Source organism: Silene latifolia, chromosome 11 (genome assembly GCF_048544455.1).
Source record: "Silene latifolia isolate original U9 population chromosome 11, ASM4854445v1, whole genome shotgun sequence".
Taxonomy (NCBI): Eukaryota; Viridiplantae; Streptophyta; class Magnoliopsida; order Caryophyllales; family Caryophyllaceae; genus Silene; species Silene latifolia.
In genome coordinates this window covers 117,708,116-117,852,294 of record NC_133536.1, presented here as the reverse complement: position 1 = coordinate 117,852,294, position 144,179 = coordinate 117,708,116, and the positions used below count along the sequence as shown (strand labels likewise).

The 144,179-nt window shown below is 38.8% G+C and overlaps 1 protein-coding gene across 1 annotated transcript; it reads left to right on the top strand.

The window, feature by feature from the left end:
• Positions 1–4,019: 4,019 nt before the first annotated feature.
• LOC141613857 (uncharacterized) lies at positions 4,020–5,269 on the top strand. Its single transcript, XM_074432599.1, has 3 exons — positions 4,020–4,151; positions 4,251–4,324; positions 4,441–5,269. The coding sequence occupies exons 1-3, from the start codon at positions 4,020–4,022 to the stop codon at positions 5,267–5,269; spliced, it is 1,035 nt and encodes a 344-aa protein (XP_074288700.1).
• The last annotated feature ends 138,910 nt before the right edge of the window (positions 5,270–144,179 follow it).

The window sequence follows — 144,179 nt, the reverse complement described above, 5'->3', positions numbered from 1 at the left end:
ACATGCATGGAATGCAACATCCAACGTTTTAATCCTAGCATGTGAAGAATTTAGACTAAGTCGGTTAACACGTAATTAACATACAATTAATGTCAAAGTAGAAATTTAAGTTGATTACACGTGAAGGCATACAAACAATACAATAATACGATAAAGATGCAATAAAGAAAATTACAATAATTATATCGGATTAATTGATTTATGTCGAAAATATATTTAAAACGGATAATTTGAGAAAGAATAAATAAATAAATTAACAAACAAGAATTAGGGTGATAATACGAATAATAGTTAATTAAATATGTAATTAATAAACTAGGTCAAAGCAGAAACGAGAGTTCAGGGACAGAAATCAATCGGGATCAGGCGCAGCAGAACTGCGTCCCTTGGAAGAGGCGCAGCAGTTGCTGCGTCTGTTCCTAGGTTGAGTTCTGGCTGTGAAGCTGGAATTGCAAGTCGTTAATATTCGTTGGTAAATTTAATGCTTGAGCATGAACAATTGACTCGGATGAAAGTGATTATCAGATTATTTACATGTGATTAAGGTCATAAAAACCGTAAACATGGATAAAACTAATTAGGACTAATTATTACAAGATTTATAAGATTATTTACAAATACAGCCTAATTAGACTAAAAAAACTATTAATGATGAATTAATGATGGATATGATAAATAACAGATGGGAATATATCAAAGATGAATTCCAGAGACTCAATATGGGTAAATCGAATCTCTAAAAAACGAATTGACTTTAAATGACGAAAACCCGCAAATATTGAATTACTCAGGATTTAATTCGGGAATTAATGATGAATTACATAACAATGATTTATTAATGATATGTCAGATTATTATGTTTAGATTATTATGTCAAAGAATCAAAGAACAATTGAAAACAAAGAAAAACAAACAAATTAACAAGAGACGAAGGAAGAAGAAAGGAAGCAGGAACTGCGGCAGCCTCACGAAGAGGCGCGGCAGGTGCTGCGTCCCTTCGAAGTGGCGCAGCGGTTACTGCGTCCTTTCTCGACGGTCATCTTCTGATAATTCGTAATAGAGGATTTAAAGCATGGTTTTACAAATCGGTTTTAGAAATACTTTCGACATAAACCTTACATTATGATTACAAAAATAAAGAACAATAAATAAAATAGGGATTATACACCCTCAGACTTACATGTTTGACGAAACGAGATGAATTAAGTATACGTTTAGTGATGCTCGACTCGAATGTAGACGAATGTGCCCTCGTAAGAGGAAATTAAACAGATTGATTAAAGTTGATTAATGTGGAGTTGGTCAAATTGGTCGGTCATGCAAAACGTGGCTGGTACTCAGAATGATCCGAGCTTACGTGGTCAAAAGTTCAAGCATGTAGACGCCAAAAAGTAAGAACGTGGCCTATAATGGAAAGGGAGAAGAGAAAGGGCGGACACTCGCGTGAGAAATATGTGAGACCGAAGGTCTCTATTTATACTAATCACGCGGAGGAAATTAGGGTTTTCGGAGAAACTTTGGAAGTGAATCTCGAAAAGATATGAAAAGATACGAAAAATACGGAGAAAAGGACTTGGGAAGAGGCGCAGCAAGCACTGCGTCTCTTGGAAGAGGCGCAGCACCTGCTGTGTCCTTTCCCAAGTGGTTTCCTCCTGCGGAAGAAAGATTCCCGTGTTTTGGTTATGGAATAACGGATTAATCTTGTTTTCCTTAATATTTTGTGTGAATATTACGGGAAATTATTTGCCAAAGATTAAAAGATTGTAAAATATGGAATAGAAATATCCGGAACATTCCAGAACATTCTGACTCGGTTTTAGAAAATGAAGACGGTTTTTTGACCCGGACTCCAAATGTACTCTAATTACTGCCAAAACGACCGTATCGGCAAGTAGATAACAATTAAGAGGTAGACATAAGTGTTTGAGCGATCACTTGACGATAAACTTACGAACTGTCATAAATCGTTCAGCGTACCAAACATGCGGTCGAATCATCACCGGGTGGCTTGCGGGAGGTGCAGAAATGAGGTATCTACACTATGAGTGCTCCCAACTTGCATGAACCATGCTTTATGGTTGATCATTATAGCCGGAAAGGTGAAAAGAAGAATGTGAACTCCCCATTCAAAGGTCAAGTCAAAGATGAAAATCTAACAAGGAGGGCAAGGAAACACCGCCCAATTGGAAGTAAGAAGTGGATGATATTGAAGTACCTCTATTTGGAGAGCAGGGAATTTTTCATAACAAGAATGAGAGTTTGAAAAGCTCACCCATCATGACAAGTATCAATGGAGGCTCATTGGCCATGACAATAAGAAAGAGGACTTGCTCTTTCCAACTCATAATCTTCTCAACATGGGGGAAGAAGCAAAGGTAGTATATGGTCTATGGGATGATGAGTTTGACGGATTGGTTAATCCTTACATTGGAAATGCCATGACCCTAGATCAAAGCATTGTAGCTCCTTGTCACCACAACATTGACTCAGATTCCTACACTAGTGGAAGTAACTATGTACTGAGGTCTACACAAGACTTCTACCATGAAAATGAGCAAGCCTTCGATTACTTCTATAAGGCGTTGAGCAACATCAACAACGCCCTTGCTTCGCCCCCTTGACATCTCTCAAAATGAAAGAAAGTTTGGTGGAGTCCTCCCTAAACCACCATTTGTAAATATCCTAACCTCTTAACTTGCATTTCATTTAATTTGTGCATTCCGTTATTTTTGCATTGCATCTTATATACTTTGTTATAGGTATTTTGTGAAATGAGAGCAAGTGAGGGAGGATTTTTTATTGTGTTTGCAATGTGTAGTATATGATTATCAAGTGTGGGGAAGCAATTGCCTAGGCTAGCCAAGCCTATGGAGTGCAACACAATGATGAAAATATAGGAAATGAAGGATTGAAAATAGCTGAAAAGGGATCCCCACGAGTTTGCCTTAGCTCGTGGGGTTTGGAGCAAAGAAAAGAAGAACGGCACTGCAGTCCGCTTGAGCTGGAACCAGGACGAGCATCCCTATGCTCAGCCCGATCGTCCCCAAGTCGGGACGGGAGTCCCTAGAGAAGAATGAAAAATCCCGAACCACAATTTGCCCGTCCGTATGGTATTGACCGAATCTCTTTCTTACCGAATGGGATTTTTTTGGTCCGTTTTAAAACAAAGGAGAAGCAAATGGAAGTAGTCAATAATGGACACCTAATATTTGATAACAAACATGTCATAGTCAAAGAGTGGAGTCCAGATTCTAAGTTAATTAAACATGATGTGAAATTAATTCCAATTTGGATGAAACTGTATGGTTTGGACAACAAATTTTGGGTTACTGAGTGTCTCAGAAAGATCAGTGGTTTAGTTGGTAAGATGTTGAGATGTGATGAAGCTACCAGTCATAGGACTTTCCTTGGTTATACCAGAATTATGGTAGAGGTCCAAATTGGGCTACTGTTCCCTACTGAAATTGAGTTTATTGATGAATTAGGGAAGATCAGAGGGTCACTGTTGTGTATGATTGGTTGCCTTTGTCATGTGTTAAATGTAAAGGGTTGGGGCATGTTGCTGCTAATTGTAGGAAGGTTAAGGGGGGGCCAAAAGAAGGTGTGGAAACTCAAGGCTAAACCAGCTTCTACTAAAGTGGTAAAACCTCATTCAAAGCATGTCCAATAGCCTGTATCTCCTGTTGTTGCCACTACTGTGGTTCAGCATACAACTTCAGGGATTCAGACTCCTGTGGTTCAGCAAGCAACTCCAGGGGTTCAGACTCTTGTCCCTGCTACTCTTGTGGTTGTTTCTGAAGTTGTAGAGTATTCTGAACTGGGTGTGAAGCCAGCTGAGGGGGGGCCTTCCCTCCCACGAAGGTTTATTAGCAAGATGCTTAAGAATGATAATGGGGAGGCTAGGCTATTTACTCCTAGAGGGCTCACGTTTATGGATGCTTTGACTTTATCAATTCAAAAAGCAAGAACTGAGGGTAGGAAATTGTTAACTCTTGGCATATCTACTGATCATGGGTAGTATGGGGTTCTGGAATGTGAGGGGTCTGAATAATCCAATAAAGCAACAAGAAATAAGGTGGTTTTTACACCAGAATAAAATTGGGTTATTTGGTTTATTAGAGACTAAAATAAAAGGTAGTAATTGGCTTAAGGTAAGGAATAATATTTATGAGGATTGGGCAATCTGCACAAATAATACTACTCATAAAGGGGGAAGAGTTTGGCTGTTATGGGATTCTGATCTGTATCAGGTGGATATCTTGAGTGTTACTGCTCAAGGTATTCACCCCAAAGTTTTTGACAAGTCTAGGAAGATTGTGTTTTGGTACACACTGGTTTATGGGTTTAATAAAAGTCAGAAGAGGGAACCTTTATGGCAAGCTTTGAAGGCTTTTCTTTGTTGATTTCTGGTCCATGGTTGGTGTGTGGAGATTTTAACAGTATCACTGAAACAAAGGATAGAATTGGAGGTGCTGAAGTGTCTTGGGCTGAGATGGCTCCTATGAGAAGTATGGTGCTTGATTGTCAGTTATATGATATGAAGGCTTCAGGTTCTTATTATACCTGGAACAACAAACATGAGGATGCAACTAGGGTGTATAGCAGGATTGATAGGGTCTTGATGAATGATCAATGGTTTGGCAGTTTCCCTGAGGCTATTGCTACATTCTCTCCTGAAGGTTTATATGATCACTGTCCTTGCTTGATCAATACTGATGCAATTTTTGTGAAGAGAAAAACATCTTTCAAATATTACAACATGTGGGCCTTGTTTGATGATTTTGCCTATAATGTGGAAAACAGTTGGTATGAGGAGACTGTGGGTACTCTAATGTTTAGAGTTGTGCATAAATTGAAGAAACTGAAACCAGTGTTACAGCAGTTGAACAAAGATCAGTTCAGTGATATTGAGAATCTTACTCATGTCACTGAGTTAGCTCTCAAACATTTTCAGCAGCAACTTAGCTGTGACCCTTTGAATGACATGGTTTGCCATGCTGAAAGAGAGTGTGCTCAAGAGTTGAGGGTGTTGATTAAAGCAAGGAACAGTTACTTAGCTCAGAAAGCTAAAGAGATCTGGGTAAGAGAAGGTGATGCCAATACCTCATTCTTCCACTCTAGCATAAAGAAAAGAAGAATGAGGAATAGGGTTTATAATGTTAAGGATATGGATGGGAATTTATGTTCTACACCTGAGGAGATCAAAACTGCTTTTGAGAAGTACTATATGAAGTTACTAGGCACCTCTAATCAGTGCAACCTATTTTAAAGAAAGTTGTCAAGACTTGTAAGATTTTGACTATGATACATCAGGACATTCTCCTTAAACCAGTGACTGATGATGAGGTTAAGGCTGCAATGTTCTCTATTCCTGGTGGCAAGGCACCAGGCCCTGATGGATTTAATAGTCAGTTCCTTAAGGCTCTTGGAGTATAGTGGGGAAGGAGGTGTGTATAGCTGTTAGGAATGTTTTCAGGACTGGGAAGGTTCTGAAGGAACTTAATGCTACTGTGCTAACACTTCTTCCTAAGACTGAATTACCTGATAGTGTGTTGCAGTTTAGGCCTATAGCATGCTGTAATACAGTATAAAAATACCTTACTAAAGTGATATGTAATAGGCTTAGCTCTATACTACCTGATATCATTAATCCTTCTCAGGGGGCCTTTATCAAAAATAGAGACATTGTGGGTAATATTCTTATCTGCCAGGATTGAGCTTATAATGAGTTGTGTGTCCACACCTTCCTTCTCATTAGCTCTTAATGGAGAAGTCTTTGGTTTCTTTAAAGGCAAAAGAGGTTTAAGACAGGGGGATCCCCTCTCCCCCTGCTCTTTACTATTTGCCTGGAGTACCTTAGTAGACTGTTGGGGGTTTTTTACAGGTTTAAAGAGTTTAAATATCATCCTCTGTGTTCCAAATTGAAGCTCACCCATTTGTGTTTTGCAGATGACCTACTTATGTTCAGCAGAGGTGATTTGTAATCAGTTACTCTATTGCTGAGGGCTTTTGAGACTTTCTCTATCTCCTCAGGGCTTAAGATCAATAATGGTAAGTCCAATTTTTATACTAATGGGATTAGTGAGGCTATTGTGAGCAGCATTGAAGAGGCCTCTGGTATGAAAAGAGGAGGTATTCCCTTCAGGTATTTAGGGGTAAAAATTGCACCTAAAAGGTTGGGAGTTCTTGACTGTCAGAGCTTGGTGGACAAGGTTACAGGAAGGATAACCAGCTTGGGTGCAAAACATCTCTCTTATACTGGAAGAATTACCTTGATTAAATCTGTGTTAACTACCTTACATAACTATTGGGCACGGATTTTCATTCTCCCTAAAACTGTGCTCAATAAAATTGATGCTATTTGCATAGCTTTTCTATGGCATGGTCAGGAAGCTAAGGAGACCTCTGCACTGGTGTCATGGAAACAGATATGTAAACCCAGGAGAAAAGGTGGGTTGGGTTTAAAGAACTTGCATCAATGGAATGTTGCCTTGCTTGGCAAATATGTTTGGTGGGTTGAGATGAAGACTGATCACTTATGGGTTAAGTGGGTGCACTCCACTTATATAAAGCAATCGACCTGGATTGATTATGAACCTACCCTTAATACAAGCTAGTCATGGCGGAGGATCTGTGCAGTTAAACACCAACTTAAACCTTGGATGTTTGAGGACCAATGGAGACAAACCAATTGTGAATACACTGTTAAGGTGGGTTATAATTGGCTTGTTGATGATGGCATTGATGTCACTTGGTATCCTTGGGTAAAGAACAGGTTTCTTCTGCCTAAACATAATTTTTTTATCTGGTTGGTGGCTCACAATAGACTCCTCACACAGGACAGATTAGTAAGGATACAGATTGCTGTCTGCAACATATGCCTGCTCAGTGATGATGGAGAAGAGAACATTGATCATTTGTTTTTCCAGAGCTGCTATAGTCAGCAGTGTGTGAGATTGATAGAGGATTGGTTGCAGCTTTGTTTACCTCTGCAAGGGGTTATTAATTGGTGGTTGCATCTCAGGGAACGTTCGCTTATGATGAGACAGGTGGTGGCTACATTAATGGCACAGCTAATGTACCTAATTTGGCATGCTAGGAATAGGTGCAGATTAGATTATGTTCTCCCTACCCCTACTGTTCTGTTAAAACAGGTGAAGGAGACATTGATGATTAATTTGAGAGGTAGAAAGCTTGTAATAGGATCAAATGCAACTAGGGAGTGGATGAATAGAGTGTGTCCAAATTGTATCTAAGTTGAGGCATAATGCCTCTTGTTAACTATTGTATGATGGCCTTTTATTAATATATAAACTTACCTTTCCCAAAAAAAACAAAAAAAAAAAACAATTCGCCCGTCCCCAATCCAGGACGCGCATCCCTACCTGATATTTCACTTAAAACACGGGATTCATCTTAAAATCCTCATTTCTATCTTGCCCACTCACAAACACAAACACATTTCCCTCACTACAACACCCAACCAAATCATCAAAAACCCACAATACTCAACCAAATTCATCAACAATCATTTCAAACTTGCTCAAATTCAATTCAAATCACTCCTTTGTCAACATTTAGACCTTCAAACATCAAAATATTCCCAAAATCAGTCAAAAATTTCCAAGGTTAGGACAATTTTGAAAATCCCCAAATTGATTGAGAAATTGATTGAAGTTGGAAGAAAGAAAGAGCATTCAAGCATAGCAAAGGTTTGTTGACATCAATGCAAAGGAGGAATCAACATGGCAAGAACAAAGGGAAAAACTCAAGCATCAAAATCCCAAAATATATCAAAGAGACAAAAAGGTTCTAGCATCCAAGGCATTGGTGGTGGTGGAACAAGCAAGAGAGCAAGCTAGGGAACCTATTGAGGCCATTGAGGAGGTTGCCACTATAACACCGGAGGTCAAGCAACTTAAGGACTCTCCGGAGATAACTTTCCTTTCTATTGAGCATAGAATTGCATTCGAATTCCTTAGCAAAAAGAAAGTCATTGCCACCAAGTTTGTTTGCCAAGATACTTTAGAAAAGTTTGGAGTGCTTGATCAAACTAGAGCATTCTTCGAGTCTGTGGGGTTTTCTACTTTGTTTGAGATGAATGAGTTGACTTAACCCCCCTTACTTTGGTGTTCATTAGCCCTTTAAGGGAGTATAAGGTAGAAACTCGAAGATATGTTGAGTTTCGGCTTGAGAACCAAAGTAGGCGCATGATTAAGGCTCATTTCGGTAAGGTACTTGGACTCCGTGACCATTGGGATTTCTTCAAGAAGCCTATAAATTTTGATGTCAAACCCCTATGGAAGGTAATTGTCGGACGATAATTTACCACATTTAGGAAGTGCAACGCCTTGTATATCCACCATCTGGGTATTCGGTAATGGCATCGGTCCATAGCCAACACCTTAATAGCAAGAGAAGAAGCAAATCACATAACCGAACTTGACCTTGCCTACATAGAGTCTAACATGAATGTCCATGGCAAGTCTAAGAATGATTCCAATATTCTCCAACTGTTCTTGGAGAGGTGGATGGACATCAAATAAGGAAAAGAAAAGACGGTTTTATTGTTAATGGTGGCTTGATAACAAAGTAGGCTAAACACTTTAACCCAAATTTCAATGAAAACAAAGCTTACAAGCCAGTTAACGGTGGTCATCTCCTTGATGTGGGTACACTAATTCACAAATTCCATTGGGTGAGACATGATAATTCCACCCCGGGATATGAATGGATAATCAAGTGAGCCGACTCTATCGTCTTGACATGAAAAAATTGCCGCATTTCCACTCACCGCAACAACTATCTTATCCACGTCTCCAAACATGCCAAGACAATCATCAAGGAACCACAAAATCAAAATGAAGACCCCTCCTCCATAGTTATACCGCCTTACCCCTTTGCCATTGAAGAATTCACAACCAATAACCCAAATGTTGTGGAAGGCAATGATTACTTGACCAAGTTAATGAAGCATATCCATAAGGAGGCTTACAAGGATCGGGTGAATGCCTACTATGCCCAATATCCACCACTCTTTCACCTTGCTAGGCAAGGACTTCTTGACCCTAAGAGTCCTTTGCCGGATTGGGTGGATAGAAAGGTATTCTTTCCTCAAGCCTCCCAAGATGAAGAAAGGGAAATCCGGGTTGCTAGGAGTGAGTAGCATGTTGATGATGAGAATGGGGAAAGTATTAAAGCAAGTAATGAAGATAATGAGCAAAGTTCAAGTGAAGATGATGATGGTGATGCCTCTGGATCCTTGGAGGATAATGATGATGATGATGATATCAATATAAGTGATAGTTGATTGTTGAATAAGCAATAAGGAGGACGACGCAATTAAGGAGTTAATGGCTTCCATAGTATCTCATCCTATACCATTGTGAGTCTCCTACCCCTCCTTTTGCTTTTTTTTTATCTCATGATTACATAACTTGTATAACATGTACTATAGAGCATTTAGAGAGTCGTCTTACTCTTTAGGGCTATGAGCTTTTGAGTCCTAGCAACATCAAAGTGTTTCAATATGTGTCCTCCGACAATAATGCGATCACAACTGTCGATCATGATGATCACATGTTTAAATCTCATTTTAAGAATACATGTGGGATGTAATATTTTACAGTCAACTGGTCCACACATATCGGTAATGATTGGCTGACTAGAGTTTGACATTACTGTCGTGCGACGGTGGTGATCATTTGATCCCCTTAGGTCATACCTATAGGGAAATACTCTTAATTGATTATTTAATTAATTGTATGTCGATACGTGTTAATTAAATTGCTTAAAATTGACGGATGATTTTGTGAGTAAAGTTAACGTGTCTCATTGTAATTCGATTAAATTAGATACGGTCTAAGTAATCGAATTGTTTTATTACTTGGATAAAATTATTGTTTACGAAACAATTTAAATTGAAATTGAATGAATAATTTATTATAAATACAAGACGTTGTGATTTATAATTGATAAACCGTTTTGGTACAAGTAATTACGAATTACTAGTCGATTTTGTATATGACATATTTTATGAGTATGTTGATTTTTAATATGTTAAAAATACATTACAATTTCACATATCAAGTAACATGTCACATATGTCATAATTGACAAATGACAAAAATAAAATGGACCTTCCATTTTATAATAAGTGTGCCGAAATGGGGATGGGTTAGGGTCTTTAAATTGTGTTAATTATTTTTAAGTGGAAAACACAATGATAAAACCTTGCTTGTAGCCTTATATGCCTTTTTTTCTTGGGAACAAGCTCATGCATTGGGCACCCTTCCCCATCACCACCGGTTTTCCAAGAGAAAAGATAGAGTTTTTTTCCTCTATCATTTTATTCACAACTTCAACTCATATTTTCTAGTGTAATAAAATGAATTCTCTCTATAATTTGTGAAAACTTAGAGGAACAAAAATCACACAAATCACTCCTCTCTTGACCAAAATATTCAAGTGAACAAATTTATATTTTTGTGTCAAATTTTAAGTAAAACTTATATTATTACTAGTTCATAATTATATAAGTTGTTAAGGGATTTCCTTGGGTATATGCTTTTGGGAGAGGTTCTAATTTGAACCTTGCTCATCCATTATAAGGAAGCTCAAGAACTAACAAGAAGGAGATCTTGTTGGTGCCCTAATATCCGAAACATATAAGTAAGATTGACGATTTCTTCTCTTATCTTGTTTTAGTTTGCATGCATAAGATCTTCCATTTATTTTATGACTAAATAAATTAATTCATATATGAATATGTAAACTTATGAGTTTAATGAATCAAACAAGTGGTATCAGAGACTTAGGTTGTTTGCATGCAAATCGGTTTATGGTTTTTCCGAATTATAAGATTAACATACAAAACTAATTAATTTGGATTTATGAAGATAAACCTAAAAATAACTTTGCATGTTAAAAGTTTCTGGTCCTAAGTGATTTTTAAGACATTTTGGTTTATTTATGGATTTTATTGTTCATTATATATAATATTGACATTAAAATGTGATTTTTATGTTAAAAATTTCATTTTTGGACGAAAAATAGCTAAACTTCGAATTTTTCAGTGGTTTTTGGATATGTTTTCAAATATATTATCTAATGATGGCATGTAAATTTTCATGTTAAAATAAGTTGTTTTGCTCGAAATATGAATTTTATAAGTTAAAATCGTTTTTAAATGGGTAAATAGGTTAATATGAGTTATATTTCGATTATGGTCATGGAAATTTAGTATATTGTCACATGCAATTTTACAAGATGTGTGTAAAATATTTGGCTATAATGAAGTCTTTTTGCATGATTTATGATTTTTTGATGAAAAATCACATAAATAGTGACTATAATTAGTAATAATGCTAAAACATACTTCATGACTAAAGGAAAAATGTCACATGTTGCATTTTATCATATATTTCAGATCTAAAAGTGAAAAGTTGATGAAAATAATTTTTCTCATATTTTTATGGTCATATTTGTTAAAACCGATAAACCGCAACATTGTTTTTCTCGTTAAATTTTCAAAAAATTTAACCTAAGTTTTGAACATTATGAGTGTCATGCTATTTTTCCAGAATGTTCATGAGTTTAAATTTCAAATTTCGAAATTATTTAAAGTTTTTATAATTTAATTTGAAGTTTATAGCATAATTTTATATTTTTGGGTCCATTTATGAACAATATTAAGAACTCAAGTTTAATTATTGTCAAAATGTTAGTAGAGACTAATTTTTGAGTCCTAATATGGTTAGGGTAATGAACTTGTACATAAATATGAATTTATGTGATTATTGTGATTTTAACAAGTTATAATCTCGCAAATCCATGAAAACCGATAAATATACGATATTGGCTCTTAAAAGGCGATTTAGCATAAAATCTAGCATGTTCATACATATTATAATGCTACATTTTATTTATGATTGTCATATTTTAATTTTATGTAATTTTTGAATTATGTAATTTTACTTAGTATGGCCTTAGTTTTAATTGGTATTACCCGAAATGTATGGGAATATCGATTCGGTTGTAATTATTGTGATATCGTATCACCGTTTTGGAATTTAATTGACTTAATTTTTATTTTATTACAAATGTATAATAGGAAATTATGTAATTCATTTTGTAATTTAATTATTCCGGAGTTCCTTGAAGACGGTGCCATTCGAGAAGGTGATCCATCAAAGAAAGTGTTGCCTTGAAGTACGTGCCAAGATCGAAGTTCAAGGGACCAAAGGAGTTGGTTTCGGAATTTGTAATAGTTTATTAGATTTACTATTTTAGGAAGGCCATACTAGGATTTTATTTTTATGCTTTGCATTTTATTTATATGTTGCATGCATCGCTAAATCGCCATAACTAAACATGCATTTTAAATCGAGTTTATCGACCGTGTCAATTACAATTATCGTAGTTCACCGCTTTAGTTCACTTAAAACGTGATAGATAATAAATTGACATAACCTCTCGCTAAAATAAATAATTGAGACTTAGCCTTACCAAAAAGTAGAAACCATGAAAACCTATTCCGTGAGGGAGTGCGCTCGGCCACACCGGGGTACAAAACTTGTTACGTAGGGGAAGTGGGTGATAAATGTCTATCCACCGAATTCATATTGATAAGGGATGAATCGGCTACACCGTGCCCAAGTTAATGTGAATTTGGATCATGGACACATTTATTCGAAATTTGGGTTGAACTCAATAAAAGTATTCTCGACCATAACCGGATGTGTTTTGGGCTAAAGATAAATATTAATGTAATTTTATCGACCAAGAGTTCTAAAACTAGAATCGATTAAAGAGTTAATCCACCGAGTTATATTGATAAGGGATGTATCAGCTACACCGTGCCCAAGTTAATATGAATTTGGATCTTGGAATCATTTATCATAGTTGGGTAGAGGTCACTATGTAAATGCTTTACTTGTTATTATATTAACAAGTATTATTATAACGATAAATGTTTTTGTTTTCATTATTCCGTTATCGTATTGTTCTATTTGTTTACCTCAAATTATACGATATCATTTCGATTTTATTTCAAATCTCCATTAAAACATCGTATGTAACACCCCGGTTTATAAAAGAAGCCTTCGTCAAGACATTCCCTAATAAACCGGACTGTTACCATCTCGGTTTCCCGAGGTAGTGAATAACAAATTAAACTCCAAGGCAATTTATATAATTGTTTTTAACTTAATTATTACAAAACCTCTTTTACGTCAGATTACAAGAACTAACATAAATAAAAGTGAAAGTCTTCTAGATGATGATCTAGCTACTAAGTCGTCAGATCTAGTGTCTCACGCCCATCCAGCTCCCATTCTATCTCTTAACCTGTCAAGTCTGCTCGCCAATATTTGGGTCATCACAGGTGTTCATGAATACACAGGGTCAACCACGAGGTTGAGTAGGGAAAACAATTAAACAACAAAATATGATATGCATGATCCTCCGTCACCTCCATCTTCATCTCAACTCGTATCTCATATCTCATTTCTCATATCTTATAACCCGGACAACCCAGCCATACCGATCCCCGGTAGACTATATATATCGACCGTAGCCGATCTGCCATTTCTCGTGAGGACACCAGGGCAAGTCCTGCAGAACCCGCCTGGGCCTTAACACAACATCATCATCACCACACCACATCACCACAACATCCTCCATCTCCAATGCATATGAATGCTCAAAAGAAGTTAATGCAACACAATATATATATAAATCACTGAACTGATAAATCATAACATAAATCAAAAACCGCGAATCAAGTCAACACAATTAAACAACAACGATAATAAGTCAAGTGTATTTCCCTACCTCGATCGCTAAATCAAATAGTCGGGTGTCCAAAGAATATTCCACAACAATTCGCCCTCTGAAAGATAATTAAATGATAACAATTACTTAACTATTCCCGTTCCCAAAATAGAGAGTTATTAAAGATAGAATTTCCTAAAAATGGAAACTTTCCCGATATAGTAACTTTCCTATTTAACCCGTCTCTAATTAATTAATTATTATTAATTATTATTTTATTTTAAATAACTCGAAACTAAAACCAAAATGATAATTAAAGGATTAACGAATTATACGATTAAGAAAACCCAAATCAAACAATTGAACAACTCAACAACCCGACTCAAAACCCGTCTTTAATTATTTAATTAACTCGGGAATTAAATTAATTAATTAAGAATACGACCAAATAACGAATTATAATGATTAAGCTATGAAAAACCCGTTTCAAAACTAAAAACAACCCGTCATCAACCACCATCCCTTCACACGCACTCCCACACTCCCACGCGCCACCTATCCACCGTGTCAGCCACCAGTCCAAACACCCACTCTGACCCAGCCACCAACGACCACCCCCATTGGGGTCGACTGTCGCCGGCGAGACAAACCAGGGCCGTCTTTTGGCCTGGTTCAGCACCGTGCCTCACCAAACACCCCTAATTCTCAACCTACAACCACCGCAACCAACAACTACCCCCTGCCAAACAACCACCATCCTACTCGCCGCCAAGCAGTGCACCCAGGAGCCATGGCGCCGCCGGTTCGACCTCCCCCGAGTCCACGGTGGCGCCACCCCAAACCTACCCATTCTAACTCGTCTGAAAACCACAGCTTAAACCCGTTTTTACTCCCCTGACGCTGCTGCCTTTCACAGCCACTACTACCACCTAAAACCACCCTAACCACCACCACTACACTCGTCACATACCACCCATTACCATTACCTCGACACCAACCACCAGGAACACCTCCCCTAGTCACGAAACAACAACCAACCCACGACAGAAATGCGAAAACAGAGGAAAGGGGGTTGACTCATACCTTTTTCTGCCGCCACTACCGCCACCAGGGCCACCCACAGTTGTCGACCAACGGCCTAAGGCCTTTCTTGCTGCGCCGTCAACACCCAGCACTCTCTCTCTCTCTCTCTATGCGTGAAAGTTGATGTGGAAGCTGATGAAGGAGGGAGGCGTGAGGGAGGCGGGTTGAGGGAGGGATTTGGGTAGTGTTTAGGTTAATTAGGTTTAGGGTTTAGGGTTAATTGGGCTGAACATGCTATTGGGCCACTTAAATGGGTTAGCTCACATTTCGAATTCCATATAAACCCGTCTCAATTAACTTACGATAGCTTAACGTAATTATCGACTCACCATTAACTCGACTTAATTAGTAATATAAATGTATAATAACTAATATATAATAATATCCGTTTAATTGATTATATAAAATACGGGGTATTACAGTCTTCCCCCCTTAAAATGAACTTCGTCCCGAAGTTCGCTCCCATACTCAAACCTCGGAAGGGTATTGTATATCGTACTTACGGACGTCACGCATTTCTAACACGGTTAACACACACTTTTGACACATCAATTAAACATAACAAATACGAAATGTTACATTCTGCCCTCCTAAAAATAAACTTCGTCCCGAAGTTTAGCTCGTTTTTATTTAACCCACTAACTACAACTACTAACTACCTGAGAACACAAATGTATAACAACTAAATATTCATCTGAGAACACCGTCATCTTCCATCTAAATTCCGATCTCAAACTCAAGTAACTCAATACCCAAGGTCTCACTGGACCGTAAACGTAACTTGGCACAAAGGCCCCACAACTCATAACTCAATACCAGTAGTTTAACTATACTCTCCTTTTACACCTCAACCAACTAACAGAAGTATGAATAAAACATATAGAACTCATTTGCATAGGTACCTCACAACGAAATATCCACTTGATCAAAACTACGATCTACAAACAAGTGCAAATTAAACATTAAGATTTTACAATCCTACCCAACTAAAAACATGGTTACGTCCTCGTAACCTTCATTATTATAACTAAAGTTCTCAAACTACTGCTAACAACTGAAAGAGGATAAAATATTCACAACTCACGCTTAAGTTAAATAATCCTTACCAAAGACAATCAATATACAAGCTCTGTAATACCCTGTATTTTATATAATCGATTAAACGGATATTATTATATATTAGTTATTATACATTTTATATTGGTTGCATCGTAATATCGTGAATGTTATTAAGTCGGGTTTATATCGTATTTGTTGAGTCGGGTTACATCACATTTTGTCTTTTGGGTCAAGAATCGTATCACCCATTTACATTGTAATACTCCGTATTTTAGTTGGAGTACTCGGTCGAGTACTTGGTTGGTACTCGGTCGAGTGTGTGTTACTCGGCCGAGTGCACTTGACCGAGTAAACCGGTTTAGCGAGTTGACGGTTTCTTTTATGTTTTGGGCCAAGGTTTTTATTTTTAACAGTTGAGTCATTTCTAATTTCTTTTTTATCATTCATAAAACCATTTCTAAACCTAGAGAGAGGGAGAGGAAGAACAATTGTCGAGCCTTTCATTTGATTGAAGATTTCTCATCGATTTCAACCTAATTCGATTTCCCTATTTGTAAGTCAATTTCATTCCATTATTTATACTGTATTAAAGTCGTCGTCTTCGAAACGTTTGAAAAGAGAGTCCTATTTATTTGATGTCTAGTTTATGCATATAAACTCTTGTAGTCAAATTCTTTATGGTTTGTCCTAGGTAATTTATTTATGAACACGTCGCTGAAAAGTCCGCGAATCTGATTTGGTTGTGGAAAATGATTTGAAACCCTAATTTTTATGTTGATTCAGTTATGAGGCTTCTTCATACATCATCTTTGTATAGTCTAGATGATAATAGGATTTGGAATTTCTGGAAAATAATGTTTTAAGCTCGTTTTATGAATCAATACTTTTTATGCGACGGTTTCTGTCAGTTTTTGGAAATCAGTCTGAAAACCCTTGATAAATTTGGAATTTGAGAAAAACAAGTTATATATAATTTGTAGCTAAGACTCATGGGGTTCCAATTCAATTGGCCTTGCATCAATTCGAATTTTCTGGAATTAGTTATTCATTTTATACCGAGTCTGCCATGTGCAGGAAAATCAGGAAAAGTCGTGTTTGTTCTTTAAGTTGATATTCCTATTAAATTACGATGAGTCTAGGTTATGTGAATGATTAATTGACTGAATAGGTGGTAATTATACATAATTATGTTATGTAGGTGATGGATATGTGAAGGATCATAATTGATTGCTTGTGCGTGCTTGGATTGCAACAAGGTAGGGAAATACACTTGACTTATCAGTGTTGTTGTTAAATTGGGTTGACCTGTTGTGTTTCGTATGACCAAGCTGTGAACGTTGACTTGTTTCGTGGTTGTTGATTTATGTTATGATTCATATACTGGAATGTGGTTGACTGAATTGATCGTGTTGAGTATGTTATCACAACATTTGGTAGCTGGCATAATTTCATTCATTGATATACATATTGTGTTGCATTGATTACTGTTGAGCATTTCATATGCATTGGAGTTGGAGGATGGTGTGGTAGTGACGATGTTGTGATACGATGTGATGTTGTGATAAGGCCCAGGCGGGTTCTGCAGGACCTGCCCTGGATAACCTCAGCTGCGAGCTGGTATATCGACGACGATCGATTGATAGTCTGCCGGGGATCAGTATGGCTGGGCGTTACGGGTTATGAGATATGAGTTGAGATGGAGATGGAGGTGATGGAGGAGCATGCATATCATATTTTGTTGTTTCATTGTATTCCCTACTCAACCTCGTGGTTGACCCTGTGTATTCGTGAACACCTGTGACGATCCAAATATTGGGGAGCAGACTTGACAGGTTTAAGAGATAGGACGGGAGCTTGATGGGCGTGAGACACTGGATCAGAAGACTTAGTAGCTAGATCATCATTTAGAAGACTTTCACTTTTATTTATGTTAGTTCTTTGTAATTTTATGTAAAAGAGGTTTTGTAATAATTAAGTTAAATTAATTATATAATTTGCCTTGAAGTTTAATTTGTTATTCACTACCTCGGGAAACCGAGATGGTAACAGTCCGGTTTATTAGGGAATGTCTTGCTAAAGGCTCCTTCATAAATCGGGGTGTTACAAAGTGGTATCAGAGCGAACGATCCTCAGGCCTATACCAATGAACCCAATGAACGTAGGATGTGTCTAAATAAAATGAACCCCTGGGAATAAACTGTTAGGAGCTCACAGTGCGGTTAAGAAGGCGCCCTTAATGCGTGCTCTTTTGCCCTCTCAGTTTTGAACCAGGTAACCCGAGATAAATTGAGTGAATAGGGTAGTTAGAAGGAAAACCTTGGATATAATCGAGTTGATGTATACCTTGAGACCCATATATTCTAATCATTCTGCAGGACAACGTTACGGTAAGTATTTTGTATGAATGATGACGTGATCATATGATGTTGTGGAGATGAGAAATAAATTTTCGTGTTCAGGTTGATAATCAATGAAGTGTTGGATTGCGATAATCGTGAGCGTGAAAATAATTGCGAATTGATGATATTTATCTGGATGGATGTTGAATGATGTGTTGATAGTACTATTATGTCTAGTGATATGCGGTTATGTGATCCCGAAGCCATGCTAGTATAGTATTGTGATAGTAATCAGAAACACTATTGAATTGCATGTTTCTAGTCATAGCAATCGTGATTTAGATGTAAGGAGTAGATCGAGATGCGAAGGAATTCTAGGGGATAGATGTTTACGTAAGTACAAAGTGTGAGATTTAAGTTGGGATGGGTTAGTATACATAGTATGTTCAAAAGAGCTTGTAACATAGTAAAGAATGACCTAGTGCTGAAACTCGTTTTGTTTGATTTTACTCTTTAATTGACCTTACTGCCATTTCTTTTCTGTTTATTGCCTATGGATGAAAATTTTATGAGAGATAGCCTCGTGAGTTAGTGTTCATTTGGCGTTCGTTTCATGCTTATAGGATATACGGATTAGGAGTAATAAATATTTTAGTGGGCTGTGGTCAGGAAGTTCCTGTGCAGTGATGTTTTCACCAACGATTTTGTAAAAATCCTCATTTAAATGGTATTAATAATTTTTGCATAATTCCAACTCCATCTATCAGAAGATTCGCATATGTTTTCAAATTGATAAGCCACGAAAATTCTTGATGTATCTATATTAAAAGGTGAGCTTTGCAAACTGACCCAAGTTTCGGACCAATTGTTGTTACATGCTGTTTGGACCAACGGAGTTTTAAAATGCTTTAAAAATTGAATTCTTGAGCTTTGGACCTCATTCTTTTTCTCACGTATTATTAACTCTCTGTATGTTATAAAAAGTAATATAACTCAAGTTTTCGTTGAACGGTTATTTATTCGTGATTTTTGGAAGTTACAACGTGAATCATAACTTTTAGAATGTGAATTCTATGTTGAGTTTTCATACAGTTGTTTGATTATTTCATGAGCCTTATTAATGTGAATTTATAATGTTCGTATATGATGATAGTAGCACGCATATTCATTGGTTATATATCTTAACAAGTGAAAAAAAAAAATATTGTTAAAGTTTAGTTTATAACATTGTTGGCATGATAGTATGTGTGAAATTGAATAGCTGAATATGATTCTTAATCAAAGGTGACATGTTTTATACGAGTTCAGTTGTTTGCGTACTTTAGATGTTGTCATGTCGTAATGTCTCTTGTTGTTCCTAATCTCTGTAATGGCCGGAATATGTACATAAATACCTATGTTGTTTTATCTTATTAAAGTTAGTGGCAGGTAAGCATTAAATCCAGATATTCTAATTTATGTTCTTGATTGTTACCATCGTTATTTTCTCTTGCATAGATAATACATGCTACGGATGTTGGTAGAAAGCTGGAATCGCACCTGATAGTTGGATGTTGCCAATTTATTGTTGTTTCCACATGAATGTTTTATGATAATATTAATCATGTTTAAATGTTTACACACGTATGGTAGTAATGATTATGTTAAACTGTCCACACATGTAGTATGCCATCTGAGTTCTAATGTCTTTCACGTGAGTTTGTGTGCCTATAGCTATATTTATTACCTTCATCGCATTAAACTATTTCAGTTGAACCTAAACCTATGACATGATAATAAACAGTGTTGTTATTCCTTATTGGATATGCTCGTTATTATATTGTCATAAAATACTAAAGTGATTCTTGCAATTGTATGGGCGTGATATAAAGGAAACTGTTTGATGTAGCACGACATTTGACATATCTATATTCTCGAGTCGTTGCTATCAATTATATTCTAATGAAGATTGCTTATGATAACTATGTTGGCAATTATAATGGGATAACCCTTTGACGATTCACATGATACGCGTTGGTTTAAATGATAGTCGTTATAGTTACATTTAATTGAGCCTACGAGCTGCCTAATTATTCAAATCGTGCAAATCAGAGAAGTTGTTCAAGTTGCTAATCTTTATCATAGATAATGTTCTACAAAGTATATGATGGCAAATGTATATGTTTAAGCTATTTATGCGATATCTTTTGTTTTGCTGAAAATGAGTTATACTAAGTTGCTGGACACGATTGAACGATATGGTTGCTAAAATGTTAAACACATGTGTGATATGGAAGTAATGTTGATGTTGTCATGGATCATATGTTGTTACTTTTATTGGGAAATATGTTTTCAGAATTTATATCATGCAAACTGACTAATTCGTGCTGCATATCTGATGAGTCAAATGGTTTTGATTACATGTTATGTTTTCTGTGGTTTCAAAGTGCTTAAGTAGTGCATATGCACAGCATGTTTTAATACTCCTGGTGATTGTTAGTAGTAGGGCGGAATGAATGCGCATATGGATCAATTGTTCGGAATTAGTAATAATTTTGGCTTGGGAGAGGAATTTGGTGGGGTCAATGTTAAATTATATGCTGGTATAAGTATATTCTTATGGTTGATCTTTCTAAGGTTGTTGTTCTCTAGTAGATAGTGCGGGTGTTCTGTGTTGTGTGAAGGATCATAACTCCTTGTTTATATATCTTGTTGAGCAAGTCGTCCGACAGGGTATGGTTAATATCTTTTGCGCACATGTCCACACGTATGATGTTCCTCTTGTGTGTTAAACAACTGGTGGCATAAGATGTTGTGTGTTGTTTATGTCCTTGATGGGTGATTTCTTGCCTTAGTTAAGTGAAGTGCGCTTATCAATTACAAACCAAGTATATATATATTGCATGGTTAAGTGTTTCCATATATGTGCACAAGATAGTTAATGAACCCGTATATGTACCTGATGCCGAAAGTACGACTGAACCACCCAAACCAGACATTGGGGAGGAGGTGAACCAAGAAGGGAATGACATAGAAGTCACAGGGGATGGAATGCGGACTGGCGAGCTTGACGATGATAACGAGCGCATCTATAGTAAATACTTTCCTAGAAAAGGCCCAAGAGTTATAGACCGGGATAGATAGGAGAAGAAAGGAAGGCCTGAGTCTAAGCCACCAGAGTCAGATTAAGCGCGACCTAAGGACTGCTATGTTAGAGCTAGTAACACCATGATCGGTCTGTTATGAAACCGTGTAAACCTTTGGTTTTTTTTTCTTGTTGATCTTTTAGTTTTATGTTGTGTTTTTAAGTTAAGAATGAGCTAAGTAATAAGTGTTATTTGTTAACAATCAGTTAATTCCATAATAAAACCTTGTTTTCGACCTTAGTGTTAATGCGCAATTTCTTACCATGTGTTCTTTTCTGTTCCATGTTGTTGACAGTGATGTTGTTGTATATGTATATGAAAGTTGAAAAGAGGTTACGAGGACGTAACCATGTTTTTAGTTGGGTAGGATTGTAAAATCTTAATGTTTATGTTGCACTTGAGATGGAAATTGGTTACTAGTGTTGAGTTATTGAGTTACTTGAGTTGAAATCGATATTGAGATGGAAAAATGACGGTGTTCTCAGGTGGTTATTTAGTTGTTATACACTTGTGTTCTCAGGTAGTTATTAGTTGTAGTTAGTTGGGTTAAGTGAAGATGAGTTAAACTTCGGGATGAAGTTTATTTTTAGGAGGGTAGAATGTAAAATTTCGTGTCTGTTATATTTAATTGATGTGTCAAAAGTGTGTGTTAACTGTGTTAGGAATGTGTGATGTCTGTATGTACGATATACAATACCCCTTTTGATGTTTGAGTACGGGAGCGAACTTCGGGACGAAGTTCATTTTAAGGGGGGAAGACTGTAATACCCCGTATTTTATATAATCGATTAAACGGATATTATTATATATTAGTTATTATACATTTTATATTGGTTGCATCGTAATATCGTGAATGTTATTAAGTCGGGTTTATATCGTATTTGTTGAGTCGGGTTACATCACATTTTGTCTTTTGGGTCAAGAATCGTATCACCCATTTACATTGTAATACTCCGTATTTTAGTTGGAGTACTCGGTCGAGTACTTGGTTGGTACTCGGTCGAGTGTGTGTTACTCGGCCGAGTGCACTTGACCGAGTAAACCGGTTTAGCGAGTTGACGGTTTCTTTTATGTTTTGGGCCAAGGTTTTTATTTTTAATAGTTGAGTCATTTCTAATTTCTTTTTTATCATTCATAAAACCATTTCTAAACCTAGAGAGAGGGAGAGGAAGAACAATTGTCGAGCCTTTCATTTGATTGAAGATTTCTCATCGATTTCAACCTAATTCGATTTCCCTGTTTGTAAGTCAATTTCATTCCATTATTTATACTGTATTAAAGTCGTCGTCTTCGAAAAGTTTGAAAAGAGAGTCCTATTTATTTGATGTCTAGTTTATGCATATAAAATCTTGTAGTCAAATTCTTTATGGTTTGTCCTAGGTAATTTATTTATGAATATGTCGCTGAAAAGTCCGCGAATCTGATTTGGTTGTGGAAAATGATTTGAAACCCTAATTTTTATGTCGATTCAGTTATGAGGCTTCTTCATACATCATCTTTGTATAGTCTAGATGATAATAGGATTTGGAATTTCTGGAAAATAATGTTTTAAACTCGTTTTATGAATCAATACTTTTTATGCGACGGTTTACGTCGGTTTTGGAAATCATCAAAAACCCTTGATAAGTTTGGAATTTGAGAAAAACACGTTAGATATAATTTGTATCATGGGGTTCCAATTCAATTGGCCTTGCATCAATTCGAATTTTCTGGAATTAGTTATTCATTTTATACCGAGTCTGCCATGTGCAGGAAAATCAGGAAAAGTCGTGTTTGTTCTTTAAGTTGATATTCCTATTAAATTACGATGAGTCTAGGTTATGTGAATGATTAATTGACTGAATAGGTGGTAATTATACATAATTATGTTATGTAGGTGATGGATATGTGAAGGATCATAATTGATTGCTTGTGCGTGCTTGGATTGCAAAAAGGTAGGGAAATACACTTGACTTATCAGTGCTGTTGTTAAATTGGGTTGACCTGTTGTGTTTCGTATGACCGAGCTGTGAACGTTGACTTGTTTCGTGGTTGTTGATTTATGTTATGATTCATATACTGGAATGTGGTTGACTGAATTGATCGTGTTGAGTATGTTATCACAACATTTGGTAGCTGGCATGATTTCATTCATTGATATACATATTGTGTTGCATTGATTACTGTTGAGCATTTCATATGCATTGGAGTTGGAGGATGGTGTGGTAGTGACGATGTTGTGATACGATGTGATGTTGTGATAAGGCCCAGGCGGGTTCTGCAGGACCTGCCCTGGATAACCTCAGCTGCGAGCTGGTATATCGACGACGACGGTCGATTGATAGTCTCTTAGGGGATCGGTATGGCTGGGCGTTCCGGGTTATGAGATATGAGTTGAGATGGAGATGGAGGTGACGGAGGAGCATGCATATCATATTTTGTTGTTTCATTGTATTCCCTACTCAACCTCGTGGTTGACCCTGTGTATTCGTGAACACCTGTGACGATCCAAATATTGGGGAGCAGACTTGACAGGTTTAAGAGATAGGACGGGAGCTTGATGGGCGTGAGACACTGGATCATAAGACTTAGTAGCTAGTGTTGGGGCTGGTGTCCTTTACAGTTAGTGCAAGGACTTATAAATCTCTAAAAGGATCAAAGGGTATACTTTTGTATCATAATCAGTTGGTCCACGTTTATCAATAACGGTTGGCTTGCTAGATAAGTTTGACGTTATTGTCATACAGATGGCGGTGATCAACTGGTCCCTAAAAGTCACACCTATAGGATACGTTTGAGAGATGTGACGGTATGAAAATACAGTCATGTAGATGCCAAATTTGACTAACCAGTTAGTCTGAGTTATTTGACTCATAATTAGTCAAAATGTGATGTTGAGATATTTTATTTAATACGGATTAAATAATAATGGCTAAGGTGAATTAAGCAGTTAATTCGTAAATTGAATATAAGCGATTTATATTTAATTAAATGTATATTGAATATAATTATACAATATCGTCTTTGTCGGACATGTATTAATGTTTCAACTAATCCGTATTATTAGTTGATGCTTTAATAACCGATAACCGATGACGATTTATAACAAAACCGCGTCATATACATTTTAGCGATTTGCGAACCAGACCATGAGCTAAAACTAAAAGGAAGTGGAAGCCCACTTCCCTAGGTAGCCCATGGCCGGCCGAATGAGAGGAAACAAAAGGAGACCCTCTCCTCACTTGTAACCTAATTGTCATTTGCAAAACAAATTAGGGTTTTGAGAAAATTGCCTCTCAAAATTCGGATCTCTCATCCAACAAAACCTCACAAAACAATCCTCTCAATATTGCAAGGCAATTAAAGGATTCATTCTAGTACAAGGGCATTTCTCGGACAATCTTGGGTGCAACAATTAGGAGGAGATCTACTTTGATCTCTCATTGCCGAATTGCACTAGGACCGGAGGTTATTACTTAATCTTTATCGTTTCATTATGTTTTTCGTTTATGACTATTAATCACGTATAAAATTTGCGTTATAATCCTTCAATTTATGGGTTTTATACGGATATTACCCCACAAGTGGTATCAGAGCGAGGCCACGTAAATTTTTCTATGTGATTTTCATCAAACGAATTTTGAATCGATGAATTTTTGTTCAAAAATTGTCACGGCAGCCATTTTTTTTCTCGGCAATTTTTTTTTAATTGCTGCGTTTTTTTGTTTTTTTTTGTGCCTTGGGATCCGTGTCTTGGTTACACGGTGTTGGTTGTCGTTTGTTTGTTTTGTTTTCATTTTGATCTTTGCATATTGTTTTGTAATCGATATTCATTGCAATATGTTAGAGATCTATCAAAATGATTGCATAAAATTTCGTGTGACACAAATTTTTGTCTCGAAATTTTTTTGGGAAGAACCGTGCGGCCTCTTGGCCTGTTTTTCTGATTTTTGCATCGATTTGCGTGCCACAGAATTTTGTTAGATCATTCGATCTCTTGTTTTCAATCGTTCTTCACATGTTGTAATTTTAACCGATAATTATTGCAATATGTTGAAGATGTAACAATTGTAGTTTGATTTCTATACGGATTAGATTAAAATTGCAATTGTGTTTTATCAAACCGTTTTGTTTTGATCTCTTGTTGCTCACGATTTTGAGCCGTTTAATTTTTTTTTTGCTTTTTGATGCTCTCGGCAATTTCAGCATTTAAAAAAAAAAAAAAAAATTTTTGGGTACTGTTCACGCCCCAGCAGTGACGAAAAAAAAAAAATTTTTTGTTTTTTTTTCGGCCTTTTATTGCATAAAACGGTTTTATGCTCTCGCTTGATAGTGAAACGGTTCACCCACGTAAAATTAAGTTACTTTAAAACGATTTATAGTAACGGATTATCTCGGATTAAAATTAACTTGACTAAAGCGGTTTTGTCATATAATTTTAATTGTCTTTGGTGGTTTGGATAAATTTAACATAATTACGGAATTATGTCACGAATAAATTTAAATTTTAGTTGATGCATTTTATTTATCGTTTTTGATAACTTTGAATGCTTTTAATTACGTATTTATTTATTTTTTTGCAAACGGTTGTAACTTAGTGTGGCCTTAGTAGAACGTGTTACCGTAATGATGGAACACGGTCTTGGTTGTATTTTGAGATCTCGTATCTCCATTTTTATTTTTCCCTTGTAATTACAGTTTTTATTTAGAATGTAAATAGGTTTATATTTTGTAAATTTTAATTGTAATTTTGAGAAGACCAAAGATGGAGATCGGATGCTCACTCCCGCTACATGGACAAAGATGGAACATCAAGACAAGCTTCTTGGGTCCAACGGTGGATTCCAAAGTTGTATTTTGTTCTTTTTACTAGGATAGGCCACACTAGGAATTTTTATTTACGTTTTGCATTCTTTCATTTATTTTATCGTAACGATAGATTGCATCATATTCCGCCTAAAAACCAAACCACCTAATAATTGCATGAAAACTGACTCATATAGAGGTCACGCGTTAGTTTTCTATGACATTCATATGTCACACGATTTAAGCCATCATCTAAATTAATTCATTCACGCAGTTGCTAGTTATTCGTTCACTTAAAATGAATTTAAACTTAGTTGATGGGATCTTCCTCGTATAAACCAAAATTGAGAATGGTCTTTATAGGTCAAACTCCAATGAGTCCCTTCTTCGTCGGTAGGCATAATATGACCCCTTCTACGTCGGGTAAGTTGGAACCGATTGACCTATTTTATCTCAACACTATGGTCACTCGTACGATCCTGTGATTATGGTGGACTATAGATAGGATTTACGGAAATCTATCGACCAAGAGTTCTTACGGAAGAACTAGCTAAACAGTTGGCTTATCAATTTACGGAAATTGAGTCTTGGGATCACTTGTATAATTCTTGAGGGAGATCAATTATGCAAGTGCAATGAGTCTACACGTTAAAATGAATTTTAAATAGACTTAAATCACCTCGATGAGTTGCTTATTTCGTTTTTGTTTTTCTTTCTTTTTCAGTGTAGAACACGAACTTTTAAACTGCTAATAACGAAATGGCGGTCCTACTAACGACCCAATGCCAAGTGCCACATTGGACCGTGAGTCCTGGCTTCGGATCTTCATGAATCAGATGAATCAGTCAACTCGACTGAAGAATGATGGATCAAACTTCGCGGACTGGGAGGCAGCATTACGGAATGCTGCCGCTGCTGACGGGAAGCTCAAATTTCTGCTTGAGCCCATGCCGTCAAACCCAGGCCCCACGGCTGGAATTAACGAGATCGACAAGTATAACGATTTTGCCTTGGAAGCGGGTGCGATTAAAAACGTACTCATTTTTGCAATGGAACCCAATTTGCAGAAACGCTTCATAGCCCAAGGTGCAAACAAGATTTTCACCACGCTCACCAAGGAATTCTCGAAAGCACCGAGAATCGTGACCTATGAGCATACCACTCGCTTCTTTGATGCGAGACTCCAGAAGGGCCAACCGGTTAGCCCACACATTCTCAGCATGATTGAGAATGTCGAGAAGCTGGAGACGCTTGATTGTAAAATCAGCGAGAACATTGTGATTGACCGCATGCTTCATTCACTCCACGATGGTTTTGCGCTCTTTAGAGCGAATTACTATATGAATGATTTGAAGAAAAGTCCCCATGAACTGCACTCCCTTCTCGTACGGACCGAGAAGGACATGAAGTTCAAAGGGAGTATAAAACAGATGTTCTCGTTGTGTCAAACAAGGGCAAGGGTAAGGGCAAAGCTAAAGCGGACCTAGCGAGGTAAGGCGAAGTTTAAGAAGTCGGGATCAGGTAAGAGTGGGCCTGGTGAGGCAAGTAACTCATCGGGCGCGACAAAGAGCAAGACCGATAACATGGAATGCCATCATTGCCACAAGATTGGGCATTGGAGGCGTACATGTCCTGTTTATCATGAGGACATAAAAGCAGGTCGCGTTAAACCTGTTGGTATGTCTTCTCCTTCTACTTTTATTCATATGATTGAGTTTAACCACGCAAGTTACGGAACTTGGGTACTAGATACTGGTTGTGGTTCTCATCTGTGTAATCATGTGCAGGGGCTCCGAAACATCGAACCCCTCGTAAAGGGTGAGGTGGACCTGCGTGTCGGGAATGGAGCACGAGTGGCTGCCGTCTCGAGGGGAACATATGTGATCCAGCTTCCTAGCGGATTTGAGTTATCTTTATATAACTCGCTATTATGTACCCAGTCTTTCTAAAAACATTATTTCAGGTTTACGCACTTGACAAACTTGGTTTTTCATTTGTAATAGAGAATAATTCTTGCATTTTCTCATTACACGATATGATTTATGGCAAGGCAGTCTCCATGAACGGAATTTATGTTTTAGATCAGACCACCGAAATATTACACGTAATGAATAAAAAGTTAAAGGTTGGTGACAAAGATCAAACGTATCTATGGCACTGCCGTATGGGACACATTAATGAGAAACGCGTAAAACAGCTCATCAAAAATGGAGCTATCTCGGCCTTTGATTTTCAATCATTTGGCACGTGTGAATCATGTCTCATCGGTAAGATGACTCGGATTTCCTTCAAAGGTGTTGGAATGCGCGCTGCTGACCTATTAGGACTCATACATACGGATGTATGTGGGCCTATGTCAATCACCGCACGAGAAGGCTATAGGTATTTCATCACTTTGACGGACGATTTAAGTAGATATGGCTATGTCTACTTAATGAAGCACAAAAGTGAATCCTTTGATAATTTCAAGGAATACCGAGAATCGGGTACGAACCTCACGGGTAGAAAGATTAAAACACTACGTTCGGATCGTGGTGGCGAGTATCTTTCTCACGAGTTTGATCAACACCTCAAAGACTCGTGGGATTGCCTTACGCTTAACTCCACCGGAACACCTCAGTTGAATGGTGTGTCCGAACGGAGAAATCGAACTCTACTTGATATGGTTCGATCCATGATGAGTCACACCGTGTTGCCTGACTCATTGTGGGGTTATGCTCTTTTGTCAGCCGCTCTAATACTTAACCGAAGTCCGTCTAAAGCTGTTGACAAGACTCCATATGAACTATGGAAGGGAACGGTCCCTAACTTGTCCTTTATACGGGTTTGGGGCTGCGAGGCTTATGTCAAGTGGAGACACGAGGATAAGCTCGGCCCGCGATCGGTCAAGACATACTTTATAGATTATCCTAAAGGAACACTTGGTCATTACTTCTATTCGCCAACCAAACAACGTGTTTTTGTTGCGGCTAGTGCGACATTCTTAGAGAAGGAATTTCTCGAGAATGCAAAGAGTGATAGAACCTTCGACCTGTCGGAGATTCCAGAACCAAATACCGAGCAACCATTGGAGGAACCTATTCCTTCAATCCCGGCTGCGGTGAATATTCCTGAGGAACCTAGGAGGTCGGGAAGAGTCTCTATTCCTCCAGACAGATACATTGGTATGGTCGAGGAACATGACATAGATGACGTTCTACTCTTAACGAGTAGTGAACCCGCAACCTATAAAGGTGCCATGACTAGTTCTGACTCAAAGCTATGGCTTGAGGCCATGCAATCCGAGATGGACTCCATGTATGAGAACAACGTATGGGATCTCGTTGACTTACCTGCTAAGGTTCGTCCCCTTCAATGCAAATGGCTTTACAAGATAAAGCATTCTGTGGAAGGTCAACAAGATATCTATAAAGCACGACTAGTTGCTAAAGGTTTCACCCAAGTGCCAGGTTTGCACTACGATGAAATTTTCGCACCCGTAGTCATGTTGCGTTCCATTCGGATTATCTTAGCGATTGCTGCTTTTCATGACTATGAAATTTGGCAAATGGATGTGAAAACCGCCTTCTTAAACGGTTTTTTGGAGGAAGAGTTGTACATGGTACAACCCGAAGGTTTCATCGATCCACAACATCCTAAGAAAGTGTGCAAGCTTAAGCGTTCCATTTATGGACTTAAGCAAGCATCTCGGAGTTGGAATCATCGCTTCGACCAAGTGATTAAAGAAAATGGGTTTACTCGATCGGTCGAGGAACCATGTCTTTATATCAAGTCGAGTGGGAGCAAGATTGTCTTCCTAATACTGTATGTCGATGACATACTCCTGATTGGGAATGACATACCTCTCTTAACTTCGGTGAAAGTATGGTTGAAAAACCATTTCCAGATGAAAGATCTGGGTGAGGCGCAAAGAATTCTAGGCATCCGTATCTATCGAGATAGATCACGACGGATGTTATCTCTCAGTCAGGAGTCTTACATAGACAAAGTCCTAGAGAGATTCAGCATGACTAACTCCAAGAAGGGGTTTCTTCCTATGGCTCCAGGGGTGCATTTGAGCAAGTCTCAGGCACCAGAGACACCGGAAGAGAAAGAGCGCATGACACGGATTCCTTATGCCTCGGCTATAGGATCAATCATGTATGCCATGATATGCACACGTCCGGACGTGGCATATGCATTGAGTATGACAAGTCGATTCCAACAAAGATCCGGGTGAATCACATTGGATGGTTGTCAAGAACATTCTTAAGTACCTACGGAGGACTAAAGATTGGGCATTGACTTATGGAGGCGAACAAAAGCTATGCGCAACCGGTTACGCAGATGCTAGCTTCCAAACGGATCGGGCCGGGATGACTCTAAATCTCAGTTTGGATTCGTTTTTACTCTTAATGGCGCTGCAGTCAGCTGGAAGAGTTCAAAACAAACTGTTACAGCAGATTCTACGACTGAGTACGAGTACAATGCCGCGTCTGAAGCTACAAAGGAAGCGATATGGATGCGTCAATTCTTACATGGACTATCTGTAGTGCCTAGTTCGAATGACCCGATCACCATCTATTGCGACAATAGAGGTTCCATCTTCCAAGCTAAGGAGCCAAAGTCTAGCAACAAGTCTAGACATGTACAACGGAAAGCTCATCTAATCCGAGATTACGTGGAGCAAAAGGAAGTAGTGATAGAAAAGATTGCTACAGATGATAACATAGCAGATCCTCTCACTAAACCATTACGACAAGATAAGCATGAAGGGCATGTTAATTCCATGGGAATTAAACGTGTTCCTAAGTTGTAGTACTCTTTTATGGATTAGATTCATCCTCTTTTGTACTCTATACGACATCATCGTTTTGATATTTTATATATTTTGTTTTTCATGTGGATTTGTACGACAAATTTTGAACACCACAAAGTGAACTGAACAAACATTATATTTTATGGTCCTTAATTACCCACGTGAGCTGATAACTCAAGGTAATTATTTTGTGACGTTGGTTGATGGTGGGTTCAACGAGCCATAAGTCAACAGGTTGACTGACCAATCACAGAGGCGATTTATACGGATATCTCGTAGGACACAATTGTGACATCGACGTGGAGTCCTAAATGTTTTACAACATTCGGTGCCCGGTCGTGGATAGGACCTCCATGGTGATCCTAAGAGTCGATTCTTTTGACTATCGACTGTCTCTTGAGACTAAGGCAGATTTTGGGTGACTTTGGTTTCTTTCTCACGGTCATCCGTAACAGGGGGCCAAGTAGATTGTTTCTGGGTCATTTCATGCTGTGCTTGGATCGGAAGGAGTTCGAGTTGAAGGAAATATTCAGCCTTTATAAGGTACTCGATATTTCTCAGGGCCACTCGAGGAGTCAGAATCGAAATGCATGGCCATGCTCGGATACGGATTCGTTTTATCAGTTAAGTTACTCTCTAGTCGGGGAAACCACTCTAGATACAGATCGATTCTAAAATACGACCTTTGCGGATCCGGATCTGCAAATTGTTTTACATTGAGTGGGAGAAATTTTAAATGAATATGAGAATCGGTTATCGCACATACACTTGTACGGACAAGTGGGAGTTTGTTGGAGCTTGTGTCCTCCGGTTAGTGCGGATAACGTCATTGCACATACACTTGTACGGACAAGTGGGAGCTTGTTAAGGCTGGTGTCCTTACGATTAGTGCAAGGACTTATAAATCTCTAAAAGGATCAAAGGGTATACTTTTGTATTATAATCGGTTGGTCCACGTTTATCAATAACGGTTGGCTTGCTAGATAAGTTTGACGTTATTGTCATACAGATGGCGGTGATCAACTGGTCCCTAAAAGTCACACCTATAGGATACGTTTGAGAGATGTGACGGTATGAAAATACAGTCATGTAGATGCCAAATTTGACTAACCAGTTAGTCTGAGTTATTTGACTAATAATTAGTCAAAATGTGATGTTGAGATATTTTATTTAATACGGATTAAATAATAATGGCTAAGGCGAATTAAGCAGTTAATTCGTAAATTGAATATAAGCGATTTATATTTAATTAAATGTATATTGAATATAATTATGCAATATCGTCTTTGTCGGACATGTATTAATGTTTCAACTAATCCGTATTATTAGTTGATGCTTTAATAACCGATAACCGATGACGATTTATAACAAAACCGCGTCATATACATTTTAGCGATTTGCGAACCAGACCATGAGCTAAAACTAAAAGGAAGTGGAAGCCCACTTCCCTAGGTAGCCCATGGCCGGCCGAATGAGAGGAATCAAAAGGAGACCCTCTCCTCACTTGTAACCTAATTGTCATTTGCAAAACAAATTAGGGTTTTGAGAAAATTGCCTCTCAAAATTCGGATCTCTCATCCAACAAAACCTCACAAAACAATCCTCTCAATATTGCAAGGCAATTAGAGGATTCATTCTAGCACAAGGGCATTTCTCGGACAATCTTGGGTGCAACAATTAGGAGGAGATCTACTTTGATCTCTCATTGCCGAATTGCACTAGGACCGGAGGTTATTACTTAATCTTTATCGTTTCATTATGTTTTTCGTTTATGACTATTAATCACGTATAAAATTTGCGTTATAATCCTTCAATTTATGGGTTTTATACGGATATTACGCCACAGCTAGATCATCATTTAGAAGACTTTCACTTTTATTTATGTTAGTTCTTTGTAATTTGATGTAAAAGAGGTTTTGTAATAATTAAGTTAAAGTAATTATATAATTTGCCTTGAAGTTTAATTTGTTATTCACTACCTCGGGAAACCGAGATGGTAACAGTCCGGTTTATTAGGGAATGTCTTGCTAAAGGCTCCTTCATAAATCGGGGTGTTACAAGCTCTCTCAGGGAAGCTACCGTTACCAGTAAAAATCATTAGTAATTATTCATTTCACCAATCATTGTAATCTCATACCTTATAAACATAGAGGATCAATCAACATAAGAAAAGAATTAGGGTCAACACTTTGATAAATCGATTTATGAAAATTTATAACCTAATAGGTCCAGTCTGACTTTCCTTTACTTAATTGTACAGGTTTAGGTCCGCATACGTAATCACCGAAAAAAATGAAGATAACCAGTTTCGCAGTACTTATCATCCTAGAAATATTTTTAATCCTTATAACAAGGGTTTGGGATTTATTCACGAATGACGAATGCACATTGATTGACAAATTTTTACAACTTATTGGTCGAGTCAAACAAGCGAGTAAACGGCGATATTGGAAAGTTAACATACAAGACTATCATACATAAAATTTCGTTCTTGGTATTAAATATATTTAGACTGCACCCAACACCATGACATAAAAGATTAAATGTATTTAACTACACCAATTTTACAAGTGTTCCTTACATATCATGCTAATATAAATCATACCATGTTAACACATAACTCACTTAAATCACCCCATTACATTTCCCGTTTTGACATTCGTAACTAACCACAACCCACCAATTCGCTACATGAACGAACAACCTGACTAAATTAACCCACTACTTGTGACTCCGTTCTAGTTTCATTCCTCCAACTAGCAAATATCATGGAACCATACCACCAAACATTGGCTGGAAATCTCATTCCGGATTTATACACACATGACAAAATTTAACTTCATTTTCAAAACTTTTACTTTCATACATGACGGTGAATAACTTTCCTAACATAAATCTTATAACAGAGCCGTCCATAGAATCCATTTACAGCTTACTACGAAACTCAAAATCAGATAAACTTAATTCAATTCCTTCAAACAAAACGAGCTTAGGTGTCGACTCATATATTTGTAATTTACAGGTTCATCTTATTCATTTCAGTCTTATCTTTACTAATGAACGACTATCGTTGGAACCAATGCATATCATGTGAATCATCAAAGGGTAATCCCATTATAATTGCCAATATAATTATCATAAACAATCTTTATTAAAATATAATTGATAGTAACGACTCGAGAATATTGATATGTCAATTGTCATGTTATATCAAACAGTCTCCTTTATATCATGCCCATACAATTGCAAGAATAACTTTAGCATTTTATGACGATATAATAACGAACATATCCGATAAGAAATAACGCACTGTTTGTTATCATGTCATAGGTTTAGGTTTAACTGAAATAATTTAATGCGATGAAGGTAATAAATATAACTATGGGCACTCAACTCATATGAAAGACATTAGAACTCAGATGCATCCTACATGTGTGAACATTTAGACATACTCATTACTACCATCCGTGTGTAAACATTTAAACATAATTACTATAAATATTCATGCGAGTGTATTATAACAATCAAGTTAACATTTAACGCCACCAACTTTACCAAGATATGACCATATAGTTTTATATTTATATATATCCGACCATTATGCAAATATGATGAACACGCCAGAAATGTTACAACATGCCAAATGTATATAACGTATGCAAACAACTGGACTCGTATAAACATTTCACCCTCGATTAAGAATCCAATTAAGCTATCCCATTTTACTCATACTATCATGCCAACAATGTTATCAACTAAGTTTTAATTTTATCACTTATTAAGATACATAATTAATGAACATGCGTGCTACTATCGTCATATAAAACATTATAAATTCACGTTACCAAAGCTCAAGAATTAATCAAACAATTGTATGAAAATTCAACATAGAACGCACATTTTAAATGTTTTGATTCACGTTGTAACTTTCAAAGATCACGAATAAATAACCGTTCGATTAAAACTTGATTCATATTATTTTTATAAAACACGGAGATTTAAAAACACAGGGAAAAAAGAATTAGGTCTAAAGTACAAAAATTCCATTTTTAAAGAATTTTACAACTCAGTTGGTCCAACAAACATGTGACAGCAATTGGTCTGAAACTTGGGTCAGTTTGCAAAACTTATTATTTAATATTGAGACATCAAGATTTTTCGTGGCTTATTAATTTGAAAACATATGTGAATATTCGGGTCGATGGAGTTGGAATTATGCAAAGATTATTAGTATAATTTAAATGAGGATTTTTACAAAATTGTTGGTCAAAACATCACCGCACAGGAACTTCCTAACCACAGCTCACTAAAATATTTATTACTCCTAATCCGTATATCATATAAGCATGAAACCAATGCCAAATGGACACTAACTCCCAAGGCTATCTCTTATATAATTTTCATCCATAGGCAATAAACAGAAAGGGAATGGCAGTAAGGTCAATTAGAGAGTAACATCAACCAAAACGAGTTTCATCATTAAGTCATTCATTTTCTATGTTCCAAACTCTTACAACCATACTATCGATACTAACCCATCCTAACTTAAATCTCACACTGTACTTACGTAAACATCTACCCCATAGAATCCCTTCACATCTCGATCTACTCCTTACATCTAAATCACGATTGCTACGACTGAAAACATATAATTCAGTAGTGTTTCTAATTACTATCACAAGACTATACTAGCATGGCTTTGGGATCACATAACCACATATTCGTAGACATAATAGTACTATCAACACATCATTCATACAAAATACTTACCGTAGCGTTGTCCTGCAGAATGGTTATAATATATGGGTCTCAAGGTATACATCAACTCTTTTATGCAATAATCAAGGTATCAATCAGTTAACACTTAGGCAACGATATATGAATTTCATGCTCAATCTCAAGCAACTATTCTACCCTTTCTCTCATATACACTCAGGGTTTCCGGGTCAACTGAGAGGGCCACTGGTTCGGTGTGAGGGGGCCCCTAACTCATACCTTACCTTAGTGTGCTCCTAATAGTTCTATCCCGGGGTTCATTTTATTTAGACACATCCTATGTTCATTGGGCTAATTGGTTTAGGCCTGAGGATCGTTCGCTCTGATACCACTTTGTAACACCCCGGTTTATAAAAGAAGCCTTCGTCAAGACATTCCCTAATAAACCGGACTGTTACCATCTCGGTTTCCCAAGGTAGTGAATAACAAATTAAACTCCAAGGCAATTTATATAATTGTTTTTAACTTAATTATTACAAAACCTCTTTTACGTCAGATTACAAGAACTAACATAAATAAAAGTGAAAGTCTTCTAGATGATGATCTAGCTACTAAGTCGTCAGATCCAGTGTCTCACGCCCATCCAGCTCCCGTTCTATCTCTTAACCTGTCAAGTCTGCTCGCCAATATTTGGGTCATCACAGGAGTTCATGAATACACAGGGTCAACCACGAGGTTGAGTAGGGAAAACAATTAAACAACAAAATATGATATGCATGATCCTCCGTCACCTCCATCTCCATCTCAACTCGTATCTCATATCTCATTTCTCATATCTCATAACCCGGATAACCCAGCCATACCGATCCCCGGTAGACTATATATATCGACCGTAGCCGATCTGCCAGCTCGCAGCTGAGGACACCAGGGCAAGTCCTGCAGAACCCGCCTGGGCCTTAACACAACATCATCATCACCACACCACATCACCACAACATCCTCCATCTCCAATGCATATGAATGCTGAAAAGAAGTTAATGCAACACAATATATATATAAATCACTGAACTGATAAATCATAACATAAATCAACAACCGCGAATCAAGTCAACACAATTAAACAACAACGATAATAAGTCAAGTGTATTTCCCTACCTCGATCTTTGATCAAATAGTCGGGTGTCCAAAGAATATTCCACAACAATTCGCCCTCTGAAAGATAATTAAATGATAACAATTACTTAACTATTCCCGTTCCCAAAATAGAGAGTTATTAAAGATAGAATTTCCTAAAAATGGAAACTTTCCCGATATAGTAACTTTCCTATTTAACCCGTCTCTAATTAATTAATTATTATTAATTATTATTTTATTTTAAATAACTCGAAACTAAAACCAAAATGATAATTAAAGGATTAACGAATTATACGATTAAGAAAACCCAAATCAAACAATTGAACAACTCAACAACCCGACTCAAAACCCGTCTTTAATTATTAATTAACTCGGGAATTAAATTAATTAATTAAGAATACGACCAAATAACGAATTATAATGATTAAGCTATGAAAAACCCGTTTCAAAACTAAAAACAACCCGTCATCAACCACCATCCCTTCACACGCACTCCCACACTCCCACGCGCCACCTCTCCACCGTGTCGCCCACCACCGGTCAAACACCCACTCGACCCGGCCACCAACGACCACGCCCACCGGGTCGATGTCACGCGCGAGACAAACCAGGGCCGTCTTTTGGCCTCGCTTCAAAGACCGTGCCTCACCAAACACCCCTAATTCTCAACCTACAACCACCGCAACCAACAACTACCCCCTGCCAAACAACCACCATCCTACTCGCCGCCAAGCAGTGCACCCAGGAGCCATGGCGCCGCCGGTTCGACCTCCCCCGAGTCCACGGTGGTGCCACCCCAAACCTACCCATTCTAACTCGTCTGAAAACCACAGCTTAAACCCGTTTCTACTCCCCTGACGCTGCTGCCTTTCACAGCCACTACTACCACCCAAAACCACCCTAACCACCACCACTACACTCGTCACATACCACCCATTACCATTACCTCGACACCAACCACCAGGAACACCTCCCCTAGTCACGAAACAACAACCAACCCACGGCGTAAAATGCGAAAAACAGAGGAAAGGGGGTTGACTCATACCTTTTTCTGCCGCCACTACCGCCACCAGGGCCACCCACGGTTGTCGACCAACGGCCTAAGGCCTTCCTTGCTGCGCCGTCAACACCCAGGCTCACTCTCTCTCTCTCTCTCTCTCTCTATGCGTGAAAGTTGATGTGGAAGCTGATGAAGAAGGGAGGCGTGAGGGAGGCGGGTTGAGGGAGGGATTTGGGTAGTGTTTAGGTTAATTAGGTTTAGGGTTTAGGGTTAATTGGGCTGAACATGCTATTGGGCCACTTAAATGGGTTAGCTCACATTTCGAATTCCATATAAACCCGTCTCAATTAACTTACGATAGCTTAACGTAATTATCGACTCACCATTAACTCGACTTAATTAGTAATATAAATGTATAATAACTAATATATAATAATATTCGTTTAATTGATTATATAAAATATGGGGTATTACATCGTAACTAAAGGCAAATATGATTTTTCTTCTAAAACCTCGTGTTATCCATTGGAAGGATCTCTTATGAAGAGTATAGATAAAAGTTATTCGTGATCAAAAGGGTTTTTGATTTTCGACTAACATATCTACTTACAATGAATGGTTTCTCATGTACTTAATTGAGTTAAGTACTTTGAAACGTTAAATCGTTTTGTTAACTAGATTTGTTGGAAATCAAAATTGACCAAAATACCGCAACCACTTCAATGAAAGTTTTAAGACCAAACGAAGGAATGAAGAGTAGTCTTCATGACATTCAATTTTGTTTCTCTAAGCAAAGACTCATTGAAATGAGTGGGAGCATTCTCTTAACCGTTAAGAAAAGGACGAGGTTCCAAGAAGTAAAATTAGAATGGAATTGATACAAGGTAATGGTAAAAGTTAAGTTATTGAGAATAACGATACTAAACCTATCAATCCCGACCGATAAAGTTTCCATTGTCTTAATTGTTGGACGCTAGAAATGAAACTACCCCAAATTATTAAAGAATCAACAAGTTAGTTGTGGGACATCTAATGGGACCTTCTTCTTTAAATGTTTATTTGATTGACATAAATTTTGCTAGTACTACTTCGTCAATATTAGAAACCGGTGGTGGTTTTCATCATTGTATTTGATACATAGGATGATTAGAATATAACGGCTAGCAACAATGATGTCGAGAGATAGAGTCATTATGTACTCAATCTAGTTTTTGGGTTTAAAGTTGTACTTAAATATGACTATTAAGTGCATAAACTCTAAATAAGAATATAAACTTGTTAAGATACAAAAGAGGTTTCACTTTTGTGACCCTATACACCATGATTTGATGTATGGCTAGCCCATTATCAAGGTGATTATATTCTAAACCAAACTAGAATGACATATCATGTAGATGATACAAGACTCAAATTGGTAACCAAAGATTAAACCTTAAATTCTAGAATGATGAACGCAAAGAGTTATCGAGTACTCTTGGAACCATTAGATTGTTAATCTTATGGTATATGCGTATCTTGTATTCAAAGCAAGATGTCTCGTGTTTTTGGTTGAAAAGGAGATCGAGGTTGTAAATAATTGATCCAGAAGAGGTTAATCATTTTCTTTTACCAACAATTTAAGTTGACACTAATGTGTTCACTTAATAAAGTAAATAGAGAAATCTTTGAAGAAGTTCAAAGAGTTCCATAAATCACAATCTAATCGTGATGGGATTATCAAAGTGAAGACTTTTCTATAAGCCAAATGAAATGTGATATAGTATCACAATTTAATCTCTCTTAGCACACATTATGGGATAATGTGTGGTTGGATAAAGAAATCAAACCCTATTCGATATAGTTTGAACTTTAATGAAGTTACTTTGAGTTACTTGATCCTTTTGGGGATTTTATCATTTTGTCTAAATTATTTTTTCCACTAAATCTAAAACGAATCATATGAGATATGAAATGGTAGGGTACCATGCTTATAAGTTTTCACAAGAAACAAATGCTCATTTTTCCTTACAATAATCACGAGAACAACGGGTTGGTGGCTTGTGAAGCTGTCTTTCTAGAATACAAGTTTATTTCTAGAAGACAGAGTGGGAGAAAATATTCAAGAGCCACAGAAGAATTGTGTCAAAAAAGTTGTATGAAATTGTATGTCGCAAGAAACTGTATTTTCTTGGCTACATGACGTTGTTTCTTCGAAACCTAGGAGGTTAAATTCATCACTTGTTGAAGATGATGAATTCATGTTACTTTTAAGAAAGTAAAGAGCTTAAAACTTACAAAGAAATTGTTTGATTCAAGTTACTTCTGGAAAGTAATGAATATATGACTTACATGAAAGTGTTTAAGTCACAACTCAATACAAGGCTTAGAGCCATGAAAATCCGAAATAAATTCCAAGTGAATTGTTAGATATCAAAGCTTGGTTGGTGGCAAAGGGTTTTTCACTAGTTGAAATGCTTAAGTCTATTTGGATCTTCTTAGGGATTGTGTTTCATTATGAGATATATAGCGAGTGAATCTAAAACCCACTTCTTCAATTAGAAAGTATGTATTCAATACATATCTTGAGTTTTGTAGATTCTTGCAATCCTAAGATAATGTGAAACTTAAGAGAGGGTATTAAGTAGGACATCAATGAGTTGGAATCAATGTTTTGATCATGTTATAAAACTTTTCTCGATAAGTCGAGAAGTTGTGTTTATACATGGAGTTTAGTGGGAGTTACGGTAATTTTAATTAGTCTTATAAGTGGATGACATATTGATCATTGGGAATGATTTAAAACTTTTGGAGTATTATAATACATCTTTATTATCCGGATTTATGGAGATAAATTTACATGATATTAGCGTCAAATAAGAAGTCTTATGTTGATAAGATTCATGATTAGTTCAATCGAGTTGAACATATTTGATTAATTGCATTTGCTTCCGCTGCCGGATCAATTAAATGAGTAATGATGTATAACACTTCATATACTTTGAGTATGATGAATTGTTTCAAAATCAAATTTAGGTAATAGTTACCAAATAGCCATATAGATTATCCTTAAGTGCTTGTAGAAGCATTAAGGGTGTAAAGTTAAGTGTTTTGATGCAATTCACTAATTTGTATAAGGGCTTACACTATTGACTTTTGAGATTGTATAAGGTTTCGGACAAAAACCGTATTCAAAACACCTAAAGATGGTTAAGGAACCATTGTGGCTATGTTATTTAAGAAATGGATTTGTTAGAATCGTTCTAGACAATAAAAAACAATGAGAGATGCTTACAACGGAAATTGAGTACACTTGCAATCATGAGATGTGCAAGAGGGTGGATCCCGCACACTGTGAAAACAGTGGGAGCTATTCTAAGGCTAGAGAGCTTATGTCTAGATTGGATCTAGACACGTACTCAGAAAATTTTGTAATGCAAATGTATACATTACAAAGGAAAACGAGTATGTAGTAAGGTTGAGTAAGGTAAAAGAAGTTGATAAAACCTACTAACCAAAGCCTTCTCATGGGCTTAACATGATGAGTCATGTCATATATCATTTCAATTGCATTGAGATGAACAACTACATATAAGATGAAAATGGATTATAAAAAATATGAAGTAGTAATCAGGTATTGACTATTCATATGTGATAATCACATTTGTCGTTCGAGTTTTTAAATCTGAAAACTCTTTTTATACTTTGTTACATCCAAACGGGTTGTAGAGACAATATTAAACCCCGTTAAAGTGAACCCGGATTAACATGGTATTCGCCCATAGTCACTTGTATGAGGTTACGTCTCGAAGTGACTAGAGTGTGATGCGATTGATGGCAAGTTTAAGTGCCATAGAGTTATGTGAGATGACTAGTCGATCACATAGGCAGACTGTTGGGAACACTTTGTTGGGCCTTATGACTGCTTATAGTGTTCTGGCAAATTTATATAGCCTGGTCGTGGCGAGAACTACTATAGTATTCTAATGAGTCGATTCTTTTGACTAAAGACTGATCGCTTAAGGTGGCACAGTTTCAGATTAACTTTGATTTATGTTACTACGACCTTCGTAAATGGGGTCAAATGGGCATATTTTGGGTCATGATGGTTGTGGCTAGTCAAAGGGAATAGTGCGATAGGAATTGTCCACCCCCTTGTCAGGGTTAAAACAATATCTCACGGTCACTCGAGGAGTAATGAACTGGAAATACGTGGCCACACTCGGAAAGTATCTATGGTAGATAACTCTGGTCAATCTGTTATTCTCCAGATCGAGGAAACCACTCTCGATATGATCACTTGCAAGTACGACTTGAAAGACACCTTGCATTGAGTGGGAGATAGTAATAGGACAAGAGAATTGGTGACGCACACTTGTCGAGGACAAGTGGGAGATTGTTGGAATATGTGTCCTCTGACAATAATGCGATCACAACTGTCGATTATGATGATCACATGTTTAAATCTCATTTTAAGAATACATGTGGGATGTAATATTTTACAGTCAACTGGTCCACACATATCGGTAATGATTGGCTGACTAAAGTTTGACATTACTCTCGTGCGACGATGGTGATCAGTTGATCCCCTTAGGTCATACCTATAGGGAAATACTCTTAATTGATTATTTAATTAATCGTATGCCGATACGAGTTAATTAAATTGCTTAAAATTGACGGATGATTTTGTGAGTAAAGTTAACGTGTCTCATTGTAATTCGATTAAATTAGATACGGTCTAAGTAATCGAATTGTTTTATTACTTGGATAAAATTATTGTTTACGAAACAATTGAAATTGAATGAATAATTTAATATAAATACAAGACGTTGTGATTTATAATTGATAAACCGTTTTGGTACAAGTAATTACGAATTACTAGTCGATTTTGTATATGACATATTTTATGAGTATGTTGATTTTTAATATGTTAAAAATACATTACAATTTCACATATCAAGTAACATGTCATATATGACAATTGACAAATGACAAAAATAAAATGTACCTTCCATTTTATATTAAGTGTGCCGAAATGGGGAGGGTTAGGGTCTTTAAATTGTGTTAATTATTTTTAAGTGGAAAACACAATGATAAAACCTTGCTTGTAGCCTTGCATGCCTTTTTTTTCTTGGGTAGAAAAACAAGCTCATGCAATGGGCACCCTTCCCCCATCACCACCGGTATTCCAAGAGAAAAGATAGAGTTTTTTTCCTATATCATTTTATTCAAAACTTCAACTCATATTTTCTTGTGTAAGAAAATGAATTCTCTCTATAATTTGTGAAAACTTAGAGAAACAACACACAAATCACTCCTCTCTTGACCGAAATATTCAAGAGAACAAATTTATATTTTTGTGTCAAATTTTAAGTAAAACTTATATTATTACTAGTTCATAATTATATAAGTTGTTAAGGGATTTCCTTGGGTATATGCTTTTGGGAGAGGTTCTAATTTGAACCTTGCTCATCCATTATAAGGAAGTTCAAGAACTAACAAGAAGGAGATCTTTTTGGTGCCCTAATATCCGAAACATATTAGTAAGATTGACGATTTCTTCTCTTATCTTGTTTTAGTTTGCATGCATAAGATCTTCCATTTATTTTATGACTAAATAAATTAATTCATATATGAATATGTAAACTTATGAGTTTAATGAATCAAACACAAAGGACTCGCACCTCGGCAACATTGAGATGACTATTTTTTTGCTCCCACCATAAAGAATCCAAAATGACAAGACACTTACCATGCATTTCATTGCATGCCTTATAAATAAACTTCCCAATTTTTGCACTAGCAATAGTGTTTAGTTTGGTTTATGGAAGTTCATTCATAAGCAACCCGAGTTAATTCAAATTAGCTCTCCAACCTAATAGAAAGCGTGCATCATGTGGAATAGCTTAGTTTGCATCATATATAATATATATCATATAGTAAGCATTTAGTATATAATTCATGCATTTCGTATAGCTTCATGCATTTGCATTTGCATACATTTCCTACCATTTTGTCCATTGAGGACAATGTCCACACTAGTTCATTTGCATTTGCATACATTTCATGCATTTCTTATAGCGTCATGCATTTGCATCTGCATACATCTAACCTTTATTATAAAAATGATAAAATTTGAAAAATTCCAAAAACATGTTCTTTCTTTTTAGCATAGAATTGTATATACATGTTTGTTTGTCACTCTTATCACATGGGGATGACTACGCTATATTCGAAGCATAAGGGATAAAGAATACCGCATGGTATGATATTTCCAAATCTCCTTCTCCTTTTCTTATATGTTAATGACAATGTGGCTACTTTTTGTTGATGCGGTATGAACCTATGTGTTGTTAGGAGTTTGCATTTAGTTTATATGTGATATGACTCGTATTTACGCATACTTAGTCCCCTAACTAGCCCCGTTCCAATGCTTTCTAGCATGAATTAGGGTTGTTTCTTATCTTTAGCTTCCTATTTTGCATATTTTATGAGGTTTTGCGTTCTTGGTAGGAGAGGAGTGCTAGCCTTGCTTATATGGAGCAAAACGGAGCTAAATTGACTGCATCTAACGACTAAGCAACAAAGAGGAGACAAATACTAAAGGCCTAAGTCAATAAAACAAGTATATGGGCAATGATGAAGGACCCCGATGACTCATTAATGATCCCCAGGGATTAGGAGGCAGCCAAATGAAGAAGAAGCAAAACTGCCATTTGAGACGGGCGTCCCAGAGGCAGTTTGGGCGTCCCCAAGCTCAGCCCGAGCGTATCCAAAGTAGGATGGGCGTCCTTCGAGGCAGGATGAGCGTCCATCAGAGGAGGTCATGCGTCCCTTAGTAGGACTTACAAGGCATTAGACTTCATTTAAGAGGTTAATCGTAATTTAAGCCCTTAGCTAACCTAATACTTGTACTTAGTATAAATACTCCCTTGTAATAGGAGATTAGTATCATGTTATCATAGATTAAATCAAGTTACATTACCATAAACCAAGTTATTTAGTAGATTAATACAATTCAATTACACAATTCAATCTTAATCACATCTTAATCTTTCCTTAATTGTTCAAGTGTTCTTAAATATAGTTGGGTAATTGAAGATTATTTCGGGTTTATTTTAGAATTGACAACTCTTCATCATCAACCAAGTTTTCTTCTATTATTCTTTGCTTTCTATTTGATCATCCTAAGTTGGTACAAATTCTCTACTCTTTACGTAATCCTTGCTTATTGTTTTACTCTTTCATCATGTTTATACTTGTGAAGATGATTGACACCATTGTTAACATGTTCACCATGATAATGATTGAGTAGTTCCTTAATTAGGGTTACTGGGGGATTAGGGGAGTTAATCATGGGGTAGATCTTTACTTAATAAGTTCATATGAATGCTTGCATGTTGTAGTTTCAACATATGCACATGTTATGCTTGATGAAATGCTTGATTGACAACCTATTATGATTCTCTTATCCTTTCAACAAGACTTGTAAGACATAAACTAACTCAAGGCTTGTTAGACCATGCATATAGTTGAATAGGGAGAATTAAGTTGTTGTTGGTGTTATAAAGTTGTGACCGACTCGGCTCTGAGACCCAAAACTCCCTAGGAATTGAAAGATATAAACTAACTTGATTCCACTACAACAATAAATTGCTTGCATCTATGAAACTTATTTATGTGACCGCATCATGATTCCCCTATGAACCCATGACACCCTAGTGCCTTAATAAATTGTTTACAAACCTCATTTGCTTTCTTTACTTTGCTTTCTTTTATTTACTTTGCATTTGTTAAGTAGTCTAGATTGGAAATCTCAACCTCAACCCAAATTGTGACACTAAAGACATAGCTATTTACAACCGATAAGTCAATACAATTGTAATACCCGCCCTTTTTGAGACCCTTTGACCAGCGTTGACTGACCTTGGGAGCGGGAATAGCCTTAGAAGTGAGTGCCAAAATCATCTTGGGTTGCGTGTTAAGAGTGGTACTCGACAGAGTAGAGGCTACTCGATCGAGTAGCTAGGTTACTCGATCGAGTAGGGGGCCACTCGATCGAGTATGTTGGGTACTCGATCGAGTACCGAGTTTTCAGCGAGGGTTTTATATCGCGTTTTGTTAAATCCGCATATCACTTCCGCCACTTTCCTCCTATCCTTCAGTCGCCTCTTTCCCTTCCCTTCACCTCAAAACCTCCATGGAAGCCTTTTGAAGATCCTTGTGCCTTAGGAGAGCGTCACTTAAGTCGGGTAGCGGTCTTTTGCTGAGTTTTCTCCCTATAGGTATGTCATAATCATCATCCGTGTCCTTGTTCTTTACAGTTAGGGTTTGCTTGTTAGTAATAGATAATTGTATGGTGGTTATAGGCTTTGCTTGGTCGCTGGAGATGTTGTTTGTCGACATGGATTGGTTGCGGTTGTTTGAAGGTAGGTTCGCCTACTCAGTTTCTGTAGATGGTCTAGTATGTCGGTCGTTGTGGCTGATTATGGTTGTTTAGTATCGTAGTTGTATTGTGACGGCTGTGATTGTGATTGTGGTTGTTTGTCTCTGGTTCTCGAGGCGTGTCCTCGGCTGAGTGGGGTCACTTGCGGGAGTGGCTTCACGCCCTAGTTTCGCCCTTCGTGGAACCCGCCACGGAAGGAAATGTGCACATTAATGGACAGGGTTATCGCTCATTTTGAGGAGCGGGGATTTGGTGGGAACGGCTGCGGTCCCCCACTGGAAGGGCTGGTCCGGTGGACAGTGAGTGACGGAGGTTGGTTGGATTATCGTGATTGTGTATGAGGATGACAGCGTGTAGTGTGTTGTTAATTATAGTTGCGATTGTTGTGCCTTATCTCAGTACTGACCTTGTGTGGTTGTTTGTTTGTTTTGTGTCTGCCGTGATCCCTTATGGTGAGCAGTCGGTCTTAGCAGTCTTGATATTGTTGATAGGTAGAGTCCAGGCGGGATGAGTCTTCACGAGATTTGATAGCAGTAGCGAGTAGTCTTTGAGTTGTACCTTTTATATCGTTTGTTGTTTAAATCACTTGTAATATAACATAATAGTTCTCTTATCGACATTTGATTATTACTATCCTCTGGCAACCGAGATGGTAACGCCCTTATATGCTAAGGAAGGCCTAGTTAAGGCTCCTCTGAATATGGGGGTGTTAATACAATACCCGTCCCTTGGGATCCGACCTTTACTTACTCATCTACTAAGAGTAGTTTGTTGATAATATAAATATTGTTTGATTGGGAGCTTAGACGACAAAGTTTCGACCGAATCAATATGGCATATTAGTTGGTAGAAGCATATGCATTAGAGTTGTATATATGTTAGTTGCATCATGGCATGTAGTTGCATGGTAGAAAATTTTTGTGAAAATGCCTATTTGGGAAGCTTGATTAGTGTATATAAGACCTTTGTAGATAATTTTTCTACTTGAGACTTTGTTTCCTAGAATACCCTCAAGACACCCTAGGATGTGTCATACTAGTATCTTTTGACCCATGGACTAAAGACTAGTCAAGAGTACCTTGTTGTGTGATAAATCCTTGGCTACCATTTATTCAAAGGTGACCTTTGATGCCATGCAACCGTTCTTTCACTTCTATCATCATTTTGTCAACAAAAAGGGAATGGGCAAAAAATCATCAAATTGAGTTCAAAGTTCCAAAATCAAAGACAAATGTTTACAATTGGATCAATGAAATGAGGAGAAAAAATATACTTTTATGCTTTTATAAAAGTACCCTTACTACAAATGGGGTTACTTTCAAAATGTTCAAAAATGTTAAGTTAAAAATGCCAAAGTATCAAATGACAAACATAAAAAAAATGGCAATAAATGTTCTTCAATCGTTTAATGCTACGAAAACGGGGGAAAAATAACCTAAAAGAAAACTACTATCATGAAACTCATATACTTTGAATCCCTTTATCCATTGATGATTCTATCTTTGTTGCATGGTGGAGAAGGGACGACCCTTCTTCTTGTCTAGGTAAGAGGGGGAATTCCGCGATCCAACAGTATTTTCTAACACTATAGGGAACTTGCTCTTGATGAAGGCATTTAGCAAATGTGGACGAAAGTAGCCTAGTGTAACACCACTTGGAGGTGACTTGGTTGTATCCTCTTAGACTTAGTTACTTGGAGAACCAATATCTATGGTGGAATGTGTATCCATAAATTGCTTCCTTTTTAGATGATTTCCGCTACTTAGATGAGGAAAGTGGCTATTCTTTTGTAGATGCATCCTTTGACGTGTTTTGTGTGCTTAATGTTTGGATGCATCGCCATTTTGGCAAGCCCCACCTTGCCTTTCAAGTAGGCATCTTACCTCATAGATGTCTTGTTGTGAGTTGAAGGGGCGGAGTGAGACCCGCTAATTGTCTCACATCGGCTATGTTATTAGAGTAGTATAAATAAAGGTCGTAGTTTTAGTCACCTCTTTACTCGGGACGAGCAAAGGTTCGTTTTGGCGATATTTGATGTGACTCGTATTTACGCACATTTAGTCCCTTAACTAGCCCTGTTCCTATGCTTTCAAGCACGCATTAGGGTCGTTTCTTATCTTTAGCTTCCTATTTTGCATATTATATGAGGTTTTGTGCCCTTGGTAGGAGAGGAGTGATAGCCTTGCTTAAACGGAGCAAAACGGAGCTAAATTGATCGCATTTAACGACCACGCAACAAGGAGGAGACCAATACTAAAGGCCTAAGTCAATAAAACTAGTAAATGGGCAATGATGAAGGACCCCCACGACCCCTAAAGGATCCCCACGAGTTAAGGGGCAGCCAAATGAAAGAAGAAGCAAAACTGCCCTTCAGGATGCGCGTCCCAGAGACTGGACGGGCGTCCCAATAAGAAGGACGGACATCCCTATTGCAGGACGGGCGTCCCTCAGTGCAGGATGAGCGTCCATCAGAGGAAGGTCATGCGTCCCATGCCAGGACTTGCAAGGCGTTGGACTTCATTTAAGGGGCATAATCCGCATTTAAAGCCCTTAATTAACCTAATACTTGTACTTAGTATAAATACTCCCTTGTAATAGGATATTATAGACAAGTTATTGACGAGATTAAGACAATTCAGTTAGAGATTATACATCAATTAGTTTAATTATACTTTAGTCCTTCCTTAATTATTATTCAAGAATTCTAAGATCTAGTTGGGTAATTAAAGATTATTTGGGTTTATTGGAGAATTGCAACTCTTCATCATCAATCAAGTTTTCTTCTATTATTCTTTACTTTCCATTTGTTCATCTTAAGATTGGTACAATTTCTTTACTCTTTACTTAATCATTGTTTATTGCTTTACTTTTCCATAATGTTTATACTTGTTAAGATGATTGACACCATTGTTTACGTGTTCACCATGATAATGAGTGAGTAGTTCCCTAACTAAGGTTAGTGGGGGATTAGGGGAGTTAATCATGGGGTAGAGCTATACTTAATAAGTTCATATGAATGCTTGCTTATTTTAATTTCAACTTATGCACATGTTATGCTTGATGAAATGCTTGATTGACAACCTAACATGATTCTCTATCCTTTCAACAAGACTTGTAAGACATAAACAAACTTAAGGCTTGTTAGACCATGCATATAGTTGAATAGAGAGGACTAAGTCGATGTAGGGGTTGTAAAGTTGTGACCGGCTCGGCTCCGAGACCTAAAACTCCCTAGGAATTGTAAGATACAAACTAACTCGATTACATTACAACATTAATTGCTTGCATCTATGTAACTTATTTATGTGATTCATCATGATTCCCCTATGAACCCATGATACAGTAGTACTTTAATCAATTGTTTACAAACTCTTTTTGCTTACTTTGCTTTGCTTTCATTTATTTAGTTTTCCTTTGTTAAGTAGTTTAGATTGCAAATCTTAGCCTCAACCTAAATTGTGACACTAAGACAAAGCTGTTTATAACCGATAAGTCAGTACAATACCCGTCCCTTAGGATCCGACCTCTACTTACCGCTCTACTAAGAGTAGTTTGTTGAGAATAGAAATATTGTTTGAGAGAATAGAAGACACGTCTCATCAATTGTAACATAATACAAATCCCCTTATTATTACATATTAATTATTCATATAAACCTACTAACTATTAAATAAACAACCCGATTAAAAACCCTCAAAAATTAGTTTGATACTAATTAGAGAAAGATAGATCTTAACTTACAAGGTGGATTGAATGAAGAGCAAGGTGAACAATCCTTTAAACTAAGCTTGAATCCCATATAAATGTGTTTATGAGGGTTTTAGAGAGAAGGAAGAGAGTTTGGAGAGATAACGAAGAAGATAGAAATGATTTTGGGATTTTAGATATGAATGAAATGTAACCGAGTTGTCACGGTTTCTGACAAGCCTCACTCGGTCGATGTAATACCCCGTATTTTATAATTATATATATTATATAATATTATATTTATACGATTAATGTTTGAGACGGAATAATAAAATAGTAATAATAATTATTATAAGATGGTAATGATAATAATAATAATAATAATAATAATAATAATAATAATAATAATAATAATAATAATAATAATTATTATTATTATTATTATTATTATAACAACAACAACAACAACAACAACAACAACAACAACAACAACAACAACAACAACAACAACAACAACAACAACAACAACAACAACAACAACAACAACAACAACAACAACAACAACAACAACAACAACAACAACAACAACAACAACAACAACAACAACAACAACAATGACAATAACAATGACAACGACAATGACAACGACAATGACAACGACAATGACAATGACAATGATAATGATAATGATAATAACAACAACAATAACAACAACAACAATAATAATAATAATAATAATAATAATAATAATAATAATAATAATAATAATAATAATAATAATAATAATAATAATAATAATAATAATAATAATAATAATAATAATAATAATAATAATAATAATAATAATAATAATAATAATAATAATAATAATAATAATAATAATAATAATAATAATAATAATAATAATAATAATAATAATAATAATATGTTGTAATGGTCATGTGAGTCGTATTTTAATGGTCATTACATTATAACGTGTCATTGGTTAATTGCATTGAATGAGTCGGTAACTGGCATGTTATATGGTATCTTGCAATTATTGTATTGTCTTGTATATCGAAGGACATGGTGGATTACTTGTTGTTATGGAGACGTAAGGCGGTTGGGAGACCGTCTTACGCTTGAGTCGCCTCTTGGAGCTTCCCACTCCATGAGGGATGTGCACGTTAATGGCTTGAGTTACGGAGGGACTCGTGTGGTTGAGACACGACGTCTGCAGGGGATCCGGTTGGATTCCGGACCCAGTACGTCTGGGCGTGTCCTGGTACCTGTTTGTGGTTGTCGGTATGTCTAGGCGTGCCCCGGTACCAGTGTAGTGGTTACTTGATAGCGTGTCATTCATATCATAGTCATGTTGCATATTCACACACTTGTGCCGTGACACACTTTATTTATTGAAACTAACGTTTGTGTGTCTGTGTAATTGTCACCTATTTCCGGTGTGGCCTGGGTCGATCGATATGATATTTCCGATCATATGGGGAGGAGGTTAAGTACAGGTTTGTTTGTTGACGTGATCGGGATTTCGGACGCGCCTTCGACTCCGAGTCGAGTAGCATAGCATAGATGACATAGATGATAGTCGACTTGTAATTTGTATAGTTTGCATTCATCATTAGTTTATGGTTTGTAATCACTAAACTTATTTATTTATAATAAATGTTTCTTGATTGTATCTTCGATTTACCGCCTCGGGAAACCGGGATGTTAACATCTCCCAATGCCGGGTAAGAAGGGGCTGTTACAGTCGAGTAGAGAGTCCACTCGACCGAGTCACACATACTCGGCCGAGTACTGACCACACTCGATCGATTGACCTCCACTCGATCGAGTGTTCAGTCCACTCGGTCGGGTACTACGCAGTTCTTAGCAATAACCAGCCAGTTTTCGTAAAACTGTCATATCTCATTCCAGTCTTGGTTATTTTGGGTGTGTGACCTACCGTTGGAATCGTAAGAGAACAAGATATCACCTCCAATGAGAATCACATCATTACCAAGCCTAGATTTCAAGATAGGACAGTTTTAAGACGACCCTTCTATAGGCGGACATTATAACTATTCCACTAAGTCTAGGATAGGTTATACTCGGTCCACTTTATAGTCACAATTCATTCCCTAGTGGTCTGTCGTCTAGCACAAGGTCTTATCACGCATCCCAATGTTCCTTTACGGGTCCCAAAATATCCGGGTGTTGCATATCCATCCAATCACAATGCTCACATGAATGACATAAACACAATAAGTATATCCAGTTGAGTAGTTATCCTACCTAGCTACCAAATACACCAAATAAAGCAACCACTTAAATCAGCTAGTATTCTTCCACAAAACCCGCACCTAATAATAACAATGATTTGCAATTACTAGCTTTTTTAATTATATAAAAAAGTTAAGCTAATTATACGACAATTACATTAATTACAATAATACGTCATTTAATATAGTTAAAACACGCCTCAAAATTCACTAACCAAAGCCACGTGTTAGCCCGTGGTAACCCATTACACGCACCCACATAACCCCCACGATAAACACCCACGTAACCTATGTTAAGCACCCAACCCACGGCAACAACCACCTTGCCACCAGCTCCACCGTGAGCCACCACAGCCAATAACCTAGCCATGGTCCAAACAATAGCATCTATCACCACACATGGCCACTAATTTGAGCCCTTGCAACAACCCACGACAACAACAATTACATACACCACCTAGACAACTCAACAAGTACAACCAGCAACAACCACCACACACCATCAATAGCCACCATTGTGGTCTCCTTTGACCCACGGTGGGACAACTAGTAGCGCTCCATCCCAAAGTTGGTCTTAGTCGAGTCAAAATGTGAGTTTACAATCCCTTTTTATACACGGATTCAACAACGAAACCAACAATCTATGAGACAAAATACAGCCAGTCACCACCTTTAACAACCCCAACAACACCACAAGGGTCAACCAACCACAAGGAACCAGCCCAACCAAACCCAGGTCAAGGCGAGTCAAGGCAAGGGTTTAAACCATGTGTTCAATCACACGGTGCAACCGAAACAACAACCACAACAACACCCTTATCCCTAACACTAGGTCGGTCAACGGTGGGTTAATGTAGGTCCGGTGGGGTCACGGTGGTTTACGGCAGAGTCATGGTCACGACTTAGTCATACGGTGGCTTAATTCTCAACTTATGTAAAGTAGTAAACATGAATTACATTATGAGACGGTTTTATAAAATTCTTACCTTGAGGCGAATTTTTTTTCTCCTTTCTAGATTTCCCTCTCTCTCTTTATGTGAGTTGTTTGTGAATTTTATGTGAATAAAGACTAATGAATAAGTTAAGTCTAGCTTATATAGTAGTAGAAGTTAGGTGGAAGGAAACTTCATTGAAGTTGCCTAATTTTATTATTTTATAAGATTATTAATATTACTACATAATACCGTCATCAGAAATCACCTTTCCCGAGTAAGTACTCCGTTTATACGCCTAACCCACATGCTCAATTTATTTTATTTTTTTCTTTATTTTTGTCTTCTAAGATAATTCCGTAAAATATAATTTAAGAAAATAAATTTCCACATTTACACCATTGACTAACCATTGACCAAGCCTTAAAATATAGGGTATTATAGGAAGGTTAGGTTTGCTCTTGCTTTCTAGTGCAAGCTAATAGAAGAGTGTGGCTCCACGGATTCGAACTCCACGGTGGAAAAGGCCGAACCAAGGTCGGGACTGCTAAAATCATAAGAATGGTTAGAATGAGAATCAAAATTTGAAAATGTTTTGTTTGGAAAATTCTTTAATAGAAATGATTGTAAAAGACCACCATGATCATTGTATTTTAATAACTTTATTTTTTCTTTTTCAATTAACTTCCGCTGAGATCAAAAGTTTTGATCCTCAATCATCTTAAATGTGTTATTAAAATTGCAGTATTTGTAAATACAGTTACTGAATATAATATCTCGCACAATTTTTTTGTCGAACTGATATTTGATCGAAATATGAAAAGACATGTTCGATTTGATGACCCGAATAATTTATCATGGGAAATTAAGTTTGACATTAAATAAATCTATTACCAAGTTAGCCATCTTTTCCAATTTATTTTTCAAACTAGCCATTATTGAAATTAGTTATGTTGCTAAAACCATAAAAATAGCTAGAAATAGAATTGAAATTTGAAAGGTTAGTTTGGAAAATACTTTATTAAAAATAGTCATTTAAGTGCCAGACGATGGAATTTTATGTATAATTTGTTAGCTAATCTCTTTTATCCTAAAAATATTTTAATGGACACCTTTTTAAACTTCAATTATTACGCGGGTTTAAGAAGTTCGGGTAATTTTGCACGGATTCAATGCTAGTTTAACACAAATTATATTTGATGGGGCATATTCTGCACCCGCTGACCGAGTCAACATATTGAGCAAGGTCAAAGATATCCACAGCAAGTCAACGTATTAGACAACAACCGAAGCGCGACTGTCGGCTGTCACTTGGGTCTCGGCTAGGCAACTAGCCAGCCGGGAGACATATCCGCGTACTCACATCCAAGTCCCCTCGGCATGGAGTCAACCAGGCCCACCGGCCTGCCATGGGTCCCTCGGCCGAGGGTAGAACAGTCTTTCCACCTGCTCTGCCACTTGGCCACTACGTGACAAAAGGTGAAAGTTTATAAATACTCCTCAATCCTCATTGAGAAAACGATCCACGATTCATCCTAAAACTCACTATTAATCTGGTATAAACTCCCTTATCTCTCTACAATATACTTTGTCAAGTAACACACAACTTAATCTCTTTAAGTTTACTGACTCTTACTAATCTCGTTGATAATATTGTTATTTTTACTATTCAAATGAGTGATTACTATCATATAACTATATCCAATGTTACTACAATTCTTTTCTCTACTGACGAAATTACTTTTACTACTTAGGCATGCAATTTTAAGAGAATTATATTTTTATATAAATATATTACATATATGCATTAAATCAAATCGAAAGAATTATGCAATATTAAATATTATGGTAACTAACTTGAATTATTTATAACCTACTTGTTATATTTTTGTATGTTAAATAATTAATATCTCTATACATCTAATAAACTATAAAGTTCAATAAAATTGCATAGATTTTAAATTTAATATATAATTTTATAATGATAATAATTAATACCATAAGTGTGCATGTTTATACTAACTAATTATTTTACTTTAAGAAAATTGACCATCTTCTAGTCTTCTAAAAATATTTAGGAAAATTATCAGACATCTTCTTTCTTTTAGTCTCCTTGAAATTGACCATCTTAATTAATTATTTTATTTTAAGAAAATTGATCATCTTAATTAATTATTCTATTTTAAGGAAATTGACCATGTTTAGGAAAATCATCACGCTTCTATATAATTTAATTTTAAACCAAACTATATAATATTTGCATTGAAATCCCTTAATCGGTCCATCACACGGTGCTATTAATTTAAAATTATATAGTATATAATTAATTTGTATAACTTTCTTCAATTACATTGAAGTTCCTTGTTTTCTGGATTCAATATATAGTTGATGGGGTATATTCTGCACCGCTGACCAAGTCAACATATTGAGCAAGGTCAAAGATATCCACAGCAAGTCAACGACTTAGACGGCCTAGCCGATGCAGCCCATCGGCCTGTCAGCTTGGGTCTCGGCATGGCAACCTACCAGCCGGGGCACATACCCGCGTACTCATATCCAAGACCCATCGGCGGTGAGTCAACAGGGCCCGCCGGCCTGCCATAGGTCCCTCGGCGGAGGGGTAGATCAGTCTTTCCACCTGCTAGCCACTTGGCCACTTGGCCACTACGTGACAAAAGGTGAAAGTCTATAAATACTCCTCAACCTTCATTGAGGAAAAGATCCACAATTTAACCTAAGAATCACTATTCATCTGGTATTACCTTCCTTATCTCTCTACAATATACATTTAGCCAAGTAACAACAACTTATCCCATAAGTTTACTGACTTGAGCGTCGGAGTGAGTACGCTTGGCACAAAGCCAAGCCCTCAGTTCGTTCATTGTTGCAGGAGAGGCCGAGAGGAACGATAAAGACAAGAAGGATTCAACTCAAGACATTATTCTACAAGCCACGGGTGGTAACAATACTTGCTCTGGAATTACACCCGGAACAATTGGCGCCGTCTGTGGGGACTCGCTACTAGAAGCTAGTCACATTCATTCCCAAACAAAAAAAAAAACACAACAAAAACCCACCCAAAAAGCTAAGAGGATGTCGAAACAACAAGACGCAGTCGTGACCGACGAAACCGCACTCTACCAAGATGATACCTTCAACAATTATGGAGTCGTGCAGCCCTCCACCGGCGGAGTAATCCAACCGGAGTTCGGGATGCCAATAATACCAGACACACCGTTACCCGCCAACCAGGTCACCATCATGGGACATGTGGTTGACGTAGCAAAACTGAAAATGCTCTTGGACCTAATTCGTAATACGCCTGCTCACACTGTCACGCCGACAAGAGCGGCGGAAACCGTCCAGGAGACCAGGGCCCAAAATGTGACTCCGAGAAATTTGAACGGAGCACTAGGAGAAGCTGACCCAGTCAAGACGCCGGGGGAGCCCAAAGTGGGCGTGGTAGACCTAAGTCCTTCCCGCACTCATGGGAGGACAGCGTCCCCGCAGCACGAACGAGGCTTACCCCAAAGGAGCCAGAGGAGTCCGACTCAGCAGAGTTGGAGAAGAAGTCCGAGTCGAAGAAGGAGTCCTTCCCGCTACGAGGGGAGGAGCCGGATTAGGAATGCGAGGAGCCGATCGCCGCGTGTCGTTCCACACGTGGTCAGACAGCCCCTCAGCGCCTACGTCGTAGAAGTCCAGGTGCCAACTAAGCTCAAGTTGCCACCCCTATCATACAAAGGAGATAGTGATCCAGCCGACCACGCCGAGGCTTTCGAGTCTTACATGTCGGTATGGGAGCAGCCCGATGAGGTCTGGTGCCGAGTTTTCCCAACAACTTTGCATGGGATGGCTCAAAGTTGGTACAAGGGGCTTCCCGACGGCTCGGTATACTATTACGCCGACCTAAGGGACGCCTTTCTAGCCCAAAGACTCTTGCAACAAGAGGAGGGCCGTGGAGACGTCGGACCTCCTAACTATCAAACAGGAGGGGGGCGAGTCTCTACGAAGCTATGTGAAGAGGTTCGACGGAAAGGTCCAGCAGATTCGAGAAATTAATCCCGAATTGGCGGCCTTCGCGCTGATGAAAGGCCTCCCAAGGGGAGACTTAAAAAATGAGCTCATCAAATGCGGAGGCCTGAACTTGGACGCCGCTAGGAAGATGGCTGACCAAGCCATCAAGGTAGAGGACTATCACAAGACCTGGGTAGGCCCCAACGAGGCCGAGCACTCAGAAAAGAAGAGCCGCCGGGAGGACAACCCAGATGAAAGACGCCGTGACAACAATGGGTCACGGTCCGATGAAAGACGCCGTGACAATAATAGGTCACGGCCTAACAAATCCGCCAGGAAACAGGACCCGACGGGCGCCGGGTGGAGTTCGGGAACGTACTACCGAAAACGGTACGAGGATCACACCCCCCTAGTCGTATCGGCCGCCGAGGTCTTCGCTTTGAGCAAGAACGAGGGCCAGAAGTGGGAAAGGCCCCCTAGGCCGAGGAGTGACGGTGACACGAGCCAGTACTGTGAGTACCACGGCCACACCGGACACTTAACCAACGATCGCCGACATCCAAGAATGCCATTGAAGAACCGATCCGGAAGGGGAGCCTCGGCAAATATGTTGCGGAGGCAAAAACCGGATGTCGGCGGGTCAAATAGCAAGTCCGTCTTTGAACGGATAGGAGTAATCCATGTTGTCATCGGGGGCGGCGGGAACGGTGGGTCCGCTCATGGGCACAAACGGCACTGAATGAACCATATCGGGCCATCAACTTTGTGCCCAACACAGCCACCCCGCTCCCAACATCCCCGATATGACCATTGGGCGGGAGGACTACGAGGAGTCATCGCTCTTCACAAACGACCCACTTACAATCCACCTGGACATAGCCAACCACTTGGTGAAGAGGTGCACGATTGACACGGCGCCTACACGAACATTATGTACGAGAGAATGCTTTCTCGGCCTCGGTCGAGGGTTGAAGATTTGAGCCCCGCACCAACCCGTTGTACGGCTTTTACGAGGCCGGTCCAGTACCCCCGGGTCGGTCAGTTGCCGGTGAGGTTCGGCGGGGAGGTGCGGCCAAGAATGTTATGTCCGAATTCATAGTCATCGACGGCACGTCTGCCTACAACGTTCTCATAGGTCGGATCACTTTGAGCGAAATCGACGCTGTGATATCCATCCGGGCCCTGACATTGATATACGTCTCGGACCGGGGGGAAGCACATAAACTCGTCTCGAAGAACGAGAAGGATCCCGGCGTATGGGAGATACACACTAACGGCCCTTCCACGACGGATAGCTCGAAGGCCAAAGATCGTTATTTTTAGCCCGAACGGAGACGTGTTTGAGCACGCCTTGAAGCTTACCTCCTTGACCTCAAACAACGAATCCAAGTACGAGGCGGTGATAACCGGAGTCAAGCTAGCCGAACCGCCGGGCGGAGCATGTCGTGGTGAAAACAGATTCGCTCTTATTGACCAACCGGATCAAAGGAGAGTACAAGGCTCGGGACTATAGGACGACAAGGTATCTAGAGAGGGTGAGAGCCGACGCTTCAAAATTAAAATCCTTCCAGATACAAAGACACTCCCGTGTCCGAGAACGACCGAACCATCGCATGGTTGAAGGAGCAGAGACAGAGGAGGTGGAGATTGATCCAGCCGCACCGTAACTGTCGGTGTCAACCTGGAACCAAAATTCGAGCCGACCTCCTGGACTCTGCCGAGGAAGAATAAAGATGTCTTCGCCTACTCGGCGGCCGAGATGCCAAAGCGTGAGCAGGGAGGTGATTGTTCACAAGTGAACGTACTCCCCACCGCTCGCCCGATCAAGCGAGAGAATGAGGAACTCCTCGGTAGAAGGATGAGGCCATCAAAACCGAAGTAGATAAACTACTAGCGGCGGGCTTCATCATGCCTTGTACTTACCCCCGAGTGGTTAGCCAATGTTGTAATGGTGAGGAAGTCATCGGGGGCATGGAGAATGTGTGTAGACTTTACCAACCTTAATAAAGCATGCCCCAAAGATTGTTATCCCTTGCCCCGAATAGATAGTTTAATTGACGCCACGGCGAGCTACACCATGCTCGGTCTGGCGGACGTCTTCTCGGGTATCACCAGGTATTCATGGCCGAGGAAGACATGCCTAAATGCGCATTTATCACTGCTAACGGCACATATATGTACAAAATGATGCCGTTTGGTTTGAAGAACGCCGGAGCAACGTACACAAGGCTGGTGGACAAAGTGTTCCAAAATCAAAAAGGACGGAACATTGAGGCTTACGTAAACGATGCTATTGTAAAAAGCAAGTCTGACAGCGAGCACTTGGCCGATTTACACGAGACATTTTGTTCACTAAGAAAATACAAGATGAAGCTCAACCCAATGAAATGCAACTTCGGTGTCCGGGCAGGTAAATTCCTAGGTGTACTTGTCAGTGCCAGAGGCATAGATGCCAATCCGGACAAAGTCCGAGCAATCCTAGACCTGCCGTAACCAAGGAATCGAAAAGAGGTTATGATGCTGACCGGGAGAATGGCGGCTCTCGCCCGCTTCATCTCTCGGTCAGCCGACAAAAGCACCCCATTCTTCAAAGTGTTGAAGGGGAATAAAGACTTCACCGGGGGAGGAACGAGCACGGCTTTCAAGCAACCGAAAGCTCATCTTCGACTCTCCCAACTCTGTCCCGGGCCGGTCTTTGGGGAGACGCTATACCTATATATAGCAATCACCTCGGCCACGGTCGATCTTTGTGATCATCGGGGAAGAGGACAAACAAAGAAGACCAATCTACTTTGTCACCACACGCCGTTACCCGCCGAGAGAAATTACCCACTAATTGAAAAAGCAGCTTTCGCCGTCGTCGTTGCCGCAAGGAAGTTAAAACCCTACTTCGACGCACACCCCGTGACGGTCCTAACCGATCAGCCATTGGAGAAAGCTGTGGAAAAATTCGAACAATCCGGTAGGCTCATCAAATGGGCAGTGGAACTCTCTGCCTTCGGCATTCAGTACAAACCAAGGCCTTTGATAAAAGGACAAGCACTTGCAGATTTCCTGGCCGAATGCACATATCAAGAAAAGCCAAACCCAGGTGTATGGGAGGTTTACACCGACGGCTCCTCCACGACGAACAGCTCAGGAGCCGGCATCCTTATCATCAGCCCAAACGGGGACGAGTTTGAGTATGCCTTGAAATTCACCTTCTCGGCCTCGAACAACGAATCCGAATACGAGGCGGTGATAACCGAGTCGAACTAGCTAGGGCGGCTGGAGCGAACACATTGTGTTGAAGACAGACTCACTGTTGGTTACTAACCAAATCAGAGGGGAGTTTGAGGCTCGGGACGACGGAATGGTAAGGTACCTAGAAAGAGTAAAAGCCGACATAGCGAAGTTGAAATCTTTCCAAATCCAATGCGTTCCCAGATCTGAGAACAACCGGGCCGACGCTCTCTCCAAACTTGCCAGCTCAACCATCAAGAATGTCACCAACCGTGTCTTTAGATATCGAGGAATGCGAAGAGCATCACCGAGACCGTCGGCATGGTGGGCAACATAGAGACCGAGACAACGTGGATGACTCCGATAATGAAATACAAACTTACTTGGTGAATTGCCGGGAGGACCGCAATCCCTCGGCCAAAATAAAAAGGATCGCCGCCCGGTACTTGGTGTTCGAAGGGGAACGTACGGAAGATCCGTAATAAGACCACTCTTGAAGTGTGTCGGCCCGGTAAACCGACGCAGAATCGATATCGACAGAGATTCACGAAGGCATCTGTGGACATCACATGGGGCAAGAACACTAGCCCACAAAGCTCTCCGAGCTGGCTACTTCTGGCCCACCATGCTTCAAGATTCCCGAACAAAGACCAAGAAGTGCACGAATCGTCGGATGCATGCCCCGGTGATACACGCTCCCTCCAGGGACCTACAACCGGTGCTTAGTCCCCTTCCTTTCGCACAGTGGGGGATGGACATGCTAGGGCCGTTCCCAACGGCCTCCGGAGAAAGGAAGTTCTTGATCGTCGCCGTTGATTACTTCACCAAATGGGTCGAAGCCGTAGCGATGCCGGCGAAGACCACGGCCCGTCGAAAGGTAATCTGGGAAAATGTTATAACTCGCTTCGGATTACCCCAAGTTATGGTATTTGACCACGGCCGAGAGTTTTGGAGCGACCTGATAATGAACTGGTTAGAAGAGCTTGGCATCAAGTTTGCGTACTCCTCCGTCCGCACCCACGAGCAACGGGCGGGCGGAGAGGCCAACAAAAAAAACAATCCTCAACGGTTTAAAGAAGACAGTTGAAGACCTTAAGGGAAGGTGGGCCGATGAACTACCCGGTGTCCTATGGTCCCTTCGGACCACAGAGAAAGAAGCAACGGGGTACACCCCCTTCCACTTAGTCTACGGTTCCGAAGCAGTCCTACCAATTGAAGCAACGGTGCCAACATTCAGAACGGCTACCTTTAACCCAGTTGAAAACGAGGAAGGCCTGAAAGCCTCCCTAGACCTGGTCGAAGAAAGCCGAGATACAGCACGCCTCAACTTGGCCGTATATCAAAATCGGATGAAAAGAGCCTACAACCGAAGAGTCCACAAAAGGGACTTAAAAGTGGGAGACCTAGTCCTAAGGAAGTCGGCTGCCACCAACAAAGGAAATATTCATGGTAAAATGACGGCCAACTGGGAAGGTCCCTACAAAATGGTTGAGGAGATGAGGCCGGGCACATACCGGTTGACAGACATGGGAGGGGTGCCTTTGATGAGCCATTAGAACACCGATAACTTGAGAAAATACTTTGTATAGCGGCGGAGGTGTCCAAACCCATTGTGGACACCCCAACGCACGATCATAACAAACAAATGAATCACCCAAGTTTTCCGTCGAAGTGTTTGTCCTCTCCGCAATTGCCACCAGGCGGGCACTCAAAGAGAAGAACTGCTATCGAGCCATAACCCCGATTACCTCGGCCTTAGCCGAGAGCGACGGGGACACAATGACCGATACGCTAGAAGAACTGCTATCGAGCCATAACCCCGATTACCTCGGCCTTAGCCGAGAGCGACGGGGACACAATGACCGATACGCTAGAAGAACTGCTATCGAGCCATAACCCCGATTACCTCGGCCTTAGCCGAGAGCGACGGGGACACAATGACCGATACGCTAGAAGAACTGCTGTCGAGCCATAACCCCGATTACCTCGGCCTTAGCCGAGAGCGACGGGGACACAATGACCGATACGCTAGAAGAACTGCTATCGAGCCATAACCCCGATTACCTCGGCCTTAGCCGAGAGCGACGGGGACACAATGACCGATACGCTAGAAGAACTGCTATCGAGCCATAACCCCGATTACCTTGGCCTTAGCCGAGAGCGACGGGGACACAATGACCGATACGCTAGAAGAAATGCTAAAGACGTTGCGCAGTTGAGATATGCATTCTAACTGCCTCGGCCATGCCGACGGTAAAAACGAAGGAACTCAATTAATAACGCAAGAAGATAAGTAAAGGATCGTGATCAAAGTCCCGGCCAAGCCGAGGACCAAAAAGATAAAACTTTATTGAAAATGATTGCAAGGAGAGTACAGACGACGGTCGTCCCCATAAGGATAGCCTAAACTCTACCTACCAAAGCTTTACAAAAAGCGAGAAAACAAAAAACAAAAGGTTACAGACTTGGGATTTGAAGCGCCAAAAGTTGGCAGGGAGAGAAGGCTCAATAATTGGCCCCCGAACAGCTAAAGCTATCCGAGATGCCGGGTGAGTCTGGTGACGACCGCCCGTCTCCCTATGCCTGTTGCTGCCCTCCATCAGTAGCAGCAACATCTTCGGTGGCCGGCTCAGAAGAAGGCTCGACGTTTTCAAGTGCCTTTAGCCCCTCAGCCTCCTTCACCTTTGCATCATAGGCCGCCTTGGCCTCAGCTATCTGAGCCACCTTCGCCGCCTCCGTCTTCTCTGCAGCCGCTGCCTCCGCAGCATCAGCCATCTCGTCCAGAAGCTGGTCAAATTTATCCCACGGGAAAGAGCCCTCGGGGACGACCCTTTTGATTGCCTCCCTGGTCGCCTCCTCAGCCTGGTCCCGGAATTGGGCGCACATTTTAGGGAAAAGATCATCTTGAAGCATTTCAATATCCTTCTCCTTTTGAGCAAGGGTAGCCTGCGCGCCCCTGAGCGCCTCCGTCTGGTTATGGAACAGATCCTTCCACTCTTCCCTCTTGGCAACCAAGGCGTCATAAGCGTCCTTATACCTGTCCCGCTCCTCCATCATCTTGGCAGTAGCGGCATCAGCATCCTCAACTTTGGCCCTCTCGGCCGCTAGCAGCTTCTCAGTTTCCTCCACACGCTCCTTGGCAGCAAAGAGATCCAGCTTAGCCTTCCCGGCTTCCCCCCTTGCGGCAGAGAGATCAAGTTTAAGCTTTGCGATCAGTGGCGCAACTTGGGCCATGGTTTTCTCCTGCTCCAGGATGTGGGAGCCGGCTTGTTGGGTCCACTTGGCCAGCCTCTTATATAATTCCACACCCTCTGCCACAAGCTCGGAGGGAGGAATCTTCTGAGCCGAGGAGTCAACGATGACATTTCTGTCACCCGCCTTCTCAATAGCCTTCTCAGGCTGCTTCCCTAATTGTCGTTCAGTGAGAACGGCGGCTGCCGAAGGAGGATCTACAAAAAATTTACACAGAGCATCCATGTCACCATGCATGGACACATCAGAAAGCCGGTCATCAGGGATGTCCAACGAACCAGCTAAATCCGAACCACAAGTTAGATCCGTACCGGTCTGGACCCTCTTACTTCGAGGGCCGGCTGAGTCAGTCTTCTCCCCGGCAACGATGGAAGCAGACGGAGGCTCTTTTCTCTTCTTCGGAGGAGAAAGGCCCTTAGCAACGGTCACCTCCCCATCAGTGATTTCGATGACCCCCACAGGCTCCTTCTGAACCACTGGGGTCGAAGAGGGAGCTGGCACAAACGCCGCCGCCAACCTGGACGCTGCCTTCTTTGTTCTCTTTGGCACGCCTCCGAGAACCCTTGCCTGGGCCGCCGCCGGATCCAATGACTTCAGCTGCTTATCCATGAGTTCGTTGGGAGACGGTCTACGATCACGCAAGTCAGTCGTAGGATGCTGTTCAACGACCTTCCTGTCCTTATCAAGCCCCAACCTCTGCAAGGTCCTCTCAGACAAATTCTGGCCAAACCGGTCTGCAAGAAATCAAACAAAGGTTACATAAAAGGAGTAAAACAAAGCTATGAAAACAAAAGCATAACAGGCAAAGATGGGCCTCACACCGACCCCACTCACCCTGGCTGAGGGCCGGTATGAGGCCGACGCGGCAAAGCAGCTCATCCTGCAGAATAACTTGAGTCGGGGGCAGCCATCCCTTCTCAGCATCAAATCAAACAACATCGCCCGTTTCTCATCCTCAGTAAGAGGGACCATCGAAGCGTCCATCTTAACTTTACCCCGGGAGATACAGTCCTCATACTCTTCCCGGTTCTCACACCGCAAGTGAACAGGGCTCTGGAAAGACCGAGGCAATGGGTAATCCTCCGGCACTTGAACATACACCCATCGCCGTTGCCAGTCCTTGCAAGAAGTAAGTTTGGACACGGAGACGAAACCGGGCTCCGCCTGCACGCTATAACAACCCACTTTACCGGCGATTGACGGCCGTAGATGATGAAGGCGGCGGAATAAGTTGACTGTCGGGATCTCCCCCCTAAAAAGACAGAGCCACACGAAGCCAACTATCGTCCTCATGGCCAACGGATGCAGTTGGGCCACACAACGACGCGTTCATAGCTCTGATGATGGCCATGACGTATTTATTCAAAGGAAACCGCAGCCCATACTCCAGGTGCCTGATGTACATGCAGGTGTGACCCGGTGGAGGGCAACAGACCGCCTGACCCTCCTTAGGGATAACGATCTTGTACCCCTCACCGAAGGAGAAATGGCCTCCGAAAAATGTCTCGCCGGAACAACTGGCGAACTTATGGGACCAAGCACGGTCAAGACCAGTCGTGCAGGCCTCGCCATGATCCGGGATAGACAGCCTCCCACCATCAGAAGGAGTCCTCTGATCCTCATCAGCATCGTCATCCTCATCCTCCCGTTCCTCCAAAATTGGTGGATCGACTACGGGAGAAGGAGACCTAGGGCCCCCAAACCTTATCGGGATGGCGTCTAATATCCCCTCCCCATCAACACGCAACGGGGAACCCCCCGCCGCAGAAGTGCTAGTCCCGGCGTCAGCAGAAGACATAATAGCGATAATTACTTAACAAAATAAGAAGTGAAGAAATTTGTTTGTTTACCTTGAAGAAAAACACTCGCCGGAGTAACAACTCTGAAAATTAGAAGACAAAGAAGCCCTTGAAAGTTTAGAGAGAGGAAAATTTTGGAGAATGAAATTGGTGGCCAATTTCACAGAATAACTGCCCTATTTATAGGGAAAAGCCCATAAAGAAGGACCAATCAAAACGACCCATGAAGCGTCAACCAATCAGCGTGCAGACACGTGTCGGACATGCAACCACGGGATGTCAATCGTTGCAACAGTTGAACGTCAATCAATGCAACAGTGATCAAGCGTCTTCAACACGCCCATTCATATCTCTCCGCCTATTCACCTTCCTCAACAAATTCCCAAGCATCTGTTCTCCGCCGGCCACATGATCAACCAAGCTAAGTAGCGCCGGCCGGGGGCAATCAAAAACAACCGGCACTCTCAACCCTGGTCTCGGCCAGCGTCACTTTCTTTTCCACATCGGATGCCCTTTACGCATCCATGTGGAGGGGGGATATGGTACGGCCTAAGAAAGGCCAGGCCAAGGTAGAAGAAGCCGATGCAGCAGAAGAAGCCGATGCAGAAATTCTTTCACAGATTACTTACGCAGAATATACGCTCAGACATACATCGGAGCCCATACCACGGCATAGACTACGCTGGGGGCAAATTGATGGGGCATATTCTGCAGCGCTGACCAAGTCAACATATTGAGCAAGGTCAAAGATATCCACAGCAAGTCAACGACTTAGACGGCCTAGCCGATGCAGCCCATCGGCCTGTCAGCTTGGGTCTCGGCATGGCAACCTACCAGCGGGGGCACATACCCGCGTACTCATATCCAAGACCCCTCGGCGGTGAGTCAACAGGGCCCGCCGGCCTGCCATAGGTCCCTCGGCCGAGGGGTAGATCAGTCTTTCCACCTGCTAGCCACTTGGCCACTTGGCCACTACGTGACAAAAGGTGAAAGTCTATAAATACTCCTCAACCTTCATTGAGGAAAAGATCCACAATTTAACCTAAGAATCACTATTCATCTGGTATTACCTTCCTTATCTCTCTACAATATACATTTAGCCAAGTAACAACAACTTATCCCATAAGTTTACTGACTTGAGCGTCGGAGTGAGTACGCTTGGCACAAAGTCAAGCCCTCAGTTCGTTCATTGTTGCAGGAGAGGCCGAGAGGAACGATAAAGACAAGAAGGATTCAACTCAAGACATTATTCTACAAGCCACGGGTGGTAACAATACTTGCTCTGGAATTACAACCGGAACAATAGTATTGATGGGATCATGTCACAGTGTGAGACCGTCTTATGTAATAACTATTGTTAGTTTAATTAATTGGATCGTTCACCACCCTTCCTTTTCCTGTGAGTGAAGAAGCATAAGTCACCGGTTGTGCACTTGTAAGGATGGGGACTTTGGAGAATTTAAAAATTCGAGATAGAGAGATCAGAAGAGACAAATTGTGTTTAACAAGGACATGTCACGAAAGAAGGGAAAAGTGATAGAGAGCTTCCATGTCTGTGAAGAAAAAGCCTGGAAAAGTTCTATTCCTTAGTTGTATAAAATGTTAACTGGCAAAACAAGTGTGTGTGAAAGATTTGTTAGAATATAGTAAAGGGACTGAATATTATATATATCGTGTAGGAGTAACAAGGAGGGGAATCGTTTTGTACTGTATCTTTTGTGTTCTTTATTAGTGTTTGTGTTCGTCGTCTTATGTCTCAGGGTTAGATTCTTCTCCAATAACGCTCTCTCTCGAATTCTTGCATTACTTTTTTTTTTGTCGATGCAGTTTCCTCTGCAACAACGACATCCAACTATTGACAGTCAGACTCACGCTCGTATTAGTTTTTTTGTTTTTGTGATTCGCGCGCACCTATGGCTCTCCACCAGGTTTTCATGTGCAACCTCTACAACTCTCCTTGTTTCCTCGAATTCACAAATATCATAGCACGCGTGTTGTTTCAGGGTACAACTGCCAAAAGTGTGAATTCGTAATAAAATAATAACCGGAAACTCCACCAAATTAAAAAAAAGTTGATGTGGGTTTTTTTGAGCAAGTATCGCTTGTGACCACATATTCGTTATAAATTTGCATGTTAAATTCTATTTACGTTGGTAGATAAGATAAAACATATTGCTATTTTCTAGGTAATCTGTTTTTGTTTTATGTACCCATATTAATATTACTTGTCCTTTCGCAAACTTACGACGAATACGCCCGTCACAAATGAGAATTGTGGGAGGTTTTTAAGGGCTCTCAAATTGAAATAAATGTTTATGGTTTTGATTCTTTTGAATAATCTCGATTCTATTTGTTATAATACGCTGTATACATTTTTAATCTTAGGGAGACTATTAGTAATTAAAGATCAACAAGTGATTAAGACGGACTGAGTAATATTTTTAGCATGTGCTTGGTATCATCATATATTTCTCTAATTCAGTTGCCAATTCATTGACATGTCATCTGCATTTTTTCTCTCGGTATGACGTGTCGTGATATTAGAGTAATTAGAGTAATTTAAAAGAAAGGGTTAATTAACTAATTGGAAAAAGAAAACAGAATAGGGCATATGTAATTGGAATAGAATATTCCATGTTCAAAATGAAACACAATAAAATTATTGCGATTCCTTTCAAAATTACAATTAGATGCTAAAATCATGGAAGATTATGCTAAAATCCCAACTAATTCCCTTAAACAAAAACGCTCCTTAAATAACAATATATCACTCTCTTTCCTTTCGTTATGTTCAACGTTTGTTCCATCCATTGTGTACCTCTTCCTTTTTTATGTGTGGGTTTCTTTTCTTTGTTAATTTTCATTTTTTTTTTCTTTTGTACAAATTATTTATCACTACATTTATTTAGTGTATTTACTTATATGTTTTCATATATTTATATTCCCTTTGTCCCCGTAAATAATTTACACCTTTATTTCTCTCTCACAAAATTTAATAAGTGTAAACTATTTACTTGGACAGAGGGGGTATCTGCTAAGTAAATTAAATCAAATTTAAGTTTTTAACTCAACTTTCAGAATTTTTGAATAGTGACTTAATATTTATTGGTTAAGTCTTTATTATGTTTTTGAATTTATAAAAGAGCACAATATTTGATGGCCCTTACTAATTTCCTTTAAAAACTTATACCGAAAATGCTCATTTCTTCGATACACATTAGGTGAGGGTTGTGATGGTGCTACGATGGTGGTGGGGTTGTCAATTTGCATGGTTTTGTGTGTAGGTGGCTGTGGTAGATAAATCACTTTCTAGGGTGTGAATTACATGTGAGTGTTTCAAGAGGGTGCCCTTTAGACGACCCGTCGACGGGAGGGCAATTGTGGTGATAGTTTGGTAGCGGCGGTGGTGATGCCAGGGAGATGAGGTGGGTCGTTGTGATGGTGGTTAGGTGGATGTGGTAGATGTTAGAGGTATTTCTTAAGTAAATTATATCAAATTTAAGTTTTTAACTCAACTTTAAGACTTTTTTGAATAGTGACTTAATATTTATTGGACAAGCCTTTATTATGTTTTTGAATTTATAAATGAGCACAATATTTGATGGCCCTTACTAATTTCCTTTCAAAACTTATACCGAAAATGCTCATATCTTCCATACACAATAGGTGAGGGTAGTGACGGTGCTACGATGGTGGTGGTTGTCAATTTGCGTGGCTTTGTGTGTACGTGGGTGTGGTAGATTTGGGTTTTTTAGGTTGTGAATTACATGTGAGTGTTTCAGGGGGGCCCCAGGACGACCGACCGACAGGATGACAATTGTGGTGATAGTTTGGTAGCGGTGGTGGGGATGAGGTGGGTCGTTATGATGGTTGTTAGGTGGATACGGTGGATGTTAGAGGCTAAGGATTAATTTTTGTGGGGAAACGGTGGTAATAGGTGAATTAATAAGGGTAAAACCGTCGATTCTTGTCTTTATTTGAGATTCGGTATTGAGTGTAAATAAAATGAGGTATTTCTGTATAAGTTTTGAACGAATTTTATCTTAGGTATAAAATTTGAAATAATGTTTCGTAGTAGGTATAAGTTATCAATTTACCCTAAACTAAATCATTATATATGTTAGTTATAATTATCTATATAAATTTAAAAGGTTAAAAGCAGACCCGTGAATTTCATGTGTTAAAAAATAATTATGATACTCATTAAAGTTACATATTACTTGGAATAATATGATAACATATTTACTAAACAATTAACTAAGATAAAATATAATCACTTCTATAAGTGTAATATCTTACTAGTTAAATTAGAGGTAATGAATTTAATAATTGATTCCTTTTTTTTTTCTCTTTTCGTTTAAGTATTATGCTATAACAATAATTACATAACCGAGTGGCTCAAAGGTCAAGATGTTACAAGAGGTATTAAAGCAACTTTGTGACCGTGTGGTGAACTTGAGACATTATTGGTCAGGTTGTGTGTGTGATGTTTCCAATGTTCATCCACCTAACGGGGAAAGATTTTGGGTTAAAGGTTACGCTACCAGGTGCAATAAAGACGTTGCGTACTGCAAATGGGGGTGATTGTAACACCCCACGTTAGTCGAAAAGGTCCATTGATAAACATAAATGACGAGTGGTTAAAGGGAGTGAAAGTAACACTCATATAAATAAAGTGCACTTTCTTATCTAGTTATCCATGCAAAAGAGCTCCACAGTTGAATATGCTTGGCTGAGAGTAGTCGTAGGATGGGTGACCTCTTGTGAAGGTTCCCGGGATGCGCATGACTGATAACAAAATGTATTGGAAATGACTCGTGTTAAGTTGTAAGCCAAATACATAGCCTCACATGTAACACCCAACATTTGTGTAATACTCCGTATTTAATAATTATATAATAATAATATTTTATTTTTACGAGTTATGTTAAGACGGAATAATAATGATTATAATAATAACAATACATTATACATGTATTATATACTCCCATCATACATATACATACTACTCTTATACATCCTTATTCCTTAATTTTATCCATTTGTAATCCACCATAATCTACCATCAAACTAGAGAGAGGAAAGAAGAGAGAAAAAGAAAAAGAAAAGGAAGAGAATATAGATCGTCTTTTGTCCCTCCGCCTTGAGATCATAAGGTAAACCGTCTTATACTAGCCTTTATGTTATTATTTTTATACCGTTGACCCGTCCAGACCTTGACCCACCTCTGACTGCCTTTGACCACTGTTGACCGCCCTAAAATAGGGTTTGACCGAGTTAGAAAAAGGGGTTTTGTGGGTATTTGGGGACTCAGGATAGGGCTGAGGTTTTGAACGGGTTGCCGTTGACCGCCCTACTAGCACACATACATATAACCCCGAACAATAGTAGTAATAATAGGATCGGTAGAATCGTGTTACCGCCGTTAAAATTCATAGATTTTTATTTGGAACTAAATTCGTCAGCATATCTTTGAGCATAAAATATATTACGGGCTCCTGTGAAAATAATAGAACGATAAGTAACATCATTCATTACGATTAAGTTACCTAACACGCAATTTTTTTTAGGAACGATTATCTGAATATTTTCAATTTGAATTAACTTCTACTACTAATCAAAGTGATAACTTATAACTCGACTCTATTAAATATCCTGTTTGAGACAAGTACATACACGAAACATGGAAAATTAAGTAGCAGCTCATCTATTACCATTTTCAAGTTTTTTTTTTCTTTACCCTTTTTTCTTTGTAGTTGATTAACTACTAGTTGTTTCGATATTTTATGAAATTTATTCATTTTAGTACGTAACTCGCATGATTACTAATTCGACTACAACGGGTCTTATTAGGACTCATACATAATCCTATTGATAACCATTATGACCCATACATGCTTATTCCGTTGAAAGTATAACAACATGAATAATACTCCCTCTGCTTTTTTTTCTATATGACTTTCTCACATTTCGAGACACTTTATTTTCTCTTTAATATCTCTTAAGATATAAGACTAAATACTATGATATGTATACTCATTTGAAAGTGTTTTTCGTAAGGAATTTAATGGTACCAATTTTATATTTTTTTATACAAATATATTTTTGTAAATATTAAAGTCAAAGGCTTACCTCGTAAATGCAAAACGTCATATATAAAGAAATGAAGGGAGTAATAATGATATAGGTAACCAAAGCATATCTTGATAACATCGATTTTACAAAGATCGGTATACCTTAAAAGTACATTAAACAACGTGCCTCTCTTAAAATTCTAAGTGTATTAAGTTCTAAAATCATTATGTTAACATTTAGCATATTCAAAATACGGTATTGTGTCTGATAGGTGTCCCTGTACTCATACATATTTAAATAAAATTTTGTCATAACAAGTTGACTCAACCAACTTCACTTTACCGCCCAAACCATTTGGCTTCATAACCACAATAGTAAGACAAAGTCATTCTAAACCCGCTACTCGACATAACTTCTTCATTAACTTGAACACACATTTTGTTCAATCTATTTACGCTATGGTGATCACAATATAGTTATTTAGACTACAAGATTTTATTAGAACCCTAACAGACAATTATCTTACTCGTAACTGTCAACTTATTCTCTTTATACCTACAACAACAATTATTCGACATAACATAAAACCCCTAATTAAGTTTGGTAATTACTCATTAACGTAATTTTTAAAATCTGCAACTCCCATCACTTTAATCAAACCTAGCACTTTGAATAGAAAACTTCAAATTTGGTACACGCCACGAGATACTTAGTAATTGGTAATTACTCAAAACGACAAAAAGAAATAAGAAAACAAATATTATCAATAAATAAATAAATAAAATAAAATAAAAATTTAACCGATCTCTAGTTCTATAATGCACTACATGTTATGAAATTCTCATTAGCAGAATACGTATCTCACATAATTTTAATAAACGCATTTCTTGGCCTGAATAACCACTCCCATGACATTCTTACTCTTTCAGCTATCTTACCTATGTCATGATATTCTTATCATATCGAGAAGCGAGGCCTAATAGAAGCTCATACTACACATTACATGATTATCTGGTAACTCAAGCCATCAATGAAAAATTGACCGTTCACTCTTATTACTTTTCATGATTTAGAGCATCCGCATTGAAGAGGATTGACCATCCTCTTAGATGAGAGAGGGCACTAAAAGGATGTTCTCTTCAATGTGGAACCAATATTGAACATCCTCTTTGAAGGAGAAAGAGGAATACTTCCTCTATTTTTAGAGGAAGTACAACCCTAGGCCCTTGTGCCAACTTTCTCCATTCACCTATAAAAATATTGTATGTGGACATTATTTTATTTTATTTTGAATAGAAAATATAAATAAAATATAAAAGAGGAAATATAGAGGATCCTCTTTGATGTGGGAGGAAAAATAGAAGAAGAGAAGGAGGAGAATGTAGATAGTGTAAAATGAGTTGGATGAAAGATAAGGTAATGTGTAAAAAAGATAGAAGGAGATGGAAAAAATAAGAGGATGATAACATACTCTTCAATGTGCATGCTCTTAGACTCATAACAAGGTACACACAAATTATACTCCCTCCTATTTGGAATAACTCTCCCTATTGGAGGGTGGCACAGGAATTAAGGGTATTTGAATTAAATAAGAGAAAGTATTGTGGTGAAGTGAGATAATTGGAGAGAGGGAACATATTGTGGGGTATTATTGTGGGGTTAGGTAATTAAAATAGGTAATGTTGTGGGGTGAATTGATTAAAATAAGATAAAGTATGATATTGTGGGGTATTGTTGTGTGGGGTGAGGTGATTAACATAAATTTAAAACTTTACTAAAAAAGAAAAAAGAAGATTTATACGAATAGATGAAAAAGGAAAAGGGGATAATTATTATGAAGAAGAGGGAGTATATATGTTTTTTTATTCGCATCTTCTATGCAATAATCATACCAAATAACCGAGAAAAAGGAACATACATCGGATGTACTACCTCCAACTTTTTTGTTTTTTGAGCATATATGTATTTTTTTTGAGCTTATTTCCTCAAACTTTATTTGTTTTTGAGCATATATGTGTATTTTTTGAGCATATTAAAGTTTATAAGTTAGATTTTAATATTTTTTCCGTCAAAACTCAAATTTAACTAAACTTATAGTAATATTTTTGAGTTTTATTGTAATTTTTTAGAGCATAATGTTTAAATGAATAAACTCATAAACTTCATAGTAAAACTCATAAACTTTAAAATAAAACTCAAAAACTTTATTAGAATGCTCATAAACTATAGAATTGGAGGTAATACATCAGATGTATAATCCTCTTACTGCAAATAACCTACAACATTCAATTATTTTTTTCTGTCAACCTATCTTTATACTCAGCACAATCACAGAAGTACCCACTACATCATAGAAGGCTCTTATGTAGATACAATCTACCTATGGACTTCACTCAAAACAACTTACTTGTATACTCAAATTTGTCAACATATATATTAGCTCAATCTTTATACTCGTACTTATCTCTGAAATGCTTTCTAGCTTCTTTCTCGATCAATGTAAGGCCCTTAGCCTCAATAACTTCTTCATCTATCATTGGTGACTCACTTATTTAACGATAACAACAAATTTCTAACAACAAATTCCATATTCCTTTCTCTTATCAGCCTACTTAGTTCAAAACAACATCAAATAGGACAACTTGTATCAATTTTAACAAAATCTATACGTCACAAAAATGTCATTAAGCATAAGGCCGATCTATATTCATTTCTCATGTTATCCTTCACAAACAATTTCAACCACAAGACTCTCTAAAAAAAATTATACCGATCATCCAAGTAACAAATCCCAATTACTAAATAACCAAGTACACAATTAGATGATCATACTCCTAGCCAACACTCGCCTAACTCCACCATCGAGTGCAAGTTAATTAGTCCATTTTCAATCATAAATTATCAAACCGTACGCACCTACTACAATACCCATCTTTCCAACTAGTCTTATATAAAAATAAATAAATAGAATAGCTATGCTAGTAGATAATACTTACTCAGTAGCACATAACAATACGTATGATAAAACGTAATTCAAATAAATAGTAGCAACTCATACAATCATAAAAAAGCACGCTACATCATAAATCCTAATGTTCAACGCACAATATACATATGAAATAATAACAAAGTCACAATACATTATATACATAAACCATAGTGATCAATGTAAACAATAATCATAACACACTATCACTCGCATTAATCAAAAGCAACATTAAAACAACCAAACATCTAATTCGCCACCCTTCTATTCTACCCCACGCTGTTACCGGATTAATACCGGAAGGGCCCGGGCTTAGAGTGAGGGGCCCTACTCATCCAAAACCAAATGAGGTTCCTAAGAGTCTCTTATTGGGGTTCATTTTATTTGACACACCTACATCATATGGATCATCACAGGTGGTTTCAAGATAGACAAAATAAATAACCCACGTAAACTAATGTTGAGTAGGAAATCATAAATAACGGTAAGACAATATAAATTAATAACTACAACGATAAAATTCTCATAGTTCCCATTGTTACCAAATGAATATCCTGTCACAATAATAATAAATCATATATACGGCACGACGACCATCTGTAACTCAATATATACGGCACGACGGCCAACTGACTCAGCGGTCAGCTTCTGTATCCCAATATATACGGCACAACAGTCAACTGACTCAGCAGTCAGCTTCTGTAAGTCAATATACACGGCACATCGGCCAACTCACTCAACGGTTAGTTTCTATAACTCATATAACTCAATATTCACGGCACAACGGCTAGCTGACTTAGCGGTCAACTTCTATAACTCAATTCCAATAACAAACAACTCGTAAATAAATATACATACAATATTATGTTCATTCATGAGCTATGTAAACAATATAACAATCTACTCCGTTCACCACAATAATGCTTAAAGAAAAAGATCAACAAATAAAACTAGTCGAGTAGGATTCCCTACCTTTTCAGCAAATATTCCGTCTGAACAAGCAATGATTAAAATGACTTTTCTACGAACCCGTCACCTATAATTAATTAATAGAATACAATCAATAGACAATTCCTTCACAATTTAATCTAAAACTCAGTAACTTCATAAGGTCCCGCTCGAATAATAATAGCATCCGAATGGGTAACAGACTAACAGGCCAAAAAGGCCAGAGCAAATTAGTAAAGTCCCAAAGTAGGACCAACTTGTAGATACCCGTTTCTGCACCTGCCGCAAGCCACCAGGTGATGATTAGGCCGCATGTTTGGTATACGGAACGATTTATGACAGTTCGTAAGTTTATCATCAAGTGATAGCTCAAATACTTATGTCTACCCATTGGTTGTCATCTACGTGCCATTACGGTCGTTTTGACAATAATTAGAGTACATTTGGAGTCCGGGTCAAAAACCGCTTCATTTTCTAATAAACCGTTTAAAATGCCGAGTCGGAATGCTCTAGAATATTCCAGATATTTATTCCATAATTTAATATTATATCCTTTTGGTGAAATATATCCCGAAAATTTTATTTTAAGAAATAAGGAAGTTGAAATCTACCGAAATTCAATAAAAGAAACGCGGAAATCTTTCTTTCACAGGAGGAAACCTCTGAGGAAAGGACGCAGCACCTGCTGCGCCTCTTCGAAGGATCACAGCTGCTGCTGCGCCTCTTCCCCAGCTCTTTTGTGCATATTTTCAGTTTTTTTCGAGATTTGTTTCCAAAGTTTGAGTCATTATTCCATAATTCCTCCGTGTGATCAGTATAAATAGGGTCCTTCATTCCACATATTTCTCACGCGAGTGCCCGCCCTTCTCTTCTCCCTTTGCATTCTAAGACCGTGCTCTAAGCTTATTGATGTCTACGTGCTTGATCAATCGACCACGTAAGCTCGGTTCCTTCTAAGTATCAGTCACGTTGCATGACCGACCAATTTGACTAACTACACCTCAATTAATCAATCAGTTTAATCTAAATCTTCTTACGAGGGCACTTTCATCATAAATTCGAGTCGAGCAATCACTAAACGTTAACTTTGTTAATCTCGTTTCGTCAAACATGTAAGTCTGAGGGTGTAAATCCCATCTTTTTTTATTGTATTTTATTTTTGTACCAATTAATGTAAGATTTATGTCAAAAGTATGCTTAAAACCGATTTCTAAAACCCTTTTGTTAAACTTTTTTTTACGAATTAACAGTAGGCAAACGTTGAGAAGAAACGCAGCAACTGCTCCGCCTCTTCGAAGGGTCGCAGCATCTGTTGCACCTCTTCCAGAGGCTGCCGCAGTTCCTGCTTTTCTTCTTCTTCCTCGCCTCTCTGTTAATCCGTTCTCTTTTGTTTTCTTTTTTCTATTTTCTTCTCTTTAGTTCGTATATAATAATTTTAATATGTATTCTTAATAAATATCACGCTTTAAGTCCGACTTGAATCCCTTATAATCGATATTTGCGGGTTTTCGTCATCAAATCAAACCCGGATTTTTAAAGACTCGATTCATTCATATCAAGTTTCTGGAGTTCGTCCTTTGTACATATTTTCACCGTTTATTTTCAGTTTATCACGCCTTTCAATTAATAGTTTAATCTAATTTATTTGTAGTTAGTTTATAACCCGTTTTAATTCTTTCTAATTCGTTTTAATTCGTTTTTATCCCTTTTATGACAATTCACATGTTGATAATATGCTAAATCACTTTCATCCGAGTTAAATATCCATAATCAACCATTAAACACACCAATGAACATTAACAATTCGCAGTTCTCACTTCACAACCAGCACTCACCTCAGGAACAGACGCAGTGACCACTGCACCTCTTCCAAGAGACGCAGCATTGCTGCGCCTGTTCCGGGTTGATTTCTGTCTCTGAAATTCTGTTTTTGCGTTGACCTAATTCATTAGTTTACGTATTAATCGACTATTAATCGTAATATCACTTTTAATCTGTCCGTATTTTCTAACCTAACTTATTTTCTTTTGTTTTTCTCAAATCATCCGTCTTAAATATATTGTTGACGTAAATCAATTAAACCATTGTAATTTATTGTAATTTTAATTATTGCATTTATTTATTTATTGTTTTGGATGATTTATTTATTTGTTTTCACATGTAATTAATTGTAAACCCTACTTCGATATTATTGAATACTAAATTACATGTTCGCCGACTTAGTATTAATTCACATGCTAGGATTAATCTTTAGATGTTGCACTGCATGCATATAATCGACAGCATATCGAGTACAAACGATTTCCCTAATCATTAGTAGAGGCCTCTATCGTTGCGGGCGGGATTAGGTGTTCATTAAAAGGACTTCCTAATACGTACCCTCACCCCTTACTCAAGATCTCTGTGAACATCCGTGTTCATTGGCATCCACGAGAGTCATTCTAGACATAGAATGCAAAGGGTAACGAGTTCTTAGTGTCTATGTCACTACTTTGTGTCTTGACATGGCGCGAAGTATTCGAACGGTTTCCAATTTTCCACAATAAATTGGTGGCGACTCCACAAATGCAAACGCTTGTTTCCCAAGCGCCCCCGTGGGCCCCCCGTGTCCACAGTTTGACGACTCCACAAGGGAGTAATACACTCACGTGTTGCCAAGGGTGAAACTTGAACAAGGTTAGGGAATAGTTTATATGAGACAGTTGTCGGTTTTCATTACTCGACCTTCCTAGGTCGTTTTATTTGGCCTTCCTAGGCCTAACCCAACCCATTCGACCAATCGTCCCGTCTGGACGGCCCAAATTCTTATCTGGGCCTAAGGATAGATAGCGATTGACGTCAACCATACCATGATGCTTACTCATGTTTGTATCAAGGGCTTTCACTACTCGAGGAAATGGACAAGGAACCGACCTTACTCATGTTTGGCCCGGACCTCTCCAAAGACCAGGGTTTGATTGCTTGGTATGACAACTCACCCTTTTAAGCCAAAACCCTTCTAAATGCACTCAGCATACCGTTATAATGCGTGTATGAATGCTTGTATCATATGTGATCACCATTTTTGTAAACAAAGCCATGACGAAATCTTGTAAAACAAAAAACCTTTTTTAAAATGTAAACACTTTCAAAACTGGCCTAAATAGCGCAAAATGAGTCGAAACTCTGTCTAAATGTCCAGTCAAAATTCGGGCCTCAAACCCATTTCAAAACCCCACTTCGAGTCAGTACTCCTACAACTACACTACAGTTGTATAGGACAAGCATTTCCAAACTTTGTCATTTTCAAACTTCACTTAACACAGTGGCACACTACCACTTCACAAGTCGAGTCTTTCTTTGAGTAAGTGTGCTAGAATGGTCGATCGTGTTTTGATTCGTCGTCAATCTCTTATCCAGTTCTCAAGATGCCTGGAACTAGTACCACAAGTCAGAGTGGCCAACCCTAAAATGGTAATGATCAAATCTTAGCTGCGCTCTCTCGTCTCCAAACAAGCCAAGACCAAGTTTATGATCGCCTCTACACTATTGAAGGCCGAATTGTTGCCATAGAAACTAGACTCCCTCCTGCAGAAAGCGATGTTCCTAGCGAGGCCGTGGATGATAACCTTCCACCCTTTGTCGGGCAACCAGAAACCAACCCTCCAATAGGTCCTACTGAAGCTGAAAAGCGACTCCAATACCTGGAGGAGCAACTAATGTACCTTAAGGGAGATGACATCTACAGAGAGAATAATCGCAAGTATGAGGCCGTAAATGCTCAATTGCCAACCAACTTCAACATGACTGACATCCCGAAATTCAAGGGGCATGAAAACCCTTTGAACTACATTCGTGCTTTCAAAGACTACATGTCTATCAAAGCCATCAAACCTGAGATGTTCTTAAGGATCTTTCCTTCGTCTCTCAACACAATTCCTAAGCAATGGTTCTACTCTTTGGAGCACAAGAAGATTGCCACTTGGGATGACGCCACAATTGAATTCACTAAACAATAAGCGGATAATGCTGAAATCCAAGTCAACATGCGTACTTTAGAGGTTCTTACCCAAAATGAAAAAGAAGGCTTCACAGGCTTCCTAAGTAGGTCGAGGAAGACTAACACACAATTAGTTGAACGTCCAGATGAAGCTACCCTTGTGGAGAAATTCATGGATAACTTGAGACCATTTATGCAAACCACTTGAGGTACCAAAACATTAAGACCTTCAAATATCTAACTGTGCTAAGGACGAGAATTGAAGATGACATCCGTAAAGGGCTCTTGCCGAAAATGGTAGGTCGTGGATATCAAGGCTCAACGTGTTGTTCTTATGGCTCCACTAGCAAGACTGATGAGGTTAACCTTCTCGAATCATCAAAGAAGAATAACCCAAAAAGGAAGTTCACGAACATTGGCGATACATACTCCAATGCTCTGAAAAGGTTGATGAAACAGGGTAAGCTCCAACCCATAGGACCTGCACCTGACCCAGAAAAGAAGTCCAAGTTCTGGGACGAAAATGCATACTGCGAATATCATAGTGGTAAAGGACACGATACAGAGAAGTGCTTCAAGCTAAAACATGTCCTTCAGGGTACGTTTACCTATACCTCATGGAGGCAAGCCTAGCAATACTCAGAATCCTCTTGGTGTTCTGATAATCACAGATGAAGAATCCACCTTGTATTGCTCACATCTTATCTCTCCAATCAAGGAGGAAGTCAATGGAATATGGAAAGATAGCGATGAAGATGTCTACCTCCAGAATCTTCCCTTAATCAAAAGTGCCGAAAGTCTTACGGATGAGATCATTACCATGTTACTTCGGGATGACCATTTCAACCCTGTAGCATTGATCACTGACACCAACTCAAACCAGCAGAAAGGATGGAGAAAATTAATCAAATGGACTAATAACCAAGGAAGGCTCTTCAAGCTCACCACTGAAGAAGGAGAGATGTTCAAAGGAGAACCTGAAGACGACGAATTCGAGTCAGAGTAGGAGTCGGAATCAGAGTTTGAGACTAGAGAAGTCCCTAGACAGTCTCTTCATGTCGCTCCCAATCCCCTTGTTTCTACTAGCATAGCATCGAGTAGTAACAGTAGCTCGGGAAATGCCCCAACAGCTGTCTCTTTATCGCCACTGACTACTGAACAGATGGCTTCTTTGTTTCAACTATTTTCAAAATTTAATATGAATAAATCAGATTCTGCTTACTCTTTGTGTTATTCTGAATGCAATTCTATTTACGATGATAATGAGGATGATCCTGACCCAGACTCAATCGAATTACCTCCCTACATAGCTAAAGAAATATTACAAGAAGGGGAAGGGGCACCAGCTATAGAAAACACCGAAACCATCAATGTAGGAACCGAATTAGAACCCCAAGAACTTAGGATAGGGACAACCTTAAACCCAACTGAAAGGGCCAATTTCATAGACCTTCTACACGAGTTCAAGGACGTTTTTGCTTGGTCCTACAAAGACATGCCAAGAATCGACAGGGATATTGCAGAACACAGAATTCCAATCAAACCAGATTTCAAACCTGTAAAGTAGAAGCTTCGTCGAATGAGGACCGAATGGGCTCTTAAAATCAAAGAAGAAGTCGATAAACAATTCAAAGTCGGTTTCATCAAAGTTTCCGAGTATGCAGACTGGGTGGCTAACATAGTACCCGTACCCAAAAAGGATAGGCGAATCCGAGTTTGTGTTGATTTCAGAGACTTAAACGAAGCAAGTCCCAAGGACGATTTCCCTCTACCACACATCGACATATTGGTAGACAATACAGCAGACCACGCGTTGTTGTGTTTCATGGACGGGTATGCAGGGTATAATCAGATCAAAATGGCCATAGAAGACATGCATAAGACCACCTTCGTCACTCAATGGGGCACCTATTGCTATACTGTTATGCCATTCGGGCTAATAAATGCTGGAGCTACATATCAACGAACTACGACCACATTGCTACATGACATGATGCATAAAGAAGTAGAAGTGTACGTTGATGATATTATTGTCAAGTGCAAGGATAGTGTAGATACCCGTATCCGTCGATATTGGAATTTATAGAGAACCCGACAAACACCCGATGATGATAGGACACATGTATTCGTTAGTTGGCATTGTCATTATTTTGGCTCGTTTTACGATGTAGAATGAGCGTTGTCGACGAAGTATTTTATTAATTTAAATGATATTTAAATTAAATATTTTTTTAAAAGTGAATTCATTTTACCGTTTTAATTTGAATTTATTTTCTTAAATTTATTTTATTGAAAATAAAATATATTTTTGATTTGAAAAATCATTCTTAAGTTACTTGATTTGAAAAATCAATTTATATCGTTTATAAACCGTATTTGAAGAACTCGATTTTTTACAACGATTTTATACGCGATTTTGAGCTCGTTTTCTACTTGATTTGGGCTCGATTTTCGACGCACTTTCGGCCCAATCCCCTCTCCTCCAACCTGTGTTCAAATACCAGCCAAATCCCACCACAAAACCCTGGCTTAGCCCTCCCAAATCACGTCCCAATCAGCCCAACACCACCTTCGCTGCTCTGTTTTGCAGCCCCAAACCCGACACCAAAACTGCCCCGTATTCGACTCCAATGCGACCCATATCTCACCTCACACCTAGCCCACATATAAAGCTATAATTCCAAGCCCTTTCCCATGAAACCAACGTCCAAACTCCTTCACAAACCTCACGCAACAAGCAGCCCCCCTGTTTTCGTTCTCCAAACCCGAGCCCAATCAAACACTTCCAAACCCGCTCCAAACGGCTACCAAACCCGTGCCCATGACCACCCATCCACACCTGACTATTCTAACGATATTACCATGCCTTTCCCACCAAGAAAACACACTCTAAACCCTCGAAATAGCTGCTGGACAGCAGCTATGCGAAACAGACACAAGCTGTTGTTCACCCTTCGAAACCCTACTTTAACTCCCTATAAATTCCTCCCCTCTGCCATACTCTCATTCCTCTAAGTTCTCCATACATACTACCGTCACTCACAAGCATTAAGCTCCAGAAAAAAACCCTAATTGCCTCTCAAAACCCTCGACAAAACCGAGACATCCAAACTGAAACAGTTTGTGTCTCTCTCGAAATACCATTCGTTTCCCCTTCAAATCTCCATTAAAATTCGAGTTTCTTGTTCCTAATTAATCACATAACATCCATCTACATCTTAGACAAAGATTCACGAGCCAAATTGACCTTGAGAGTACACGAATCCCCTCGAAAAACAGAGTGTCATACACTCTGTTTTCGCGGCTTTTCCTGTCTGTCCAATTCTGTTTGTGCTCGTTTTTCGTGCCCAATAACTCAGAAAGAGCGTGGTTTGTTTTAAGATCTTTGTTCTACTCACTTTCTAGTTTTCAAAACATCTTTTAAATCTAATTTTTACCGTGAAACGAGTGAGAAATTGCAGTTTGAAAGTTGCTGTCCAGATTTGCGAAAAAACGTGTTGTTGCTTTGTTCCTTCGTCGGCGACGGCCTCTCGAGATAAAATCTACGATCGATTACGACTCAATACGGTGTCAAAGAGACCTGTAGGTTGAGGGTGCATCAAATCCTCCTCTTCTCTCTTTTATTTCGTTCTTTTTATGTTTGTTTTTCCATTGTTCGTTTTACATTGTTTATCGTTTGACATCGTTAACTATGAAACTAGTTTAGTCCGAGTATGAGTTAAAGTACCACCCTGAACACCCGTGTTGACTTGAGATGGGAAAGAAATCCGCCACATCGGTCGGTCGTATCCCCCGTCTCATTTACATATCCACGTGTTCAAGGTAGGGCATTAATAAAACGAATCCTAACTTCATTCCTCGCTTTTGACCCCTTGCCTGTTTCGTTCAGTTCGACCTACCCTAGGACCCTTCGCATGTTAGTTCGACCTCTGATTGTTAACATATGACTTAATTAGACGACTTTAGATCGATTAAATAACCTAATTAAACATGTTAGGCTGCTTCGACACAAGCATTAAAATTGATCAATAATTCTATAACTTAATTGAATGCATCTCTCTTTTCACTCGATTTCTCGCTAGCATAGGAGTGCGTGATTAGCAACTTCCTATTAACACTCGATGAGTAAGCGTTAATATTGTAATATTGTGACCTAGTTGGACCCTTTAGGCTGTGTAGAATACACATTCGCGTGACATCTTCTCGATCGATCAACGTCGTTTCTAACTTGTTTTCTAACTCGTTTCCTAACTCGTTTCGCAATCATTTGATCTAACTAATGAACCTAACCTAGGAACTAGGGTGGACGTGGCTTCGCCGTGAGGGTGGCCGTGCCTTTTGTCGTTCTTGCTTCGTTTTTTTAATATCATTTGTTCTTTGTTGTTTTGTAGCTTGTAATGTATAGTTTGTTCATCGAGTTGTAATTTTCAAGTTTGTTTTACTTTTATCGAGTCAAAACTTCTTCAAAAACCTTAGTCTTATTTGGTTAGACAGTTGTGCTCCAATTCATGTAGGAGCGTAGTAAATCGCATGTTGTTTGAAGCGACATGGCCCGATTTATGCTAATGCATGCTTTGGTGTGTGGCCTAATGTCTAATTCGATGAGGTTAAGCAAAAGCACGCATTACGAGGAGTGACCCAAGGCCGTGAGTTATGTAAACCGTGGGCCACCCCTTTGTGCACGTTTTCCTAGGCCGAATGGCCATGTGTCGTGTATGGTGTCGTATATAGCAATTGTATTTAGATCGAGTTGTATCTCTAATTTCTCGTTGTGTCGGCATGAAATGCCTGGGTTGTAATAGGGTAGATCCCAACGGCTCCCCCATTCCCCTTAAGCCTTGTTTGCTCTGTTTTATGTGTTGTTAGATCATTCAACCCACATGCTAAATTACAACTTTGACAAAGTTAGTTTAGTTGCATCTAAGTCGACATAGAAACCTCACATGTTAGGGTTTTAAAATGATGTTTGCATATCATATATCGCAGTAGCTACGACCTTGTTTGAAATCCGATACTTGACTTAGTAGAGGCCGTTATCGACGGGCGGGGTTAGGTGTCCTTATGGGCTTCCTAACACGTACCCTCACCCCTTACTCAAGATCTATGGTTTGTGGATCCGTCTAAATACCATTGGATTACGAGAGTCATTCAAATCGAGTGATATAGGGTACAAGTCTTTATCTTTAATCACTCGTAGTCGATTGGCTTTATGCTTTTCGATGAAAGGTGTAAAGTTGACTTGAACGGTTCCAAGTTCCCATAAAACTTGGTGGCGACTCTAATTTGTCTTAATTCGATTCGAAAGAACCTCGAGTCGATTATGCCTAGTGTGGATCCCGAGGACGCAGTTCCCGAGGGCGTTGTCCACAGTTTGGCGACTCCGCTGGGGAAAAGAGGACTAGTTACACTTTGTTTCTAGGGTCTTTTCCTCCGAGGTGAAACTTGAAAAGAAAGTATTGGAAAGTAAAACATTACTCGTAGTGCTACGATTCATGCATAAACCCTTAAGGACTTTCCCGGGCCGTCCCAGCGCTTCTTTGTGACGCGTGGGGGGCGACGTCCCACTATGCCATGAACTTGCACATTGCTTGCTTCCGCTTCGCCTCGTCGTGGTTCTTGATGGTGGGGATGCTCTTCTAGGTACTCTACCTAAAGGCCCTTGCTCTATAAGACCCAAAAAGGATGGAGGGCATAAACCTTCTTGTAGAAGACTTGCCGAGACTTAGAGATGTCTAGGAGCATACATCCTTATAACATGAGAATGACAATGTGCGAAATGAATTTCTCGAGTCTTTTCAAATTTTCCGCATCGATTTCAAAACCGAACTTTTGAACAACTTACTTTCAAAATAGCATGGTTTTAAAAACGCGAATGCTTTAAAGTAGGACTAGATTTTTCGGCCCAAAATGAGCTTTTATAGCCGGCATGCTGCCCATTTTAAATCCCATTTTCAAATCGATCTCTCGTTTTTTTTCAAATTCAATCCAAAATTTTTCTCGAACCTTAACCAAGCATGAAATGCGTCGAGTCGTGTCCGGGTCCTGGCCGCGTTAGGCTAGGCGTGTTTTGCCCCGAGAGTCTAGAACACGACCTTGTTGGGTCACCCAAGCTCACCTCTTAGGCTTCGAGTCATGTGGGTCGACCATTTGGTCTAGGATAGTCCACAGAAACGTCCAAACTAGGCCCTTTAGGGCGTTTCACTTAAACCTATGGGCTATGTTAGTCCAATCACGGGTTTAGTCACACCGAGTCCAGTTTAGAATCAAGCTATGACAACTTGAGTCATGTCGTCTTGTCGAGTCTGAAATGAATCGAGGTCTAAATCCAACCGTGAGTCGAACCTTTTGGTTAGTCAGTCTTAAGTCGAGTCTTTGTTTGAGTCAAGTTGGTGTCGTGTCCTTAAGTGTGCAGGGGCTCTTACATTAAATATTGACTCGGTTCGGGGTTTTCTTGTAGAAAGGCCGCCAAAAACCCGACGTCAAGCAATGGAAGATGTTGTTAAAAAGCTTACTGAGGCCGTGAACCTCATGATGACTAGAATGGATGCGATCAAATCTAAGCTGGGTGAAGATTCCTCTTCATCCACCCCACCTCTGACTGATCTGGAGAAACGGTTCAAGTTCATTGAAGACCTTCTGAAGCTCTCCCAGGAGAAGAAGATCCACTATGAAAATGCTAGGGCCTATGCCCCAGTTCAGGATAAGTTGCCCACAAACATGGTACTCACTGATATCTAAAGTTTAAGGGCACAGAAGATCCAGTCCACCATGTTAAGGCCTATAAGGGGTACTTAGCACTGAAGGGAGCACCTGCTGACATGCTCTCTGAAATTTTCGCCCAATCTCTGGGTGAACACCCGAAGGCGTGGTTCTACAATCTGGACCTTAAGAACTTCCCCACTTTCGAAGATATTACGGTGGAATTCTGTAAGCACTATGCTGACAATGTCGAGATTCAAACCAACATAAGAACATTGGAGGTGATGACACAGAAAGAAAAAGAAGGCTTTACTGAATTCCTTGCAAGATGGCGCGCTGAAAGCGTGAAACTAGCCAAGAAGCCTGATGAAGTTGAAATGGTAGATAAGTTCGTAAAGAATCTACGACCTGTTTACCGTAATGCTCTGAAATACCAGAATTTTGGTTCTTTCAAAGAATTGATAAGAATCGGGATAAAGGTAGAAGATGACGTCCGAATGGCAGAAGCTGAGAAGCCAAAAGGATACCAAGGGGCCTCGTCATCTAAAGCAAAAGCACCAGCAACGTCCCACTTTGTTGAAACTGTCAATCTCTTAGATGGACAGTCAAAAAGGCCTCCGCGCCAAGCTCCGAGGGTATTCACCAATATCGGGTGCACTTACGCATATGCTCTCCAAAGGCTCATAGCCCAGGGAAAGCTGAAGCCCATTGGTCCAACTCCGGATCCACCTGCTGAACAACAAGGCAAATGGTACAAACTGAATGCCTACTGTGTTTTCCATCAAGGAAAGGGACACGATACTGAAAGGTGCTTTAGACTAAAGCACGAAATCCAAGACATGATTGAGAATGGAACACTCCCGATCCCAACTGTTAAACCCAATAACATCACCAATCCATTTAGCGATCACGCCAATTTTGTTTCCGTCGAAGACAATGTCGATTATTCCCATCTTATCCGCCCATGTCACTTGAAAGGGGTGTTTATCGGGAAAATATTTGTGGATTGCTCTGAATTCGTGCCAAACCCAAAGAATGAAATTCGAGTCGGGAGTCTTGCTCTAGAATGTACTCCTCTCATTAACGAAGTTAATAAAGGACAATTCGATTCACCAACCTTCATCACTGGCGTAGATCCTCAGAGGACTACCTTGGGATGGAGGCAGACCATCATAGGGATCAAGGACCAGAGCCGAGCATCTAAGCTGATAGCTGAACAAGGGTAAGCTCAAGACCAGATTTGAAAAATTATGAGTCGGGATCTATTTTCTTTTCTTAGTCGAGTCGAGTCTAGGACTTTCTTTTCTTGAAGTTGAGTCGTTTGTCCCGCGATGACCTAGGGTGTGTCCTAGGAATCGTTCCTTTGAGTCTGTTAAGCAATTGCCTTTCCAATAAAAAGTTGCAGTTTCCTTTCCAAATATGTCTTGTTTCCCGTCCTCAATCATTCCGAAATATGATAAAACGCGCAACACACTCAAAGGCATCCCTGGGGTAGAAATATGTCCCGTTTCAAAATGTAAGGTACACTAGGATCCTGTGTTTGATTCCTTTATCTATTCCATGTCTGGCGGTAGAAAACCTCCATCAAAACCAATGCTTAACACAAGCCTTTAGATGATTCTATGATGAACCCGGACTAGCTCCCGGTTTCCCTATCGATGATGGAAGGCAAGCCCATCCCCACAAAATCACCCCCTCTCGAAGAGAGAAGAAACCAACCCGTTCTAACAAGGAATTGTTCGTTCTGACCCAAATTAGTTGGCGAAGCCATGTTTTCAAGGTGTATCCATTTGTGACTAGAAGAATGAGTAGAAGACTTTTTTTTTCGAAAAGAATGAAAAAATGAGAAAAAGAGAAAATTTGAAAAAATGAAAAAAATGAAAAAATGAAAAAAGAAAAGTGATGAAAGAAAAAGGAAAAAAGAAAAAAAGATGTTGAAGTCATTGCAGAACGCTTTTGGTTGAATGTCGAAGTTACGGAAGCCAGAAGTCAAGTCAAGTACCCATAGTTGAAGTTCAATGGGCGAAGCCCAAAAGATTAAGTAGTAACCTCTTTACCCTCTAAGTCCTTCCTGAGACAGTTATAAAGGGATAGTCGGGAATTTTGAGAATTATTCCGCTTGTGTTGTTACACCCAGCCTTTAGGGTCCAGACATGGAAATTTGAACCCACATCATTTTTCAACCCATTTGCACTCGTGGTTCATCAAACCCGAGACACCCATTCCAACCACATCAGCAGCCATAACCTTTGGCCTTAGCACCACAAAACGAACCTTCGGAATGATGGTTTACCTTGCAAACCTATTATTACCAAGCTCCACATCCCAAAAGATCCAAGACTTTTACACCTAACCCCAAACACAGGATTTAACGGTACTTTACAGGCTAGAATGGGATATGACATGATACCTTAGGTGAAACCTTCGAGTGTGTACACACAATCAAAATGCCATGTTTATGCACCATGATCGAACTACGTCGGATTTGATTTCGCTCCACACGAATACGTAGGCAGTCCTTCAGAATAAGGGATTCAATCCACCCATCATCCAAGTTGTCATCTTGTCGGTTTCTTACGGGTCTTAACCAAGTCCAAATGAAGCCACCTTTGTTTGAGTCGGTCTTAGCACTCGATGTGGGCTAGGATAAGGATATAGGTTCAGATGAGTAATGTCAAGTCTCGGAATGAGCTTTATCTAATGGTGTAGACAAAGATGCTCAGTCAGATAGGTGTGGGTTTTTGTTGGGAACAGAAAATATGAAAAACCCGCTGAAAAAATGAAGGCGTGGAAGAAAAATAGTAAAAGCCCGCTGAAAAGAAAGAAGGCGGTGGCAAGAAATGATGAAAACTCGCTGAAAAGAAAGGAGGCGAGGAGAAGAGTGACAGAATGTTCCCAACAAGAGTGATGTGTGATGTCTAAGTGTTCTCATAAAATCAGTGTGTGGGCGAAGCCAACGTTGTTGCTCTGTGAGTTTAATCCACCTTGTCAATGCCAAGTGATCTTGATTCCCATGTGCCCTCGGGAGCACGCCCATGCCATACGATATCTCCGTCCCAAGTTCGACGACCTTGTGATTCCCATTTGCCATCTTTTGGTGCCGGAACGGCCAATTTACATTTCTACCCCCAACAAGTCAATAATTGAATTAAAACCCGTGAACACTTACGGTTTTATTTTCCTTTTTTGTTTTACGGCAGCGGGCTACGCCCACGTTGTTTACAGGTCATACAAGAGTGTCTGAGTCGTATTTCCTGCTCACCTATCAAGGTTCGATTTCAAAAATTTCAAAATTTCAAAATTTTAAAAACTTTTTGCGAATTATGGATTGATGATCCAAGTAGTGGTACATTTCAAGTCAAGGTTCAAATCTCAAAGTTCAAAATCAAATTTTGGGTCGACGACCCAACATCCAAATGATTCGTTTCAAATTCAAATTTCGAGCCGATGGCCCAATATTCTAAGTGATTCAAAATTCGGGTCGATGGCCCAATTATTCAAGATTTTCAACGTGTTCAATCTTCGGGTCAATGAACCAATCTTTTAAATGATCCAATTTCAAGATCGATGATCCAAATGTGCTTATGTGATGATTACTGCTTGTACATTTTCTGTGTTTCAAATATAGCAGGATATACTTCAACTGGGGGCTCTAAAGTCTTCGACTTTAGAGCCATCACAAACTGGGGGCTCTGAAGCCATTGGCTTCAGAGACCATTATCAAGATGTAAAGGATGGCATCCGCCAAGAATTCAATTCAATACAAGAGTATGAAATGGAAGAATTCCTTAGCTGAAAGCAAATGATGAAAGCGGCGGCAACCTCCTCGGAAAGTCCCGTCCCATTTGGGCACCCGCCAGCAGATGATCAACTTTGGGCATGTGTCAGCAGTTGCCGAACTACGACGCGGGTTTGATTTCATCAGAAACGGATACGTAGGCGCCTAAGGATAAGGCTCAATCCACCATATATGCAATTTATGGGTCGACGACCAATGATGACAATTTGACGCAACAGAAGGAAGAGTTAATCCCCGACGAAGTTTCAGGTATGATCTCTTCTTATGGCTGGCGAGCTTACATACGCAGGTCTAATGGACTATAAACGACCCGCAGAATCCTCAGGTCGAGAGGGACTTGGGGTATACTTTGACTTTCGCCTTGTCCAAGCCTCAGTCAAAGTGGGGGCTCTGTAGATACCCGTATCCGTCGATATTGGAATTTATAGAGAACCCGACAAACACCCGATGATGATAGGACACATGTATTCGTTAGTTGTCATTGTCATTATTTGGGCTCGTTTTACGATGTAGAATGAGCGTTGTCGATTTAAGTATTTTATTAATTTAAATGATATTTAAATTAAATGTTTTTTTAAAAGTGAATTCATTTTACCGTTTTAATTTGAATTTATTTTCTTAAATTTATTTTATTGAAAATAAAATATATTTTTGATTTGAAAAATCATTCTTAAGTTACTTGATTTGAAAAATCAATTTATATCGTTTATAAACCGTATTTGAAGAACTCGATTTTTTACAACGATTTTATACGCGATTTTGAGCTCGTTTTCTACTTGATTTGGGGATTTTCGACGCAATTTCGGCCCAATCCCCTCTCCTCCAACCCGTGTTCAAATACCAGCAAAATCCCACCACAAAACCCTGGCTTAGCCCTCCCAAATCACGTCCCAAACAGCCCAACACCACCTTCGCTGCTCTGTTTTGCAGCCCCAAACCCGACACCAAAACTGCCCCGTATTCGACTTCAATGCGACCCATATCTCACCTCACACCTAGCCCACATATCAAGCTATAATTCCAAGCCCTTTCCCATGAAACCCACTTCCAAACTCCTTCACAAACCTCACGCAACAAGCAGCCCCCCTGTTTTCGTTCTCCAAACCCGAGCCCAATCAAACACTTCCAAACCCGCTCCAAACGGCTACCAAACCCGTGCCCATGACCACCCATCCACACCTGACTATTCTAACGATATTACCATGCCTTTCCCACCAAGAAAACACACTCTAAACCCTCGAAATAGCTGCTGGACAGCAGCTATGCGAAACAGACACAAGCTGTCGTTCACCCTTCGAAACCCTACTTTAACTCCCTATAAATACCTCCCCTCTGCCATACTCTCATTCCTCTAAGTTCTCCATACATACTACCATCACTCAAAAGCATTAAGATCCAGAAACAAACCCTAATTGCCTCTCAAAACCCTCGACAAAACCGAGACATCCAAACTGAAACAGTTTGTGTCTCTCTCGAAATACCATTCGTTTCCCCTTCAAATCTCCATTAAAATTCGAGTTTCTTGTTCCTAATTAACCACATAACATCCATATACATCTTAGACAAATATTCACGAGCCAAATTGACCTTGAGAGTACACGAATCCCCTCGAAAAACAGAGTGTCATACACTCTGTTTTCGCGGCTTTTCCTGTCTGTCCAGTTCTGTTTGTGCTTGTTTTTCGTACCCAATAACTCAGAACGAGCATGGTTTGTTTTAAGATCTTTGTTCTAATCTCTTTCTAGTTTTCAAAAAATCTTTTAAATCTAATTTTCACCGTGAAACGAGTGAGAAATTGCAGTTTGAAAGTTGCTGTCCAGATTTGCGAAAAAACGTGTTGTTGCTTTGTTCCTTCGTCGACGACGGCCTCTTGAGATAAAATCTACGATCGATTACGACCCAAGACGGTGTCAACGATACATGTAGGTTGAGGGTGCATCAAATCCTCCTCTTCTCTCTTTTATTTCGTTCTTTTTATGTTTGTTTTTCCATTGTTCGTTTTACATTGTTTATCGTTTGACATCGTTAACTATGAAACTAGTTTAGTCCGAGTATGAGTTAAAGTACCACCATGAACACCCGCGTTGACTTGAGATGGGAAAGAAATCCGCCACATCGGTCGGTCGTATCCCCCATCTCATTTACATATCCTCGTGTTCAAGGTAGGGCATTAATAAAACGAATCCTAACTTCGTTCCTCGCTTTTGACCCCTTGCCTGTTTCGTTCAGTTCGACCTACCCTAGGACCCTTTGCATGTTAGTTTGACCTCTGATTGTTAACATATGACTTAATTAGATGACTTTAGATCGATTAAATAACCTAATTAGACATGTTAGGGTGCTTCGACTCAAGCATTAAAATTGATCAATAATTCTATAACTTAATTGAATGCATCTCTCTTTTCACTCGATTTCTCGCTAGCATAGGAGTGCGTGATTAGCACCTTCCTATTAACACTCGATGAGTAAGCGTTAATCTTGTAATATTGTGACCTAGTTGGACCCTTTAGGCCGTGTAGAATACACATTCGCGTGACATCTTCTCGATCGATCAACGTCGTTTCTAACTTGTTTTCTAACTCGTTTCCTAACTCGTTTCGCAATCATTTGATCTAACTAATGAACCTAACCTAGGAACTAGGGTGGACGTGGCTTCGCCGTGAGGGTGGACGTGCCTTTTGTCGTTCTTGCTTCATTTTTTTAATATCATTTGTTCTTTGTTGTTTTGTAGCTTGTAATGTATAGTTTGTTCATCGAGTTGTAATTTTCAAGTTTGTTTTACTTTTATCGAGTCAAAACTTCTTCAAAAACCTTAGTCTTATTTGGTTAGACAGTTGTGCTCCAATTCATGTAGGAGCGTAGTAGATCGCATGTTGTTTGAAGCGACATGGCCCGATTTATGCTAATGCATGCTTTGGTGTGTGGCCTAATGTATAATTCGATGAGGTTAAGCGAAAGCACGCATTACGAGGAGTGACCCAAGGCCGTGAGTTATGTAAACCGTGGGCCACCTCTTTGTGCACGTTTTCCTAGGCCGAATGGCCATGTGTCGTGTATGGTGTCGTATATAGCAATTGTATTTAGATCGAGTTGTATCTCTAATTTCTCGTTGTGTCGGCATGAAATGCCTGGGTTGTAATAGGGTAGATCCCAACGGCTCCCCCATTCCCCTTAAGCCTTGTTTGCTCTGTTTTATGTGTTGTTAGATCAATCAACCCACATGCTAAATTACACACTTTGACAAAGTTAGTTTAGTTGCATCTAAGTCGATAAAGAAACCTCACATGTTAGGGTTTTAAAACGATGTTTGCATATCATATATCGCAGTAGCTACGACCTTGTTTGAAATCCGATACTTGACTTAGTAGAGGCCGTTATCGACGGGCGGGGTTAGGTGTCCTTATGGGCTTCCTAACACGTACCCTCACCCCTTACTCAAGATCTATGGTTTGTGGATCCGTCTAAATACCATTGGATTACGAGAGTCATTCAAATCGAGTGATATAGGGTACAAGTCTTTATCTTTAATCACTTGTAGTCGATTGGCCTTATGCTTTTCGATGAAAGGTGTAAAGTTGACTTGAACGGTTCCAAGTTCCCATAAAACTTGGTGGCGACTCTAATTTGTCTTAATTCGATTCGAAAGAACCTCGAGTCGATTATGCCTAGTGTGGATCCCGAGGACGCAGTTCCCGAGGGCGTTGTCCATAGATAGGAAGGGGCACATTGGAAACCTTCGTAAATTCTTCCTAAGATTGCGAAAGTACAACATGAGGCTCAATCCCCAAAAGTGTGCATTCGGGGTAGCGTCAGGCAAACTCCTGGGATATGTCGTCAGTCAAAGAGGAATATAAATTAATCCATCCAATATCAAGGCTCTAATCTAAATGACACAACCTCAAACAGAGAAGGAGGTTATGGGATTTCTAGGCAAGGTGCAATGTATAAGCCGATTTAAATCGAAGCTTACTATGATCTGCAAACCCATTTTCAAAACGCTCAAAAAAATAGTTCATACCATATGGGACGATGATTGCCAAAAAGCATTTGACAGAATTAAGGAGATACTAGCTAAGCCACCGGTGCTCATGCCTCCTCAGCGAGATCAACCTCTTGGTTTATATCTCACAGTGACTGAAACAGCCATGGGGGTTATGCTCGCACAAACTGTGGGGAAAGAAGAAAGAGCTATCTACTACCTTAGTAAGAAGTTCTTGGAGTATGAGTGCAAGTACACACGTCTCGAAAAGACATGTCTTGCTCTTGTGTGGGCAACAAAGAAGCTACGCCATTACATGCTTAGCTACTCTGTCAAGGTGTATTCCAAAATGGATCATGTCAAATACCACTTTGAAAAACCCGTTCTCAACGGACGCTTAGCAAGATGGATCTTAATGCTCTCAGAGTTTGATCTCAAGTATGTACCTATGAAGGTTATAAAAGGGTGCGCCGTTGCCGAGTTCTTCGTAGATAATCTTATCAACGACACCCAAGCAGTAGACATGTGGTCATTTCCAGACGAGGACATACTACAAACTAATGTAGAATCTTGGGACCTTTATTTTGATGGAGCATCAAATCTAAGAAGATTTGGAATAGGAGTGTTGCTCATTTCTCCTGACAGTGAGCATACACCACTCGCTGTCAAACTCGACTTCGAGGTGACAAATAACGCAGCAGAGTATGAAGCTTGCCTCATTGGGCTACAAGCAGCAGTAAGTTTAGGCATCAAGAATCTTTGAGTTCACGGAGACTCATCCTTGATCATCAACCAAATTACTGGATCTTGGAAAATTCGAAGTGAAAGTCTAGCACCATATCAAGCTAGGATAGATCAAGTTGCCCAATTCTTCGATCAGGTAACTTATATACACCTACCTCGCGAAGAGAATCAATTTGAAGACGCTCTTGTAAAACTTGCATCTTTGATTAATATGCCAGATGACATGGTATAAATGCCTTTATGCATTGAACGACGGTCAGAACTAGCCTATGTGCACCAAATTACAGATGAGGAAGAAAATCCAGGGGAACCTTGGTTTCAAGCCATTCTAAACTTCAAGCTCAATGCTACATATCCACCAGATATGGATAAGAGGGGACAACGTGCCATACGTCTACTAGCCTCTCAATACCTCCTCACGCAAGGAGAATTGTACAAAAGAACACCTCTTGGTGTAATCTTGCGCTGCCTTGATTATTCACAGGTACAAAAAGTGATGGAAGAAGTTTATGATGGAGAATGTGGCCCTCACATTAGTGGGCCAATGATGGTAAAGAAAATCACGCGTCTGGGATATTACTGGACCATGACGGAGTCGAATTGCATCAAGTATGTCAGATATTGCCATAACTGCCAAATCTTCGGGAATGTGCAACATGTTCCTCCTTCACTACTTTACACCATGACATCTCCTTGGCCGTTTTCTGCTTGGGGAATCGATATCATCAGGAAAATCACTCCAGCCGGAACAGGAGGCCAGTGTTTCATTTTGGTAGCTATCGACTATTTTACCAAATGGGTCGAAGCGGCATCCTAAACTAGTCTCACCGCCAAGAACGTGGAAAAGTTCATACAAACCAATATCATCTGTCGATATGGTTGCCCACATGAGATCATCAGTGACAATGGATCCCATTTCCAGGCTGAGACTGAGCAATTACTAGCCAAATACAAGATCAAACAACACCATTCCTCGCCTTACCGACCTCAAACTAATGGCGCGGTAGAGGCAGCTAACAAGAATGTCGTCACTATCCTCAAGAAAATGATCGACAATTATCGCGATTGGCCCAGCAAAATAACATTCGCTTTGTGGGGTTATCGCACATCAGTTAGGACGCCCACTAGGGCTACTCCTTTCTACTTGACATACGGCATGGAAGTTGTACAACCAGTTGAACTAGAAATCCCGTCCTTACGCATTTTGCTTGAAAGTCAAATTCCAGAAGCTAATTGGAAAAGGGACAGATATGAAGAACTCATCCTCTTGGATGAACGAAGGTTGTGCGCATTGCATAATGTTTAAACATATTAGGCACGTATCAAACGAGCCTTCAATAAACGGGTTAAGCCCAGAAACATCAAAGAAGGAGACCTAGTCCTTAAATCAGTCAGAGCTCTACTACCTGTCGATCCACGTGGAAAATTTAAACCCAACTGGGTTGGACCATTCTTAGTCAAGTCCATACTCTCTATGGGTGCGGTTAGGATTACAGACCTAGATGGGGATGAATTTACTAACCCAACCAACCTCGATCTACTGAAACGATTCTATGCCTAGTGTAGGACAAGAAACGCGCAACGCGTGACACCTACGTTGTAATACCCCGTATTTTATATAATATAATCAATTAAACGGATATTATTATATATTAATTATTATACATTTTATATTACTAATTATGTCGGGTTAATTGTTGAGTCGATAATTACGTTGAGCTATCGCAAGTTAATTGAGACGGGTTTATAAGAATTCGAAATGAGAGCTAACCCATTTGAACTGGCCCAATAACATGTTCAGCCCATTTAACCCTAAGCCCAACTAACCCTATCTAACCCTAACCCTAACCCTAAACCTAATAGTACCCTAATCCCTCAACCCGCCTCCCTCAACCCGCCTCCCTCAACCCGCCTCCCTCACTTCATCAGCTGAAATGGCAACCTTCACGCAAAACGAGAGAGAGAGAGCATGGGTGTTGTCGGCACAACAAGGAAGGCTTTAGGGTGTTCGTCGACGACCTTGGCCAACCTTGGTGGCTGTTATGGCGGCAGGAAAGGTATGGTACAACCGTTCCTTCTGTTTTCGCATTTCTGTCGAGTTGTTGGTTGTTGTTGCGTGTCTTAGGGAGGGGATGCTGGTGGTTTTTAGCAGGGTAAGGGGGTAGTGTGGCAAGGGTAGAGGGCGGTGGTGGTTGTTAGGTAGGCTTTAGGTGGTGGTGGTGGCAGAGAAAGGCGGCAGCGACGGGGGGTAGCAAACGAGTTTAAGCAGTAGTTTTCAGGCGAGTTTAGAATGGGTAGGTTGGGGTGGCGCCACCGTGGACTTGGGGGAGGTCGAAATGGCGGCGCCACGACGCCTGGGTGCACTGTTTGACGGCGAGCAAGGCAGTGGTGATTTGGCAGGGGTTAGGTAATGGTTGCGGTGGTGGTGAGTCGTGAAAGTGGGACGTTTGGTGAGGCTTGGCGGTGAACCAGGCCAAATGACGGCGCTGGTTCGACTCGCCGGCGGCTGTCAACCAGCTTGGGGTTGGTGGTTGGTAGTGGGGTCGAAGTGGGCAGCAGGCCTGGTGGTTGTCGCGGTGGTTCAGGCGGCGCGTGAGGAGTTTGGGCGAGTGAGAAGTCACGGGTTGTGGAGTCGGGTTGTTTGAGTTGTTCGTTTGATTCGGGTTTTTCTTAAATCGTTTAATTCATTAAATTAGTTATTTAATTTAATTCCCGAGTTATTTAAATAATTAAAGACGGGTTTTGAGTCGGGTTGTTAAAAGAGAAAAGTTACTATAACGGGAAAGTTTCCATTTTAAGAAATCCTACTTTAGTAACTTTCTATTTTGGGAAGTTGGGGCAGATACTAATCGGGTTATTTTAGTTATCAGTTGGGCATAAGTTTGGTGTCGGGATTGTATTTCGGGAAAGCTTCTATTTTGGGAGATTTCTAGATTTCGTAGTTAGTAATTATAAATATTATAATTGTTTTAGGTGACGGATTCGTGAAGGATCGATAATCAGATTCGTTGCTTTATTTTCTGGACTGCTTGAACTGCTTAATTGGATTTGCTGGCACTTTGAGGTAGGGAAATACACTTGACTTATTATTGTTGTTGATTAATTGTGTTGACTTGATTCGTGGTTGTTGATTTACGTTATGATTCATATATGGGAAGGTGATTGACTGAATTGATCGTATTGAATATGATATCACAACATCGGGTAACCGGCATGATTTTATGATTTATCAGTTCAGTGATTTATATATATATATATATTGTGTTGCATTAATTTCTGTTGAGCATTTCATATGCATTGGAGTTGGAGGATGGTGTAGGAGTGACGATGTTGAGATACGATGTGAGTTGTGATAAGGCCCAGGCGGGTTCTGCAGGACTTGCCCTGGTGTCCTCAACAAGGAGTGGCGGATCGGCTACGGTCGATATATATAGTCTACCGGGGATCGGTATGGCTGGGTTGTCCGGGGTATGAGATATGAGATATGAGTTGAGATGGAGACGGAGGTGACGGAGGAGCATGCATATCATATTTTGTTGTTTTATTGTTTTCCCTACTCAACCTCGTGGTTGACCCTGTGTATTCGTGAACACCTGTGATGACCCAAATATTGGCGAGCAGACTTGACAGGTTAAGAGATAGAACGGGAGCTGGATGGGCGTGAGACACTGGATCAGACGACTTAGTAGCTAGATCATCATCTAGAAGACTTTCACTTTTATTTATGTTAGTTCTTGTAATTTGACGTAAAGAGGTTTTGTAATAATTAAGTTAAAAATAATTATATAAATTGCCTTGGAGTTTAATTTGTTATTCACTACCTCGGGAAACCGAGATGGTAACAGTCCGGTTTATTAGGGAATGTCTTGACGAAGGCTTCTTTTATAAACCGGGGTGTTACAAAGTGGTATCAGAGCGAACGATCCTCAGGCCTACACCAATGAACCCAATGAACATAGGAAGAGTCTAAATAAAATGAACCCCGGGGTAGAACTGTTAGGAGCACACTAAGGTAAGGTATGAGTTAGGGGCCTCATCACACCGAACCAGCGACCCTCTCAGTTTGACCCGGAAACCCTGAGTGTATATGAGAGAAAGGGTAGAAAAGTTGCTTGAGGTTGAACATGAAATTCAAATATCGTTGCCTAAGTATTAACTGATTGATACATTGATTATTGCATAATCGAGTTGATGTATACCTTGAGACCCATATATTCTAACCATTCTGCAGGACAACGCTACGGTAAGTATTTTGTATGAATGATGACGTGATCATATAATGTTGTGGAAATGAGAAATAAAATTTCGAGTTCAGGTTAATAATCAATGAAGTGTTGTGCTAGTCGTGAGCATGAAAATAATTGCGAGTCGATGATAGTTACCTAGGTGGATGTTGAATGATGTGCTGATAGTACTATTATGTCTAGTAATATGCGGTTATGTGATCCCAAAGCCATGCTAGTATAGTCTTGTGATAGTAATTAGAAACACTGTTGAATTGCATGTTTATAGTCATAGCAATCGTGATTTAGATGTACGGAGTAGATCGAGATGCGAAGGGATTCTATGGGATAGATGTTTACGTAAGTACAGTGTGAGATTTAAGTTAGGATGAGTTAGTATCGATAGTATGGTTGTAAGAGTTTGGGACATAGAAAATGAACGACTTAGTGCTGAAATTTGTTTTGTTTGATTGTACTCTTTAATTGACCTTACTGCCATTTCTTTTCTGTTTATTGCCTATGGATGAAAATTTTATGAGAGGTAGCCTTAGGAGTTAGTATTCATTTGGCGTTGGTTTCATGCTTATATGATATACGGATTAGGAGTAATAAATATTTTAGTGAGCTGTGGTTAGGAAGTTCCTGTGCAGTGATGTTTGATATTAATAATTTTTGCATAATTCCAACTCCATCGATCACAAGAGTCGCATAGGTTTTCAAATTGATAAGCCACGAAAATTCTTGATGTCTCTATATTAAACGGTAGGTTTTGCAAACTGACCCAAGTTTTGGACCAATTGCTGTCACATGTTTGTTGGACCAACTGAGTTGTAAAATTCTTTAAAAATGAAATTCTTGTGCTTTAGACCTAATTCTTTTTCCCCTGTGTTTTTAACTCTCCGTGTTTTATAAAAATAATATGAATCAAGTTTTAATCGAACGGTTATTTATTCGTGATCTTTGAAAGTTACAACGTGAAACATGACTTGTAAAATGTGTGTTCTAGGTTGAGTTTCATACAGTTGTTTGATTAATTCATGAGCCTTAGTAATGTGAATTTATAATGCTTTATATGACGATAGTAGCACGCATGTTCAGTAGTTATGTATCTTAACAAGTGATAAAATTAAAACTTAGTTGATAACATTGTTGGCATGATAGCATGAGTAAAATTGGATAGCTTAATTTGATTCTTAATCGAGGGTGAAATGTTTATACGAGTCCAGTTGCTTGCATACTTTATATACATTTGGCATGTTGTAATGTCTCTGGTGTGTGCATCATATTTGCATAGTGGTCGGATATATATAAATATAAAACTATATTGTCATATCTTGGTAAGTTGATGGCGTTAAAAGTTAATTGATTGTTCTAATATACACGCATGAATAATTATAATATTTATGTCTAAATGTTTACATATGGATGGTAATAATGAGTATGTCTAAATGTTCACACATGTAGGATGCATCTGAGTTCTAATGTCTTTCATATGAGTTGTGTGCCCATAGTTATATTTATTACCTTCATCGCATTAAATTATTTCAGTTAAACCTAAACCTATGACATGATAATAAACAGTGTGTTCTTTCTTATTGAATATGTTCGTTATAATATTGTCATTAAATGCTAAAATGATTCCTGCAATTGTATGGGCGTGATATAAAAGGAACTGTTTGATATAACACGACATTTGGCATATCTATATTCTCGAGTCGTTACTATCAATTATATTAAAAAAAAAAAAAATTGTTGTTCATGATAACTATGTTGGCAATTATAATGGGATAACCCTTTGATGATTCACATGATATGCATTGGTTTAAATGATAGTCGTTATAGTTACGTTTAATTGAGCCTACGAGTTGCCTAATTATTCAAACCGTACAAATCAGAGAAGTTGTTCAAGTTGCTAATCTTTTATCATAGCTAGTGTTCTACAAAGTATATGATGGCAAATGTATATGTTAAACTATTTATACAATATCTTTTGTTTTGCTGAAAATGAATTATACTAAGTTGCTGGACACAATTGAATGATATGGTTGCTAAGATGTTAAACACATGAGGGATATGGAAGTAATGTTGTCGTTGTCATAGATCATATGTTGTTACTTTTATTGGGAAACATGTTTTCAGAATTGATATCGTGCAAACAATCTTGATAATTTAAAAATATGAATGATGAGTATGTTGTTGATTGCTTAAATTCATCGGCCTAATTCGTGACCTAAACCAGTGAGTGAGTAAATGGTTGTACGGACATGTCAATAAGATCCTGTGAGTGTGATGGATGGTAGTGGTAGATCTATTTTCTGTGATATGGTTGCAATGTGAGAAGTTCTTAAATTGTTTTGTTGATTTTGCTCTCGCTCGTTCATAGTCTATAATTGATCATCAAATTTGTTTAGTTGTGAAACCGTGTAAACCTTGGTTCCTTTCTAGTTGTTCTTTTAGTTTGATGTTGTGTTTTTAAGTTAAGCATGAGCTAGTAATAAATGATACTTGTTGACAATCAGTTAATTCCTTAATAAAACCTTGTTTCGACCTTAATGTTAATGCGCAATCTTTTATCATATGTTCTTTCCTGTCACATGTGGTTGATAATGATTTTGTTGCATATGTATATAAAAATTGAAAAGAGGTTACAAGGACGTAACCATGTTTCTAGTCGGGTAGGATTGTAAAATCTTAATGTTTATATTGCACTTGTTTGTAGATGGTAGTTTTGATCAAGTAGATGTTTCGTTGTGGGGTACCTATGCAAATGAGTTCTATATGTTCTATTCCTACTTCTGTTAGTTGGTTGAGGTGTAAAAGGAGAGTATAGTTAAACTACTGGTTTTGAGTTATGAGTTGTGGGGCCTTTGTGCCGAGTTACGTTTACGGTCCAGTGAGACCATGGTTATTGAGTTATTTGAGTTTGAGATCGGAATTTAGATGGAAGATGACGGTGTTCTCAGGTGATTATTTAGTTGTTATACATTTGCGTTCTCAGGTAGTTATTAGTCGTAGTTAATTGGGTTAAGTGAAGATGGTTAAACTTCGGGACGAAGTTTATTTTTAGGAGGGCAGAATGTAACATTTCGTGTCAACTATGTTTAATTGATGGTCAAAAGAGTGTGTTAATCGTGTTAGAAATGCGTGACGTCCGTATGTACGATATACAATACCCTTCTGAAGTTTGAGTACGGGAGCGAACTTCGGGACGAAGTTCATTTTAAGGGGGGAAGACTGTAATACCCCGTATTTTATATAATATAATCAATTAAACGGATATTATTATATATTAATTATTATACATTTTATATTACTAATTATGTCGGGTTAATTGTTGAGTCGATAATTATGTTGAGCTATCGCAAGTTAATTGAGACGGGTTTATAAGAATTCGAAATGAGAGCTAACCCATTTGAGCTGGCCCAATAACATGTTCAGCCCATTTAACCCTAAGTCCAACTAACCCTATCTAACCCTAACCCTAACCCTAAACCTAATAGTACCCTAATCGTTCAACCCGCCTCCCTCAACCCGCCTCCCTCACTTCATCAACTGAAATGGCAACCTTCACGCAAAACGAGAGAGAGAGAGAGAGAGCATGGGTGTTGTCGGCACAGCAAGGAAGGCTTTAGGGTGTTCGTCGACGACCGTGGCCAACCCTGGTGGCTGTTATGGCGGCAGGAAAGGTATGGTACAACCGTCCCTTCTGTTTTCGCATTTCTGTCGAGTTGTTAGTTGTTGTTGCGTGTCTTAGGGAGGGGATGCTGGTGGTTGTTGGCAGGGTAAGGGGGTAGTGTGGCAAGGGTAGAGTGCGGTGGTGGTTGTTAGGTAGGCTTTAGGTGGTGGTGGTGGCAGAGAAAGGCGGCAGCGACGGGGGGTAGCAAACGAGTTTAAGCAGTAGTTTTCAGGTGAGTTTAGAATGGGTAGGTTGGGGTGGCGCCACCGTGGACTTGGGGGAGGTCTAAATGGCGGCGCCACGACGCCTGGGTGCACTGTTTGACGGCGAGCAAGGCAGTGGTGATTTGGCAGGGGTTAGGTAATGGTTGCGGTGGTGGTGAGTCGTGAAAGTGGGACGTTTGGTGAGGCTTGGCGGTGAACCAGGCCAAATGACGGCCCTGGTTCGACTCGCCGGCGGCAGTCGGCCAGCTTGGGGTTGGTGGTTGGTAGTGGGGTCGAAGTGGGCAGCAGGCCTGGTGGTTGTCGCGGTGGTTCAGGCGGCGCGTGAGGAGTTTGGGCGAGTGAGAAGTCACGGGTTGTGGAGTCGGGTTGTTTGAGTTGTTCGTTTGATTCGGGTTTTTCTTAAATCGTTTAATTCATTAAATTAGTTATTTAATTTAATTCCCGAGTTATTTAAATAATTAAAGACGGGTTTTGAGTCGGGTTGTTAAAAGAGAAAAGTTACTATAACGGGAAAGTTTCCATTTTAAGAAATCCTACTTTAGTAACTTTCTATTTTGGGAAGTTGGGGCAGATACTAATCGGGTTATTTTAGTTATCAGTTGGGCATAAGTTTGGTGTCGGGATTGTATTTCGGGAAAGCTTCTATTTTGGGAGATTTCTAGATTTCGTAGTTAGTAATTATAAATATTATAATTGTTTTAGGTGACGGATTCGTGAAGGATCGATAATCAGATTCGTTGCTTTATTTTCTGGACTGCTTGAACTGCTTAATTGGATTTGCTGGCACTTTGAGGTAGGGAAATACACTTGACTTATTATCGTTGTTGTTTAATTGTGTTGACTTGATTCGTGGTTGTTGATTTACGTTATGATTCATATATGGGAAGGTGATTGACTGAATTGATCGTATTGAATATGATATCACAACATCGGGTAACCGGCATGATTTTATGATTTATCAGTTCAGTGATTTATATATATATATATATTGTGTTGCATTAATTTCTGTTGAGCATTTCATATGCATTGGAGTTGGAGGATGGTGTAGGAGTGACGATGTTGAGATACGATGTGAGTTGTGATAAGGCCCAGGCGGGTTCTGCAGGACTTGCCCTGGTGTCCTCAGCTGCGAGCTGGCAGATCGGCTACGGTCGATATATATAGTCTACCGGGGATCGGTATGGCTGGGTTGTCCGGGGTATGAGATATGAGATATGAGTTGAGATGGAGACGGAGGTGACGGAGGAGCATGCATATCATATTTTGTTGTTTTATTGTTTTCCCTACTCAACCTCGTGGTTGACCCTGTGTATTCGTGAACACCTGTGATGACCCAAATATTGGCGAGCAGACTTGACAGGTTAAGAGATAGAACGGGAGCTGGATGGGCGTGAGACACTGGATCAGACGACTTAGTAGCTAGATCATCATCTAGAAGACTTTCACTTTTATTTATGTTAGTTCTTGTAATTTGACGTAAAGAGGTTTTGTAATAATTAAGTTAAAAATAATTATATAAATTGCCTTGGAGTTTAATTTGTTATTCACTACCTCGGGAAACCGAGATGGTAACAGTCCGGTTTATTAGGGAATGTCTTGACGAAGGCTTCTTTTATAAACCGGGGTGTTACATACGTGCCGCTCTTGCGACACGAAATAAGAATGGCCCTTGGCCCGCTGAAATAAAGCTCATGTCACTTTGCTCTTGCATTTTGAAATTTCGTCATCCTCATATCATCAAATAAATTGAGTTGTATTTTAAGAGTAAGTAAAGCTCATGCTTATTTTCTAGTTCACTACAAGCTCTTGCTTAGAACAATTATCCTTTTACATTTATTCGAACTACGTGCAAGGGTTTGACTTCATTTTTTTAAATGAATACGTAGGCAATCCTTTACAGCATACAACCCATTATTTTAAATGTAAATAGAAGAACACTTGCATTTGCATTTGCAATTCGACAAGAATAATAAGGAGAAATCACAATAGTTTCTTTAACTAATAAATCTTTTATTCATTTGTTCCATAAATAATAATAATATGCCACATAATATAAAATGCTGAAAAATAAATGCTAGGCTAGGATTCTAAAAACCCCGCCAATAATAATAATAAATAGTACTACGACTAATGCTACTCTTCCATCTTTCCTTTGCCTTTGTCATTTCTATCATACTTCTTGTCTCGACCACGAGCCGGGTGCTCCTGTGCTATCTCTGACCTAATCACCAAAGGTCTCTCTCGCGGTCTAGCCTTACCATTTCGATCCACCACCATCTCTGCGGCAGGAGCGGTCTTCGGTTTCTTCGACGGATGAACGACTCGGAATCCGGCCTCTTCCTCCTCTTTAGTCAAGTATTTATGGTTCTTCTTTGCTACTTCGCGGATCTTATAGTCAATAGGCTCGTGCTTCCTCAATTTCTCACGCTCTTCAGGAGTAGCAGCCTTCCTCCATTGTAAATATGAATCAGATACCCATAAGGAGCCAATAGGAGAAAGTATGAACCACATGTTCCTCTGAGCCCACTTGAGGGCCCACTCTCGACGAATCTCTGTAGTATGTGCCAATGCGATCTGAGGAACAGTGTCAAGCTTAGGGATCTTCTGCTTAAGGCCCACTTGCCTCATCAATCTCTCCGGGAAGATGCAAATCATGAATTCCAAGCTAGGGATGCGAACTAACCGAGTCGGATCTAAAGATGAAACTTCGGTGACTGACCTGAGATGCCACCATGGCACAATCCATCGGATCAAGGGACCTCCTTCATTCTTCAACTTGTTCTCCCAATAGTTGCAAACTCGAGTGAAGTCCACCATGTAGAGCCTGGTTCTCATCGCACTTGATTGAGCATGGTATCCGGGTACATTAACTGGGGGCTTGATCAACCGCAGACGCTCCATAAGCCAAACCTGAAAAGAAGACGGGAATTAATGCACATATGGTCAAGCAAAACCGAAAAAAAAAACGGTTGGAACATGTATAAAAAAGAAGAAAGCGGGTTTTTACCTGCAAAATGATAGGACTTCCCAAATAAGGAAGCTCGCAGTTGGCTTTTCTGTTGTCCAGCCCCAGAATGATCTCTCCTAAACAAAGGCATGTTGGGCTCTTGCGAACCTCCATTTGTTCCATTAAGCTCAAGAAACGAGGATCCCCTCTCATGTTCTTGTCATCATGCCCTTGAAGGACATAACAGTGAAGTAGGCAAAACCCGAACGCCCTGCGTCTCGCAACGTAAAAAATAGAAGGGTCTTCCCTGTTTATAAATCGGTCAATGAAATCAAGCATACAGACTCCTTTTGAGGTCAAAAGACGGTCAACCTCAGCCTTCGTCAGTCCAAGCAAGTCTCTAAATTTACCCCTATACCCTTGAGAGCTAAACGGTATAGCGGGTGCATTTTCTAGATCCCATCCTCCAATAGCAGATCGATGCTTCCTCCGGAAAAGGACAAATATCGCCTCTAGGAAAGGCGAACACGTGGATATTTGGATCCCAATATTCAGGACAAGCATCCAAGAAATGTTTCACAATTTTCACCAATTTGAGACTCAAAATCGATCCCAAATTAAAAGCACCTATGTCATGTTTCTCAACATTTGTGAACTCGTTCCTCTACTCCTTGAGACGGTTTTCAAAGGCATCCATAATTTTAAATTTTTTATAAAGATAGGAGAGTTTTTATGAGATAGACGGAAGAAAGATGGAGGAATTATGAGAATTAAAGCTTCCCCGACGTCTCTATTTATACTAAAAGTTGTTTCCTAATTTTCGTCAGGTCTGACCAGCTGGGGAAGTGGCGCAGCATCTGCTACGCCTCTTCGAAGAGTCGCAGCTCTTGCTGCGCCTCTTTCCCAGACTGATTTCCGTGATTTTTAGCTTTGGATCTTTCCAAATTTATTTTGACTATAATTTCCTATTCCTATAGGTTATTATTTTGGTAATTCCGTCAAATTACAAAATTTTATATTTCCTAGTTTTCCGGGCACGCTTTTTGAGACAACATCGACATTCTCGCTAAACGAGCACACTTACCCATTTCATTTTATTTTCTTTTTTAGAGGAATCATTTCACTCCTCATTTCACATTTCATTTCAAACTTATACATTTCTTTTTACGTTTTTTAAAGGGGTAGCCCTCCTTACCGTCCGGTCATTTTTACCCAATTTTTGGGCATTTTTTGTCATTTTCAATCATTTCAGGGCAATTTTTCGCATTTTCAGGTCATTTTGCTCATTTGCGGGCACTCTTTGTTTTTTTTTTCTCATTTTGCGCTAATTTAAGCCACGTGTATATTATGTGTTCTACGTGCAAATTCTGTGTAAATTTCGGCAGCATGACGGCATAAACCGTCATCTACCAAACCTGTTGTCTAAACTAACCTGCAGGAACATCATACAACCCAGCAGCAAAGGCACTCAGGCCGTCATATATACAACAAAAACTGCAATATATACATCAAACTGGGGGCTCTCGCCCAAAACAGGTCCAAAGAGTCCAAAACAAGGTCCAAAATGTACAAGTACATACAAGACAATCAACAACAAAAAGGAAAAGCAGCTACTCTTGGTCGCCACTCAGCTCGGCTACGGTCGCCTCGAGGGCAGCAATCTCAGCGTCCCTGACCTCCAACTCCCTCAACAGGCGAGCTGTCTCCTCCTGGGACTGCGCCAGCTCACGCTTCAGGTCTCGCTCTCTGTGCAAGTGATAAAGAAATGCCTCATTTCATTTAACCATTTCAAACAAAAGCGATAAATTGCAACAAAATTCAAAATAAAGAGAATAAGGGTTCATACCTGTCGTCCTCGGCCACCCGCAAGTGCCTCGTTGGCCGTGGCCCGCAGCCGGTTGGCCACCCTCCACAACGCCACATGCTGAGATGGCGCCACCTGCATTTCAATAAACAAAAGGTTTTCAAAAAGAACGAATGCATTCTTATGCAATAAAAATACCAAAAGACAGCCGAAGCTGGGGGCTTACCCTTCTCACGAAGTGCTGCCACTCCTCCAGGCCAGCATCCGTCACCACCTCACCGAAGTCACGGATCTTGGAGATCATCGCCATCCCCGCCGCGTCGGTGTACTCAAGGGTCTCTGGGTACGCTGGGGGCTCGACGCCTGCCACCTCGATCTCCTGCAAAGTTAAAATGAATTCTATATTCGTCGATCATTCGTCAGCTTGTCAAATTAATTCAAAAAAGGAAGGAAAATACATACCAAGATCGGCCAGTACGCCAGCCTCTGGCGAAAAACAGAGAGTACTCCTCACCAGGAAGGAGAAGGGCGCCACCACCAACGTCCGCCAAGTCAGCCTCTCTCTCAGCGTTCGAAGGCTCCCTAAATATCGTCCGGGGAGGATCGATGGGAACCGTGAAAGTGTCACGTGAGCACTGACGAGTCAAACGCTCGCCCAGTTACCACACTGGTACCATGGACGTCCTCAACAACAACTAACTCGAGCTCCTGGGTCGAAGGACCTCAGCCACGAAGGCCGGAGCATCGGGGTAGTCCACCCAAGGTCTGGGCACCCACTAAAACAAGTAAACGAAAGGTCATTCCTATGATCGGCTCTAAACGGGAAAGGGGAGTCATTCCTATGATTGCTCCTACATGAAGATAACAATGAAGAAAAGTAATTGAGGATACTTACGTCGCCCAACTTCAGGGCATTTACACCCCATCCACAAACATCGTAAGAAGAGCGCTGGCTCTTCCTACGACAGATCACCCAGTCCCTCACGACTGGGTACGCCCTCGGCTCAGGCTCCGTCCTCTTGGGCGCGAAGCCCGAAAAGTAGGATTACACCCACGTCTGCAAAACAAGACAATCGATAATAATCTTTCATAATTTGATAGTAATGAAGAAGTAATGATCTTTCATGATGCAATAAAAGTTCATACCTCCAACAACAGTCCAGGACCGACAGTAGCAGGAGAAGTCCCCTTCTCCATCAGCTCGGGATGAACCATGGCCTTCATGTAGCGAGTGAGGACCGCAAAGCCAGGAGTGACCCAGTCCCACCGACCCAGGTCACTCAAGTTAGAAAGTAACGGAAGAAGCTTCGTCGACAGCCTCTCCCCCTTGTCTCCGAGGTAAAGCGAAGACTAGAACCACCAGAGCCACAAACGAGCCCACTACTCTACAGTACAAGCATGAGGAGTCACCTTCCTCCCATCCATCATCACCATCGCCGGGGTCCTACCCACAAAGTAGTCCCTGACGTAAGTACTCGAAACTAACCCAGGAACGATGGTAGCACCCGCTGCCAAGTTCCAGCCGATCAGCCTCCTCGCCTCAGCCGAGTCCACTCTCATAGACGTCGACGACCACACCACAGCCTCCTCTCTACACGGCAGACCAGAAATCATGTCATAGTCCTCCAAAGTAACCCCGACCTCCCCGAAAGGCATGTGAAAGGTCGAGGTCCTATCCCAGTACTAATCGAGGAAAGCTTGAATCAGGCAAAGGTTAGCCCGAATCTTCCTCTCCTTGATCGCCCTCCACGCTCCCACCAAAGCTCTGAAGGCTCCCAGCTCGATGATGGCCTTCTCCTCCTCCGTTAGTCTCTCGTAGGCCTCCATCATCGTCTTGTAGCCGGAAAAGGATCTCATGTTCCCGACCTCATGTACCCATTCGACGCAAAGCTATCTTTAGCACAAAGCAAAAGAGAAATGAAACAATAAGTGAATAAGGAAGGGTTATAAGGAAATGGCAAGTTCGAAATTTACCAAGCTCCTCGCCGTCCTGTAAGACAGGTGGCTCTCTGCTGCCCAAATGAGATGTCGACCATCCCATTTTATTAGTCCACTCAGGTGCCCCCGCTAGCTGGCGACCACCTCGCCCGACGTTGGCCCGCCTCGGGACCTCCTCGAAAACCTCCTCGACCACCTCCTCAAGAATGCGAGAAGGGTCGAAGTCGAAGTCCACGTCCATAGGAGCCCTCCCCGACATAGAAGCAACGTCACCTGCAAAATCAAAGCAAATTAGGACGCGCCAAATGACGACAAGCCTCGGTGAGGTTTGTTTCGAGCCTTTTTAGCCCCGAAAACGGCCTTTTCTTGCCATATTTAGCCATTTCTGTCAAAACCCAGCCACTCATGTGGTGAATTGGGTCAAGTCAAGTTTAAGTCCAAGCCTAGTCACGGGTTTGGGTCGAAATTTCGGCAGCATTTCGCTATAATGGTGATTATGCCCTAGAAAAGTGTCCTGAAAAAGCCGTCACAAATCAAAAATCCGACATGGTAGGAAGTTTACCCATTACACAAGGATTCCAAAAACCAAATTTCATCAAAAATGGGCAATCCTAAGGCCATTTTCGAAGCAATTTTCGAAACAGCTGAGAAACCGTCTCAATTTCACTCAAATGCTCAATACTTGACGGAAAATCAAAAAGCATACATGGTTATGTTCCTAACATTACCAATTATCCATTTCTAATGTCAATTTTACAACATATTGTATTTATAATAATTCATTCAATTTCAATTGTTTCTTTAAACAATAATTTCATCCGAGTAATGATACAATTCGATTACTCAGACCGTATCTCATTTAATCACATTTCAATATGATACGTAAATTTTACTTCCAAAATCGTCCGTCAATTTTCAAGTAATTTAATTAACTCGCAACATTATACGATTAATTAAATGATCAATTAAGACTGTTGCCCTATAGGTATGAGCAAGGGGATCAACTGATCACCACCGTCGCACGACAGTAATGTCAAACTCTAGTCAGCCAATCATTACCGATATATGTTGACCAGTTGACAGTAAAAAATACTTCCCAATTGTATTCTTTAAAACAAGACTTAAACATGTGATCATCATGATCAACAGTCGTGATCGCATTATTGTCGGAGGACACAAATTCCAACAATCTCCCACTTGTCCTCGACAAGTGTGCGTCACCAATTCTCTTGTCCTATTACTATCTCCCACTCAATGCAAGGTGTCTTTTAGGTCGTACTTGCAAGTGATCATATCGAGAGTGGTTTCCTCGATCTGGAGAATAACTGATTGACCGGACTTATCTATCATAGATACCTTCCGAGCGTGGCCACGCATTTCCAGTTCATTACTCCTCGAGTGGCCCTGAGATATTGTTATAACCCTGACTAGGGGTGGACAATTCCTATCACACTCATTCCCTTCGACTAGCCACAGCCATCATAACCCAAAATATGCCCATTTGACCCCATTTACGAAGGTCGTAGTAACACAAATCAAAGTTAATCTGAAACTGTGCCATCTTAGGCGAATAGTCTTTAGTCAAAAGAATCGACTCATTCGAAAACTATAGTAGCTCTCGCCACGACCAGGCTATATAAATTTGCCAGAACTCTATAAGCGGTCATTAGGCCCGACAAAAAGTTCCTAACAGTCTGCCTATGTGATCGACTAGTCATCTCACATGACTCTATGGCACTTGAACTTGCCATCAATCGCATCACACTCTAGTCACTTCGAGACGTCACCTCATACAAGTAACTATGGGCAAATACAATGTTAATCCGTGTTCACTTTAACGGGGTTCAATTGTCTCCACAACCCGTTTGGATATAACAATGTACAAGGTGAGTTAATAATAACTCAAACGACAAATGTCGACATCACACTCGGGTAGTCAATATCATATTACAACCTTGTGATGTATATCATAAGTTTAAACACTTATTGATTGCAACAGAAGTTTAACATGCCATGTGTCCATGTGTTCAAACCTCTTACACTTGCATTTTCCTTTACATTCATGTTCTCTCTCATAGCATGAACTTTACCAAGTACACATCAAGGTTCCCGACCTTGGTTTTGGTTCTTTATCTTGAAAGAACTTTCTTATCGATTATCACATAACGAACGAATTTGTGGTGAATGATATAACTTGTACTGATCAAGTACTCCATCCACACACAATGCACTAGGTACATGTTTTGTAGAGTCTTGCAACAATTTGCCAAGACGATTGGCCTAGCACTTCTCACAAGTCCTAGCATAGTTAGGAAAGATTAGTTTTGAGTAACTTCTTATTCAACTAAATATCTTTCCAAAACTTCTTATTTCTCTTTCTAGGCTTGAAAGATTTAGGATTCTCATAAATCCTTACATGTGCTCGTATTTTCATTAATATGCGCAACCTCTTGACACATATAAGAGCATTCTGACAAACACCGAAATCGCTCATCGGATTCTACTTGAGAATTCATGACGTTTCTATTGTGGCTTACCAATGAATCGTCATGCTCTTATGCATATGATTCATTATTTGGACATGTGCATGATTATTCTAATGGCGGAAACATTAGTTACTAATAATCATGAGATCAACCGTTCATAGGTTCAATGAACGACCATGACTGCTAATGGCAATTCTATTTTCATCTTCATGGATAACCTATGTGAATGTTGATACGATGTGTATCTCTTAATACTAATCCAACATCCCTTGATGTAATTGGATTCATCATAGTCCATTATCATCCAGAATTGAAAACTCAAATGCTTCTTTATGAAAAAAGGTATTAGCTCGTCATTCTTTAATGAGTGGTGAGTTGTAAACATTCAAAGGATGATAGCTCCCACTAAATTCCATGTCTTCACATGAGAATTTCCTAACTCCCACTCAATTCTGCATATTTCGAAATTGACTTCTCAATCGAAACTTTTCAAGAATTGAAACATAAATTGCATTGCCAAGTTATTAAGATAAAACCATATATGTTCCCATCATATCCTTTCAAAATACCTATTTTGAAGTGGTCTTATCTTAACCTTATGAAAAGATATTTTAAATCTCTAACACACTCATGTCATAATGATGTGTAGCAATGTCATTATTCAAATATAAATAATATTTAGAACACGTCCTTCGAAATACCCTTTCGGAAGGAGGTTTAACCCTTTTCATCATGAGGTTAAGCGATGACATTTGCGTGGTTAAAACTTGGCCATTGAAGATATCGGTATATCAATCTTTGCAACTCGATCATAACTAGTATGTGACTTTGATTCATTTAGGCTCTTAAGTAAATCTCAAGGTTGAAACTATTGGTCAAAATATTTATCATATAGAACTTAGTCAAAAACTTGTTAAGACTTTACATTAGTCATTTTTCTTCCAAAACTTTCTTTTGGTCTCCTCGTGTAGTTATCTTGAGAATATACTCTTATGATTACTTCACTTGGTCTCTTTAGTCATATAGAACTAACTTGAGACCATAGATCTCATCTATTCGGTATACTATGTAAATAGATATACCTTCATTCAAATCATTCTCTCTTGCGTAGATCTTCACTTACACAAGTACACAATTTTATCTTGCCTTGTGTGTTGTGTCCTCATTTTTCTCCCACTCTATCTTTAGAATAAATACACTATAGATTCAAAGATAGCATATGAGACACAAATAATGATGTTGAAGTATAAGGAGAACTATCTCATAGATAGACTAATAATTATAGATTTCATATGTGTACTTGGTGATTGACATTCCTTTAAGAGAGTTCATAGACTCAAAATCGCTTTATAAATGATCATACACAAGCCTCAAGCATGTGGACATATAATGAAACCCGTCATTATATTTGTCTATTAGATCATTTTAAGTGAATAATCTTATGTTTCTAAGAGCAAGCATTTAAACATGAATTTTTAGAACAAACGGATAACATGATAAAACGGGTGACTTGGGTTGCAAACCAAGTCACCATTATCCAAAATACAACCCATTATCCAAAATACCATTCCATGTCGAACACGGAAACTTAAGGTTCTAAAATTCAAAACATAATTTAAAATAAGACAATGAAAAGCAAAGCTCCATAAAAGCTATCCCTAGCTTCTCGATGGTTTCTCATGCTTGCTTTTCCTTTCCCTTGTCTTTGCTTGGTGGAGGCCCTATTTACAATAAAAGGGAGATACATTATCACAACTTTGCATCATAATACCATAGTTGAATTAGAAACATAAAAGAAGGATAGTCATTTACCTACTGGAGTAATCTTTCCAGCCTTAATATCACCAAGGTATTTGGAACAATTTCTTTTCCAATGTCCCATACCATTACAATAATGGCATTTATCAAGAGGACCATTCTTGATTTTTGAAGTGCTAGCTTCACAAGTCTTAGCTTTGGTGAATGTGGGAGCTTGCTTCTTGCCTTTTCTCCCATTCTTCTTGAACTTCCCCTTACTCTTAGTGCTTATGTTAAGCACATCCTTGGGCGGGTTCACATTTAACCCCATGTCCTTTTCGGCTTGCACAAGTAACTTGTGCAACTCCTTAAGAGACACATCCTTGTCTTGCATGTTAAAATTCACCCGGAATTGAACATACGCTTTCACTTTAGACAAGGAGTGTAGAATCCTATCTACAATGAGTTCTTTGGGGATTTCAACCTTTTGAATTTTCAAGGTCTCGACAAGCTCCATAAGTTTGAGCACATGTGGCCTAACCTTTTGGCCCTCTTTGAAGTCGAGATCAAAGAATGCCGCGGCCGCCTCATATTGGACGATCCGCGGAGTTTGTGAAAACATTGTCACAAGCTTGGAGTAAATCTCATTAGCATTGCCCATTTTAAAGGCTCTCCTTTGGAGGTCCGCCTCCATCGCAAATATCAAGACATTTTTTATTGCGGCGGACTCCTTTTGGTAAGCCTCATATGCTTCCTTAGTGGCGGCGGTCGACCTATTGGTAGGTTCGGGTGGTAAGGCCTCGGTAAGGTAACGAAGCTTGTCGTCACCTTGGGCGGCCAATTTGAGTTGGGCATCCCAATCGGAGAAATTTGACCCATTCTTTTCAAGTTTACATCGATCCATAAAGGATCGGAGCCATGATGAACTAGCGAGAGGTGTGGCGTTTGGAGTTGGTGTTGCCATTTGTTATGAGAAAAAGAAATGGTCTACAAAACAAAATATAAGGAGTAAAACAAATGTCGTTTTAATAATAATACTCGTAAAAATGTATGATTTAAACAAGTTTATATGCATTTTTCTAGTGACCTCTACCCAACTAGATAAATGATTCCAAGACCCAAATTCATATCGACTTAGGCACGGGGTAGCCGATGAAACCTTTATCAATATAACTCGGTGGATTAACTTTTTAATCGATTCTACTTTTAGAACTCTTGGTCGATAAAATTACTCTAATGTTTATCTATAGCCCAAAACACATCAACAAGGGCACGGGGTAGCCGATGAAACCCTTATCAATTACTTTTGTTGAGTTCAATCCAAATTTCGAATAAATGTGTCCATTATCCAAACCCACATTAACTTAGGCACGGGGTAGCCGATGAAACCCTCATCAACATGAATTCGGTGGATTAGACATTTATCACCCACTTCCCCTACGTAACAAGGTTTGTACCCCGGGGTAGCCGAGTGCACTCCCTCGCGAAATAGGTTTTCGTGGTTTCTACTATTTGGTAAGGCTATGTCTCAATTAATTGTTTTAGCGAGAGGTCATGTCAATTTATTATCTATCACGTTTTAAGTGAACTAAAGCGGTGAACTACGATAATTTTAATTGACACGGTCGATAAACTCGATAAAATAAGGATGCATGTTTTAGTTATGGCGATTTAGCGATGCATGTGACATAAAATAAAATGCAAGCATAAAAATAAATAAATCCTAGTATGGCCTTTCCTAAAATGGAAAACTATTTAACTATTACATATTCGGAAACCAACTCCATTGGTCCCTTGAACTTCGGTTGTGGCACGCATCTCGAGGTAACACCGTCTTTATGTATCGCCATTCTTGAAGAAATCCGTCTTTGGGAACTCCGGAATGAATAAAATTACATAATAAATTACATAATTTCCTATTATACATTTGTAACTAAAATAAAATATAAATCTATTAAATTACAAAACGGTGATACGAGATCACAATAAAATTACAACCGAATCGATATTCCCATACATTTCGGGAAATACCAATTAAAATCTAAGGCCATACTAAGTAAAATTACATAATTCAAAATTACATAAATTAAAATTATGACAATCATAAAGAAAATGCAGCATTATAATATGTATGAACATGCTCAATTTTATGCTAAATCGCCTTTAATTAGCCAATATCGTATATTACTCGGTTTTTACGGATTTGCGTGATTTCAACATTTTATAATCACAAAAATTACATAAATTCATATTTATGCATAAGTTAATTACCCTAACCTCTTAGGACTCAAAATTTAGTCTTCACTAATAATTTGACCATAATTAACTCATATTTATAAAATTGTTCATTAATGGACTAAAATTACAAAAATAAGCTATAAACTTCAAATAAATCACAAAATTTCAAACAAATTCAAAATTTGAAATTTAAACTCATGAACATTCTGTAAAAATACCATGACACTCATAATGTTCAAAACCTTAGGTCAAAAATTTCGAAATTTTTCCGGAAAAACAATGTTGCGGCTTATCGGTTTTTAATAAAATAATCATAAAAACATGAGAAAAATTATATTCATTAACTTTTCAATTTTAGATCTGAAAAAGATAATAAAATGCAACATTAGACTTTTTTCCTTAGTCATAGATTATGTTTTATTAATTTTTCACTAATAATGTCACTATTTATGCTATTTTTCTTCAAAAATCCATAAATCATGCAAAAAGACTTCACTATAGCCCATTACTTTACACACATCTTGTAAAATTGCATGTGACAACATATTAAATTTCTATGACCAGATTCGAAATTTAAATCATATTAACCTATTTTTCACCTAAATCCGAATTTAATAATGAAAAATCCATTTTTCGAACATAACAAGTCCAAAAATTATGAAAATTTACAGGTTATTTCAAAATAATATATGTGACAACATATCGAAAAATCACCTGAAAATTCGAAGTATAGCTAATTTTAGACCGAAAATGACATTTTTACTCATAAAATCATATTTAAATGTCATTATTGTATAATATGAACAATAAAAATCCGTAAATTTAACCAAAATATCCTAAAACATTTTAGGACCAGAAATTTTAACATGCATGAATTAATTTTGTGATATATCGTAATAACACAAATTTTACAAGTTTTATATGTTACTCTTTATAACTCGGAAAAACTTTTAACCGATTTGCATGCAAACAACCATGGCTCTTGATATTGATTGAAGGAAAAGTAGATCTATATACTTACATATTCATATATGATTTAATTTAATTTTTCATAAAATTAAAAATGGATTTTATGCATGCAAACAAATGAGCAAAATAAAGAAGAAATCATGTTCTTACATTGTGATTTCGGTTTTAAGGGCACAAGAGAGATCACCTTTCTCTCTTGTTCTTGTGCTTTCCTTTAATGGAAGAACTAAGATCCAAGTGTAGGATCTCTCCCTAAGCTTTATACCCAAGGCTTACTCTTAATAAAATTAACATTATAAGAACTAGTACAATATTAATCTTATAGAAAATTGACCCAAAATATTATGTAACACTTAAATATTTCGGTTTTGGGAGAGAAGAAGAAGAGAGCTTTTTGTCTCTCTAGAATTCTAATTTTTGGATAAGTGGAAGAATGAATAATACTACAATAACAATATTGAGTATATGGTAAAAAGGAGAGGAAAAACCAATTGTTTTTGGCCTCTAGAAAACCGGGTGGGAGAGAGGGCAAGGGTAGCCAATGCATGCAAAAATTATTCTTCACAATAAACAATAGGGTTGCATGGCTAGTAAAGCAAACAATCATTATGTTTACCACTAATAATATAAACACAATATTTAGCTTAAAACTCCTCCCATTTTCGGCACATTGGATAATATGGGATCCATTTTATTTTTGTCAATTTGTCTTATGTCACATGTCATATGTCACATAAATTTGTTGTGTATTTTTAACATATTAAAAATCAACGTATTATTAAAAATACGTCACATTCAAAAATTGACTTAGTAATTTCATTATTACTTGTACCAAAATATTTTACCCTTTATAAATCACAACAGATTGTATTTATAATAATTCATTCAATTTCAATTGTTTATTTAAACAATAATTTCGTCCGAGTAATGATACAATTCGATTACTCAGACCGTATCTCATTTAATCACATTTCAATATGATACGTAAATTTTACTTCCAAAATCGTCCGTCAATTTTCAAGTAATTTAATTAACTCGTAACATTATACGATTAATTAAATGATCAATTAAGAGTGTTGCCCTATAGGTATGACCAAGGGGATCAACTGATCACCACCGTCGCACGACAGTAATGTCAAACTCTAGTCAGCCAATCATTACCGATATATGTTGACCAGTTGACAGTAAAAAATACTTCCCAATTGTATTCTTTAAAACGAGACTTAAACATGTGATCATCATGATCAACAGTCGTGATCGCATTATTGTCGGAGGACACAAATTCCAACAGTAGCTCCTGCTGTGCCTCTTCCAAGAGTTGCAGCTCCTGCTGCGCCTCTTCCCTAACTTCCCTCCAGCTCAATTTTCAAAAGTTCGTAATAAGTTCATTATTTGTGGCCCATCTTTGGTGCGCCTCTTCTTTAACACCATATATCATATATTTGGTCTATTGGGCATTTATTTTTGTCCGGACCGGTATTTTATCTTCGAGCAGACTGCGAGCTGTCGCAGTATTTTATCTTCAAGTAGACTGTGAGCCGTCACAATATTTTATCTCCTAGCAAGGATCTTTCATCAGGACTTCGCTTGCAGCAACGAACGGATTTTCGACGGTGTTTCGACACGCCTCTATCAATACCCTGTTATTTTCCCAGCGAGAGTTCATGACAGCCGATTGTACTTCTCGATGGATAATGTTCGCTTAAGACCGACACAAGCAGATCTCCTCAGCAGTTTCTCCCGACGTCCTGATGTCCTCAATATTATTCGTTCCAAGAAAGAAGTCTCAGGTATGGTTTCTTCTTATGGCTGGTGAGCCACTTTATGTAGTCTAATGGACTTTAAATGACCCTCCCGATAGTCAGCAGTCTCTAAAATGTTCCCGACGACAGGTCCTTGGCTCAGACCCCTTGAGCCGCCTTGCGTCGCCATAGTTGTCAGGTTGTAATCTTTGATTGACCTGATCGCTATACTTTGACTTTCGCCTTGTCCATGCCTCAGTCAAGTGGGGGCTCTATAGATACCTCGTTTCGCACCTCCCCCGCAAGCCCCCCCCCGGTGATGATTGGGCCGCATGTTTGGTATACAGAACGATTTATGACAGTTCGTAAGTTTATAGTCAAAGTATAGCTCAAATACTTGTGTCTACCCCTTGGTTGTCATCTATGCGTCATTACGGTCGTTTTGACAGTAATTAGAGTACATTTGGAGTTCGGGTCAAAAACCGCTTCATTTTCTAATAAACCGTTTAAAATGCCGAGTCGAAATGCTCTAGAATATTCCAGATATTTATTCCATAATTTAATTTTATATCCTTTTGGTAAAATATATCCCGAAAATTTTATTTTAAGAAATAAGGAAGTTGAAATCTACCGCAATTCCATAAAAGAAACGCGGAAATCTTTCTTCCGCAGGAGGAAGCCTCTGGGGATAGGACGCAGCACCTGCTGCGCCTCTTCGAAGGATCGCAGCAGCTGCTGCGCCTCTTCCCCAGCTTTTTTCTGCTTATTTTCATATTTTTTTCGAGATTTATTTCCAAAGTTTTAGTCATTCCATAATTCCTCCGTGTGATTAGTATAAATAGGGACCTTTGTTTCACATATTTCTCACGCGAGTGTCCGCCCTTCTCTTCTCCCTTTGCATTCTAAGACCGTGTTCTAAGCTTATTGATGTCTACGTACTTGATCAATCGACCACGTAAGCTCGGATCCTTCTGAGTACCAGTCACGTTGCATGACCGACCAATTTGACCAACTACACCTCAATTAATCAATCAATTTAATCTAAATCCTCTTACGAGGGCACTTTCATCATACATTCGAGTCGAGCAATCACTAAACGTTAACTTAGTTAATCTCATTTCGTCAAACATGTATGTCTGAGGGTGTAAATCCCATCTTTTTTATTGTATTTTATTTTTTTACCAATTAATGTAATATTTACGTCAAAAGTATGCTTAAAACCGATTTCTAAAACCCTTTTGTTAAACTTTTTTTTTACGAAATAACAGTCGGCAGACGTCGAGAAGAAACGCAAAGAATCGCACCTCTTGAAGAGTCGCAATCTTCTTCGCCTCTTCTAGAGGCCGCCATTCTGCTTTTTTTCTTCTTCCTCGCCTCTCTGTTAATCCGTCCTCTTTTGTTTTCTTTTTCCTATTTTCTTCTGTTTAGTTCGTATATAATAATTTTAATACGTATTCTTAATAAATATCACGCTTTAATTCCGACTTGAATCCCTTATAATCGATATTTGCGGATTTTCGTCATCAAATCAAACCCGGATTTTTAGAGACTCGATTCATTCATATCAAGTTTCTGGAGTTCGACCATTGTACATATTTTCACCGTTTATTTTTAGTTTATCACGCCTTTTAATTAATAGTTTAACCTAACTTATTTGTAGTTAGTTTATAACACGTTTTAATTCCTTCTAATTCGTTTTAATTCATTTTTCTTTTATGACAATTCACATGTTGATAATAAGCTAAATCACTTTCATCCGAGTCAAATATACATAATCAACCATTAAACACACCAACGAACATTAACAATTCGCAGTTCTGACTGCACAGCCAGAACTCAGTTCAGGAACAGATGCAGTGACCAATGCGCCTCTTCCGAGAGACGCAGCATTGTTGCGCCAGTTCCGGGTTGAGTTTTGTCTCTGAACTTTCGTTCTTGCTTTGACCTAATTCATTAGTTTACGTATTAATCGACTATTAATCGTAATATCACCTTTAATCTGTCCGTATTTTCTAACCTAATTTATTTTCTTTTGTTTTTCTCAAATTATCCGTCTTAAATATATTTTTGACGTAAATCAATTAAACCATTGTAATTTATTGTAATTTTAATTATTGCATTTATTTATTTATTGTTTTGGATGATTTATTTATTTGTTTTCACATGTAATTAATTCTAAACCCTACTTCGATATTATTGAATGCTAAATTACATGTTCACCGATTTAGTATTAATTCACATGCTAGGGTTAATCTGTGGATGTTGCATTGCATGCATATAATCGACAGCATATTGAGTACAAACGATTTCCCTAATCGTTAGTAGAGGCCGCTATCGAGGCGGGCGGGATTGGATGTTCATTAAAAGGACTTCCTAATACGTACCCTCACACCTTACTCCAGATCTCTGTGAACATCCGTGTTCATTGGCATCATCGAGAGTCATTCTAGACATAGAATGCTAAGGGTAACAAGTTCTTAGTGTCTATGTCACTACTTTGTGTCTTGACATGGCGCGGAGTATTCGAACGGTTTCCAATTTTCCACAATAAATTGGTGGCGACTCCCCAAATGCAAACGCTTGTTTTCCATTTGCCCCCGTGGGCCCCCCCGTATCCATACAACTCTTCCTTAATCAGAAATCAACGTGAGTCACAACCATTAATGACATTCTGACATTACACTAAACTATCCATTCTACTGCCACAAAGCCCTTGTCAACCCAGTATTCAACTATCAAGCTCTACCACGGATACGAGTCACAACGAGCCCCCGCCGAGTCTAGCCTTAGTCATAGTAACGCATGCCCATCTAAGCTCAGACAAGCCGTGATCACAATAAGTCGGGTTTTCGTGCATTAAAATCGTAACAATTCATTAATAGCAAACTAATTCTGCAATTCCCTTTTCCAATTCATCTTATACATACATAATCGGTAATAAAGGGCTTGACATGGCTTTACATCCAATTATTATACTAATTACTACAATTAAACTAATTAGAAAGGTTAGAATAAACTTGCGATGAAGCGGAATGAATAAAGGTCGTTAATTTCTTCACATAACCCGTCCTTTTTGTCCTTCGTCGCTCCTCTTCGTTCTCGACAAACTCTCTGCCTCTCGTTTCTCTGTCTTTTAGTGTTAGGAATTTGATATTATATTTGGCAATTGGGCTCCAAAGCCATACACAAACCCACGACCCCTTTTCCTTTTTTTTTTATGGTTATTTCATAACAATAATCCATCCTATTGGTGGTCTGCAATAGTCAGTCCATCCTATCAATAATGTTGATTAAATCCAACCTAAGCACCATACCTTCTAATAGCGAACCAGCTGATATTTTTTTAAGTTTATGTGTATCAAATAAACCAAGTACTTGATTCATCACTTGAAAATATTACACATAAACATCATTATTTAAGGTTATCAAAACATAAAAACAATGTTCTATTTTATTATTCGTCTCGCCCCTCGATGCATCCAAAGAAACATCATCCAAACAGCGACGAGCATTCAACCTGAGAGTGGGGGTCGACAATCAGTCGGGAGCAACTAGATGCTCTCCCAGTCATGTTTACTACAATTGAATATAACCAACAATCAATAACAATTGAAATGCAAAACAAATACACATGCGAAGCCATCTGTACTCATGAAAACCCCAATACAAAGTTACCATCGAACGAAGGTATATCAAGACAGTCCTTTAAAATGATATTTAAACGAAACCACGGACTACGAGACACAAACGTGACAAAACAAAACCATATCAGCATATGGCACAAAGCTAGCCACAAAGCATAACAAATAGGGTGAGTACCACACATCATAACGATTGAAGCATATAAGCAATGCTTCCACACATTACGCATATGGTATAAATCGAACACCGACTCGAGCGTATAACTAACACTCTAACCTGTCAGAGCATATAACTGATACTCTGACTGACGGATCGTAAAACTGACTCCCCCTCGGCGTGAAGTATATAACTGATACTCCACGGTACTATGTATAGCGTATCACCACTGTCTATGTGCCAAAGACCTGGCCAGGCCCCTCGATGCAATAATTGTATATCGAACGACACTCGGGAACCATAGCGTATAACTGACGACTCTGGACACCTCCGAACATAGACCAAATAAAACCTAAAATGGATGGTGTTAGTTCATTCTGTTTGGTATATACCTGATACCGCACGTCATCTATACAACTAGCCAACAACAAATACACAGTATAACTGACTGTACGAACATGCGTGAACAACGTCATGACTCAACTCATAGGATAGTATAACTTATTACTCTACTTATCACATGAACAAGAGTAACCAAGGCATATACAAACATAGTGTTACACTATAGCTGAATACAACACACCTTACGAAACAAGTATTAACAATCAATGTTATAGTAACTGTAACACCCCGATTTATGAAGGAGCCTTTAGCAAGACATTCCCTAATAAACCGAACTGTTACCATCTCGGTTTCCCGAGGTAGTGAATAACAAATTAAACTCCAAGGCAAAATATATAATTGCTTTAGCTTAATTATTACAAAACCTCTTTTACATCAAATTACAAGGAACTAACATAAATGAAAGTGAAAGTCTTCTAAATGATGATCTAGCTACTAAGTCTTCTGATCCAGTGTCTCACGCCCATCAAGCTCCCACCTATCTCATAAACTCCGTCAAGCCCGCTCCCAATATTTGGATCGTCATAGGTGTTCACGAATACACAGGATCAACCACGAGGTTGAGTAGGGAATACAATGAAACAACAAAATATGATATGCATGCTCCTCCGTCACCTCCATCTCCATCTCAACTCATATCTCATAACCCGGAACACCCATCCATACCGATCCCGGTAGACTATATATCGACCGTAGCCGATCTGCCTTTCAGGTGAGGACACCAGGGCAAGTCTGCGAGAACCCGCCTGGGCCTTATCACAACATCATCTTCACCACACCACATTACCACAACATCCTCCATCTCCAATGCATATGAATGCTCAAAAGAAATTAATGCAACACAATATATATATCTTTGAACTGATCAATCATAAAATCATGCCGGTTACCAAATGTTGTGATAACATACTCAATACGATCAATTCAAATCAATCACCTTCCAAAGATATGAATCATAACGTAAATCAACAGCCACGAAGCAAGTCAACGTTCACAGTTTGGTCATACGAAACACAAACAAGTCAACACAATTCAACATCAACGATAATAAGTCAGGTGTATTTCCCTACCTTTTCGCAATCCGAGCACACACAAGCAATCACTTATGATCCTTCACTTATCCATCACCTACATAACATAATTATGTATAATTACCATCTACTCAGTCAATTAATCATGCACATAACCTAGACTCATCATAACTTAATAGGAATATCAATTTAAAGAACAAACATGACTTTTCCTGATTTTCCTGCTCATGGCAGACTCGGTATAAAATGAATAACTAATTCCTGAAAATTCGAATTTATGCAAGGCCAATTGAATTGGAACCCCATGAGTCTTAGCTACAATTTATATCTAACGTGTTTTTCTCAAATTCCAAACTTATCAAGGGTTTTCAGACTGATTTCCAAAAACTGACAGAAACCGTCGCATAAAAAGTATTGATTCATAAAACGAGTTTGACAAATGATTCTTAAGTAAAACTAACGCCTAACTCATCTAAACTCTTCAAATTAAATATATAAAAAAGACCCAGCACCAATTCAATATCTAAATTATGTTTTAGAAGTAATCTTTCAGCCTCTACTGATTTACGGACTTTTTAGATAGACGTTCACAAATAATTTCTTCAGGAAAAAAATACACGGTGAAATGCTACCAATTTTCACAGGCATAAACTAGGCTTGGAATAAACATGAGTCTCTTCTTTAACTTTTTTCATCCCACGGCTTTAAGACAGGTGAAACACTCAAATAACACAGACCAACGAATCAGAAATTCTTTAAACTATTCCATTCATTTATCTCATACAATTTATAATCAAAAACCCCCAAACCAATTCTAGGGTTACGAAAATTATCCCAATACTACTATAATTATGCTAATAATTGAATAAAGAGGTAATAGGATAGTCTACTTACGAAATAGGATGAGAATAGGCTGAGAAATCGCCTCGCAATTCCTCACGCGGCTCCCTTCACACACGGCTCCCTCTTCTCTCTTTTCTCATGGTTAAAATGAATATGGTGATAGGGAGATTAGGGTTTGGTTAGATGGGTTATACATATAGGATAGGTGCTATTAAGACGATACGGGCCTAGCCTAGTTATATTAATTAAAACCCGAGTCACATAATTACCCGAGTCACAAATACACTACACGACCCAGCTGGTAACTCGGCCTAATATAATATCATATTAAAATACCGGGTATTACAGTAACCTTAGTCATAACATAAGCTTTGGATGCGAGGTTATAGTACCCTCGATTACAACTTCGACATATATAGCTTGAAGTTATACTTACCTCAACCATAACCTTGACATAGAACTCAAGGTTATACTAGTTCCAACCATAACCTTAAGCCCTAATCTCAGGATACGTTAGTTCCAGCTATAACCTTAACTCGCGTCGTTCTAAAGTTATAGTAGTTTCAGCTATAACCTTGAATCATATATCAAAGGTTATACCTCATTCAACCATAACTAGAGTAACGACCCAAAGTTGTACTAACTTCAGCTATAACACTCAACTCATCATCAAGGTTGTACTAGCTTTAGCTGTAACTTTGAATCCTACTTTTGTCTGCCTATCATGCCGCCACTAGGGTTTCATTTGTAAACCTTAATTGCGGTCTTGACACCCAAAATAAACATATAAACAACATATGATATATAATTAAAACATTAAAACATATACATACACGCGAAAACATAATTAACATGATAATAAACGATCAAACATGTACCAATCATACAAAACAATCATTAAATCATATTAATTAAATCAATTGGCATAAACACAATTAAAAGATAAACACTTAGTTACCTTATAGCAATTAATGATGCACATTAATGAAAACCTTCATGATGAACACGAACCACAAAACCTTATTTCCAACACGTGTCAATTTACCAAAAATCAACTTTAAGAAATGGCCAAACCCAAAATCCATGAAAGCACAATAAAATACTCTTCTTCTTCTTCTTCTTCTTCTTCTTCTTCTTCTTCTTCTTCTTCTTCTTCTTCTTCTTCTTCTTCTTCTTCTTCTTCTTCTTCTTCTTCTTCTTACCCATTAAAAATAAGAGACCTTAAAGGTAGGTCTAAAGATTCATACAAATAATCTCCATAAAGTTATTTGGAGAATAATATATTGTAAGGATAAGAGCAGGGATTGTGAACATATAATTTGTGTTTGAGTATGGAAGAAAGAAGGATGTAAAACAATGGAGTTAAAGGGAGAAAAGAGAACAAAAGAGAGAAAATGAGGAGGGAGGCGTGCAACATGACTCAAGCAAAATAAAGGAGGGAATGACCTCGTTGCTTGCTAGGTTAAATCTATTTATAAGGGGATTAACTAATGGACTTTGGGTCCAATAGCTCATACAATGAATTATCTGATTACAAATTATACTAAACCATATTAAAATATAAGGAGGACTTATTATAGAAAAATAGTTATCATATTAAAATAGTCAAATCATGTCCAAACATTTTAACCCCGCCAAAAGTAGATTAAAATGAGGAATAATAAAATAGGAAATGAAATCGATAAATATAAATATTTCCAAAATACATTAATACACTTTGAAATAATTAAATAAATAAGGAACATTTATAATAAAATATTTTTATAAAATACGGGGTGTTACAATCCAACTCCCTAAATAGAAGTTTCGTCCTCAAACTTGAAATTCAAAGATCAGATCAAAAGAAGGTAAGAATTACAAGTGATCATCAAAAAAAGTCATCTCCGAATCCTAATCGTTGCGCACCTCGTCCATATCCAAACTCAAACCAAAGAAAAGTATCCCAAATCCTTAATGTTATTATCAACTTCACATGCTTTTTAACCTTAAAAGTCATATCAGACTCCAATAATCTCAACCCAAAATGATCATTAAGCAAACATCTAGTCTTCATATTTCAAACACACATTCAAGTACCATTAAATCATCATTAAACAACATATATTCCCTCTAAAATTTTTGAACTCATTACTATTACTCCAAATCCTTATAACCTTTAACAAACACTTCAATTCTAGTTTACCATTCACCACAAGATCTGACACTAACCAAAACCCCAAACAGATAATCTCTAAACCAAGAGTACCTTTCGAATGAGAAAACTCTTCAATTTACGAGTACCATTAAAAACACTCCGACTTACTCTAATATGCTTAAAGTGAGTAGTGTTTACTACCATTCACAACTCTTAAGTTCAAAGGCTTTAAAAAATCTCAATGATTCTCGATATATATCTAGTGTCCACATTCATCAATCTCAAACCTCAAACTCTGACTAAACTGTCATAATTCTATCCAACCTCAAACTCATGACAAAACTTATTAGCCACACTCACAAGAGCCAACCAACTCCTTCGAATACTTATGACCCCGACTTTCATAAGAATCCAAGGAACTATACACCTTTAGTTAAGCTAGTATCTATTGTACCACAATACACTTGCCATCAATATTGCTTTAAATTATAATATTACCATATAAATCTTATCATCAATGTTGATATAACGACCAAACTTATAACATCAATATAATAACGTCCTCAAATTTTGTATGCTAAGTATAAGAGCTTCAATACTCATTATCCAAAACTTTAAATGTTATCCTAACTCATACTCGCATCTAACTATGATACTTTGTAACACACGCGAAATTTTCGTATTGAAATTTATAACTTAGTTAGCCATTTTATTATTTTATTTGTATTTTAAATCCGTTTTTATAAAAAAGTGGCTTTACATGTATAATAATTTTAATGTTGATAAAAATATCCATCTTAAGTGTATAGCTACCTTTAGGACATTTTTTAAATGTATATCGACTCAATTTAAGGTTTTGGGCCTAGGATGACTAATGGGCCTTACTCCTACTCTTTCTTTTTCTCTGAACTTAAACATAAATCCTATTATCTGTTAGGTTTTTATACCTCTTATTAGACTCCTCTAATAATGAACTAATTAACATTTTAATTATTTGTTCTTTAGATCTAGTGCATGCATAACAAAATAAGAGATTTATAAGAAAACAATGTCCCTTACATTGTTAATTTCGGTTTATGGGCACAAGTAAGGTCTCCTACCTTCACTTGTTCTTGAGCTATGATGAGTAATAGGATGATCCTCCAATGACTTCAAGTATAGAAGCCACTCCTCTTGATTGCACCCAATATTATCCCTTATCTCTACTAAATAATATTTGCTAGATATTTGTTTAGTAGTTTACCTTAAAATTGATTACTAATACTCATATATTACACCAATAATATTAGTAATTTGATTGAATAATTTGGATCAAGATTTCTCTAATTTTGGAGAAAGATGAAAGAGTGTAAAAGAGAGGTATGCATGAATGAATGAATATGCATGTAGAGAATGAATACCACTAAAAGGAGAGAACAAATTCTCCTCTTTTGTACATATAAAACCGGTGGGGTGGGAGCATATTAACAAGGGATGACATCTTTTCTTTTTGCTTTTTGGTCTACACAAGAAATAGGTGTGTAAGGCTATCATGCTATAGGTATGATTAGCTCTATTTTATCACATAAAATAAATCAACCATAATGCATTATAACTCCCTCCATTTCGGTCCACTTCCATAAGATGGACTACCATTTTATTTTGTCAATTTGTCATTTGTCACACAATATGTCACATGTAGTATGTTACATGTTATTAATTAATTTAATGCATCTTTATCACATAAATATCATTTTCTAAATTAATTAAATTACATACAACATATTGACTAGTGATACTTGATCCCATAAATAAAATGGGTCATATAATTATAATTCACAACATCTTGTAATTATAATTAACCATTCATTATTATCTCTATCGTTTCTCAAACAATAAGCAATTTTAGTAATAAATCATTTTTATTACTAAATTAAATCTTATTTAATCCCATTACAATAAGATATAAATATTCTCTCTCACAAATTGAATTGTTCAATTTTAAGGAATTGATCAACTTGTATCGTCATACAATTAATCAACTTTACAGATTAGGGCATCATCCTTTAGGTGTGACCTTAAGGGATCAACTGACCACCACCGTCTCACGACAGTAACGTCAAACTCTAGCAAGCCAATCGTTACCGATTAATGTTGATCAGTTGACTATATAATATGGATCATCCCTTACGTATTCTTTATATGAGATTTAATTATGATATTAAATCATGTGATCGCACTATTGTTGAGGACACATTTTCCAACAATCTCCCACTTGTCCGAGACAAGTGTGCGTCACCAATTCTCTTGTCCTATTACAATCTCCCACTCAATGCAAGGTGTCATGCAGGTCGTATTTACATTTGATCATATCTTGAGTGGTTTTCTCGATCTGGAGAGTAACTGTCTGACCGGAATTATCTATCATAGATACCTTCCGAGCGTGGCCACGCATTTCCAGTTAACAACTCCTCGAGTGGCCTTGAGATTTCATACAACCCTGACAAGGGGTGGACAATTCCTATCGCCCTATTCCCTTCGTTTAGCCACAGTCCATCATAACCCAAAATATACCCAGTTTGACCTCATTTACGAAGCCGTAGAGTATAAATCAAAGCTAATCAGGAATTTGCGCCAACTTGGGCGAATAGTCTCTAGTCAAAAGAATTGACTCATAAGAATACTATAGTAGCTCTTGCCACGACCAGGCTTTATGAATTACCAAAACTCTATAAGCGGCCACTGCCCGACAGAGTGTCCCATACAGTCTGCCTATGTGATCGACTAGTCATCCCATATGACTCTATGGCACTTGAACTTGCCATCAATCACATCTCACTCTAGTCACTTCGAGACGTAACCTCATATAAGTAACTAGGGGCGAATACCATGTCAATCCAGTTCACTTTAATGGGGTTCAATTTGTCTGTACAACCCATTCAGATTTAACAAGGTAACGGGTGAGTTTAATAAAACTCAAACGATAAATGCGATTATCACATATGAATAGTCAATACACTATTACTACTTCATATCCTATAATCTTTAGTGTATTATTAACACTAGTTAAAATGAAATAAAAGCTTGGCAAGTGAATATACCCTATATCCATATATTCCAACTTTGTCAAATGCTATTTCCTTCTATTCAATGTTATTTCTAATAACTTGAATTTATTCTAAGTATTTGTCTAGTCTTTTTGCTAGACTTGGGCCATTTAACTTGACAGATGCTCCCACTGTTATCGCATAACTTGTGATAAAGTCATTTGTAGAGGGATTCACCCTTAATCCCTACGTTGACCATTTTATCACAACTTACTTAGAATCCTTTTGTAGAATTTGCAATGCGCGAAACTAAAACACCTTTCTTAGTCTCTTACTCCTTTGTCAATAAGACATCCTAGGATTTCAACAAATCCCTTTAAGTTTGGAAACTAAAGTTTGTGCAACCCTTCAATACCTAACTTAGTTTATCATCCAAACATATGAACAAGTCTTCAATTGTTCTTTAAGGCTTTCTCAAGCCATATCATGGGAATTATCTTATTATTGACTTATCATGCCCTAGGCATAAGGTTCATCACAGCATATGCGTCTGTTGGCATACATGATCGTTCTAATGGCGGAAACATTAGTAATCGATTTCATGCGATCAACAACATAATAGGTTCAGTGAACAACTATGACTCCATCATAGTAATTACACTTTTATCAACATGAATAACCCATTCAACCTTGTTGATGTTAAACTGATACGAAAGATCTCATCCTCATAAGACTCTCAACTTTATGCCAATATACTCTCACATAGATACGGTAATCTACAGTATATTACACCTTCTCCTAGTCTTCCAATCACTCTTGACAGAAGAGAGCATTGGTACATTATTCTCAATAATTAATAAGTTATCAACATATAAGACATGGGAAAATGATTCAGGCTCCCACTTAACTTCATGTATAATCATGATTCTTCAATCATGTGAATAAAACTATTCACTATTATCACATGAACGAAAAGTATAATCCTTTAATGCTAGCTTAAGTCCATCTTGTGATCACTTAAGATAGCTACGCATAATATGTTAGGATTCTTAGATCTTCATCTAAGGATTTGTGTTTTAAACACTTTATTCTCTAAATTCCCATCTTAGAAAAGCGAATTTTAATCTCATTTGCCATTCTTCATTAAAATGAAAAACGGCAATTCCTAACATTATTTATCTTGATTAACATCTACATGTCAATCTATGCATTTAAGTACTCTAAAGCTCTATTCACTTTAAGGAGACCCTTGCCTTTAAGTGAATCTATTCTTGAGTAACAATTTTCGGATTGTAATGCCATGGCTCGTATGTAACAAGATCGATTTGGAATAAGGTCATAATACCATTACTTTCACAAAGCAATATTTTAACAACAAGACATGTGTGTTAAACTCCCACTGAGCTATACTCCTACTCTATCTTTATGGATTATAGTTCCATTACTTTCACAAAGTAACACATTAACTATAAGACATGTTTGTGACGATCTCATCTACTCCCATTCTATCTCTTAGAAATAGCTCTATTTTCTAAAGAGATAGGTTTGTGAGACACAAACATATATGGTGGAGTATTAGGAGTTTATCTAGACTATGCATTAGCTTTCAAAAGGCCATCCCTATCATGGCAGTTTGATTTATGTAATGTGCGAGTCTAATCCATGTGATTTATTAAATAGACTCTCTATTTCAGGTATTTCCTGGTTGACCATCCGTTTAAAATTACGTGTCCGTTTTGGATTGCAAATTCCCAAAATTGAGTTCAACAACTCAAACCGACTCATATTAGTTCGATCTTATGGGTAATGACACTAGGTCATAATCCATCTTAAATCAAATTTATTACTTAGATCTTTGCCACTACGATTGGATCGTAATGCTTTAGTCTTTTCTTCAATTGGTTCTCTACACCATTTAGAAATTTCTCAAGTTTCTCAAATGCTTCACTATATATTTGATTAAGTAAATATACTCATATCTACTTAAATCATTGGTAAAAGTGACGAAGTAGTCATAAATTCTCCTTGTGGCGATGCTCATTAGAACACATACATCGGCATGTATTAGTCCCAACAAATCACTTTCTCATGTCCCTTTACCACTAAAGCAAGTACAAATCATATTGCAAAGGAGACAAGATTCGCATATTCCATATGATTGAAAATCAAATGGTTCATTAAATCCAGTCGACACTAGCCTTTAATGCGATTCTTATTTATGTAACCTAATTGAAAAAGTCAAATGTACAAATCATTTGGATTACTAGTTATGAGTCTTTTAGATCGTATTATGTAGATATCATTGCTTGAGTTGGAAGTGTCTAAAACATGTATATCATTAAGATAAGTGACATGGTTCACAGCCATGCCTATTTTTTTAACAAAATACAACAATTGTCTTTGATGGCAAAATATATATCCTTTCATGTCTCACATAGAAATGGAAATAATGTTTTAGACTAAGTGGGTACATAATAACAATTATGTAAATTACAACTCAAAGTTATTAGCTAAAACAAGTACATAATTCCCGCTTGAAGTGGCGGCTACCCTAGCTCCATTTCCTTGTCGGAGATTCACGCCACTCTTGTTTAGCTTTTCCACATTTCCAAGTCCCACTTGGAGTAACAAGTTCAACTTTGATATCTCCCAAATACTTGGGGCAATTTCGCTTCCAATGACCCATGACATTACAATAATGACAATCCTCATAGGATTTGGCACCCTTCTTGGTCTTGGTCTTAGTAGTCCCACTATCCATTTCCAATTTATAATCAGGTTTGGGTTTCTCGCCCATTTTTGCCTTCCCTTTATCAATACCAATACTCCTTTTATTTGTAAGGACACTCTTGCTAGAACTCCCACTTAATTTAATATTTCTCTTTGTTTCTTCAAACAAGGATGCCTTATATTTTGTAAGATTTTCTTCACAAGACTTTCTTTCCAAGGTGGTGGGCAATAATATTAGAGTGGGTGGAGTGGAGGTGGTAAAGAAGCAAAAAATTTCCATCCTGACAAATGCCAATGCGTAATTCTCTAATCGTATCATTGTCATACTCGGAGCATTTTTCATCGTATGATTGGAGCTAAGAATTAATGGTGATAGGAGTAGGAGTATTAGATGAATTCATTGCGTATAATTAACTACAAAAACGGAAATGAAGGAAATAATTAACATCTATCGTTTTTAATAATACTCGTATATTTGTAAACAAGTATTGCATCTATGTAGTGACTTCCACCCAACTAATATAAATGATTCCGAGATCCAAATTCATATTAATACGGGTACGGTAAGCCGAGTCATCCCTTATAAATATAACTCAGTGGATTCACTACTACAAAAATGATCAAAGAGAACGGTTGGTAACCGTTCTTTTACGTAGTTTGGACCGTCCTGTGGCCAAGCGTTCTCTTTGATCTAAGAGAACGGTTGAAATCAAGTCAACCCGGTCTCTTTGTAACAATAATCAGAACGGTTGCCTTTTAGAACCGTTCTCTTTGATATATCAAAGAGAACGGTTGCTTATAAGAACCAATCTCTTTGATAAGGCAGTTCTCTTTGTTAGAGTTTTAGATTTTTTGGCGCCTTAGTTCTACCTTTTCAAAGAGAACAGTTGTAATGGTACTAACCGTTCTCTTTGATTCTGTTATTTTTTTAAAAAAAATATTTCTATTTTTATCGTAACCCTACACGATTGAATCGTATAGCTCATAAGAATTAAACCTGTTACAATTCAGAAACTCCGGCAATTTTTACACAACAAAAACCTTCCGATTTAATTTGAACCATTAGGACAAATTCTATTGAAACAAAATACAAAATCATATCATGTTGTTAAGAGCCTACAAATATCGGATATACGCTACCATGTGCAAAACATAAATAAAAATCCTTCAATCCTCATCACTTAGTCGCATCATAGTGCAAATAATTCGAACTTCAAAAAATTGTAATCATCATCTGCAGAAAAATGAAGCTTGCATTAGTTTCTATAGCAGGACTCTCGTGAATATTTGATACCGGGTACATAATTATGATCGATAAATGACAACCATCTTATTAATTATTATAGCTTCTAAAACGACTGACAATAGTACGATAAAAGATAAACATTGTAGTTGTCTAGCTGACATAATGATTAATGTCAATTATTCAAGTCAGTAAACCAAAGAAAGTTTGTAGTCTGGTACACCAGCTACCATCACTTTTAAACTTGAGTAGGTGACCGCGTGCTTTGCCTTCTACATCGATAAGCTTTATCGAGCGAAAAACATATGTAAAATTGTTTTCACAAAATTTAAGCAAAGGCTGACCTAATAAAGACCAAAGATCAGTTCAATGATTCTTACCTCATCTTGGTACCAAATGTGGAATCGAAGAGCCCTACTACAAATGAGAGACCAAACACCTAAAACAAAGTGGCAAGGAGATAATCAATATAATCGGCAATAGACTTGAATAATTGACATTAATCATTATGTCGCTAATCAATGAACGCGTCTTTGCGGGTCATTTAATGTTTTAAGCTGGATTCGTATCAGATTTTTTCAGGAGTTTTCAGTGAGAGAGAACTCATCCAAATGCTAAACTGAAGGCACTACAGGCAAAACCAGCAAGTGTAAATCATGCAACCCTTACAATACTACAAGGTCTACAATCAGTTTAAGGTTCAATAAGAGCAAACAGTTATTTGTGAACATGCACAGGAAAGCAATTTATTTGTCTTTCTTAATACTGTTCAGGACAGGAGCTTACCTTGTTGTTAATCAAGCTGTGGAGAGCGATGACACTTCGGATAAGAGATGATAAATATATAACCAGCATCATGTCATTCGTTTTAACTGCAAGAATAAACAGCACACTGTAAAAAACGAGAACATGTAGAAGAGTAGAAAACCAATGAAAAGAAATAATCTAAATTCTAAACAACTCCATACCAGCAAAAGATTTGATCAATTCTGGAACGCTTAGATTAGGGAGAAGATTGAACACATCCTGCAAAAAAACCTCAATGAGTAATCTAGGGTGTTATGAAACCAAACAATACAAGGCTGAACTCCCTAATAAGTCGTAGAGAATTTAGTCTGAATGGGGGGACACTAAAATGATGTTCCCTGTGTAGAGCAGAATTCTGCAGGACACAACTATGCAAGTTCAACTATGATCCTGCTTCCCTTGCATACATTAGCTTCCAAGTCCCATCTTACCCCTCTAAAACAGAGAGGCGAAAAGATACAAATTGCTAACACCTGATTTATCTTTGATAACCTCTAGAAATAAGGAAATCCCACAAATTTATAGGCTTAAAAATAAATGATTCAATAGAAAAGGAAAAAAATGCACATAGAACCTTAAAGTTTATTTTTAATAATTGCGACATAGATCACATAGTAAACCATTCACGTTGCAAACTATCCAGTTACATAATTCCTGTAACAAGGTTATCAACCAGAATATGCCAAAGTAGCAAGCACCAAGAATAATGAAATTGGGATACACTCAAGAGTATTAAATCTCTGTTTCAGCCACGAATTCATGGTGGCGGACTCGCAATATCGGTATTGGCCAACATTGTCTCAAAAACTATTACAATGAGATCCTGGTGATCATAGAATGGTCACATTTTGGTGTCGATGCACTATATTATCTTCACTTCTTTAGCACATAAAGAACAGTTGCCATATTTGAATAGAAAACATGCAAGACATGAGATGGCTTTTCCTTCTAAATCTAGTGAATTGGCATTAGGAAGCTCGATTATATCAGCACACAAGAAAAACTAATAGAGCCAAAGTTAGCAAACCTGCAAATGGTACAATATTTCATGGTTAAGGGGGTGTTTTCCGTCAATAACAAGATCCAAATAGCTACGAATCTCCCGAAGACGTGCATCTAGCCCCTTGAGAGCAGCTAGTTTCCCAGTCACCTGCACATTACCAGAAAGAAGTGATTTAACTTTAACCAACCCTAAAACAGAAGATATAAGAGGTCTGCTGTGATTAACACCAAAAGGCATGAGAAGTAACTGTTTAGTTGACATATACTCCATATGTGTTAATGAAATTTCCTAGGAAGTTCTACTGAACACAGAATGTGGGATATTTCTTATCTAGATCCCCCCAGGTTAGTAGAAATTTCCTAAATATCCAACAAAAATTTCCTATTACTTCCAATGAAGCAATCTTTCACAAGAGGAACTACAACTTCCAACATCCAACCAAATGACGACTATATATATTAAGCCTATTCTCAAACCATCACAAATGACAAAACTAGCAAAGTGTTGAGAATTGCCTCTGTCGCTAAAGTGCTGATAGTTGTATCCTTCACGTCTCTGAGCAAGTGCTCCACTCCTGCAAGAATACCAAATGTCTTACAATCAAACATACACAGATGAGATGATAGACAGGCTAGTCCGCAACCGTCATATTATCAAAATAGGGCAAAGGAAGTAAATGCCACTGTCAACTGGAAAAAAAATAAGATCATAAACTTACCAATCTCTTCCACTTCATGCGCTGAAATTTCGAATAGAACATGAACGAAGACCTTCTGGCTCTTTTGTGTTGCATTCTGCAAACAGATCATATAATTAGCGTCTTAACTTCTACATATTCAATCATATTTTAGAATTTGACTAAGTAACAGTCTGCAGAGAGGAATAGCTTTTTTATATCTGGTTTCTAGCTTAAGAAATACTAAATAGTCCTTTAGTAACAAATAGTCCTTATAGATTGCAAGATTGAAACATATGAAGCTGAGCTAAAACGGCTTCATAAAGACTATTTAGTCTTTCCTAAGCTAGAAACCACGTATAAAAATCAATTTCTACTTGAGAGGTACATTCTTTTAGTCCAGAACAGCAAGAAAGTCTTGTTTCTAAATTAATTAGGGGTGGCCAATAAGAATTGTCCAATTTTAGAGGTAATATGAAATAAATAAATAAATAAATAAATAAATAACAAGAATTGGACTGCAAAATAAAGGCAGTTTTCAGACACATACTTCTTTGTCCTCCTCAACAGTATAATAAGCCTTGGTTGGTATTCCCAGCTCTTCTGGTTGAACATCAATGATAACCAAGACAAGGTTTGGAACATAACTGCAATAACCCAAAACAGAAGTAAATCTAGCAATACAACTATGGAATAAAGCCAGCAACAAAAGTAAGCTTTGAGTGAATAACACATAAATAACCATGCAAGCAGATATAAACAGCATCTGGAGTTTCAATAAGAATGCCCGAGGTAAAATGGAAACCAGCACTTCACATTTCATACAGTGGTTTTATCTACAGTAATTCAATAGATTCTTGAACTTATCATCTTCTTTTGGTTATTTCATTAATTCTAAAACTTACAAATTTTCCAAAAAGGTCAGACTTTGAAAGTAATCTTTTCCTTTCTTTGGGGAAGAAGATAACTAAATAAAGGGTGAAGAGAGCACAACAGATGTCAATTACTCATTTATAAATGCTACATATATAAGTTTGCAGAAATTCAGAACAAAGGCCCTTAGCATATACCAAAACAATGAAATAAGCTTGACAATATGACACAGTTTCATCTTGTTCAACTTATTCAGTAGCTCGGGAACAGATTAAATAAGGTGCGCGCATATTGAAATCTCCCTTACGCAGAAAACTGAGTTCAAGTATCAAAACTGGATTTGCAGTCCATTACAATATTGATTTCATGGAACCCATTTAAGCCGCAGTAACTAGACCATGAAATAAGGATTAACAATGAAATTTGCTAACAGTTTAGCTCAAATCGATTAAAATGATTCATCTCCCAATTGAAATGAAGTTTAATTTAAAAACATAACCCTAATACTAGATTGTACCCTAATAGATAAAATAATTGAATCCATAAACCCTAAATGATAAAAATAACCTAAATTCAATTATAAACCGAAATCAAATGAGGCAAAACAAAGCATTTTAGAAAAAAATATTGATAAAAACCAACCTGATTGAGAATTGCGATCTGGCCGTTGACGAGGTGCTGCCGGAAGTAACAAGGTGAGTCGCAAAGTTGGCTACCGCGTCACCTACCTCCGTTCTGCGTCGAGATGAGGACCAATAATAGGGAATTTAAGTTTGGTGTTGAGGGAGAAGAGAATCAGAATAAAGAAGGGGTAGTGAGAGACACTAGGGGTTTAGAATGGCGGTCTTTAGGGATTGAATAGAGAACGGCTAAGGATAGGGACCGTGCTCTGTGTTTTATCAAGGAGAATGGTTCTGGATATATAACCGGTCTCTTTTATATTTTAAGACGGTTGGTCAAACCTAACCGTTCTCTTTGTTAATGTAAGAGAACGGTTTGAACAAACAACCGTTCTCTATTAGAATCCTATATGCCCGCCATGTTGGGGTTGGTGTCCTTAACAGTTAGTGTAAGGACTTATAAACCTCTAAAAGGATCAAAGGGCATACTTTGGTATTATTATCAGTTGATCCACGTTTATCAATAACGGTTGGCTTGCTAGATAAGTTTGACGTTATTGTCATACAGATGGCGGTGATCAACTGGTCCCTAAAAGTCGCACCTATAGGATACGTTCGAGAGATGTGACGGTATGAAAAATACAATCATGTAGATGCCAAAATCGACTAACCAGTTAGTCCGAGTTATTTGACTAGTAATTAGTCAAATATGTGATGTTGAGATATTATATTTAATACGGATTAAATATCATGGGCTAAGGCGAATTAACCAGTTAATTCGTAAAATTAAATATAAGCGTTTTATATTTAATTAAATGTATATTGAATATAATTATACAATACTGTTTTGTCGGACACGTATTAATAATTCAGCTAACCCGTATTATTAGCTGATGCCTTAATTTCCGATAACCGATAACAGTTTATAATAAACCGCGTCATATACATTTAGCAATTTATGAGCCGGACCACGAGGTAAAATTAAGAGGAAGTGGAAGCCCACTTCCCCATGCAAACCCACGGCTGGCCGAGGTTAACAAAAGGAGAGACTCCCTCTCCTTTTGACCTAGACATTTCATTTTACGAAAAACTAGGGTTTTGGAGACACTTTCCCTCCGAAACTCGATCTCACATCTCGAAAACCTCACAACAAGTTCTCCCAATATTGCAAGGCAATCGGAGAACACGTTCTAGCACAAGGGCATATCTCGGACAAGTCTTGGGTGCAACAATTAGGAGGGAATCTCGTTTGATTTCTGTTCTTTACGCCGTGCATCAAAGGACCCGAGGTTATTTCTTGTTCCTTATCGTTTCTATTGTATTTATGTTTTATGACCATAATCACATGTTTAAATTTACGTTATAGTCCTAATTTTAAAGGGTATTATACGGATGTATACCCACAAGTGGTATCAGAGCGAGGCCACGTAAATTTTCTATGTGTTTTTCATAAAACGATTTTGAAACGATTGTTTTTGTCTTAAAAACCGTGCGGCATCAGCCAATTTTTCTGACGGCAGAGATTTTTTGATTTGGCTGTTGTGTTTTTATGAAACCGTGACATGTTTTACACGGTTATTTCATGTTGTTTTCGTTGATTTTTGCATATTGTTGTTTTATACGGAGATTATAACAATATGTCATGTTTTTGTCAATTGTTAAAATTGATTTTATGCGTTTTTGATCAAAATTGTTGTGGTTTTGTATCATAAAACTTGTTTCACGAGGGTTTGGAGTTTTTCAGAAAGTTTTGTACTCGATCGAACAAGTTTTTAATCGATCGAGTGTTTTTTCTGTCTTGTTTTTGCTCGATCGAGTCCCTGTTGTATTCGATCGACCCCGTTTCAAAAACCTTTTGCTCGATCGAGTCCCTGTTGTACTCGATCGACCCCTTTCTAAACCCTACTGCTCGATCGAGTTGCCCTCGTACTCGATCGAGCAGATTTGCTGATAAAGGTACTCGATCGACCACCAGTTTAGTCGATCGAGCACTTCCTGTTTGGCAACCCTCTCGATCGACTTGCGATTCGATCGATCGAGCCCTTTTGTCCCTCGATCGAGCACTTATGTCCCTGGATCGAAGGATTTCCGTTTTAACAGCTTTGAAAATTTGTTTCTTTTGATTTAAATTTTCTTTTGGCTTCAATATGTACTTTATACGGATATTGTACACTCGCTATGATTGTGACACGGTTCACACACGTACCATTAAGTTATTTTAAAGCGCATTTAAAGTAACGGATTGTAATGGATTAAAATTAAATGATAGAAGCGGTTTTATCACATGAATTTTAATCATTAAAAGGTGGTTTGGATAAATTTAACATAATTACGGAATTATGTCACGAATGAATTTGTTTTTAGTTGATGCATTTTTATTTATCGTTTATCTTGAATGCCGTGAATGTTTTTTTTTGTTACGTATTTAATTTTTGCAAACGGTTGTAACTTAGTGTGGCCTTAGTAGAACGTGTTACCGTAATGATGGAACACGGTCTTGGTTGTATTTTGAGATCTCGTATCTCCGTTTTGGATTTTTCACTTGTAATTACAGTTTTTATTAGAATGTAATTAGGTTTATATTTTGTAATTTTAATTGTAATTTTTGAGAAGACCAAAGACGGAGACCAGATGCTCACTCCCGCTACTTGGATCAAGATGGAACAACAAGACAAGCTTCTTGGGTCCAACGGTGGATTCCAAAGTTGTATTTTGTTCCTTTTATTAGGATAGGCCACACTAGGAAATTTTATTTACGTATTGCATTCTTTTATTTATTTTTCGTAACGATAGTATGCATCATATTCCGCCTAAAAACCAAACCACCTAATAATTGCATGAAAACTGACACATATAGAGGTCACGAGTTAGTTTTCTTTGACATTCGTATGTCACACGATTTTTATAAGCCATCACCCAAATTAATTCATTCACGCAGACGCTAGTTATTCGTTCACTTAATATGAATTATAATTTAGTTGATGGGATCTTCCTCGTATAAACAAAAATTGAGAACGGTCTTTATAGGTCAAACTCCAATGAGTCCCTTCTTCGTCGGTAGGCATAATATGACCCCTTCTACGTCGGGTAAGTTGGAACCGATTGACCTATTTTATCTCAACACTATGGTCACTCGTACGATCCTGTGATCATGGTGGACTATAGATAGGATTTACGGAAATCTATCGACCAAGAGTTCTTCCGGAAGAATTAGCTAAACAGTTGGCTTATCAATTTACAGAAATTGAGTCTTGGGATCACTTGTATCATTCTTGAGGGAGATCAATTATGCAAGTGCAAGAGTCTACATGTTTAAAATGAATTTTAAAATAGACTTAAATCACCTCGATGAGTTGCTTATTTCGTTTTGTTTTTCTTTCTTTTTCAGTGTAGATCACGTTTTTTAAACTGCTAAACAACAAATGGCTGGTTCTACTGATAACCCAATGCCAAGTGCCACATTGGACCGTGAGTCCTGGCTTAGGATCTTCATGAATCAGATGAATCAGTCTACTCGACTGAAGAATGATGGATCCAACTTCGCGGACTGGGAGGCGGCATTACGGAATGCTGCTGCTGCTGACGGGAAGCTCAAATATCTATTAGAGCCCATCCCGGCAAACCCAGGTCCCACGGCTAGAGCTGCTGAAATCACCAAGTTTAATGATTTCTGTATGGAAGCGGGTGCGATTAAAAACGTACTCATTTTTGCAATGGAACCCAATTTGCAGAAACGCTTCATAGCCCATGGTGCAAACAAGATTTTCACCACGCTCACCAAGGAATTCTCGAAAGCACCGAGAATCGTGACTTATGAGCATACCACTCGCTTCTTTGATGCGAGACTCCGAAAAAGAACCAACAGGTTAGCCCACACATTCTCGGCATGATTGAGAATGTCGAGAAACCGGAGACCTTTAATCGTAACATCAGCAAGAACATTGTTATCGACCGCATACTTCACTCACTCCACGATGGTTATTCGCAATTTAGAGCGAATTACTATATGAATGATTTGAAGAAAACTCCCCATGAACCGCACTCCCTTCTCGTACAGACCGAGAAGGACATGAAGTCCAGTGGGAGCATGAAACAAGATGTTCTCGTTGTGTCAAATAAAGGAAAGGGTAAGGGCAAAGCTCGAGCAAACCTAGCGATAGGTAAGGCGAAGTTCAAGAAGTCGGGCTCGGGTAAGAGTGGTCCTGGTGAGTCGAGTAACTCATCGGCGCGACAAAGAGCAAGAAAGATAACATGGAATGCCATCACCGCCACATGATCGGCATTGGAGACGCACATGTCCTGTTTATCATGAGGACTTAAAGGCAGGTCGTGTTAAACCCGTTGGTATGTCTTCTTCTTCTACTTTTATTCATATGATTGAGATTAACCACGCAAGTTACGGAACTTGGGTACTTGATACTGGTTGTGGTTCTCATCTGTGTAATCATGTGCAGGGGCTCCGAAACATCGAACCCCTCGTAAAGGGTGAGGTGGACCTGCGTGTTGGGAATGGAGCAAGAGTAGCTGCCATCTCCAAGGGGACATATGTGATCCAGCTTCCTAGCGGATTTGAGTTGTCATTATATGATCGCTATTATGTACCTAGTCTTTCCAAAAACATTATTTCGGTTTAAGCGCTTGATAAACTTGGTTTTTCATTTGTAATAGAAAATAATGCTTGCATTTTCTCATTACACGATATGATTTACTGACAAGGCGGTCTCCATGAACGGAATTTATGTTTTAAATCAGACCACGGAAATATTACACGTAATGAATAAAAAGTTAAAGGTTGGTGACAAAGATCAAACGTATCTATGGCACTGCCGTATGGGACACATTAATGAGAAACGCGTAAAACAGCTCATCAAACATGGAGCTATCTCGGCCTTTGATTTTCAATCATATGGCACGTGTGAATCATGTCTCATCGGTAAGATGACTCGGATTTCCTTCAAAGGTGTTGGAATGCGCGCTGCTGACCTATTAGGGCTCATACACACGGATGTATGTGGTCCTATGTCAATCACCGCACGAGAAGGCTATAGGTATTTCATCACTTTCACGGACGATTTGAGTAGATATGGCTATGTCTACTTAATGAAGCACAAAAGTGAATCCTTTGAGAAATTCAAGGAATACCAAAATAGGGTACATAACCTATTGGGTAGAAAGATAAAAACACTGCGTTCGGATCGTGGGGGCGAGTATCTTTCTCACGAGTTTGATCAACACCTAAAGGACTGTGGGATTGCCCTACAGTTAACTCCACCTGGAACACCTCAGTTGAATGGTGTGTCCGAACGGAGAAATCGAACACTACTTGATATGGTTCGATCCATGATGAGTCACACGGTTTTACCTGATTCATTATGGGGTTATGCTCTTTTGTCGGCCGCTCTAATACTTAACAAGTCCGTCTAAAGTCATTGACAAGACTCCATATGAACTATGGAAGGGAACGGTCCCTAACTTGTCCTTTATACGGGTTTGGGGCTGCGAAGCTTATGTCAAGTGGAGACACGAGGATAAGCTCGGCCCGCGATCGGTCAAGACATACTTTATAGGTTATCCTAAAGGAACGCTTGGTCATTACTTTTATTCGCCAACTGAACAACGTGTTTTTATTGCGGCTGGTGCGACATTCTTAGAGAAGGAATTTCTCGAGAATGCAAAGAGTGATAGAACCTTCGACCTGTCGGAGGTTCCAGAACCAAATACCGAGCAACCATTGGAGGAACCTATTCCTTCAATCCCGGCTGCGGTTAACATTCCTGAGGAACCTAGGAGGTCGGGAAGAGTCTCTATTCCTCCGGACAGATACATTGGTATGGTCGAGGAACATGACATAGATGACGTTCTACTCTTAACGAGTAGTGAACCCGCAACCTATAAAGGTGCCATGACAAGTTCTGACTCAAAGCTATGGCTTGAGGCCATGCAATCCGAGATGGACTCCATGTATGAGAACAACGTGTGGGATCTTGTTGACTTACCTGCTAAGGTTCGTCCCCTTCAATGCAAATGGCTTTACAAGATAAAGCATTCTGTGGAAGGTCAACAAGATATCTACAAAGCACGACTAGTTGCTAAAGGTTTCACCCAAGTGCCAGGTTTGCACTACGATGAGATTTTTGCACCCGTAGTTATCTTTGCGTTCCATTCGGATTATCTTAGCGATTGCCGCTTTTCATGACTATGAAATTTGGCAAATGGACGTAAAGACCGCCTTCTTAAACGGCTTTTTGGAGGAAGAGTTGTACATGGTACAACCCGAAGGTTTCATCGATCCAGTACATCCTAAGAAAGTGTGCAAGCTTAAGCGTTCCATTTATGGACTTAAGCAAGCATCAAGGAGTTGGAATCATCGCTTCGACCAAGTGATAAAAGAAAATGGATTTA

Coding starts and splice junctions, on each gene's coding strand:
- LOC141613857 (XM_074432599.1), top strand. CDS start 4,020: ATGGGGTTCTGGAATGTGAGGGGTCTGAATAATCCAATAAAGCAACAA. Junction 4,152..4,250: donor AAGGTAGTAATTGGCTTAAG/GTAAGGAATAAT, acceptor GATCTGTATCAG/GTGGATATCTTGAGTGTTAC. Junction 4,325..4,440: donor TCTAGGAAGATTGTGTTTTG/GTACACACTGGT, acceptor AGATTTTAACAG/TATCACTGAAACAAAGGATA.